The 144,179-nt window shown below is 41.5% G+C and overlaps 3 protein-coding genes and 1 long non-coding RNA gene across 5 annotated transcripts in view; 1 reads left to right on the top strand and 3 right to left on the bottom strand.

The window, feature by feature from the left end:
* Positions 1–10,548: 10,548 nt before the first annotated feature.
* Positions 10,549–13,487, bottom strand: LOC122445299. Its single transcript, XM_043474342.1, has 2 exons — positions 13,459–13,487; positions 10,549–13,099 (listed from the first exon to the last, which is right to left on the bottom strand). The coding sequence occupies exon 2, from the start codon at positions 13,046–13,048 to the stop codon at positions 11,720–11,722; it is 1,329 nt and encodes a 442-aa protein (XP_043330277.1). The 5' UTR covers positions 13,049–13,099; positions 13,459–13,487; the 3' UTR covers positions 10,549–11,719.
* A 45,995-nt stretch (positions 13,488–59,482) lies between these two features.
* On the bottom strand, positions 59,483–127,724 carry LOC122445301. 2 transcript variants are annotated; one of them, XR_006270504.1, is made up of 3 exons: positions 127,576–127,724; positions 127,099–127,222; positions 59,483–59,571 (listed from the first exon to the last, which is right to left on the bottom strand). It is a non-coding gene; the product is annotated as an uncharacterized LOC122445301 (long non-coding RNA). The 2 variants fall into 2 exon arrangements; XR_006270505.1 differs by lacking the exon at positions 59,483–59,571 and adding an exon at positions 112,491–112,757.
* Positions 127,725–141,730: 14,006 nt separating this feature from the next.
* Positions 141,731–142,733, bottom strand: LOC122445155 (basic proline-rich protein-like). The gene is made up of 2 exons (XM_043474126.1): positions 142,510–142,733; positions 141,731–142,364 (listed from the first exon to the last, which is right to left on the bottom strand). The coding sequence occupies exons 1-2, from the start codon at positions 142,731–142,733 to the stop codon at positions 141,731–141,733; spliced, it is 858 nt and encodes a 285-aa protein (XP_043330061.1).
* The window catches only part of PPP2R3A (protein phosphatase 2 regulatory subunit B''alpha), a 212,856-nt gene continuing 210,529 nt past the window's right edge, over positions 141,853–144,179 (top strand). The window contains exon 1 of the mRNA XM_043474125.1: positions 141,853–142,012. The gene's annotated coding sequence lies outside the window, so the exon portion shown is untranslated. The remainder of the gene's footprint in view (positions 142,013–144,179) is intronic.

The raw sequence follows: 144,179 nt of genomic DNA, 5'->3' as shown, positions 1-144,179 counted from the left end.
GATTTGAACCAACTGCAGCATATTCAGAGCCACTGACCAGAATGGTTGTTGCGCTTGTGCTCACTTGTTCACTCACGTCCAACTCTTCACAACCCCATGGACTGTAGCCCACCAGGCTCCTCTGTGCATGGGATTCTCCAGGCAAGAATACTAGAGTGAGTTGCCATGCCCTCCTCCAGGGGATCTTCCTGATCCAGGGATCGAATCCAGGTCTCTTGTGTCCCCTGCACTGGCAGGAAGATTCTTTACTAGCGCCACCTGGGAAGCCCCCACCAGGATAGTGAGAGGCCTAAATCACAACATCAAACACAACAGAAATCACAGACACCGCTACCAGGCACAATGTTAGGCGCTTCAGGCACTGGATCTCAGTAAATACTTATACCAACAACTGTGAGAAGTATCTCCATCTCCACAGTACAGATGAAGAGGTTGGGATTCAGAGAGAGAAGGTGTTTATCATCACAAGGCCAGTATGTGGAGACGGTTGGATTTGAGCTGATGCCCATGTAACTTCAAAACCTGTACTTCAGGGACCAGGCCATCAAAGGAACCAAGTCAGAACTGGGGGTGGCAGGGTACGGAGATGGGAGAAGAGAACCCCTAGAAACAAGACAACTGAGAAGGGACTTAACTATTGCTACAGAGAGAAGAACTGGGAGTAAGAAGGGAAGTAACTAGAAGGCAGATCTCAGATTGTGGAGTTCTATTGGGATTTTTCCCACAATAGCATTAGACAGTGAGTGAAGGTAACTGCCATGCTCTTGGTCCCCTTCCAAGAAAAATTTCCCCACTGTAGCCCCTGCTGAGAGAGGCTATTTCTTGAACATAGATAACCATGGTTTGCTCTTTGCAGCCCCTTTATCACACTGATCGGACCAGAAGCAGACTCCTGATTCAGAGCAGTCAGACCTGACTATGGGAAACTCATGACTAAGAGTGCTTCAGTTAAAGTACTACTTGCTGCTGCAACATGCAAACCCTAACTTGTATGATGGCTCAGACCTGATATAGACTTATCTTACTTCTGTAAAGTCCCAAGTGGAGTTTCCTTATTGGCAAACAGGTCTTCTTTGAGTGGTGATTTAGGGACTCAAGACTGTTTCCATCTTGTGCTTCCACTACTTTCAACATGCAGCTTCCCAGGTGACCATGCTGATCCATATCAAGCCAGAAGAAATGGAAAGATTGTGGAAGATTGTACTTGAGATGCTTTATGCCAGGCCTGGAAACAGCTCACACCACTTCAGTTCACATGCCATTGGCAAGGACTTGGTCACATGTTGCCCCTAGCTACAAAGGAAGCTGGGAGATGTAGTTTAGGCGTGTGCCCTGGAAGAAGAAGAAATCAGCTGAACCTTTGTCAGCTCTGCTAGGAGGAAAGAGAAGAGACACTCAACACAGGTGCAGTTGCAACATTATTTCTAGTCCTCTCACTTGTAATTCTCTCCCTGAGGAACTCAAAAAGGAAACAAGCATTCCTTTTCTAAAACAATAGTCCTCCTGAGATATATGTACCAAACAGGAAGCCCACATGACCCAGGGCCCCACTAAATAGTGAATCATACTATGGCCATTTCACAAGTTTGTCCCCAAAGCTGTAGACCAATAGTCCCCACCTATGAAATGGTAGCACTTCAGATGTCTCTATTTTTATGCTTTTCTGGAAGCCTCCCAAAGCAACTGGTCTTGGCTCCACGAATTCTTGTTCACTCTCCTGTTGGCTTCACCCACCATCACCCTGCTTGTCACATTGACGTCTGGCGACGCCATTCTGCCAAGTCAATGGCACACCACCCACCCCACCTGCACTGACTTGCTCTGAAGCTCCTATACTCCTTGGAGCACCTCTTTCTCTCCTGCCTGCCTCCCAGAGTTTAGTTCCCACTTGTCTCCAAAAACAACACTCAGAGCCCCCTGTACCAGGGTTGTCTAGTTACACAGTTCAGAAGCACCACCCACAACATAATCTACATAAATGATGCCCCCTGAGTTGCACCCTGGGAGGCCTTAGTCAGATACCAGGAGAAAAATCATTGACCCCACTCCAAAACCTTAGCTCTTCCCACATCAGGGACTCGGAAACATAGTATATTCTAATTTTTCTGACTAAAGTTTAATATGGAGAAAACTAAGATACAACCATTCAAGCACAGAATGGATTAGGTTAGACTGCATTTCTTTTTTTTTGTTTTCATTTTATTGGAGTATAGTTGATTTCCAATGTTGTGCTACTTTCTGGTGTACAACAAAGTGATTCAGTCATATATTTACAAATATTCATTCTTTTCAGGTTCTCTTCCCATATAGGTTATTACACAATACTGAGTATGATTCCCTGTGCTATACAATAGGTACTTGTTGGTTATCTATCTTATATATAATACTGTGTACATTAATCTCAAGCTCCTAATTTATCCCTCCCCTAGATTGCATTTCAATTGACTTGTCTGTTCTCACTTGGGGAAGTGAAACACTGATCTTAGTTTCAAAACCAACTTCTGCGGGTGTCTGTCCGTCTCTCATCCGCCTTTGACATAGTAATCAAAACCCCTGATAAAAACAGAAAAGTTGTAACTGTCACAATAGAGTCGTTTGCTGAAAGCACTTACTTTATTTTGTGTCTTTATCTGTGACCATATATTCAGTCTGCCATCCTGGTCCATAACTATTTGTGAGAAGGTTATTTCCTTAGGCCCTACCATAGTACCTGACACACACCTGTTGATGAATGAATGAACAAGCAAAGCCAAGCTTTAAAACCTTTAAAAATATGTGTCCGTATTGGACACAATATGTACAAACCCACCCCTGATGGAAGGAGAGAAAGTATTACCAGTGCTCTTTTTGCCCAATGGAGAAAAAGAAGACAAGAAAGATTGTTATCCACTGAGGATGAACTAGAGTTCAAGTAGTCCACACTGATGGCCTCCTCCCAGCCATGGATGTGCTCAGATCCCCTGCTAGCCAAAGTCTCCTGTAAGCTACCCTAGTGACCAGCTCCACTCCAGCACCTCCCACACTCTCTCCATTCCCTGATTTCCCTGATTCTCCTCCCCACCCCAGTCCAGGCAGCCAGAGCCATGTGGTCTCTCACTGTCCCAATTAGCTCTTGGAAGCTGGCATACAGCCCTCAAAAATCTGAGGGCAGAGCGACCTGTGAGTAGTTATGAGCACAGGGATCTTGGAGCCTGCCCAGGTGAGCAAATACATCCTTAAGAAGCTTAGCCACTAGGAGCCTATCAAATCCTCATTTAGAAAATGTATCCTGGACACAAAAATCAGGCAAAGGACCAGAAGTGGCCAAGAAGCACAAGGGTCTACACTTCTGGGCTCCAACTTCATCTATTTGAAATATCAGCTCTGAGATGTCATCCCATTTCTTTTCAGACAGAATGTGTTATCCACTCTACAAGATGTAGCAGGTTAGCAAAGCCAGAAAGAATTGGCCTGTCCATTCCAAGTGGACTCTCTGGGGCCGCCAAGCTAGAGGCTGAAAACATTTATCTTTCATTTACTGTTCAGCTTTTATTTAAAGAGGAAGTCCCCAAATGGAATCGAGAGTGTGCAGGTTGTTTTGAGGGCATCTTTCCTTTCTGTGACACGGTGAGCCTGATCTCCATTTTTTCAAGCTCCAAAGAGAAACTCCGCTTGCCAACACTTGAGTGATTTCACCTCTAGCGTTTCCATGGTGATGCACATCCCCACACAGCCTGGAGGAAAGGTGCAGCTCCCAGCAATGATGAATATGAACGAAGCTCCGCAGTCCCCTGGGCCTGACAGGCTCTCCTGGAGGAGCTGGGTTGCAGAGAGCGCTGGATGCATGTGGCCTCTGCTGCAAGTAGCCTGAGCTGAATCTCTCCTGCGTAGGAGAGTGTGTGTATTCCTGGAAACCCCAACTGCCAGGGGCTCCTCACGGCAGGTGAGCAGGCGACCCAGGACAGGAACCCAGGCAGCAGCTGGGTGCCTGACTCCAGAGCCGAGTCCCCTGTTGTGCTGCTCTGCAGTCAGCTCCGTACCTGTGAGCACTGAGGAGGGAGCCGTTCTGCCTGGGGCTTCAGGAGTGAGGCTGATCCAGGAGGGGACCTTGGTGCAGGAAAGACTGGGAGCAACTAGCAGTGGGGACTCCTTCCCAGCTGTCCACAGGCTCTTATGGGTTAGACCTCAGGGATATCACAAACCACCTGAAATGAGACCAAACCATAAGTATCTATGCAAACTGCTTCTTTTTCTGGGGAGAAATACTATTATTTTCTAGGATTCTCCAAAGGGTCCCTGATCACCCAAAATAGATGAAGGACCATTGCCTTAAAGTGACAGTTTTGGTCTGAAAAGTAGCTGGTGAGAGAAAGCTGACTGTTTGACAGGTGCAGTACAGGGTTGTGGCTTCACAAGGGATCAACAGCAACAGAATTGCTCCATGAAGCTCAAACGTTGTCCTGTCTGTCTCTTGGACCTCCGCTTCCTAAACCATCGTGGAAGGGGTGTAGAAGCTGCCACTAAAGGAGGAAGCAGGGTAGGGGAGCATAGCTCCTTTCAGATAAGCAACCAGCCTTTCTCTGCTGTCTTCTCTCAGCATCTACAACCCGGACAGTTCCTCCTCTGGGCTCCCAGGCTGCCTAAAGACCAGGGCACCCCTCAACCTCCCCCTCTGCTTTGATGGGCTTCCAGGTGCATACCTAATGCCCTGTGCTGTCATGTCAGGACCACTGGCTCACCTAGGAATCACTCACTTGGAAAGTCTTATACCTGAAGCATTTGGCAGAACACGTGACTAGTCTGGATGATGCCCACTGTAAAGATGGACAAATTAAGACCTTGCAGGGTTCATGGAGTCTGGGAAGTCTGGGAAGACAGAGCAGTGACAGCAACATTTTCCCGCAGAGCTGATTCCCAAGTCCAGCCCTCACCGATAGCAGCACAACAGAGTTCTGCCAAGATCCCAGGAGAGCAGGGTCAGACTGCTTAGCTGGGAGAATCAAAGCATCTTCAAGATGATTCTGTTTGAATTGTGCTCCACTCACTGCCTGTGTACACATTTACAAGGCCAGTCAGACCCAATGCCGTCATCCAATTAGCACATGCCGGCCTCCAGCTCCCCAGGGCTGAAATGAAACAAGCAGGATGAGATCAAACCCCAGCCCCAATACTTTTAAAATAGCCATCCAGAGGCACACAAGGAGGCAGAGTGCACTTGCTCCGACAGCTGACAGACAGCGTTGCTGTAGCCCAGCAACCCCAGCAAAGGCAGACCTGATACTCCCCCATCAGGACGTCATGACTACGCCCCTTCTCCAGGCCTGGCAGAGAGCCAGGCCCCAGAGACTCCGAGATGAAAGACAATCTGTCTTTTGAACTAGCTCACAGTCTAGTGGGAGATGCAGCCTGGTAAAAAGGCAATTACACCACAGCGAGATAAGAGCTGTGATAGACGGAAGCACAGGGGACTTGAGAGCACAGAGGAGGGAATGCCTATCTCAGCTAGAGAACTGTCACGGAAGGCTTCCTGGAGGAGGTAAGGCACTGATTCAGGAATTAGCAGGAGCCCTGTGTTGACCAGGCAAATTGCTCAGTGTGGTCAGAGCAGGGAGGAGGCAGATGTGTTATCATAACAATGGAACTAGAGATGTGGATGGCTTCCTGAGTCACTGATAATTACCCTTTATCCTGCATCACCTGGAGAACTTGTTAAACAGATTGCTAGGCCCCACCCCCAGAGCTTCTGACTCAGGTCTGGGCTGGCGCCTGAGAATTTGCATTTCTAGTAAGTTTCCAGGTGATGCCCGATGCTGCTGTCCCAGGGACTCCTCTTCCCCAAACCATTTGGAGATGCTTGGATTGAAGGGTGGAGGGAAAGCTATTAAAAGGGACTGATCAGAGGAATGATACTGATTTGTATTTCAGGATCACTCTGACAGTGGGTTCAATGATGGATTAAATGTGGCAGGATTAGGGGAAGAAAGAATCGTGAGGTGGCTATAGTGACCCAAGACAGAATGAAGGCAGCTCCAGCAAGAATGGAGTTGTTATAGCCACGCTTTCCGGGAAACAGACTCACTCAGAAGGACAATGCAGATAGTGGAGTGCAGTTTATTACGCCGGCGGGCCCAAGGCAGAGTCTCCTCTTAGCCAAGGACCCCGTCCCGCATTTGTGAAAATCTTTTATACCCCATGCGTACGTGTCTAAACCCACCTCCTATCCCATGTGTACGTGTCTTAACACACCACTTGCCCCATGTGTACGTGTCTTAACACACCACTTGCCCCATGTGTACGTGTCTTAACACACCACTTGCCCCATGTGTACGTGTCTTAACAGTCAATAGTCAATAAGCCCGCAGTTACATTCCAACCAGTTAATAATCGATAAGCCTGTGATTACATCTTGACAGATGCGAAAAAGTTTATGACCTGTCCGGAGACAGGTGTGATTACGGTATGCTTCCTCTTAGGCAATGAGTAGCCTGGATGTGATGTTCAGGATTCCTCTGTCTGGAGGGGGTCTTATCCTTCCATTGTCGTCCTCACAGGCACTAAGCAGAGAGTTCAGAGTCCACTGGAGAGGCAGTCGAGCACAGCCAGCACGGACAGGCCTGAGATCGAGTTCAGGCCCTATGAATTCCTTCTTCATTCCCCCCTCTTGATGCTCTTAGTTTCCATAACGAGCATCACTCATTGAGATATATTGTACCTTAGCCCTCCTGTCACCCACATGAGAGAATGCTATCAACCTCTGGGTTACAAAATTCACAAGACATTGTAGGAAGCAGGGCCCACAGAGCAGTATGATTAAGATTACTATAACAACAGTTACAATGGTTTTCCACCAGTCTCCCTTTACCCAGGAGAGAACTGAAGTCCAAAAGGGAATGGCTTTCACTTGATTTTGCATATCCTTCAAGGCAGTAGATACATTTCCAGACAGGTCAGGGATGTACACACAACATTCGACTTTAATTACGGCGCAAGTCCCTCCTTGGGCTGCTGTGAGTATGTCTAATGCCATCCTATTTTGAATTACTGCCTTCCTCATCTGAATTTGTTCTTCATTCAAAGCTTGAATGGCTTTTGTGCTGTCTAAGAGGGCCTGTTTAGTGAAATTAGTTAAGGCCTCTACCTTAACCATGATATCCGTTGTCCCTACAGAGGGTACAAACAAGGCAGCTAGATAGTCATACCATTGGAACACAGATCGTGTCCATCTTGCATGCAGATAAGGCAGGTTTACTGGAGGCTGGTGTAGGCCAGGCTTAATACTGCCATGGGCGAAAGCAAATCCTAATGTGCAACGCCCCACCCAGCCAACTGGTAACCATGGCCATAAGTTAAGCCCACAGAGCCACTGGGTCCCATTGGGGGCTACCCAGCGGATTCCAGGATTATATTTCCAGTCGGAACCGGGCCACTGAACAGACTGATTGGGGTGATAGGTAACTTCCAAGATTTGTTTACATTGTTCAGGGGGCAAATAACCCATATATTTTAATTCTTTTGGGTCTAGGGGGTGGTCTCCAAATCCAACTTTCTGTTCTTTTTGTTCCCAGCAAATAGTAGCAGGGGTAACCAACTGTCCTTTCTCAGGAGTCATCCAGAAGTATTCATCCCAGACCTGGTAGTATTGCTCAAGGTACCGGGAGGCCTGTCCCCCTTTTGTAAGAGAACCCTTCTCCTTCTTATTTTTCATATATGAGGTATAAGCCTTTGTTACTTCCGTAAGGCTGGTGTTTATGTTAAATGTAACCCTATGTCCCTGGCCCACTGGTGGCTTCTTCTTACACCAGGAGAGCAAAGAAAGGTTATGATTGGTGAGAGAAAGAAAAGTCCCTTTCTGTTGCTCTAAAAAGGAACACAGTGGCATAAAGTCCCCATAACGGAGTGGCGATACCCACCAGGGGAGTCCGTCCATTACTGACAGGGGCATGGCCCCGCATACCCAACAGTTGGAGGAGTTGTGGAAGTTCGCGTAGGAATGTGCCCACGAGATGAAGACGTTGTCCTGTGCAGGAACACTGGTCAGGTTCAGGATTGCGTTGAAGAGGCCGAGCAGCAGGAGTCGTTTACCCAGCTCCATCCTGTAGAGGGCTCGTCCGGGATCTCGTTCTCTTCTTCCTCTTCAGAATGATCTTGGTTCCCCGTGGGTCGGTGGGGTCCTTCTGGGTGGTCCACTCAGCGTCTTCCGGGTCAGTGTTATGTGCCTTCTTCGCTCTGGTGTGATGGATCCAAGGGGCAATGCCTGCAACTTTAACTGCGGTAGGAGTGGTTAAAACAACAGTATAAGGACCTTTCCACCGGGGGGCTAGGGAGTCATGTTTCCAGTCTTTCACCCATACCTGGTCCCCTGGTATAAACTCATGCATTTGCTCCCCCAAGGGGAACGGTATTCTTTCTTGCACAAACTTAGTTACTTGATTAATTACCTTACCTAGTTGTTCCATCTGCTGTGATATCCCGTCTCCTCCTACCTGAAGTATATCAGTTGTTACCTGTCTTATTATGGGAGGAGGCCTCCCATACACAATTTCATAGGGAGAGTAGCCATGGGACCGTGGGGTCATCCTGAGTTTGAGCAAGGCCATGGGAAGTAAATCCACCCAGGAACAGTCAGTCTCTATAATCCACTTAGAAAGTGTCTCCTTTAGTGTCCGGTTAGTTCGTTCTACCATTCCGGAGCTCTGAGGCCGGTAGGCAGTGTGTAACTTCCATTTTACATTCATGGCTTTACTTACTTGTTGTATCAGATCCGATATGAAGGCTGGCCCGTTATCTGATCCTATGCTGGTGGGGAATCCAAATCGAGGAACTATCTCCCTAAGCAAGCTCCGAGCCACTTCAGATGCTCTTTCAGTTCGGGTGGGGAAGGCCTCCACCCATCCCGAGAATGTACATACCAAGACCAACAGGTAACGAAAATGACGATATGGCTTCATCTCAGCGAAGTCCACTTCCAGATGTTCAAAAGGAAGGGTACCTTTTAATTGGATGCCTGGGGGTTTTGGTCTGCACCCTGGAGCGGCGTTAATCTGAGAGCAGGCGTTACAATTTTGGGATTCCATTCTACATAGAGAGGAGAGGCGAGGAACCAGAAAATACCTTCGGATCAAGTCCTCCAGTTTGTCATGTCTTAGGTGAGTCATACGATGAGCTTGGCTCACCAGAGAGGGGGCCATCCTTTCAGGCACTAGTAGCTTACCACCTGGCAGTTCCCACCATCCTTTCTCTGTTTTGGTGGCTCCCTCCGCTTCAGCTAGCTGGTTCTGGGCCTCGGTGTATGTCGGGGAGTCTAGGGCCAGCTCGGGTAGCTCAGCTAGGACAAATGTCCTCATGGGGATTTTCCCGGATTCTTTCCTGTCCTCGGCTGCTCGCCTGGCGGTCTCATCAGCCAGTCTATTTCCTCGAGCCTGTGGGGTGTCTTTCTTCTGGTGCCCACGGCAGTGTATGACTGCTACCTCCGTGGGACTCCAGACAGCGTCTAACAGAATCAGGATCTCTTCCTTATTCTTAATGTCCTTTCCATTGGCTGTTAGAAGGCCTCTCTCCCGGTATAGGGCCCCATGTACGTGGAGTGTAGCGAAAGCATACCGGGAGTCAGTGTAGATGTTCACTCTCTTGCCCTTTGACAGCTGCAGTGCCCGGACTAAGGCCCATAGCTCTGCTCGTTGGGCTGACCAGTGCTGTGGCAAGGGGCCGGCCTCTATAACAGTCCTCTCTGTCACTACAGCATAGCCTGACAGTCGCTGTCCTAGCTTTACCAGGCTGGTGCCATCAGTATACAGAGTCCAGTCAGGATTTGAAATTGGCCTGTCTCGGAGGTCTGGACGGCTAGCATAGACCTCCTCTAAGACTTCCTTGCAATCGTGAGTGGGTCCTCCTTCTCCCACTGGGAGAAGCGTTGCCGGATTTAAGCCCTGGCAAGGTTCAATACGGAGGTTGGGGTTTTCACATAGCAGTCCCTGGTATTGAATAATCCGGGAATTTGACAGCCATTTGTGGGGGTCTCCTCGAAGGAGGGTGTTGACTTTATGTGGGACTTTTACGATCAGGTCCTGGCCAAAAGTCAGCTTCGTGGCCTCCCGTACCAGTAAGGCGACTGCAGCCATGGCCCGCAGACAGCCAGGCCAACCGGTGGCAACGTGATCAAGTCGCTTTGAAAGATAAGCTATTGGCCTGTCCCACGTTCCCAAGGTTTGAGTCAAAACCCCCATGGCTGTTTTATCTTTCTCAGTCACATACAAGGTGAATGGTTTGGTGAGGTCTGGCAATCCCAAGGCGGGGGCGGAGGTGGTTGCTAGCCTCAGCTCCTCAAAGGCTTCCTGCTGTTTTTCAGTCCAGTTTACGGGATTTTCTTCAGGCCCTGTCAGGAGCTCAAATAAGGGCTGGGCTATTTGAGAGTACCTTGGAATCCAAATCCTGCAGAATCCAGTGGCCCCTAGGAACTCCCTGACTTGCCGCCGAGTCTTAGGCGTGGGGAGCCTCAGAATTACTTCCTTTCTAGATTGGTCCAGCAACCTTGTGCCTTCCCTTAAGACAACCCCAAATACTTTACCTCCTCCTTGCAGATTTGTGCCTTTTTCCTGGACACCCGGTATCCCGCTTCTGCCAGCAATTGGAGGAGCGCTTGGGTCCCTTCCCAGCATTCTTCCCAGGTCTCAGCGGCCAGCAACAGGTCGTCCACATATTGCAGGAGCCAACATCCATACCTTTCAGGCTGGAAAGGTTCCAGGTCCGAGGCCAAGGCTTCTCCAAAGATGGTTGGCGCGTTTTTGAATCCTTGCGGGAGGCGAGTCCAGGTGAGCTGCTGCTTATTGCCTCCGATGGGGTCCTCCCATTCAAAGGCAAAGATGGGTTGTGATGCAGGTGCTAGGCGTATACAGAAAAAGGCATCTTTGAGGTCCAAACAAGTATAGATCCTTGTCTTAGGTGGGAGGAGGCTAAGTAAGGTATAGGGGTTTGGGACGGTCGGGTGCAGAGTTACAGCGGCCTGATTGACCAATCTGAGATCCTGCACAGGCCTATAGTCTTGTCCTCCTTCCTTTTTTACCGGCAAGATTGGTGTGTTCCAGGCTGATTGACATTCTACCAGGATGCCTGCCTGTTTTAGCCTGTTGATGTGAGGCAGAATCCCAATTCGGGCTTCTATGGGTATTGGGTATTGACGCTTTCTCACCGGGGTTGCGCCAGGTTTGAGTTCTATTATTACAGGGGCTTGTTGTCTAGCTAGCCCAGGGGGGTTATCTTCGGCCCAGACCTCAGGGAACAGCTGAGTCAGCCTTCTCTCCAACTCTGTTGCCTGGTCTTGTTTATCTCCAGGAGGCTCATGTAGCCTCCATTCGTCTTGAGGGGGCACAGAGAGGGAGAGTAAGTAGGTAGTTGTGCCCACCCGAAAAGTGGGCCTCTCTTCAGGAGAGAAAGTCACTTGTGCTCCCAGTTTGGAGAGCAAGTCTCTCCCCAGCAGGGGTACTGGGCACTCAGGGATATAGAGGAACTCATGAGTCACTTGGTGACCCCCCATCTGACATTTTCTGGGCTGGCAAAACGACTTAACCATTTCTTCTCCCGAAACCCCAGTTACAGCAGCAGTCCTTTTAGACAGTGGCGCCACTGGTTTAGTTACCACAGACAATTCTGCCCCGGTGTCCACCATAAAGTCAATGTCTTGGTCCCCAATTTTTAAAGTCACCATGGGCTCTCGGGGACCTGCTGTCTTCGAGCCCCGGCATCCCTATTCAGTCTCTATGTTAGTGAGTTCTGCAACTGGGAGGGATTTATTTTCCTTTCTTCCTTCTGGGCACTCATTCTTCCAATGACCAAACCCGCGGCATCGGGCACATTGATTTGGCTGTAATGGAGCCCGTGGTCTCCGTTGGGACCGGTTGGAGGGCTGTCCTGACCTCGAAGCTAGGGGGGTCTTCTTTGCTCTGGCGGTGGAAAAGTCTCCGGAAGACTTCCCAAGCGCAGCAGCCAACATTGCAAACCTCTCATCTGTTCTCCTCTGCTCGTCTTTATACCTCTTCTCGTATTTCTTTTCTATTTCCGTGTCCCTATTCCGGAACACCTTGTCTGCTATCTCAATCAACTGAGAGCTAGACATGGATAGAACTCCCTCGGTCTTTTGAAGCTTTCGTTTTATGTCAGGAAATGCTTGCGAGATGAATGACGAATTTATAACAATCTGGGAGCCCGTAGCTTCTGGATCTATGGGTGTATAGAGTCTGTAGGCCTCACAAAGTCTCTCGTAAAATTCGGAGGGTGACTCGTTTCCCTTCTGAACTATTCCGGCCGGTTTAGACATGTCCATCGGCCTCCGGGCTCCCCTTCTAAGCCCTTGTATAATCGCTGTCCGGTATCTTTCTAATTGGATTTTTCCCTCCTCTGTATTATAGTCCCAGTTAGGTCTGTCAATGGGGAAGGCTTGTTCTATCCACCTCTCTGGGTTAGCAGTGCCCTCAGGGACCATCTCCTGTAACCATTTCCTTGCCTCAGCGTTGATCCTGTATCTCTCTTCTGTACTGAAGAGGGATGATAGTAATTGCATTATATCGTCCCAGGTTGGTCGATGAGTGCGGAAAATAGTCTCCATTAGTCTAGTCATGCCCTGGGGTTCCAACGAGTAAGAGGGGGTGTGTTTTTGCCAGTTCAGTATATCAGTTGATGAAAAGGGCTGATAGTAATAGGTTACAGGAGCTTGGTGATAATTACCATCCTCCCCTATCATTGGGGGTTGCTGAACTTCTCTGAGGGGCATCTGTAAGGGTATTTTTTCCTCTGGCTCTTTTGCAGAGCGGAGCCTTTGTTTAATTCCAGTGGTTCCTCCCCCTCGTCCGGGAGTACTTACCGGGAGTGGAGGGTAGAGTTTAGGGAACGTAGGAGCAGCATCCGGGGTGGTAGAGTCCAGTGGGCTCATTGCCCCTCCAGTTGAGGTTGGAGCCTGCCGGGAGGGCGGCTCTACAACCTGTGGAGCTGTCGGGACTGTTGAGGAGTCCGGGAGGCTTACCGGTCCCTGGCTGCTTCCTCCGGTGGCCACGGCGTTACTAGCTGGCGGAACCATCATCCAATACGGCGGTGGGGGGAGCTCATCTCCTTCAGGGTCCTGTAAAATTTCCTTCTCATCCTTGGTTATCCTTTGAGCCATCAAGATTTTTCCTTCCCCGCCATGAGCATAAAAACGGGCCCATTTGGGGGGATCTTGGGCTATTCCCAGCCAAGAGTCTATGTACGGGAACTGATCAGGGTGTCCGGGGTTTCCCGTAACTATAGCATAGACTGCCTTTATGAGATTTAAGTCCATAGTTCCCTCTGGTGGCCAGCCAACTCCCATTGAAGGCCACTCGGCTTCACACAGGGTACGGAGCCGGCCGGGTGTCATTTTCTTCCCATAGTCTCCATCGAATCCTTTCTTAAAATTCTTAATCATATTCTCCAATACAGTGGCCTTAGATCCGCTTCCTCCCATTTTCTTACCTCTGGATTCCCACGTCCCAGGGCCTTCCCGAGAAGCCAATTTACCTGTCTCCACTGGCAGGGGAGATGATGGGTCACACAGCAGATGGGCACCTCCTGGGGGAGGGCAGAATACGAGCACGCAGAAATCAATATCCTCTTTGTAAAAAAAGAAAAACCTGTGGCGACAGCTCGGCACGTTCCCTAGGACGGCGTGGACACACCTCCTGACTGGCCTTCTTAAACCCTAAGTTCCCTCTCTTTATCCCTGGCACGGCCGTCGACCTGAGTGCCGAGCAGCTATTGTCGCCAACCCAAACCAGTTTCCTATGCGGCTCCCTTCTGGTCCCTCCCAGGGGGGTGATCAGGCCCCCTCTTCCACCCTACTGGGTGGGCTCCTCCTCACCTGAGCGCTCAGTTCCCTGCTGCCGTCCACTACCTGTCAAAGTGAAGAAACCGGGCTTTGAAAGGCTGAATTCTTCCAGAGGGGCGAGGCGCCTTCCCCCCTCTAGGAGATTCAAGTCCCAAAGCCTCGGGGTGGCCTCAAATGAGACCTGTCTCCTCAAAGTGAGGAGTTTCCCGGCCAATGCACCAAATGTTATAGCCACGCTTTCCGGGAAACAGACTCACTCAGAAGGACAATGCAGATAGTGGAGTGCAGTTTATTACGCCGGCGGGCCCAAGGCAGAGTCTCCTCTTAGCCAAGGACCCCGTCCCGCATTTGTGAAAATCTTTTATACCCCATGCGTACGTGTCTAAACCCACCTCTTATCCCATGTGTACGTGTCTTAACACACCACTTGCCCCATGTGTACGTGTCTTAACACACCACTTGCCCCATGTGTACGTGTCTTAACAGTCAATAGTCAATAAGCCCGCAGTTACATTCCAACCAGTTAATAATCGATAAGCCTGTGATTACATCTTGACAGATGCGAAAAAGTTTATGACCTGTCCGGAGACAGGTGTGATTACGGTATGCTTCCTCTTAGGCAATGAGTAGCCTGGATGTGATGTTCAGGATTCCTCTGTCTGGAGGGGGTCTTATCCTTCCATTGTTGTCCTCACAGGCACTAAGCAGAGAGTTCAGAGTCCACTGGAGAGGCAGTCGAGCACAGCCAGCACGGACAGGCCTGAGATCGAGTTCAGGCCCTATGAATTCCTTCTTCAGAGTCAGCGATCATACAAGACTGGAGACTGGCAGGGCAACAGAAGAATCAAGAACAAAACCAAGGTTTCTGGCACAGAGATTTAATCCACAGTTAGGTACCACTTCCTAAGACAGAAAATACAAGAGGACCGTTTTAGGGGATACAGATTTGGGGCTGATGAGGGATTTTTTCACATGCTAAGTTTGAGATGCCTGCAAGATGTCCAAGTGGAGACAGCAGCAAAGCAGAGATACAGAGACTTGAAGACTGGGGAGAGATATGATCTGAGAGAGAGATGCAATTCTTCACTCGTGGGAGGGGGTGGGTGGGGGACAGAGTGAAAGACACGGAGGAAAATAAGACAGTGACAGTGAAAGATGCTCAACATTGCTCATTATCAGAGAAATGCAAATCAAAACCACAATGAGGTACCATCTCACACAAGTCAGAATGGCTGCCATCAAAAAATCTACAAACAATAAATGCTGGAGAGGGTGTGGAGAAAAGGGAACCCTCTTACACTGGTGGTGGGAATGTGAACTAGTACAGCTGTGGAGAAGAGCGTGGAGATTCGTTAAAAAACTGGAAGTAGAACTGCCATATGACCCAGCAACCCCACTGCTGGGCATACACATCGAAGAAACCAGAATTGAAAGAGACGCCAAAGTTCATCACAGCAATTTTTACAATAGCTAGGATATGGAAGCAACCTAGATGTCCATCAGCAGATGAATGGATAAGGAAGTAGTGGTACATATACATAATGGAATATTACTCAGCTATAAAAAAGAATGCATTTGAGTCAGTTCTAATGAGATGGATGAAACTGGAGCCCATTATACAGAGTGAAGTAAGTCAGAAAGAGAAACACCAATACAGTATATTAGCACATCTATATGGAATTTAGAAAGATGGTAACGATGACCCTACATACAAGACAACAAAAGAGACACAGATGTAAAGAATAGGCTTTTGGTCTGTGTAGGAGAAGGCGAGGGAGGGATGATTTGAGAGAACAGCATTGAAACATGTATATTACCATATGTAAAATAAATGACCATTGCAATTTCAATGCATGAATCGGGGCACTCAAAGCTGGTACTCTGGGACAACCCAGAGGAATAGAGTGGGGAGGGAGGTGGGAGGGGGGTTCAGGTTGGGGGAACATATGTACACCTGTGGCTGATTCATGTTGATGTATGGCAAAAAAAAGCACACCACAATATTATAAAGTAATTAGCCTCCAATTAAAGTAAATTAATTAAATTTTTTAAAAGATGTGGTACATATATACAATGGAATATTACTCAAGCATATAAAAGAAAAATATTAGGTCATTTTTAGAGCTGTGGATGGAGCTAGAATCTGTCCAGACAGAGCGAAGTAAGTCAGAAACAGAAAAACAAACATTGTATATTAATGCATATGTGTAGAATCTAGAAAAGTGGTGCAGAAGAACCTACTTGTGGGGCAGGGAGAAAGATGCGGATGTAGAGAACGGTTAGGTGGACAGGGCGGCGGGGAGTGAATTGGAAGGCTGGGACTGGCATATGTGCACTGTTGTGTGTGAAACAGACAGCTCGTGGGGACCTGCAGGGCAGCACGGGGAGCTCATCTCCGTACTCTGTCATGACCGAGATGGGATTGGGCGGGGAGGCCAAGGAGTGGATGTATGTATACATGTGGCTGTTCACTTCAATGTACAGCAGAAAGTAACACAACATTGTAAGGCAACTGTACCCCAATAAAAATAATAATAATAAAGATCCATGTGCTGGTACAAAGGAAAAAAATATGATGGTAAGTTGAGGAAGGAAGAAGGCCTAGATCAACACCTTTGAAACACCATCCTTTAAGAGGCTGTCAAAAAGGAAAGCAGCAGAGGAGTGTAAGGAAGCCGTGCCTTGGGTCCTCCAGGAGACAGACACTGAGACAGAGTTAGGAGAACAAAAGGTTTACTCAGAGCCACACACGGAAAGGGAAGAGGCAGGATTGGGAAGGGCAGTGGTCAGACCAGTGCAGACCGAAGCCAGCCAGCTGGGAGTTCCGGGGCAGAGATTCCTGTTAGAGAGTCCCAGTGGTTGGGCCCTTCCAAGCCTTGCTCAGTCATTGACTTGGGCCATCCAAGAAGGCCTTGACGACCCATGGATGAGGAGAATCCTGAGGGGGCTTCAGTTAGGCAGGAAGTCCTTTCTCAAAGGTGGGGTCTGAGCATTGCATCTCCATGATGGTCACAAGAGAAAGAGAGAAAGTGGGAAAGCAACTATCAAGAGCTGTCACAAAAGCTGAAAGGAGGAGTTGGGAAGTTAATGAACTTATTTACAAAACAGAAACAGACTCACAGACTTTGAAAACAAACTTACGGTTATTAAAGGGGACGGGTGGAGGGAGGGACAAATTTGGAGTTTGGGAGTAATAGGTACACACGATTATACATAAAATAGATAAGCAATAGGAATGTACTGTGTAGCACAGGGAGCTATACTCAGCATTCTGTAATAGCCAAAAGGGGAAAGAATCTGGAAAAGAATGGATACATGCATATGTATAACTGAATCATTTTGCTATACACCTGAAACTAACACAACATTGTAAATCAACTGTACCAATATAAAATAATTTAAAAAAAAAAAGAAAAAGATTTGCCACAAAAGCCAAAGGAGGGGATTTGAAGGACGGAGTTATGGGCAACTTCCAAAGCTTCCCGCAGGAAGGTGTATCACGTGATTGCACATTAGATTTAACCCCAGTGCAGTGAGATGAGCTTTGTCACCAAGGAGCAGCGACAAGTGAAGCATGAAAGCCTGGATGGGGAGATGCTGCGGCGTGGGGGGAGGTAGAGATGGAGGGTGTAGATGAGCCCTCCAAAGAGCTCTGAGCAGAAGAGATGGAGAAAAGGGGGGTGGTATCTGAGGGTACACATGGCAGGGGGGACTGCAGCAGGACAAGAGACCGGAAAGGTTTGGGACTTGGAGGCAGCTACTCATCCCCCTTCGATGACTCTCCCCCCACCATTTAGGTCCACCTGGGGACCTTGGGGGAGGGGGCAGTTGGCTGGTTGGTAAGTGGGGACAAGAGCAGGGGCAACATGGAAACCCGGGAGGGCAGCAGCAAGAAGTTCACTGGCAGAATGGCTCAGACCACTTTCTCTGCCATTGATCCAAGTTCAGCGCTTCTGCTCCTGCCCCCACCTTCGCTCCCTGGAGGTCTCACTGAGCCACACAATCATAAGTCATTGTTCTAATAGCTTTATTAGGAGGGGGGAAAAAAAGCATTAAAACCCAGCTTAATGAAGAGAGGACTCAGAAGGCAGCAGGCAGTCCACTCTCATCTCTCACTTCCTTTGGTCTCTTGGGAGTCCATAAGAATATGCTTCCATCTTCAAGACCCAGGTGATTAACCTCAGACAGAAGTACCGCGAGCCATAGACACATTGTGGGCTTGTTTTGTTCCTTAAAGGTTTTATAACAGGAACAAGCGTCTCTCAGTAACATGTCATCGTGGGGCAAACATGGTCTAGCTGGAGTGAGTGCCTGAAGCCTTCCTCCTCTCAAATCTCTGCTTTGATCAATAAAAGATCACAACGAGGCAGCTTCGAGCTTAATTATTTACTATTTCTGTGCTTTCGTGTAAGAGAAATTTCCTAAAGAAATAAAACTGCCTGCTCAATGCCATACGGAGTCAATATCCTGTGCTCTATGAGGTGTTAATGAATTAATTAATCAACTAATGGCAGCGAAGGTCTTCGGAGACCATGGAGGTTCAGCTCCCAAAGGGAGTACTTTTCACTCATACTGGAGATAATTTTAAATCATTCTTTATTTCCTAATAATCTTGGATAATTTCTTAGCCAAAAACACATTAGACTGCCTATTTTCAGTGTCGATTATGTTGATAACATCTTTTTTGTTTTTCTTGTCATTTCCACTTTATAAAACCAACTCCCAATCATCTGTGGAAACAGAAGAATGTGATTCCACAGAGAATGGAAATACCCCGTTTTAGCCAGTCAGAGGCAACAAGTTTCCCTTGGCCAAGGCATTGTACTGTGTCTCTTCCCTGGCTTCTCTTTCACCTTGGGTAGCAGCAACATGGGTCAGAGAAATCCAGGGAACAGAAGGAAAAGACTTAGGGAGCCAGGTCCAAAATACTCCATATACTAAATTATGAATTATCAATATAATATTAATGATAACCAGAGGCAAGGAAGGTAGCTTTAAGGTCTTCCTAAGAACAGTAAGGGAGACTCAAGAAATTAGTTACAGAATAATAGGAGAAATGAGAAATTTCTTTTATGGAAAAAGAGTGGGGAATCCTCCTACATTTTTGGTGGGGATGTAAATTGGTACAACAAATATGAAGAACAATATAGAGGTTTCTTAAAAAAAACATATCTCATTGTATATGTGTACAACAACTTCTTTATCCATTCATCTCTCGATGGGCATCCAGGTTGCTTCCATGTCCTGGCTATTGTAAATAGTGCTGCAATGAACACTGGGGTGCAAGTGTCTTTTTGAATTGTAGTTTTCTCAGGATATATGCCTAGTAGTGGGATTGCTGGGTCATATGGTAGTTTTATCCCTAGTTTCTTAAGGAATCTCCATACTGTTCTCCATAGTGACCATACTGATTTCCATTCTCACCAACAGTGCAGTAGGATTCCGTTTTCTCCACATCCTCTCTAGCATTTGTTAAATACACTGCCATGTTTTAAATAGACAGCTGGTGGGAAGCCACTTTACAACACAGGAAGCCTAGCTTGGTGCTGTATGATGATCTAGAGGAGTGGGATGGTGAGGGAGAGGGAGGCTCAAAGGGAAAGGATATATATGTAATTGTGACTGCTTTGCATTGATCTATAGCAGAGACCACCACAACATGGAAAAGCAATTATCCTGCAATAAAAGAAAACTTCAACTAGAACTACTGTATGATCCAACAGTCTCACTCCTGAGCACTTATCTAAAGGATTCTAAAGGAGCCACGCATCCCAGTATTCAATGCAGCATTGTTTACAATAGCCAAGACAAGGATGCAACCTAAATGTCCATCAACAGAAGAATGGCTAAAGATGTGGTACATATATACAATGGAGTATTTCTCAATAACAAAGAATCAAATAATGCCATTTGCGGCAACATGGATGGACCTAGAGATTATCATACCAAGTAAAGTAGATCAGACAAAGAGCACAAATATCATATGGTATCACTTATATGTAGAATCTAATTTTTAAAGAATGTAGAAATGAACTTATTTACAAAACAGAAGCAGACTTGTAGATATTGAAAATAAACTTATGGTTACCAAAAGGGAAAAGCTGGGTGGGGGGGGCGGGAATAAATCAGGAGTTGGGATGAACACATGCACACTACTACACATAAAATAGATAACTAATAGGGACCTACTATTTAGCACAGGAAACTCTACCCATTATTCTGTGACAATCTATATGAGAAAAGAATCTAAAAAAGAATGAATATATGTATATGTGTAACTGAATCACTTTGCTGTTCACCTGAAACTGACATGACATTGTAAACCAACGACAACAAAATTTTAAATTTTTTTTTAAAAAGGAAAGGGGGTAGGATGGAACTTGTTATCAAGAAAGACTACAAAACCTAACTGGGAGATAAGTTTTAATATAAGAAATAAAGTGATAATACATTGGATGAGATGCAGTCCAACTGAAACAGCTTGGTTGATTTTACAAGATGCACAACACTTTCAGAAGCATTAGAGAAAGAAGAGATTAATCTGGTGAGAAGAGGGATGACAGGTCTATGAGATGAGGCATGAAGAAGATTATGATGGTCCTCACTGGGTGAGATACCAATGGGGGATATGGGGGCAGAAATCTCATTCTGTTTGTTTTAAAGCCACGTTTTATTGAATGCTTTCAAAGTTAAGTTCTGGCTCAAGCTGGGATCTGAATGATCCCAGGCCCTTTTATCAAACCCAGATCAGTAGTTGGGCTGTAAAGAGTCAGTAAAAGTAACAGAAATGTAAGGACTGGTGTGTGGATTATCTCCAGCTCAGCTACCCGATGTGGGTGGGGAGCCAGTAGATGCTCAAGGCCAGGATGGAGACAGGCTACCTGGCAAATGATCGAAGGGGCTTTCATACCAGGCTGACCTACCAATCTCTCTCTCTTTTTCTCTTTCCTTTTGAAGAATAAAGCAGAAACATTGGAAGGGCAAAGAGGGATTTTAGCTGCCAGAGCTGAGAGATGTGATCTTGGCATGGCCATTAGAAGTTGGAATGCATTTTTTCATAGAAATGTTAATGCAGATGGTGATTGGTGATTGAGACCCATCAGGAGGGCAGGGTGAGTGTGAAAACAATCAACTCTGGGGCCAGAGATACCACAGGGGTCCTTTTTTTTTTATTTTAACCACATCCATGCTGTGTACTTGGGCAAGCTACTTAAGCTATCAGAGCTTTGGTTCCCTTTGACACAGAGTTGTTGTAAGAATTAGATCATCAAGCTAACATATATAAAGATGGAGTAAAGAGTCAGCCACACAGGAGAGGCATTTAAATGTACTGGTATGTTTAGTAAACGATAAGACTGCAGCGTATTATGAAGCATGTGGGCTTTTGTAGTCTAGACTTGGAACTCAACCACCACTGTTTCCATAAGAAAAAACATTCTGAGTTCAAGCAACCCACTTTAAAAAGTTATATTCCCAAATTAATGTACAAATTGGGCACTGTGTGTTCTTGTTTTTTAGCATCCTGTGCAGATCTAAAATCACTTGATACATTTAAGAACATAAAATGTATTATGTATAAACTTGGTTGCTCATAAAATTATCATGTTTGATATATTTAGAGATGTGAGGACTGGGAAAGAAATTCAGAAATACGTGGGGGATTTGTTTTCCTGTTTATTCTCAGTTTGGACAAAAAAAAAAGTTCCAAGAAATAAAAATTATTGAGATCATCTCATCCTTACAGTAACCTGACTACCCTTTCCCAGACAAGCAGAATCCTGCCATGTGAGACAATGTGCCCCCATTCAGAGGACCAGATTGGTAGACAAGCAAAAATGGGCCACCATGAAGTGTTCTGCCAAAGAGCCCAAGACCTTGTCATTCTTCTGATGTTTCATGATGTCTTGCTCCACTCTAGATTAAGAATGGATCTGGCATTTATCAGATTGCTGCTTTAAAAGTGTTCCTTTTGCACATGTAAATCCATGGCTGATTCATGTCAATGTATGGCAAAAACCACTACAATATTGTAAAGTAATTAGCCTCCAACTAATAAAAATAAATGAAAAAAAAAGGGTTCCTTTTGGAGTCATTGAGGAGGTTTCAGTGAAGGTTTGACTTTCCAGGTGGCTCAGTGGTAAAGAATCTGCCTACCTATGTGGGAGACACAGGTTTGATCTCTGGGTCAGGAAGATCCCCTGGAGAAGGAAATGGCAACCCACTCTAGTATTCTTGCCTGGGAAATCCCATGGACAAAGAAGCCTACCAGCTACAGTCTATGGGGTCTCAAAGAGTCAGACACAACTTAATGACTGAGCATGCACACAAAGAAGGTTTAGAGAATCCCTGTCCCACACATGTTCTCAGAGGGGACCATTGTTGTGGGATCTACGTGGACACCTGAGCTTATAAGTGACATCTATTAAGAAACAAATCTTTGTGTGTATTAAGATGGACCTAGAGATTGTAAGTCAGAAAAAGAAAGACAAATACCATATAATATCACATACATGTGAAATCCAAAATACAACACAAATAAATTTATTTATGAAACAGAAACAAACTCACAGACATAGAGAACAGACTTGTAGTTGCTAAGGAGTAGGGAGGGATGGACTGGGAGTTTGGGATTAGCAGATGCAAACTATTATGTATAGAATGGGTAAGCAACAAGTGTATAGTACAGGGAACTATATTCAATACCCTATGATAAACCACAATGGGCAAGAATATAAAAACAAATGTATACACATATATGTATAACTGAATCACTTTGCTGTACAGAACAAATTAATACAACGTTATAAATCAACTATACGTCAATAAAATAAATTTAAAATGAAAGAAAGAAGTCTTCATAAAAGAAGGTAAGTTGACGAAAGGGGAAAGGAGTGGCAAGGATGTTGGAGGCAAAGGTTGGAATCCTTTCAGCTGCATGTAATAGAAGACACAACTCAAAAAAACTTTTGAATACATAAGAGCAAATTAAATAAAGGCACTTACCTCAGATAATAAGTTTAGAATTCAGGCATATTCGGTTTAATTCAGTGCCTCAATTATGTCACTGGGTACCCAGGTTCTTTCTATCTTTTGGCTCAGCCATCCTCAGCTCATTGTTCCTTGCCGTCGGGTTTGAACTCACAGTGGCAAGATGGCTGCAGCAGCTCCAAGCATCATGCTCTCCCACAAAAATATTCAAAGACCTTGAGAAAACTTTCTTTTCTTGTGTCTCCTTTTAAAAGTAAGGAAAACTTTCCCAGAAGCACCACCCCTTCACTTTACTTCTCATTCATTTGCCAGAATTCTGTCATTGGTAAGCAGAATGTAATTAACAAGGTCAATTTATACAAATAGAGATTTACCTCCTGGGACTGCGATGAGGTCCAGTAGGTGACATCTGGGCACCTAAACAAAATCAGTTCTGTCATAGGCAAGGAATGCACTCTCAAGCAATCCAAGCCAGGAAAGAAAGCCAGGGAAAGATGGTATTCCCCATTGGAGCATGACTCCTTCTATAAAGTCACTGCAGAGGAACAAAACCCTTTCTGAAATGTTCCTTCAGGGCAGAGACAAGGGTGGAAACTGATTCTTCACAAGCGCATCCCTTGGACACTGTCCCAGGTACCATATGATTTGAGGGTCTCAGTCAGCTAGAAAGACTCAGTCCCTGGGTTCTTCCAGGATCCATCATTTCAAGTCAAAATGCCTGAGAGCTTTTAAGGGCAAGCACACAGTATATTTTGCTCCACAATTGAAAATAAAGATTCAGTAGTTTCAGAGACAGTTCTTTTTAAGGTCTGAACTCATTCTTCTGCACGTCTTTCAGAGCCATTAAATCCGCAGAGATGAGGCACTGGATGATAACTGCTTTCCCTGGATGGTATCTGACGTTACTAGTAGGAGCAATCCTGCACTTCCAAGCACTCTGTTCATTACTCTGATAGACATCATATTTAAGACTAACTCATTAGGATGATATTTCATATTACATTAGAGAATGCACTATATAATCCAAATGTGAAGGTGAAGAAAATTTCTCCTCCTCTCTCTTACCTGCTACTGCAAAATGAAAGGGCGCCATCGACCTGTAAAAGGCAATGACCTCATTCACTTTAATAACCTCTACCCTTTGCCCATGGTATATGCATTCTAAACCAAAGCAGAAGAATTTATGGGACCACTTAGGTTCTAGTCCACATCACCTTTAGCAATCTTAATTAATCTCTGAGATAGTCATTCCCATTTCTTAAAAATGGGCCAAGCTAATTGGCATGAAGTTCACTTTAAAATTCTGTCTCCCTTCAGATGCTCTACAAGTTTCTGAAAAGAGCCCCTTAGCATGAAAATAAAGAGCTGAGGTTTCCCAGCTGGTGGAGATTTGCAAAGGACTCTAAAAGGTGATATATACTTAGATTTATTTTCTTTAGTTTTAGGTTAGTACAACTTTATTTTAAGAGACTAAGGATTGTTTAGAGTGGGGAAGGGTGCCATGGAGCCAGCCATCAGCACCTCTGCTGGTCAGATAGATGGAAAAGAGTTGTGGTCAACTTGACACGATGCCAAGAGCACTAGAAAATCCTTCCAAATATCTGTCTGCTCTAACATGCAGCAGTTGTCTTCCACGTGGAAGAGTCATTTTCCCCAAAAAAGGATCTAAGTTTCAAAGAATGTTCACCAAGAGATCTAAAATACTCCAACAATGTAAATTAACACTAGGATGTAACTGATCATTGATGGGCTCTTTCAGGCAAACAGGTTTTCATTGTAGAAAGGGGGCATCTAGGAAGGAGAAAGGGCTTCCCAGTTGGTGCTAGTGGTAAAGAACCCACCTGCCAAGGCAGGAGACATAAGAGACACAGGGTTGGGAAGATCCCCTGGAGGAGGGCATGGCAACCCACTCCAGTATTCTTGCCTGGAGAATCCTATGGACAGAGGAGCCTGGCGGGCTACAGTCCACGAGGTTGCAAAGAGTAGGACACAACTGAGGCAACGTAGCACTCCTGCACACCCAAAGGAGAAAAGGACACAAAAATAAGAGTTGAAAGGAGATGACAAGTTTTCCTGAATCCACACCCCGACATACTCCCATGTCAGCCTGACCTGTCCCTAGCAAGACTGAGACAGGTCAAGCAAAACCACTCTATTAAATAAAGTAAGAAGTCAGGGCTAAATCCTGCTTCATATTAAGTGGAAAAACTTTCTTGTAACACACCTAAAGACACAGTGGTCTGGCATGGCCATGCTGCAGTGCTCTTTTGCCTTCCCCCGCTGTTTTGACCTGCTGGTCCAGGCTGTTTCTGATCTATCAGAGGCCCACTGCCTTCTTCACACCCTCTGGGCCATGCATGGAAAAGTGGTTTCATCTTATGTCTCAACTCCAACAGCTTGGTACTGACTCCTTAGAGTGTGTCAGAATTGAACAAGGTCTGCAATTTTCTTTTTCTTGCAAGATAATAAGGTCGCCTACCACAGTTTTATAGAAGTTGGTAGACAACATGACACTCCTGGGTCAGAGAAGAAGGATCATTTATTACTCATTCAACGATTGTAACCAAAGTATTGGCATTTTGCACCAGTTCCCCAAACCTCAATTTCCACAGCATGTTCATGTCAGGTGACCACTGCAGACATAATAGGTTGCATTACAGAAGAGGAACCCTGAACTTGGGGAAACCCAAATCTTTTATAATGAATTTAAACATGCCTGCTCATTGCTCTAGAGAGAGACAGCCTCTTCTCTACCTTCCAAGACAGTAAGCAAAACTGTCCTTTGCTTGGAAGGAGACACTATATCTTCGAAGGTTGGTCACCATACAAGCATCCTTGAAAAGACAGTCCAAAACAAAGGACAGTGAGTGTCTTACTCAGGAGACATGCAGAAATACAAGAGACCCACGGAGGATTGTCTCAAAACAATATCCTCATTATACAATGTCTTATCTTCTGGAGAATCTTCCCACTCTGTTGGCCATTTCAATCAATCAGATGAAATGAAGCTGATTCCAAATCCATTCCATTTGTCTCACACAGCATTTAATTAAGGCCAGTATCCAAAGGACTCCTAGAAACAGGCCCAGCCAGCTGAACAAATCCCATAAACCGCCAAGGTCTACCTTAGAGAACTGAGTGGCTTTCTCTTTAAACTTTTTTGTTAACCTTTCAACTCTGGTTAAAATAAAGACCCATGGGGTCTCTTTCTCCTCTTATAAATACAACAATCCTATTAGATCAGGGCCACACCTTTATGCCTCATTTAACTTTTTATTACCTCTTTAAAGGCCATGTCTCAAACCCTCCTGCCCCATTGGTGGGAATCTAAACTGATACAGCCGTTATGGAGAACAGTTTGGAGATCCCTTAAGAAACTAGGAATAAATCTACCATATGACCCAGCCATCCCACTACTGGGCATATACCCCGAGAAAACCACAACTAGAGACACATGTACCCCAGTGTTCATTGCAGCACTATTTCATTAGCCAGGACATGGAAGCAGCCTAGATGTCCATCAACAGATGAATGGATAAAGAAGTGGTGGTACATTTATATAATGGAATATTACCAGGCCATAAAAAGGAAGAAATTTGAGTCAGTTGCAGTGAGGTGGATGAACCTAGAGCCTCTTATACAGAGTGAAATAAGTCAGAAAGAGAAAAACAAATATCCTATATTAACACATATATATGGAGTCTAAAAAAAATGCTACTGATGAACTAGTAGAGAACGGACTTGTGAACACAGCAGAGAAAGGTGAGGGTGGGATGAATTGAGAAAATAGCAGATTCACATTTCTGTACCACAGAAACCAACACAAATTTCTAAAGCAATTTTCCACCAATTAAAAATAAATGAAATTAAAAAAATAAAGACCCTGTCTCCAAATATAGTCACACTGTAGATTAGAGCTACAACATGAATTTGGGTGGAACACAATTCAGTCTGTAACACCTACCAATGGGACATCATCCAAATAGTGAAAGCTATAGACATGAAAGGGAGGAGGCACATTCAGTATATTCTGGTAGCAAATGGCACAAGAGTACACATGGGGTAAAGGAGACCTGGACATGGTAACAGGAGCTGGTCTTCACTCTCACGTGTCAGTGATGTGATGTTCAATAGCTGAACCTAAGTGAACTTTTCTCCCACAAGTCTACATAAGCTAAGGAACTGGGGATACATATTAGACAGAGTCTTAAAAACTTGAGTCCCTCCCTTCCTGAAATTCCCTAGCTTGCTCAGGTAGGTGTGTGTAACCTTTGATCCCCCTTGAAGACAGAGAGGTTTTGGCCCCACTTTTGACCATTTCTTGCCTTAAAGGAACTGAGGTCAAGAGAGATAAGGACAGGGGGTCAGGAAGAATGGAGGGATGGAATGGCTTCATGCCACTAAACAGCATTTCTGGCTAATTTTTTTTAATAATTTTATTTATTTGCCTATGTTTGGCTGTCCTGGGTTTTTATTGCTGCATGGACTTTCTCTAGTTGTGGCGAGCAGGGACTAACTCTCTAGCTGTGATGCACAGGCTTCTCAGTGTGACGGCTTCTCTTGTTGCAGAGCACAGGTTTTGGGTGCACAGGCTTGAGTAGTTGTGGCTCCTGGGTTCTGGAGCACAGCCTCAATAGTTGGGACCCGTGGGCTTAGTTGCTCCGCCACATGTGGGACCTTCCCAGATCAGGGGTTGGCAGGCAGATTCTTTACCACTAAGTCACCAGGGAAGCACTCTTGCTTTCAGAGCATCATGGTGGCAGCTCATGGCTCAACCAAACGAACTTCCAATGTTTTCTGCTCACCTAACACTCTGCGTCAGGCAGCAAGGTCCTCATGGCTGACACAGACCTATCTCAGCTTTGGGAACCCCTTCATTGAGAAGCTTCTTTTTCATGTTGCTTTTTTGCTGGAACCATGGTGTGTGTATGCTCTGGCTGACTCAGGCATGGCTAGCACAGAAGCAACCTTCTCTGAGAACGCCATCTTCATCTGAGGCATCCAATAAACTAGGGGTCAGCAAATGACTGTGGATCAAATCTAGCCTGCTGTCTGCTGTTGTAAATAAGGTTTCATTGGAACAAAGTCACATCTGTTTGTTTATATAGTGCCTGTAGCTGCTTTTGTGCTATAGCAGTGGAGTAGAATAGTTGCAGGAGAGACAGTATGGTCCACAAGGACTAAAATATTTACAATATGATTGGAATGGGGAACACATGTAAATCCATGGCTGATTCATGTCAATGTATGGCAAAAACCACTACAATATTGTAAAGTAATTAGCCTCCAAATAATAAAAATAAATTGAAAAAAAGCAGCTAGGATGCAGGTGTGCACACATTCACACACACACACACACCCTTCACAATCAAATTTTTCAGAACTCTGGAAATTAAAAAAAGACTTGCAGCAAATATATATATATATATTTACAGTTTGGCCCTTTACAGAAAAGGTTTGCTGTTTCCTTTGCCACACCATTACCAGGATAATATCCCTAAAGATCTTGCCCAATTTCAACAAAAAGGGCTAGGGAGATTTTTCCAGGGTGTTGGGGCTGGTCACAAGACTCTATTTAGATTTCTCTGGTTCAGTTTTTCATTCACCAATGGATCATCCTCATTAGCATTGTAAGCCCAAATCATAGGACAGAAAAAGCCCAAATACTAGTCAATGTCTCAACTACGGTTTCCCACAGCAATTTGTCTTTCTCGGGGAAATCTCCCTAGAGGGCAAAAGCTCCCTTAAAGCAGCCAGAATCCACTGAAAAAATAAATAAATAAACAAACAAAAACCCTGAGACCTTTAGCTCTTGTCTCCAGTGGATCTGTTTGACTTACAGCCAATAGAATTGGAGCCCTAAGGGTCTCCACTATTGCCATTTTTCCTAATACACACCAACCCTCCTCTCCCAAGTGGCCAGCCAAAGATTTTGTGATTTCTATCCATGCCAATCATAATCTTCCCTCCTTTCTTAACTCAGGGTAGATGTGTGTCTCTGTAACTATTATCTGAAATGAATGAAACCTCTTCCCACTCAAAACAAACCTTAGTACTAGTGGCTAAATAGGGTGGACTTGAGACTGACCACTGGCTTTGGTGACAAAGCCTTGGGGGAGAATTAGCACCATTCAGACTGCTATCTTTGAACTTATTTCCTGGTACTCAGTCTACACCACTTTCCCAGTTTCTTCTCTCTAAGGAAAAATAAAACTGCCCAGTTGATCATACAATTTAAACGAGCATGTTTGCTACCAATATCATGGACTTACTCAGATCCCACTCTTAAACCCATAGGTCTCTCATCTTTCCTCTTCCAGAAAACCATGTTTCTGGAGCATCCCATCCTCATCACCAAAACTGTCAAAAAATAAGAGTGTCTAAGATTTTCCCCTACTTATAAGCTTACAAGTTAGCCTGACACGATCTTACAGATGCTGATAAAAGATAAGAGACTCCTGGGTCAGAGATAAAAGCCCATTTATTACTCACATCATTAGCAGCATCCAGAGCAAATCAGCATTTTTACACCAGTTCCTGGATCCCAATTTCTACCAGGTAGTTTGAAGAGAGCCAGAGGATACCAGCACATGCAATGAGATATGTTACAGAAGAACTCTGACGTTTAAAAATCTGAGTCTTTTATCCTTCTTAGCACATCTTCCTTTTGCTCATGAGGGAGACACTGTCTCCATCTTCCAAGGCTGTTTGCTACACAAACAATCTTGAAAAGATAGGTCAGAACAATAGGCAGCAAGTGCCTTGCTCAGAATATGTGCAGGCACAAGACAAAGCCACAGAGAATTGTCTCTATTCAGTAGAGACAAATGGATGCAACTGAGAATAGATGCAAATTGAGAAGGATTTACAGCACCCAGCTTCGATCAGATGACCAATTAATGATTTCCGACACTGACCCTGGAGAAAGTACCTGCAGCATTTATGCCACATATTGCATATTTGCATTTTAGTTACCAAAAAAGGTATAAATCTAAAAGAACTATAAGAGAGTTTAGTGGTAATATGCAAAAATAAGTATATATGAAATCATGGAAAACTTGTGAAAATTGTAAAGCACCGTAGAAATTAGAAATTCTTTCATTCAATAAAAAATATTAGCTTCCTAGTATACCAGTAAGAATGAGTTAATTCATTAGAAATTATAGTAAAAAAGATGACATTCAAAATAGCATTGAAAAACGTGAAATATCCAGGGGCAGAGTTAATAAGAAATATGCAGGACTAGATAAAAAGGGCCATAAATTTTCACTAAAGGGCATAAAAATTCGAATTGAATCAGCTGAGAAGCATCCTGTGTGCCGGGTAGAATTTGCTAGAGTAAAAATGTCAATTCTCCCCCAAAATTCATTTGTACAGTTAATGGAATTCTTGTCCCAAAGATCTGGGTGTTAGAGTTTGCAGAGGGAAAAGGTGATTATCCAGAGAAAACACTTGCTTTTGTCACACGAGTCCTAAATTAATGAGTTGTTCTAATCATCTTTAGTTGGTCATCCTAGCTACTATAATTTGCCGAGTTTGCAAGCAATTTCTTGATCTACAAACCTCCATGACTTAGAGAGGGCATTAATATGATAGATTCCCTCAAGTTTTGCTTCCTCTTCTCACTAAAAGCAAGCTCTATAACTGCAGTCTCTGAATTCTTTGCTAAAAGGCCAAAGTGCAAAGTTGTGGCTGTTGTTGTGCAGTCACCCAGTCATGTCCGATTCTTTGCGACCCCACAGACTGCAGCACACCAGACCTCTCTGTCCCTCACCATCTCTCAAAGTTTGCCCAAGTTCATGTCCATTGCATCAATGACACCATCCAGCCATCTCACCCTCAGATACACTCTTCTCTTTCTGCCCTCAATCTTTCCCAGGATCGGGGACATTTCCAGTGAGTCAGCTGTTCGCATCAGCTTACCAAAATAATGAAGTTTCAACTTCATCATCAGTCCTTCCAACGAGTACTCAGGGTTGATTTCCCTTAAGACTGACTAGTTTGATCTCCTTGCTGTCCAAAGGACTCTGTTCCTCTGCTCTCCAAGGAACCAGAGATCAAATTGCCAACATTCACTGTACCAACATTCATTCAACTTTTCTTCTGAATTCCAGAAAAAAACCTACCTCTGTTTCATCGACTATGCCAAAGTGCAAAGAGAAAGCCCTAATTTTTAAAGCTTGCTCTATTGGACCCTCCCATTGTACCCAGAGTCCCACAGTTGAGACCTCTGCAGCAGACCACATTTATAATGAATAAGGGAGCAATAGAAATGGAGTTAATTATAGGTCCAGCACCAATGAATCTCTCACAGAGGTTCAATGAGGGCCTTTTGGTAGCTTTGCAGCATCCTCTGTTTTGATCTATAGTGCCAAATGAAATGCAACGGTAAAACTGTTCTGATGCCCAGCGCACACCCAGCTCCTCAATAACTCCAGAATTGAGCTGGAAATGATCAAAGGAACATTGGAATCTCATGGCTCTCCTATCCATGGGGTGTTGTCTTTTCTTCAATATCCTCTAATGCTAACATGGAAACTATCCCCACAATTAATTCCGTGTCTGCTTGCATCTCCTATGCCTAACAGTTAATGCTGATCCAGGACCTGAGACAAGAGGAAAAAGCCCTGGAAAATGGTCATATCATGGGAAATTGACTCTTTTCCCCACTCTTCTCATGACAAACAAAAGAGAACATCCTCATCTTTTATAATGATCAAGAATGCATTTTCCTGCTCCCTAGTTTCTGTGGGTATTTTCTCAACTCACATAAAGTACAAACTTATCTATCTGTAGGAAGTTCCAACCCCCCTAACAAAAAAGAATTCCACTTATGTGATCTGGTTCCAGCTCTCATCATATTTATGCAGGATGGCTACATAATTTGTGGGGCCCTGTGCAAAATGAAAACACAGGACTGTTGTTCAAAAAATGTTAAGAATTTCAAAACAACCAGAGCAGAGCATTAAATCAAGTGTGGGCCCTTCTTAGCACCCAGCCTTGTGCAAATGCATAGGTTACACAACCAGGCAGCTGGTCCTGCAATTATGTTTTAGCATCACCCAGGTTTCATTTCTTCAAGTTGACTCCTGTTTTCTACAGCTTTTAAAAGGTTAAGCCCCAGCTTGTATCACCAGCAAGCTTGTAAACGAGAGGAACACTGACTCTCCAGATTGCTCCAATATGAGTTTGAACCTGGGGTGAGTGATGTTGGGTGAGGGATAAGAATCTGTGTCCAATCCAATTACTGTTGAAACAGCAGGTAAGCAATAGTAGGTGGCTGCATTTACGGACCTATTGACCTGGCCCTAGTCCAGATTTGCACTTCAGAGGCTTGTCACACTGCCATGCAAGTAGGACTTAGAAAGGACAATCAGGCCATCCTGCAGGGGTTTCACTGGTTGACCATGGGGCAGGAGGGCCCTAGAGGGCATTCTTGCTTCAGAGAAGAGTATCCCAGATTAACAATGAACAGATCCCATGCAGCCAACAGACACGTTTTGTTTGGCTCACTATATTTTTAAAACTGTAAAATTCTACCTTCAAATCTGGATTTCTGTCTTTCATGAATGATCAGAAGAGCTAGAAACCCTGGACCTATATATCTGCCTGGCAACAACCAACTAGAGTTGATGAGTCACTGCCTTTTGAAGAGGCCTATGTTCTCCAGGTCCCCACAGTTTCCACCCTTCCCTATTATTCTACACCAACCTAATTAACAGAAGCATCCTACCTGCCTGGCTCTGATCTTGAGTATATGACCTTCATTCCTCATGAGCTTTTCCAAAACTCTGGGACGCCCCTAAGGACCCAGCCTCTACCATGAACCAACAGTGGACTAAGTATAATTGTAGAATAATTTCCTATAATTTCTACAGCCAACTATCAGTCTTACTGAATGCCACATGAAGAGGTGTAAAGTACTATGAAGGTGATGATGATGACAATGATAATGATGTTAATGGCAGTGGTTGCCACTGTTAAGCTCTTATCAGGCATAGAATAAGGACTGTACTGTATATTACCCTGTTTGCTCCTGATAAATGGCGTGGAGCCCTGACATAGATGCCATCTGATGAGTGTCACCTACTTTCACACAACTTCAGCCATCAGATGAGACACTCCCTCCCCACACTGTATTAGAGCTCACCAAACCCTGCCACACCAATAGGGCACTATGTAATGCACTGCCTTAACAGCAAGGCCTTCCAATTTCTGCCCCTTCCCCACCTGTCTGAGTTACCGAGTCCCAGCAAACTAGAATCCTGAGTCTACTCAGTGGCTCACTGAGTGACCTCTTCATGATGGAATCTCAGAGTATTCCATCCACTGATTCGGGATCTACCCCTCCAAGCCAACCTGTCTCAGGGTGTTGACCACAATGAGGGTGGGGTGGAGTGGGGGCACTAACGAGGAGAGGTGAGGAGACCATGGGAAGGATTTCTGAGAGAAGCATCCAGGAGCCACATCTGACTGACATCCTTACCAGCCAACTTCCCAGCCTCCAGACCAGTGATAGATTCCGCTTCTTCTCCCCTGGGCTGCCTCCTCTCCATCTGCCCCAGGACTGACCAGCTGTTGCCCAAAAGATATACTACCAGTTGCATCCTGAGATGCTGCTCTGTCCCTTCAGGCTTCCTATGTGAGTTCCTTTCTTCAAAACCATAGGGCAACAAAGGCTCAAAGGGGCCCTCCCAGGCACTTAGCCTAGTAGTAAAGAATACATCTCTATTTGGGGTACTAACCTGAGTTTGAGACCCTCACAGGAGGCTGTGTTTAGGAATGCTTCTGCAAGATTCTTGCCCAAACACGTACCCATGTTCTTCAAAACATCTGCTCTTTGAAGCTTTAGAAGTAGTTCCTGGACAAAACATGCTGAGTTCCTGGACAAAACAAGATTTGTTAGCTTCTGGGGCTACCAAGGAGATCCAACCAGTTCATCCTAAAGGAGATCAGTCCTGGGTGTTCACTGGAAGGACTGATGCTGAAGCTGAAACTCCAATACTTTGGGCAGCTCATGCAAAGAATTGACTCATTGGAAAAGATCCTGATGCTGGGAGGGATTGGGGGCAGGAGGAGAAGGGGATGACAGAGGATGAGATGGCTGGATGGCATCATAGACTTGATGGACATGAGTTTGAGTAATCTCCAGTAGTTGGTGATGGACAGGGAGGCCTGGCATGCTGTGACTCATGGGGTCATAAACAGTTGGACACGACTGAGCAACTGAACTGAACTGAACTGAACTGGGGCTACCATGGCCACATCATGAGAAATATTCTGTCTTCTTCAGGTGAGAACCTCTCCAGCATGGCTACAACTGAAGTAGGGACCCAAAGCCCAAAATCTGCTCAACATCTGAGTAGACTCAAGGTCTTACCAGTTCCCAGAGAGGGGATCGGACAACAAGAGACTGAATCGTGGGAACTGAAATCACCAGAGAGTGATTGATAGACTAATATCCCTTATTAGTTCCTGGAAGGAGGGTTCTCACTGAGAAAACTCACGCCAGTCATCAGCACTCAGGACGCCAAGTTGCGAGTTCTCTGCTGGTGAGCAGAGAACATGAGCCATGGCCACTGTTCTTTCAGAGAATTACTTTCCAGCACTGGTTGCTTGATGGATTGCCCTTCTTCACTTGAGGGATATTTCAGTCTGAAGAATCAGTACAGGGCATCTAAAGTCAGATCACGCTCTCCCCAGGCAGCATTAGAGGAAATCTTTCAAAGTCTTAGTCTCCGGTGTTCTTTTCTCAATATTCCTTATCAGTTTCCTTATCTTTCAAAAGCCACTGCCATTATGTGATCTCACGTTACAGTTTCCCAGATTACTACTTGTTATACATTAGCTACATTTGTGATGGCTGCTTCCCAGAACTTGAGCAAGAAAAGCCATCTCCCAATCACCATGACTTATGACTTACTGCTCCAAGCCATCATGTTTTCATTCTTATAGCTTCAGTTTCCCAGAATGGCAGTGCTTAACCTTATTATCCAAAAGAGGCAGCTAGAAGGTAATGGGAAGAGACTGGGAACCAGAATTGGAAGACCTGGTAAGACAATTTTCCTTGAAAAAGTTCTGTGTCCACAGTTATAAATGGACATAAAAATGTCTGGCATGCCTAGCTTATTATCAAATGAAAAAGCTCTTTGTAAAACAAATATGTTAGATAAATGTTGGGGAAGTTCACTGGATTCCAGGTCTAGCACACAGACTCTGGGGCCTTGGTTCATATCACTATCTTTTACTGCTTCTCTCAAAGCCTTGCCAGCAACAGAGCATGCACTCCACAGCCAGCCCACACTATACTGTACTTGTTAAGAGGGCCAGAGAGAGGCAGGGATGGAAGAGGGGGCATAGAGGACATAGAAAGTAAAACAGCAAGCCCAGGGCTAACAAGTTCTCCAGTCATGATCTGTTGAGAGAAGCAGGTCTGAGCTAGCAATCCAAGACACAAACAGAAACTAATAGAAGACCACAGGATGTTGGCATCTGGGCCCCACTACTTATTAACTGTGAGACCTTGGAAAAGCCATATAACTTCTCTTCATCTCATAATAAAGTAGAGCTAAAATACCTATCCAGTCTCTCGAGCCAGACATGCTGGAGTGTGAAGCCAAGTGGGCCTCAGGAAGCACTACTATGAACAAAGCTAGAGGAGGTGATGAAATTCCAGCTGAACTATTTCAAGTCCTAAAAGATGATGCTGTTAAAGTGCTGCACTGTATATGCCAGCAAATTTGGAAAACTCAGTGGTGGCCACAGGACTGGAAAAGGTCAGTTTTCATTCCAATTCCAAAGAAATGCAATGCCAAAGAATGTTCAAACTACTATACGATTGTATTCATTTCATATGCTAGCAAGGTCATGCTCAAAATCCTTCAAGATAAGCTTCAACAGAACATGAACCAAGAACTTCCAGATGTACAAGCTGGATTTAGAAAAGGCAAAGGAACCAGAAATCAAATTGCCAACATTCACCGGATCACAGAAAAAGCAAAGGAATTCCAAAAAGACATCTATTCCTGCATCACTGACTTCACTAAAGCCTTTGACTATGTGGATCACAATGAACTGTGGAAAATTCTTAAAGAGGTGAGAATACCAGACCACCTTATTTGTCTCCTGAGAAACCTGGGTGCAGGGCAAGAAGCAACAGTTAGAACTGGACATGGAACAATGGGTTGGTTGAAAATTGGGAAAGGAGTACATCAAGATTATATACTGTTACCCTGCTTATTTAATTTACATGCAGAGTACATCATGTGAAATACCAGGCTGGATGAACCACAAGCTGGAATTAAGATAACTGGGAGAAATATCAAAAACCTCAGATATGCAGATGATACCACCCTAAATGGCAGAAAGCTAAAAGGAACTAAAAAATCTTTTGATGAAGGTGAAAGGGGAGAGTGAAAAGCTGGTTTAAAACTCAACATTCAAAAAAAAAACAAAACTGAGATCATGATGTCTGGTCCCATGACTTTATGGGCAAATAGACAGGGAAAAATTGGAAGCAGTGATAGATTTTATTTTCTTGAGCTCCAAAATCACTGCAGACAGTGACTGCAACAATGAAATTAAAAGCTATGCTTTTTCCAGTAGTCATGCACAGATGTGAGAGTTGGACCATAAGGAAGGCTGAGCAATGAAGAATTGATGCTTTCGAATTGTAGTGCTGGAGAAGACTCTTGAGAGTCCCCTGGTCAGAAGGAGATCAAACCAGTCAATTATAAATTCTGTGTTGGTTTAATCACTCAGTCATGTCCAACTCTGTGACCCCATGGACTGCAGTCTACCAGGTTCCTCTGTCCATGAGGATTCTCCAGGAAAGAATATTGGAGTGGGTTGCCATGCCCTCCTCAGGAGATCTTTCCAACCCAGGGATCGAACCCAAGGCTCCTGCATTGCAGAGGGAGTCTTCACTGTCTAAGCCACCAGGAAAGCCCAAGAATACTGGATTGAGTAGCCTATCCCTTCTCCAGGGGAACTTTCAGACCCAAAAATCAAACCAGGGTCTCCTGCATTGCAGGATGATGCTTTACCAGCTGAGCTACCAGGGAATCCTAAAGGCAATCAAGCCTGAATATTCGTTGGAAGGGCTGATGCTGAAGCTGAAGCTCTTATACTTGGCCACCTGATGTGAAAAGCCGACTCACTGGAAAAGGCCCGGATGCTAGGAAAGATTGAAGGCAGGAGGAGAAGGGGCAAAAGAAGATGAGATAGTTGGATGTCATCTCCGATTCAATGGACATGAGTTTGAGGAAACTCGGGAGATAGTGAAGGACAGGGAAACCTGGCATGCTGCAGCCCATGGGGTCACAAAATAGTCAGACACAACTTAGCGACTGAACAACAATAGTGTGAAACTCCTGATCGACAGTTGAGGCTCAACAGACAGTGGCTTCCTGCCTTACAAGGCAACATTCACAGGGCAGCCCTCCCTGTTTTAGTCAGAACTAAAGTCACCATCCCAGGATCACAAAGCCAAGCCCTTGAATTCCTACAGACTTCTTTAAAATACTTCAACATCTATTGTTTATAGCAACAATGAACACTCGAAAATGACAGGCAAAACACTGTGGGAGGATGAGTGGGTTCATTTTTCCAGAGAGGAGGTCCATAACTTTTTAAATTACCCATCAAAATGTCCAGAATCTGTGCTACAAAGAATGTTCCTTCCAAAAAGCAAATACAACTCCAGCCAAGGAAGGTGTGGACCTTTCTCTCCAAACTTGAGGCTCTGCCGTAGAGAGGCCACCCAGGGGGTTCTGTTTAATTATCTGGTCTCTATGCTTTGCAAATTTCCTTAGACAAATATAATCATGATGAGAGTTCAGAGTTGGGTTTGTTTTATACTTTTTGTTAATTTTGAGATAATTATTTATTCAAACACAGTAGCAAGAAATAATATAGGGACTTCTCTAATGGTCCAGTGACTGAGAATCGTGCTCCCATTGTGGGGGGTTGGGGGTGGCGAATTCAATTCCTAGTTTGGGAACCAGATTCCACATGCTGCAACTAAGACTTGTTACAGACAAATAAATATTTTTAAAAAGAAATAATTCAGAGCCATCTCTTTTACCCTTCACCCAGTTTTCCCAAAGGTCACATCTTACACAACAAGAATACAATAACACAATTAAAATACTGACGTCACACAGTTGAGGTACTTAACATTTCATCCCCGAAAGTGTCCCTCATGATACCCTTTTAAATCCACTCCCATTTCCCTCCTAATTTCAACTCCTAATTTGGAGCTGGTTTTGGTTGGTTTGCTTTGATTTGGTTGTTTCTGTTGTTTTCCAACCTCATGCAGTGACAGGTGGGCTGTAAGGACACAGTCATTCATCCAGCAGAGAACAGACAATAGGCATGCACCCACATACACACCAAACTCCCTCTTAGAATACAATGCTACTCTCAGTTAGAGCAATGTGCTTTGGACAAATGGGAAATTGAGGTTTGGGGTTAAATAACCTGAATCCAAAGACGTCTACCACTAATCACCAGTAGCGCCAGGTTCTCTCCCGGCAGTGTTTCTAACCCTCACAACAGCTGTAAGGCAGGTATGACTCTATCATCATCAAGGCAGCTGAGACTCAGAGGATTAATAACTTGCCAAAGAGGATTTGAATCCCAGTCACTTTCAACTGAGATTAAGGGAAATTTTATTAAAAACCAGTAAGCACAAAGAGTGTAGAGTAAGACATTTAAGGATAAAACAGAAACCGGAAAAGTATGTGAAAGGGGAAAAAAAATTAGAGGTTTTATAGAGCCTTAAGACAAGAAGGAGAAAGCCTTTTCCCAATTACTATTGCTACATCATAAAGCAAACCAAATTTAGTGGAATAGAGCAGCAACCATTTTATTATGCTCACAGCACTTGGGGATCATAAATCTAGAAAGGGCACAGCAGGGGTGGCCTGTCTGTGCCCCAGCATGCCTGGGCCCTCCACTGGGAAGGCTTGAAGGCTGGAGGTGACTCAGTGGCTAGGGTCTAGAACCATCCACAGGCACTTTCACTCATGTCTGGTGTGGATGCTGGCTGCAACCTGGGATCCCAGCTGGAGCTGTCAACCGGAGCCCCTATAGACATCTACACACATGACCTGGGCTTCCTCATGGCATGGCAGTCTCAATGGCGCTGACAGTTTCACACGGCAGCCCAGGGCCTCAAAAGCAGATTCCCAATGGCCAAGACGGGAACTGTAGTGTCTGTTTTGGTTTTAACCTTAGAGATCACACAATGTCATTTCTGGTACATTCCATCTGTTAGAAGCGAGTCATAGCCATTCAAAATAAAACCCACAGCCTTCTATCCAATTTCTAGGCTGTAAGATAGATGACTTGGAGAAAAAAGTGATCTGGATAGGATTTTGACAGTTTCAAATCTACCAAGGTCCTGGGTGGAGGCTGAAGTTGGGGGTGGGAGATAACAGCAGGAGGATGACAAACATACGTAATTTAAACATTTTTTAGGGTGTTGACTTAGAAGATCAGAGTATAATAAATTCTGCATAAATGGGGTTCACTATTCCAAATCAGGCTTCCTCAGCAATTTAATCATGTAAACAAAATGCAGGGTCAAGGAGGGTTTGTCTACAACCTACTTAGGAAAAACTGTTCTTAAGAACTTTAGCACTTTAATCACTTTAATTGTTTGCCTGCCAATTAATTGGCGCTGCTAATTATAAATGAGTTATCTGTTCATTAAAGCAGGCTTAGACGAATGTCAGCTTAAAGGCACTTAGCAGTTAGTATATATTGCTGTGTTATCTGCAAGTAAAAACTGCATCCCTTTAAAAATGTCTATATTATAAGCAAGAAAGTCTGTAATTTATTTTTCACAAATTCTGATTCATTCCACTATGGTGATATAATAAGATCTTAGTAAATAAGACTTGATAAGAAAGGCAAATCTTCCAAAGAGAAGAATAAAAGACATTCCAGAGACTGAGGCAAAGGCAAAACCATGGGGGAAATGTTTTGAGCTGTGTTTGTAATTTAAGGGTAAAAGTGTAAAGAATAAAGAGAGAGAGGATTTTTAAAATACTTGAAAAGACAAAGGAAGCCAAGTGGTGGTGGGAGGTCTTAACAGTGGCTCTAGGGTCCCTGTAGTGATTAGTATTTGAAAGAAGCAGTAGTTTTCTGATTCTCTATTGCTAGGTAACAAATTACCCCAAAACCGAGTGGCCTAAAACAATCTCCTCATTCTCCTCTTTTTCAGTGTTGTGACTGAGGAATATAGGGAGAGTGAGCTTGGCTGTCCTCCTCAGGTCCATATATTTTCAGCTGGGACAACTGGAACAGAATCATATACTTAGAAGATAGTTTCTTCACTCACATGGGTGGCACCTCTATGCTCCTTGGCCTCCCTCTCTATGGAGCTTCACCCCTACAGGACTTCTCCATGGACCTGGTTTGAACTTCTCACAGCATGATGACCTCCACCTTGCATGGTCCTTAAACTCTAGATCTAGAACTGGTGTAGTATCTTTTATGCCCTCTCTTTTGGCCAAGGTGGTCACAAACCAGCCCAGATTCAAGGGGAAGGAGAAGGACCTCACCCCTTCATGTGAGGATTTATCAAAAACTTGGCAGCCAATTTTTCATCCTCTACAAGTCCACCCATGACTCTGAATGAAGCAATATGATACTTAAAATAGAGGAGAAAAAGAATACAGGAGTTCTCACCTGATAACCTTTTGTTTTCTTTTGTATTAACAGTTCAAACCTCTTTTTTTACTTAGCAAATAAAGTTAAAATAGTATAAGTGTTGACACAAGCTTTTATATCCATCAATAAGAAGACAAACAGTGATCTTTGGAAGGAAGTTCTGTCTTCTCCATCTTAAAGGTTTGCTTTGAATATGGTCTCAATGCAAACAATCCCCTTTATATGACCCAGAGTTAGACTCTCTCCTCCCTGTGTTCCCTAAACGTGGATACCCACATTCAGTCTTCTGCCCTTTCTTCCGCTCTTTCTGCCCTCTTCCTAGCTAGATCGTCTGATTCCTTTCCACTTTCAGCTGTCAGCCACCAAACATTACTACTAAACACTATCCCCAAATATGTGAAACCAGTTTACCAACTACTCACCAAGTCTGTCCAGCCCTTTGACTTTGAATCTTCTCACCCTCATTTTCCTTGTTGGCCTGACTACACATCCTGGAGTGCTATGTTGAGAGTGCAGTTGTTCTCCCTCTGTTCCTCCTAATACATTCCTTTAGCAAATTAGTGATGAGGTCACATTAGTTCCTAACTTCTATGCAACTGCCTCATCCCCTCCTACTTCCACTGCCCTTGTCACCAAGTACCTCCCTGCATTCTACATCCCCTTCTCATAATCCTGCCAAATTAATGCTTCTTCCAATTTCAAAATTACATATTACATTTCTATTCATTTATATTACCCTTAACTTTTTAACATGCTTACTTAAAAGTTAATTAATAAACCAACCCTCCTTCTGACTAATAGAAGGCCTTAAATGCCTTGAATTTCCAATCACTTCCCTCTCTTCTTACATGTTATTTCCGTCCAGTAATCTACCTTGATGATGCTTTCATATTCTCTTTACCAATATTATTGTTTCTTTACTCAGTCAATGAACATTTAGGTTTATCCACACACTTAACAATTATTTGTTTATCGTTACTTCTTAGGTCCAATTTCATTATTCACAAAGTGCATCTTTTTATACCAGTGGTTCTCAAACTTGATAACACACCAGAATCATGTAGGGATAGTTTTAAAATTGCAGTTCCCAGTGTATACCACAAAACAATTATCTGTAAATCCTTGAGGGTATAAGACAGGCATTAGTACTTCATAAGTCTCTCCTAATGATGCTAATATGCAGCCAGATTGAGCACCTTATCTTAGAAAATCCTTTAGCAAAGTTTTCTTAACAGTAAATAATCTCTGATTTTGTCTGGAAATCTATATAAAGACATACACCTTCATTATGGAATTATAATTAAGCTGAACATAAAATTCTAAATATACAGTTACTTTCATTTAACACACAGAAGACCTTATTCCACTGTCTTCTGGTTTCTATAGTTCCTATGGCGAGGCCTGCAGTCAGTCTAATTTCCTTCTTTAGTAGATGATCTTTATAGTTTTATAACTGCTTTTACCATTTTCTCTTTGTCTTTGAGGTATTCAAATTTCATTAATATATATTTGAATAGGAAATTAATTTACTAAAAAATATAAATGTTTTGGAATTTTCTGTATTTCCTGAGCCTGAAAGTTCATGTCTTTCATCATTTTAGAAAATTCTCAGGGCATTATTTCTTCTAATATTACTTTTCCCTCAGTATTTCTATTAATATTCTTAAAAATTCTATGTTATGCTTCTCAGTCTTTCTTACTCTACTTTCCATCTCTTTATCTTTCTTTCATATTTTCCTTCTTTTTGTCTCTCTTCAAATATCTTCTAGTTCACTTGTTCACTCTTCATCACTGCCTAATCTGTACTTACCTTGTCTTTTGAATTTGTATATTCAATTATTTTATGTTTTAACCTCCAGAAGTCCTATTCTATTTTTACACAACTGTCTGATAATTATATAAGTACTATTTATTTATTATATTTATTTCTTTTTGTGTGTGTTTAGTCAATTTAAACAACTTCATTTAGAGAATGCATCCAATAATTCTGTTATCTGAAATTTTAGGGACTTAATTCTTTTGTCCCTGGTAGTGAGTTGTCCACTTGTGGTGGACTGGTTCCTCGTGTATATTGTAATATTGAATCATAATCTTGAGTTTGGCAGGGCTTTAGCTGTTGGAATCTTGTGCAATCTGGACTGAAATGCTGGCCTTCCAGAGTGGTGCCCCTTAGGTTTTACTAGTGTAGCATCAATTTCATGTTAACGTTCTTGCTTGGATTCCCTGGATCATGCAGGTAAGGATAATAGGATGGCCTTACGAGTTCTCATGAGATATTTTTTCCCTAGGCAAAACAAACCATGTATTCCTGTAAGTTTTTTATTATTTACTTTGCTTCTTTTTGACTGTGCTGGGTCTTCCTTGCTGCACACCGGCTTTCTCTGGTTGTAGTGAGCAGAGGCTACTCTCCCGTCGCAGGGCACAGGCTTCTCACTGGGGCGGCTTCTGTGTGCTTCAGTCGTTGCGGTGCGTCTGCTTCACTGCCCTGCAGCATGTGGAATCTCCCCAGACCAGTGATCAAACCTGGGTCCCCCCACTGGAGTGCATGTGTCCCTCAGTCGTGTCCAACTCTTTGCAACCTGCCACGCTCCTCTGTCCGAGAATACTGGAGTGGGTTGCCTTGGCAGGCAGATTCGTAACCACTGAACCACCAAGGAAATCCTCTCTGTAAGTTTTTTCATTTTGCTTTCTTTCGTTTTTTGTTTTGCATTGCCAGTAGGTGGATATTTTCAACCACCATTTCACTGAGAGTGTAGCCCTTTGCAGGCTTTGCACAGGGGAGAGGGGTCTCAGTTCAAACATCCTGCTACAGGAACGTCCAAGGCCTTAATTCCTGTGGTCTTTAAACTGAAGTCATCTGCTTACTGAGACTAACAACACATCCCAGGGCAGCTGACGAGAGTGCCTACATGCCACTCTGATTTTCAGTTTTATTTTCATGTTTTGGTCTATGAGTCTTTTGTTTCCTAACCTGCTATGCATTTAAAAGAATGTTTGTTTCATTTTATTCACTGTCCTAGTTTTGTTGTTGTTGTCAGAAGAGGCTTTTCAAGGCAATTAGCTCACCATCTTGCTATAGATGGAAATCCCCATGCATATTCCCTCTAACTTCTGGGAGGAATGGATTGTAATTTGCACTGTTGCTCATATTATTAGACATGAATCTTATTAATTGATATTAGTTAAATAAATGAGTAAGGATATTGTTTATTTACAAAGTATTTCTCTCTCTTTTTTAAGGATCTACCAAAGAAAAAATTTTTATCTTGACACAAAACGTTCTTTTCAAACTCACTTAAATACTGACAGATTTATCTGAAATAGGAATTGTGAACTTTCTTCTTGCCCTTTATTCTTTAATAAACAAGGCATCTATAGGACCAATGTGGTAAAGTCACTCTCAAAGTTTACCTTTGAGCATACATTCTATTCTAGTCTTAAAACTCATAAAACCAGGGTAGGGTTTTTGTATATTTTGTTAATAAGCCGTGATTAATAGCTCTGAGCAAATTTAACTTAATATTCCTGGTGGTGAGACATAAACCTGGATGGACTTAATTTGCCTTCTATTTCATAATTCATTTAATGAAACATCAGAGGTACAAATAAAAATTTAAGGGGAAAGTAGTGATGTGAGCAAAAATGAAGTTCTTCTAATAAAAACATGTAATACATTTCAACCTAGCATATTGGAAGGAAAGGAAAATATTCTAGTTAGTCAAAGCCTTCTTTGAATTATTGATAGCTCCCTCTTCCCCTATTCCTCTCCCATATCTTCCCTTTATGCACCGTCTTATCTTTAACTCCAAATTCTATAGGGTTTCCCCATTTTTTTCCCTCTGTTACCAAAAAAAATGCTAGCCTCAGCAGAGAGTTAATAGCAAAGATAAATTGTCACAAGGGCTGTAACAGAACCCATACAAAATCATGGCACAGTGAATTCCCTATTGCTCTCTTTGTCCCTCCAACCAAACTCTCAGCTCTATGAGAGAGGAAGCCAAGTTCTCACGCCTCTTGTAGGTCCCTGTGCCTGACCCAGGACTTGGTTAAGCTCCAATCTAGATGAACACTTGATGATAATGATCATTGTGGTCATAATCATTATTATCATCAAAACTCCAGCCACCTATTGAGCACAAGCTTTTCAGATTCAGTTTTGAGTCCACAGAATAATCCTCAGAAGGAAGAGGAGGAGGACGAATATCTTTTTTTAACTTGGGAAAGCTGAGTTTCAGAGAGAATAAGTAATTTGATCAAAGTCATACAGAGCATAAATAGTGGCTTATATAGCATCTTTGTAAAATATCCTGGACAGATAAATTTTATACAGCATTCCCTATGGAATAGGCAAATTGCAAAAAAAGTACCCTTCCCCTGAGTGGATGAAGCCCGGTGAGCACACAGCTTGGTCAGGGGAGCTGGTGAGATGTCAACCTCCACCTGTCGGCTCAGTGGGGACACTCTGTGCAGTGTACAAGCTGCACAATCCTATGTTCAAACCTAAAGTCTTTGATTTCAAACCCCATGACACGTGTGGTCTTTCCAGCCTCTGTCATTGGTCAGGGATGATGATTCATGACCCCTGGATGTTTGGTCCTAAAATAGGGGGGATGATTCTTGCTTCCTCTCAGTTATCTCCAAACATTTTTAATTTTTTCCTGGTGGATAATTTGAAATGCCTGAGCTTTGGATTAAGGCACTCCTCCCTACTCATCCATCCACGTCAGCGGGTTAAGAGGACTCCCGGTGCTCCTTCTCCCTGATTCTGGGGTCTTTTGGTGACTGGTGATCAGCAAGGAAACATGGATGGTACCACACCAGCCATCACCACCATATAAGTTTTCACATCATTATTACAATGAAGCAAACCACGCCTCCCACCTCTCCAGCACAAACAGTGGCAACATGGCTGCACAACTCCAGCCCTAAACAAGCACTTGCTAACGGAAACCCCGACAAATCACAAAGCATAAGCAGCAATAGCAGGCACCAGGGTAATAATTTATTTTTAATGCCATGCTGTCTTTAACAGTGCAATTTCCTCCAGGGTGTTTGCTTTGAGATTGCAAGATAATTACATCTCAGAAACCAGGCTAATTACAGTTAACAGCCTGAAAACCAAAAGAACCCTTCCCTCCACCCCCAGCTTCTTTTTTCCACTAGAATACTACACAAATTCCAGTTAAAACGTGCGGCATCATTTAGGAAACCAATTTGACTACAGCTTAGAGGTTCATTTTCCCCTTCTTACAGCACATGTATAACTCGCACTGATGTGTATCAGAGGGACTTGCGTAACGCAGCCTCAGTGATTAGAATAAATAATAGCACTATAGAGAGCAAACAATGATAGCAATTTTCCAATGGAGAAAAGTCTAAATGTTTCTGGTGAAAAACCAGGGAGTGAGTGTGGATACATGCTGTAAAGATGAGATTACCTGTGGCCTCTATGTACTCTTTAGAGTCTGGGATAAATAATCCACCACTCTGAGCCATTTGTAGAATTAATTAAAGAGCTGGAAGGGAGATGAGAAATCATCTGGTCAATTTTCATGATTCCTAAACATCAAAAATGCAAAGCAATGTGTACTGTAAAAAGCTTTTAAGAATGATTCTATGACCTGATCATTTATTCAAAAAATAATTTTTATCACCTCTGATTTTTTTATAATCCTTATCAGAAAGTTCTCCCAACCTTAAATTTACCTTGATATAATGTCAGACCTTTCTTTGGCTGTGTTTTAGCTGAAATACTTTCCCAAATATATATTTCCCAAATAAATATATATATCTCCTCTGTATAGCATAACTTCTACTCCAAGTATTTCTAAACTTTTTAATCATTTGCATATTTTTTCCTAATTTGTCTTCAGTTTCCATTAGCTTTTAAATGTATAAGCCTAGCATCACAACTAGCTCTGGCTCAATTTGGCATCTTATAGGAACTGGGACCTAAATATTCTTTTTTCCATGCGTGGGGAAAAAGAGACTGAATTGGAGAAGAGAATTGGAAATCCAATATTCTGAGCTTCCACATGAAATCCATTCCTGTTTCTATAGTGCCTCCAGAACTTACCTACTTGACCTCACAGTCTTAATGTAACATAACTAAAGCCAAGTTTCTCCTTTGGGCTCTGCAGAATACCAGCGGTATTCCTCTCCATCCATGTCTTATTCAGAAAAGCAACATATTGGCCCTTCCATCAGGCTACTTGCTAGAGGCTCCTCATTGCTAATAATGTAAAATTTGCATGCAAATGGTATTTCTCATAGTAACAACTCCCTAGCAACACTGCCTGACTTCATTCGTTCTCTCAACAAACACGTATTGAGTGCTCACCCTGGGGGTGGGCTCTCCACCACCTTTGTTCCCTTTTGACGGCTTCTCTTATTAGCTAGTTCTTCCCTTAAAGAGGAGGAATTGCTCATCTTGATTGATTGGAACATTTGGTGAGACCACTTTTTTCCTGACAGGCAGGATTACTTTGCTGTAAAAGTCAGCACCTAGGTATATGGCTTACCTTTCTGCCTCAGACCCTGGTAAGTCTGCATGGGTCAACCAGCCTTATTATTCTTCCTCTTCTACTCTGAGGGCTGGCTGGAAAATGTTTCCAGAGACTCTCTTGGGATAAGACACTTCTCTCTGCTCTTTGTCTATCTCTTCATAGGCATGCCTGAGCATTATAGTCCCGAGATTCAGGGTAGGGAGCATTGGAGAGGTGAGAGGCCCCACTTTCTCCTCCCCAGTTTTGTCATAGAGTCATAAATTGGGACTTACGTTGCTTACCCAAGTAGTACTTTCAATTAACATCTCCAAGAAGACTTTTGGAAAATAGAGAAGATTGGCAGGATGTGGTTCGAATATCCAGGCTATGAGGTCACCACATTACTCAACAATTTCACCTCCAGTCTCTAAAATTTACTAGATATCATACCTGGAGTGAGACACCAAAGAGATAGTCATATAAAGCACAACCCTCTCCTCCAGGGGCTTGCAATCTGGTGGAACATTTTATCTGCTTGGAAATGATGTTTTCACGGTCAATATCTGAACAAACATTTATCTTTTACAAGAGACATTTAAAATGAAATCTAAGTAAGATCTAAAAAGGACTTCATAAGGAATTTCCTAGTGGTCCATGGTTAAGACTTTACCGTAAAAGCAGAGGGTACGGGTTCAATCCCTAGTCAGGGAGCCAAGATCCCACATGCCTTGTAGCCAGAAGGCCAGAACTTACAACAGAAACAATATTGTAACAAATCCAATAAAGACTTTTAAAATGACTCACATAAAAAAAAAAAAAAAGCTTTAATAAATAAATGAAAGGGATTTCACAGCAGAAATTTGGGAATTTACAACAGTGAAGTTGGGCATCTGTGTCATACATGGTTAGCCTTCTTTTATTTTTTGATGCTGCTTCAGATCCTTTAAAAGGGCAGGTAAAAAATTCACCTGCTAATGCAGGAGACATGGGTTCGATCCCTGGGTGGGGAAGATCCCCTGGAGGAGGAAATGGCAACACACTCCAGTATTCTTGCTGGGAAAATCCCATGGACAGAGAAACCTAGCGGGCTACAGTCCATGGGGTCACAAAATCAGACAACAACTGACTGAGCACACACACATAGCTACACAGATACTTTACTAACTAGAAAAAAGCATGAAGTTAAATAGGCAACTAAAAGACATAATTCTACCTCAAACCCAAAATGTCCAGGCACAATTCTGGAGAAAAGGAAACTACAAGCTGGTGGTTGGCAGGCTTTTTTTTTAATGGAAGAAAAGAGTTCAGAACCAAAGAGTGTTTCGCCATGAGAAAGTCTGGACCCAGGAAGGTGTTCTGATCCCACCACACATGTCCCTATTCCCCAGCACACTTCTGCCTCAAAATAGGAGAGTGGAGGCAAACACATGTGAATAAACCCATTAGAGTTCATCTTAGCCATAAGGAGAAAAGTTCCTTCTTGAAAGGAAGCCATGGGGACAAATGACTTGATGGATGTTTAAGACTGTTTCTTTCTGAAGAGTTTTCCTTTCTAGTTCCTTATTCCTTTGAACAACTCACTAGGGCAGGTAAAGGGCAGGTGTTGCTGTGTAACAATAAAACTGTTTCTGAATTGTTCTCATAAAGTTGGGTCAACAGTCAACCATAGGTAGCCTCCACTTCCACGAGCTGAGAAAATCCCCATTACTAGGGTCTGTGCTAGTCACATGAAGTGGGCAGGCCACAGTGGGCGGGGTTGGGGGGGGATTCAAATGAAGCAGTCCAACTACAACATGACAAGATTCAGGATGAGAGAAAAACAATCTAATAACTGGGGGTAGAATCTAAGTTGGCTTAAATTTTAGTTGTTAACTATGGTGAGAAGGAAAATTATTTGTATGAAATTTTAAATATTTACTCTGAAAGTACCATATTAGAAATTTGGGAGTTGTTAATTCTCTGGATGCTCTCACTATTTAAAACAATCTGAAATAGAAAGACTGCTTTAAATATGTCTCCTTTGGTCCACATGACTTAGATCATGTAATTCAATTGCAAATCATCCAATAGCAGCTCACTTTTTAAAATATTTATTTACTTGCTTGGCTGTGTTGGGTCTCAGTTGCAGCATATGGGATCTTTCGTTGTGACGAGCTCTCTGTTGCAGCAAGTAGACTTTTGTAGTTGTGGCAAGTGGACTTCTCTCTAATTGTGGTGCAGGGGCTCCGTAGTTACAGTCAAGGACTCAGTTATCAGCAAGGCATGTAGGATTTTAGTTCCCCAACCAGGGATTGAACCCACATCCTCTGCACTAGCAGGTGGATTCTTAACCACTGGACCGCAAGGGATGTCCCACAGCTCACTTTAATTGCAGGGGAAAAACACACAAGAGGAAGGGTAAAAGGACTGTATCACTGAAGCTATAAAGGAATGGCAAGTGGTATCATTTTTAGAAATGACCCAAGGACATTTTTAGACAAAGCATGGCTTACCCTAATAACTTTTTCTTCCTAAATTTCCTTCTGTTTATTTATAATCCCCTAAAGAGATGCCCTAGCAAGTACATTCTATTATACAATTCAGTAGTGTGATAAAGTTCTGCCTATATCAGGTTTGTCTCTGATCACTGTCACTGATGATTTTCAATTCATTCATTCATTCAAGAAAATTATTTTTCTCTAATTGGACCTCAGATGCACGGTACTGGATTCATCATAATCCTTGATTGATGATCCTCTCATCATTGGTCCAAGCCTGAGGTATCTTTATTTGGTTATTTTTAATAATGTATTAAGCATTCACAAATGCACAAATAGCATTAGAACCTTGACAAGGATCTACATCTACCCATGTGAATCCCCCCCATTCCATCTTCCTCCTTCCTTTCCCCACCTGAGATAAGCATCCTTTCAAATCCCAGGTTCATCCCCTTTGCTTTCTTTGTATATAGTTTTACTACCTTTATATGCATTATATATGTACATATATAATGTTTATTATATGTAAAATGTATGCTATATACACAAGTGCATATATATATATACATGTTTAATATATATAGATGTATATATGTATCAGTATTTTTACTTTACTTTTTTAAGGAGATATCATACTGTAAGTAACCTTTGGAGAATTACTTTTTTTCTTTAATGCGATGTTATTTAGATTCATCCATATTGTTGCAAGTTACTGTTCATTTCTTTTTGGATAATTACATACAATAATCTGCTGTGTGAATATACTACCATTTATTCTCCCACTCTCGTAATGCTGGGCATTTCAGGTTTTTCCTGTTGTGAACAATGCGGCCATGCTCATTCTTCTACATGTATCCTGCAGTACGTGTACAAGAGTTTTTCTGGAGTATATGCCTATAAGTTGAGTTGCTGGAGCTACAGGATATGTGAAAATTCAAATTTAGAAGACAATGCTACTCTCTTTTCTAAACTGATCACATGTTTCACTTTAATAATGTCAAACTCTTTTCCAAAGTTATTGTACTCCTACTTGGCATTATCAGACATTTTCATTTTTACCTAATTCAGTAAATGTAAAATGATATCTCATAGTAGTTGTGATTTGCATTTCCTTGGTCATTAATCTTCACAAGTTTATTGGTAACATAGTAATTTTACTGTTTGTGTATTCTTCCCATTTTTCCTATTGGGGGGTATGTGTTTGTGTGCTTTTCTTATTGATTTGTAGGAGCTGTTCACACATTTTTTTGAGGGCTTCCCTGATAGCTCAGTTGGTAAAGAATCTACCTACAATGCAGGAGACCCCTGTTGGATTCCCGGGTCTGGAAGATCCGCTGGAGAAGGGATAGGCTACCCACTTCAGTATTCTTGGGCTTCCCTTGTGGCTCAGCTGGTAAAGAATCTGCCTGCAACATGGGGGACCTGGGTTCAATCCCTGGGTTGGGAAGATGCCCTAGAGAAGGGAAAGGCTACCTACTCCTCTGGCCTGGAGAATTCCATGGACTATATAGACTATGGGGTTGCAAAGAGTTGGACACAACTGAGAGACTATCACTCACTTCACTTGCTATTTTGATGTCAGTCCTTTGCAGTTCTATTATGAATATTTATCCAATTTTAAAGCTCATCTTTCAGTTTATTTAAAGTATCTTTAAATCTTTAACCCATTTGGAGTTGATACAGTGTGAGACAAGGATTCAATTTTATCTTTTCCATATCAATAATGGATAACTAATGTTTCCCAGCTCCATTTATTGATCACTCTTTCTTTCTTACTAATCTGACATGTCACCTCGGTCACGTGAAACCATAGTTTCATCTATGGTTCTCTAATCTAATCCTCTGATCTATTGTCTACTCCTGCGCCAGTTCACAGTCCTTTCTCTCTGCTCTTTCTTTTCAGAAATATCCTGACTACTCTTGGCCCTCTAACCCTTTCTGTGAGTTTTGAAATACTTTTATCAAATAACATGAAAAAAAGCCTGAGATTTTGATAAGAAATACACTGAATCTATAGAAAATAATTGAAATCTTTATGACATTGTCTTAGCCACCATAAAATATCTTCATCTATTTTAGGCCTTCTTTAACAGTGCTGAAGAAAGTTTTATATAATAATTTTCCCAGTAGAAGTCTTTTACATCATTATGTTAGATTATTCCTACATTCTCCATATTCTCTGATAATTTTGTAGATGTTATTTTATCTTTAATTATGTCTTATAGGTTTCACTGGTATAAAGAAATGCAACTGATTTTTATTTTAATCTTATACCTTATTAAAACTCTCCTATTATTTCTAAAAATTTATCTTTAGAGTAATTGGGGTTTTCTACATAAATTATTATATAACCTGCAAATAAAGACTGTTTTATTTCCTCTTTTCCAATCCCTATGTTTCTAATACCTTTTTCTTACTTTATTGAACCTCCTAGAACCATCATTCTATACAGTGTTACAGAGAAGTGGTAATAGAAAGCATGCTTTTCTGATTTCTTCTTATCCTACACTCATTCTGGGTGATCTCTTCTGGCTGCAAGGCTTCAGTCACCATCTAGATCTCTGTCCTAATTCATGTGTCCAACTGTGGTTATTGAATCTCTCAATCTGAATGTTCCAAAAACTCAACACCATCTAGTCTTCTCCCTCAACCTACACCCTACTTTATTTTCTGACTTTATAAATGGTACCACCATCAACGTGGCCCAACCCAAAAAATGTGGAGTCATTTTTAACTCCCCCTCTCCTACCACACATCCTCTCAGTCAATCAATCCTATTGATTCTAGTTCACTGATATAACTTTAATCCAACACTTCTTTCCATCCACTTTACCAACTCCCATCTATATCTCCTCTCTGACTGTCATAGGTTCTTAAACCACCATCTGATTCTACCTTGCCTTCTACCAAACCCTCTTCCAGGCAGTAACCAGAAGAGTCTGTCTAAACTTTAAATATTCTCACAGAGTACCCATGTTAAAATCCCTTAGTGGTTCCCCAGAATTTGTAGAAAAAGTCTAAACCCTCTTCATGGACAGATGTCTAAAAGATAGGCCCTTTTTGACCTGGCCACCGTGACACCTCAGCATCACCTCCTGTCCTTCCTGTCCTAACACTCCATCCTCCAGCCATCATGGGCCCTTGCAATTCCACAATCACCTGGTTCTCTCTCTCTCTTCAAGGTTTTTGTACCTGCCATTACCTCTCTCAATAGCATGCTTTCCTTTCCTCACTTCTTTCCATCTTCTTCTGAATAAGTCTCATTCACTTTTAGGAATCAACTTAGGACTTCTTCTGAGAAGCCTTTGCTACACTGTAATTGGCCTGCCTGTTTTCCCACTCCTTGAGAGCAGCAAAGAGTCTTACTTACATTCACATCACCGGAATCCAATGTAGTGCCTTACATAAGGTAAGGGCCCAATGAATGCTTTGGAAACAGGTAGGGAATCGGTTCTGCTCCCTTTACCCAAATTTCTGATCTCTTATTTGCAAGAATCCTCTCTTCCAAAACTCTTTCCAATGCCTTCCCAATCTCCCCCCACCACTTTGTCTTTGTTTTGGTTTCACTTTTAGCAAAGAACTTAAAAAACTTTATTAAATATACTCAAAATATTGAGAAGATATGATATCCTTATTTTTTTTAATTTTTGTTGGAGTATAGTTGATTTACAATGTTGTATTAATTTCAGGTATACAGCAAAGTGAATCAGTTATACATACATCCACTCTTTTTTGATTCTTTTTCAATATCCTTAATTACAGCATGTTAAGTAGAGTTCACTTGCTACACTGTAGGTTCTTATAAGTTATTTATTTTATGTATAGTAGTGTGCATATATCAATTTCCATCTCCAAATTTATCCCTCTCCTCCTTTAACCCCTGGGGTAAAGAGTTACGGATGTTCTCTACATCTGCAACTCTATTTGTGTTTTGTGGATAAGTTCATTTGTACCCTTTTTCTAGATTCCACACATAAGCAATATCACATGATATTTGTCTTTCTCTTTCTGACTTACTTCACTCAGTATGACAGTCTCTAGATCCATTGCTGTTGCTGAAAATAGCATTATTTCATTTTTTTTATGTCTGAGTAATTCTACTGCATATTTATACCACATCTCCTTGATCCATTTTCTGTTGATAGACATTTAGGTTGCTTCCATATGCTGGCTGTGGTGAGTAGCGCTGCTATGAACATTAGGGTACAAGTATTTTTTCGAATTGTGGTTTTCTCCAGATATATGCCCAGGAATGGGATTGCTGGATCATATGGTAGCTCTATTTTTAGCTTTTTAAGGAACTTTCATAGAGTTCTCCATAGTGGCAGCACCAATTTACATTCCCACTAAGACTGTAAGGGCTTCCCCAGTGACTCAGCAGCAATGAATTTGCCTGCAATGCAGGAGACACAGGAGTCGCAGGTTCAATCCCTGGGTCAGGAAGAGCCTCTGGAGGAGGAAATGGCAACCCTCTCCAGTATTCTCATCTGGAAAATCCCATGGACAGAGGAGCCTGGTGGGCTACAGTCCAGTCCGTGTGGCCCCAAGGAGTCAGACACAAGTGAGCATGAGCATGGCCTGGCATGGCAAGAATGTGGGAGGGTTCCCTTTCCTCCACACCCACCTTATATTTACATCTCTCCCTGGTGCGTGTCCCGCCCAACTTGGGCTTTTGTCTGATCCTCTCAATCAGCTATTTGAAGACTGCTGCTGTGCCTCCCGGAGAAGGCAAATGGCACCCCACTCCAGGACTCTCGCCTGGAAAATCCCGTGGACGGAGGAGCCTGGTGGGCTGCAGTCCATGGGGTCACGAAGAATCAGACACGACTGAGTGACTTCACTTTCACTTTTCACTTTCATGCATTGGAGAAGGAAATGGCAACCCACTCCAGTGTTCTTGCCTGGAGAATCCCAGGGATGGGGGAGCCTGGTGGGCTGCTCTCTATGGGGTCGCACAGAGTCAGACACGACTGAAGCGACTTAGCAGCAGCAGCTGTGCCTCAACTGTCTTGGTATCCATGCCACCTGTAATCCAGAGCCTGACACATGAGTGATGCCAAATAGATACCTAAAGTAATAAAACTGAATTCCCTCCTGGAGCCACAAAGCAATCAGCAAACGTGCTTTGGATTCTTCAGTGAGCTGTGTTAGCATTCAGAGCAGAAGGACTTCTGCCAGCATCTCCACCTGCACCGCCTTCCGCCTCCACCTCCCCAAATGTTTCTTCAGTCTTATAAGGGAAGTCTCTGAAACAATGTTATTCATTTTACTTAATGTTGTTCTTTTCACAGGCAATGCCTCTTCATCCTTCTATTCTGCACTGCAAGGTATACTGGGCATGTTTACTTGGCTTCACTTGGGGCAGTTTTTAAGGAAATCGCCTTGAGGTGGCATTTGATCCAGGTTTTTCTTCCTAGAAATATTCCTTTCCTCCTGAACTGTTTATGAGTGTCATACTTTGCCATTTAAATATTACTGTTATGGAAACAGAGGAGAAAAATTGGTCTCTTATCTGATATGTGATGTTGAGGGAAATTAAGATTAATAAATGGTGACAAGCTCTATAGAGGAAATAAAAGTTAAATTGCCTTGGACTATTTTCAGGAGTTGTTTGAGCAATGAGTATTATACTGAATGCCCCATAACTGTGATTGTTTTAAAAGCCTGATTTCTGACAACAGATCTGAAATGATAATTCAAATCTTAGCATTTCCCTCAGAGTACTTGCATTCTACAAGTTCATAGGTAGGAGAAATCCTCTAAGGGGGGAAACTGAGAAATAACTGAAAATTAGACTTTCTTTATTAAATCTCAAGCAGCCACTGTCCTGAGGAAAGGCAAACTTTAGGTCTAAAAATTTAACTAATAAATATATCTGGAAGGTAAAAATATCTAGGTAGCTAACTAGAATTTTTCACATCTTCAACAAGCTAAATTATGTCATAGGCACATTAATATATCAGCTCAACCCAGTTAACTGCAGAGGGAGGGGCTCTCCAAGTTTGGTTCTACAGCCTCCACTCTGCTTAACCTGCCAGAGCTAATGGGGTGAACATGCAAGGCAGTGATTCCCTAAGTGTGGTCCCTGGACCAGCATCATCTGGGAACGTAGAGATACAGATTTTCAGGCTCCAGCCCAGACCTCTGTTTAACAAACCCCCTAGGAGATTTCGATGCATCTTCAAGTTTGAGAACCACTAATTTTTAACTCTATAGGCATATTAGTATCACTGAGGGGAATTTTTCTTATAAACCTGATGCCAGGGTTCTATCCCCCAGACATTCGGATCTAATAGGTCTGGGCTGAAGCCAATGCAGTGGTATATTTCAAACGCTCTCTAGATGATTCTAAAGAGCAGCCCAGGTTGGAGAATCTGATTTCAGTCTCTGAGTTCTCATTCTGACAATGGCAACAACCTCATAAGTGGGCTGTTGGCTTCCAGTCTTTCCCTCCAATCTGCTCTCCACCCCTACACACACACACACACACACACACACACACACACAAGTACACACACATGCGCACCAGGATTCATCTCTAATTCAGTAATTCTAAAACTTTACTATTTACTATGCACCAGAATCACCCAGGCAGAATTATGAAAAACAGTTTCCTGGGCCACAACTTGGGAGTGTCTGATTCAGCAGGTCTGAGGCAGGGCCCCAGAATTTGCCTTCCAAACAAATTCCCAGGTGATGCTGAAGCTGCTCATTGGACTTCTATCCATGTGTTCTCCAGTCACTCTGATCTTGATGAAAAAAGAAAAATCATGATGGTAATGAACTTACCCTCAGGACCTGCATCCTCTGCAGATTGCCCAGCCCGCTGTGTGGAGTCCCCTGTTCTGCTCTGGAAGGCATGCAGGGTGGCAGTCAAGAGTACAGTCAAGGAAGTCTCAGGACTTCCCTGGCCCAGTGGTTAAAAAATCCACCTGCCAATGCAGGGAACACAGGTGCAGTCCCTGGTACAGGAAGATTCCACGTGTTGTGGGGCATCTAAACCTGTGTGCCAAACAACTGAGCCCACACTCTAGAGTCCGAGACCCCCAGCTACCGGGCCCACATGCTGCAACTACTGAAGCCCAGGCTCCACAAGAGAAGCCACCGCCATGAGAAGCCCGCACACCACAACTAGAGAGTAGCCCCCACTAGTGGCAACTAGAGGAAGTCGCACAGGGCAACAAAGACCCAGTGCACCCTAATTACTGAATTAATTTAATTAAACTGTATAAAAAAGAGTGCAGCCTCAGGCTGCAGTGTTTGTTTAATTCAATAAATTGTCCATGTTTCAGTTCCCTATTCATAAAAAGGGAGATAATATAGGACCTACTTGAAAGGATTGTTATGAGGATTCTATGCACAAATACATGTAGCATAAAAGGTGCCCAGCACACGTTGAAGTGCTCAAAAGTGTTTATAATTAGTCACAAACTTATAAAGGCATAATTAGTTATAACTGTTAAGTAGTCCTAATTGCAGACCAAAATAGCTCTTTCTAATTACTATATAGCCCCTCCCTCCCTAGAATCTAGACACCAATGCCTGGGGGTCTCTGCAGGCAGATGAATCAAAAGGACACAGACTTTCCCAGCCTTACTCATAATCATTTGTCCTTCTCCCCTCAGAAATGGAGGGGCCGGTAATCAGCTGCTTTGAGTCGAACGACAGTTTCTCTCCAGAGAGGCCCCACCCACCAGTCATGCTGAAATATATCAGCATCTTTTGGAAGCCAAAGAACACAGTCCCTAAACAGGGTGAAGAAAACCTCCGATTCAGTTCTAGAATCAAATATGATCACATCACTCTCTGCTTAAAATTATTCTGTGATTTTTAACTGCCTTTCCTAGTAGCTCAGACAGTAACGAATCTGCCTGCAATGCCCTGGGTTCCATCCCTGGGCAGAGAAAATCTCCTGGAGAAGGGAACATCAGCCCACTCCAGTATTCTTGCCTGGAGAATTCTATGGACAGAGGAGCCTGGTGGGCCACAATACATGGGGTCACAAAGAGTCAGACACAACTGAGTGACTAACACACACCCTAAGAATAAAAGTCAAATTGTTTATCATTACTTAATGGGTCCTGGCTCCTTTCCAGCTTCTCAGCCCATAATGAACCACTTAGACTTTTCCAAAAACACCGGGCACTGTGAAGTCACTCTGCCCTTCCCCCTGCATTGTCCTTTGCCTGGGTGCCCTTCCCCTTCCTAGCACTCCTTGCACAGAAGTTCATTAATTTATATTTATTTTTCAGTTTCCCTCAAAGTCACCTCTACCTTAAGGCCTTCCTGCCCCACTGCTCCCACTTCCCCCCAGTGCAGAGCTGATGATCCCGTCTCTGCATCACCTCCACACTCTCCACAGTCACTAACGTGCTGAGTGCCTGAGCTGCCACTGTTCATTCACAGCCTCTCTCCACAGTTAGACTGTGAGCCAAACCAAAGTAGCCACCATGTTTTGGTCATCTTCAGCCTTCACCAAACACAGTCCTAGCCCACATTAGGAGGCTTCATTATTGACTGAATGGATGAAGTAATGAAGGATGGAGGAGGGAGAAATATTCAGTGGATTCTGCCAACTGAAGTCAATTCCTAGAGAATCAAAGGACACCAAGAGAGAAGAAATCAGAAACAGGGTGCAGAAGGGAGTGGCAGCTGCCCCAGCTGATCCCCAAAACAGTGGGACCTGGAGCTGGTAACTGCTTATCAACAGGCAAGGTCTAGCTGCCTGGATTAGTTAAGACAGTGGCTCTCAAACATTTGGATTTTGTTATCAACTATTCCAAAGTGCTTTTATGTACATTCCATAAAATATGGACAGAGTTACATCTGTCCATATTTACCACTAGAAATTAAAATGGAAGAAAATTTAATGTTTCTTCGTACATTTGTTTTAAAATAGCAAAAATAAAGATGTAAACAAATATTTTCATATTTTCTGAAAAATTTTACTGAGAAGAGTGACATTGTTTTTCACTTCTGCAAAGCTCTTTAATATCTGGCTTAATAGAAGACAGTTGTATTCATGTATCGGCTTCTGCATTCAATCTGTTGTGATGTCACTCATCATGTAGCCTCCGGAAAATTCAGCTATATAATCATGGGGAAATGAGAATAAAAAAGGCGAGTCAAGTGTCAGTACTGCGGTGAGCCTCATGAAAGAGTCTCAGAGACACAGTCTCTCACTCCAGGGGTTAAGGGACTACACTTTAAAAACTGCTGAATTAAGATACAGTGTAGGTCATCTGTTGTTGCAGAGACTAAAATAACAGTGACTTGAATGAGATAAAAATATGTTTCTCTCTTGCTTAACTTTATGGATGTAAGCAGTCCCTGTCAGTCATGACGCTCCCTATGGCTATTCTGCCATCCTTAGTACCAACCTCTACACTCCAGACAGCATGAAGGGGAGGGCGTTGTGTGTATCACTTCCCCTCAAATCCCATTGGCCAGATCTTGGACAAAAGCCTATTACTGAACTGCAAAGGAGACTGGGAAATATCTCTCATCTAGTTGACAGCGTGTTCTATCACTGTAGAAGGTGAGAACAGATATGGGAATAAGTCCCAATTTCTGCTACACTGACCTTTTCCCCTAGGCTTGGCTGGGCTCAGGCCCAGAGAGGAGCTCAGGTAAGCCAGGGCGCACCTCATCATTGCCCAGAAGGACAAGGAAGCTGGTCCTGGCATACAGCAGGACTCACACAGCAAGCCACCTTTGCCTGTGCATCTGCCTCACTAAAACAACAGGAGGCCCTCAGACAGGATGTAAGTGGCTCACATGAAGAGCAGCAGACAGCAGCTGGAGACCAGTCAGAGCGGAAACGTTAGTTAAGGAGAAAACTCCCAAGCCATCGACCGTAAATGAAGCTCTGGTTAGGAAAAAGGCCAAAATCGTCAACACAGCTCAAAAAGCCCTGCAGGACCCCAACCCTTCTCCCCAAAACCCTATGTCCTGCCATATCTCATGCCAGTCTTTCCCTCACCTTCCATGTTTCAGTCATGTTCAACTCCAGTTTGAAGGAGTTTGTGCCTTAGTCTTTCTTACCTTCTTAAAGTCTTTGCATGTGCTGTTCCGTCTTCTGAAACACTCTTTTCCCACCACTGTCTGGCCCACATATGCTCATTCTTCAGGTCTGTGGGAAAAAAAGGAAAAAACAAAACCCAGCCAAGTGAGAACAAGCAAAAGCTATGTATCCAGAACTTGGTACAGCAAGAGAGTCAGCCCCTTCTGCTTGAGTTTGGACAGAACCTCACGGGCAGGCAGAGGAAGAAAGCTTTATAACAGAGAAAGGGAAGATTTCATGTGTGCCCCCATGGGGGGTTGTAGGCAGAGGAAATCTGTAGGTAGGAGAACTAGAAGCTGGGCGTTCTATGTGATTGGTTAGGGCTACAGATCTGGCTTTCTCTGGTGAACTAAGTTGGAAGTAAGAACAAAAATTAGGGAAGCTGTCAGTTATTAATCAAGTCCTGACTGTTTAGAACCAATTGTTACAGGAGTTATTGTTTGGCCTCCTGGCCTGGGTACTACAGAGACTGTTTTGACTTCCTACACATCTGACTTATATAGACAACAGGCCAACAGCCCAGGCTGGTTACTATAGATAATAATTTGGTTTGGGGGGCCGATTGCTGCAGATTATGGGTGAGAGTTCTATTTTACATATGATCTGACCATTGTCTATTCAGTCCCTCCGGTCTCAGCTCACAGCATTTCCTCCTGAAAGTCTTCCCCAACCCCCAGATCAGGGTAGGTCCGGTTGTAATATGTACATGCAGCTTCCTGAATTTCTCTTTCCTAATTTTCAGCAAATTTGTAATTAGTGCTTGCCCAGTAGATTACAATCTCTGCAAGGGTAGGGACTATATTTTTTAAATATACATTTTCTATGCTTAGCATCAAGCAAAGGGTTTAGTATATAGTAGGAGCTCAATAAAAAACATTATTATATGGATGAATGGATGCATGGCTAGAAGAATGGTTAAATGGATGTCAGACTTTTGCAGAACCAAGGGCAATATTCTGTTGCTTATCAGCTGACAAATCTCCAGAAACTTCTACAAAGAGTAGCTAAAAGCGTGAGTTCCATATTGGTTCTGCCTCTTGAGCCATTATGTCATTTCAACAAAGTCATCCAACAGGATAAACAAGGTCCTCTTCTTCATGGAGCCGTCAAAGGTGTGAGCTGTGTCCAGTTTAATTATTAGAAATTCTGCAACCATAGATCCAACCTATCCAGGATCTGACATCTACTTTGGTGTCTCCATCTGAAGCTACATTTCCTCCTAAGCATGGATCACTGACAATATCTTACAAAATATTCCACTGGATCCTGGAGCTGCCCATTCAAGAAGATTACTTGTATTGAAGTTCTGGCATAAGCCTGCCAGCTGTAACATATTTCCCTGATCTGACCCAATGGTGACCCACCATATTCTATGTATGGGCTGTTTTCTTTCATTTTCCAGCCTCTGAAGATTGTCAGAATTCTGCCTGTCTAAGCAATAAATCCATCTTTTCAGGGATCAATTGCAGTGACTGGCTGCAAAGCCTGGAAATCCAATTAACTGCAAAATAAATAAAAAATGAAAAATACACTGAAGCTGTGGCATAAATCAGCTGGAAAATGCTCTGCACATTAAAATAAACAAGGAGAAATTTCAAATTCATTTGTCTTCTTTTCCTTTTTTTAAACCCTGTTATTGATAAATTTAGCCTTGGTTCCAATTTTATCACAGCCACGACTTGCTCAAGTATAGATCTGTTGGGATGGCTATCTCCATTCTAATTATACCCTGCAGGCGGGCTCCGGAGAGGAGCCAACTCGGCTAGGATTACCTTGGTGCCATATGTAAAACTTTAGGCCCTCTCTCCCTTCATCTTTTTACACCACATGTGTTCTTAAAGGGGCATAAATCTGCTCTAACATTGCGTGGGAAATATGAGTTATTTTGGCTTTCTGGGACATTTTGAAAAGGACAGAGTTTGCATCAGTTGGCTGAGTGAAAGGCCTTCTGCCTCAAGGCTACTAGGTCTGCGGGGCTGCAGCCGTGACACACACAGCCCGTGGGCACGAGACAGCTTCTGGGTGTGGAGAAGTGGGTTGAGGATCTCAAGACAATGAACCTCACTCCTTGTTCCATCCCCAGGATTCCTGTCAACGCCCTGGAAAGGGACCCTTGGTCCCCAAGGTACCCAGCAACTTGAGGAGGACACTTGGAGAAAACAGACAGGCAAAGGCCACTTGAGCTCCCATCTGTAACCGGAGCACAGATTTGCTTCTGTGGGTGTTACAGTAGAGGGCAATCAAGGGCGGCAGTCACTCTTCATAACCCGTGGCTGGGGGCCAGAGTGGGAGGAAAGTGAGAGTAAAAGTGTTAGCCTCTCAGTCATGTTTGACTCTTCTGCGACCCTATGGACTGTAGCCTGCCAGGCTACTCTGTCCATGGAATTTTCCAGGCAAGAACACTGGAGTGGGTAGCCATCCTCTTCTCCAGGGAATCTTCCCTACCAAGAGATGGAACCCGGGTCTCCTGCATTGCAGGCAGCTTCTTTACCAACTGACCCACCAGGGAAGCCCCAGAGTGGGAGGCTCTGCCACTAACTCATTATGTGACTTCAAACAGCCTTGAGCTGCTCTGAATCTGCTCCCTTTCCTGTAAATGAGCAGACTGAAATAGAGGCTCCCAAGGCCCTTCCCTAGTAGCTTCCCTAGTAGCCCAGACAGTAAAGCATCTGCCTTCAATGCAGGAGACCCAGGTTTGATCCCTGGGTCAGGAAGATCCACTGGAGAAGGAAATGGCAACTCACTTCAGTATTCTTGCCTGGAGAATTTCATGGACAGAGGAGCCTGCAGGCTACAGTCCATGGGGTTGCAAAGAGTCAGACACAACCAAGCGACTGACACACACAAGGCCCTTCCAGGTCCAGTATCTGGATTCCTTGTTGGGAGAATCAAAACACGTATTTTATTCAAGGAATATTTGTGGAAAGAGTATTCGTACTCTTTGATGAACTTTATAAAAGCTCTTTTATCCTTCCCTGTTTCTTGATACCCTGCTGTGTCATCACAGAATTTGCCATTTCTGAATTCTAAGCATTACACAGACAACAGGTATTTGTCAATGATGTCCCCATGGAAAACAAGAAAACCAAAAGTCAACGGTTTCTCAACATTTCTTATCCGAAAAGCAAATGACTCAACATTGCTCCAGAAAACAACACACTTTCACTTCATCCTACCTTCAAATTCTCCTTGGATAAAACAAACGACATCAACAAATGTGGGAAGAAAACTCTGTCATCCTTCAAAATGCACCCACGTGAACAGTTTTGAATTCAAATCACGAATTTTCTGTTATCCTTAGCTGGTTATTGATTTGGTTTTACTTTAAAAAAAATGATACCTTATTTACTATACTTATTTTCAAAATTCTATTTATCCAAAAACAAAGCCAAAAGAAAACAAATAGGTTGATGGGAAGCCATAACCACTGGAAACACAGTCATTACTACCTAGAGGTATTTCTATGGTCATACTAAATTTGCTGCCATAGGAGACAAAAAACAAACAGGGCCTGGGGTCTCTCCTTAAATCTAGCTGGAGAGGTCAAATTTATGCAAGGAAATTACTGGAAACCAGTCTCAGTATAACAGAGACATAGATTCACCCTCTTATTCTCAATTCCAATAGCTCCGTTACTTTTTCCTTAATGCGAACTCTGAGTTAGACACTGTTTTTGGAACAAGTGAAAAAGCCAAAGCCTGCCTCCTTGAAGTTTACAGGAAGTGATACACATAACCATGGGACAAGGAAACAATCGGTTAATTCCATGCAAAACAATGGGTTATTTAGCATAGTGTAGTCAATTGTTGTTTTGTTAACCCATGGCTGCATTTTTCTAGTTTTATCTATTGGTGTTGGCATCAAGAAGGCCGCAGGAGCCTAAGGCTCTTATCTTTCCAATCCTTCTTTCTTCTCCAAGGCAGGTAGTTACAAGTACCAAATAAGTTTCTATTCTCACTGTGGGGTTTTTGGTTTAAAACTGTTTATTGATCAATAAAAGAGTAGAAAATCACAAAGTCATTGCCTGGGGAAACTGTACTAGTAATTTTACAGCCGGCTAGATAGTAAGGAAAGATTACAAATGTTAGTAGGCGGGAGACCCAGCTCCTGCTGAAAACAAGTCAATTCTGACAAAAATCCAACCACCATTACTGACCTTGGAGAGCCTGCACAAGGTCAATGGCAGAATGAATATGATCATATTGGTCCTGTTCTCAGTCTGTTTACTAGTTCTGGAAAAAAGTGGACAGACTTCATATGCACACCCATATGCTTAAAAGTAATAAACACTGTAAACAACAGACTCGAGTCCTCCAAAGAATGCAAAAGAGAATGCACGTAGGATTTAGAACAACATTTTAAAATAGCTTTTAAAGTTAATTTTTAAAATAAGACTGTCACTAGGACATATTGTTGCCACCGTAACTATTTATATTAATAACTCTGACTCACCCAACAAGCCTTCGTAGACTCAGGGAGTATACTGGCAGTGTTCATTCATTCTTTCAGTCATCCTTCCTCCCACCTGCCCAACGTGGACTGCTGGGAGAACATCCAGAGCAGTCCCATTGCCCTTGTCCTTAAATCTAACAGTGACCTTCACCTTGACTCCTCCAAGGAGAATGTTCATTCCATCCTACTCCATACATTTCCCTATACCTACTTAGCCTATTCCTCCTTTAACCTCTGTGTTAATAACCCAGATCTCCCTGAAATAACAGGGATCAAATATTTCCAATGCCCTCTTCTCTCTGTGTCCTCACTCACTTGTCTTCCTCCATGGCTTCCATTGGTCACCATTTTAATTCTCTTATATCCACCTCCAACTCCTCTGTTGCCAACTGAATGAAGCCCCAGACTTGCTGTCTTCTGTCAGCCTTCCTTACTCTAACAGACAGGCAACACGCATTATCTTAAACAGTAACAGGTACAAGAACCTTTCAGAGAGACAGCATGCTCTGGGTCTAGACAGCCATAAGTTTTACTTATAACAATCTTGAAGGATGGTAAAGAGGTTGGTGAAGGGCCACACGTGTGGAATGTCTCACAGGCAGTGTCCCCATCCACTCCCAGGTGAACTCTCATTCGTGGCAAGGCTTTTGATACCCTGGTGGATATCAGCTCTCAGATCTAATCACATTCCATCAGGAATAGCCAGCTGAAGAGGCAGGGCAAAGTCATGATCCTTGTGCAACATCTCAGCTTATCATTTTTTAAAAAGATCAGTTCTTGGTGGAGTGGCACCCTGGATAGATGGAGAGGAAAGAAATAGGAGGGGTTCACAGCACAAGGCCCCATCTATGGCGGTCAGGCCAAGACAGACAGCCCCATGGAGATTCCTAGCAGGCAGGTGAAGCTTAAGGACACATCACACTTCCAGTAACAGGCACTGAAGAATTGAAGAAGTAGAGAAAGAAGAGATTGTCATTATAGAAGCAAGTTCTCCGCTTTTTACTTTGGTCAAAGGGAGCCTGTGATGCATGCTGAGAGGGCTTCAAGGATACTGAACTGGGGGCACCAGATACTATTCTCTCCTCCTATCCCCTAGTGTGACTTCCCACCAGAGGAAGAAGCAAGCTAACTGAGGGCTCTTGCTTCTGTCTTTTAACATCATGGACCAAGATATCAAGGGCCCAAGGGCAGCTTTGACTCTACCTTTAGAATCCAAGGAGGTGAGCACTTCAGCTTGAGCCTAAAGAATCAAACATGATGAGTCTTCATGTGAAGAAACTAAGGACCCTCCAAAGTGAGTCTTGTTCTAAAGATTGTCAAACTGAGTTAATAAGTCAGATAGACAAGTACCATATGATATCACTTAAGTGCGGAATCAAAAAGAAAAGGATACAGGGCTTCCCTGGTGGCTCAGTAGTGGAGAGTTCGCCTGCCAGTACAGTGGACACTGGTTCAATCCTTGATCTGGAAGGACCCCACATGCCAAGAAGCAGGCTAAGCCTGTGCACCACAACTATTGAGCCTGTGCTCTAGAGTCCAGGAGCTGTAACTACTGGGCCTACATGCTGCAACTACTGAAGCCCAAATGCCCTAGAAGCCCACGCTCCACAACAAGAGAAGCCACCACAATGAAACAGCAGCCCCCACTCTCTGTAACTAGAGAAAAGCCAACGCAGCTATGAAGACCTACCACAGCCAAAAATAAATAAATAAATGATTTTTTTTAAAGAGTACAAATGAATTTATTTACAAAACAGAAGTATAGTCACAGACGTAGAAGAAAACAAATTTATGGTTACCAGAGGGACCTTCCTGGTGGCTCAGACGGTAAAGCATCTATCTACAACACAGGAGACCTGGGTTCGATCCCTGGGTTGGGAAGATCTCCTGGAGAAACAAATGGCAACCCACTCCAGTATTCTTGCCTGGAAAATCCCATGGACGGAGGAGCCTGGTAGGCTACAGTCCACGGGGTCGCAAAGAGTCGGACACGACTGAGTGACTTCACGTCACGTCAAGGGGGTGGGAATAAATTGGAAGCTTGGGATTGACATAGGCACACTATTATATATATAAGATAAGGACCTAATATATAACACAGGGAACTCTGGACTCAATACTCTGTAATGGCCTATATGGGAAAAGACTCTAAAAGAGAGTGGATATATATACACTGTATATATATACATATATATAACTGATAAAATTTTTGTTGCACAACTGAAACTAAAACACAATATTATAAATCAACTATACTCCAATAAAAACAAGATTAAAAACAATCAATATAAACGCTAATGTGAACTATAATTAAGGATGACAAAAATAAAGTAAGTCCTATCTTGAGAAAAGAGAACAAGGAAGTACAAAAGTTGGTTCAAGCATAACAGGCCACAGCCAGAGACGACACACTCAGACAGCCTCAGTTCTAGGCCCAGAGACTTATACCAGGCCCTCGAGCAGCAGTGACGATTGTCAGCATCGTGTGAGTCTCTCTCACTGGAGAGAGGGTGAAAGTATATGCCCATGTGCCAGTCATAGCTGAGAGCCCCCCAGGAGCTCCCAGAGACAGGAGCAGGGGCTGTGGCAGGGAGCTGGAGCATGCTGACTGTTGAGGCCAAGAAACATGGGTGAAGGCTGCCAGCCAAAGATACATCCTTGCAAAGGGCCCCAAATTTTCACCCCAGTACATCTCTTCCAGTAGACACTGAAGACAGCCCTGGCTGCGAAAGTGGAGAATGAATGTCAGAACATCCTGGAAGGAAGTTGGTGATATATTAGCTGTCCCTACACATGCAGGTACTCACATCACATCCCTTACCCCACAGGTGTAGCAAATGACTATGTAAAAAGACAACATCACTGCCATCCTGGTATCTTTAGCTATAGCTGCTGCTGATGAGCTCTGGTCAAAAAACGAAAAGGACAGGGGCCTGATGAAAAACTGGAAAGACTCATATGACTGAGTTGATTTGATGTGGTTAATTAAGGAAAACACCATACATCAAATTCCATCAGAATCTTTTATCATTTTCCACACAACTCTGGCCTGAATGGCTTAAGTTCTGGACTGAAGTCAGGAGTACAGTTCTTTATCCTCCTCTGAAAAATGACAAGGTCACCTTGTGCCTGCTACTTAACTTCACTGACTCTCCATAACTCCAACTGCAATAAGAGGAAACTAATACCTGTGAATTACAGAGGGGTGTTAAGGGCTGACAGCATTTTCCAAATTATTTAGGAGTTAGAGGAGCAGACATTTTCTGAATCCAGAGTATTATTATAGCAAGATTGAGGCTTTTTAGAACTAGAAGTGTTACTTTCACTTTACAGATCCTAGGATCCTGAGACTCAGAGCAGGAAAGTGACTTCTCTGAGGTCACACAGCCGGTCAGTGATGGTCTCAGAATGAGGAGATGAATTTCCTAATGCTTCTGTCCTGAAATTTAGCTGGAGCATGCAGATTAACCTGCTGGATGGTGTTGTTTCATTTTGTTTTGTTTGGCAATGACCAACAAATTTAAATATAAACCATTTTTATGCCCGAAGAATGCTTTTTTTCTCCAGAAAAAAAGCATCTTCTTAGAACCCTCTCAACATTGATTTTTTCCAAACCCTGCTGCTACTGCAACTTCTTCAGGCAGGCTCACATCATTCCCTTGGTCTTTGTTCCAAAGGAATAACCCGTTCTTTCTTCCAATTTTTACTTAATAATGTGGCAGTAGTGAACTTTTTTTTCCCTCATTAAAGTAGCACTGGGTTGGGTCAGAGAAAAGCTGATTTGAGGTCTCCGCCTTTGTAACCAAGTTCTGGCCTTTAATTGGGTTCTCCTCAGCAGCATCTCTGTTGCCTGTGGCAGGAAGACATCTTCAGTTGGGTTCTGAATCCTGATTTTTTTTTTTTTTACCTTAAGTCTTGAGCACTCCCTTCAAATAAAATTTTATTATAATTGGTTTCAGTGTGTGTAGGAGCCTTTTAATTACCCTCTGAAAGATGCTTAGAAAACAGCTTGCTATTGGGTTAAACAGTGTCAGCAGCTGCACTGTAAACACTAACAAGTTTGTTACACTTTGCACACCAGTATTTGCCTTTCACATTTTTCTCTAAGGAGCCTTCTTCGGGAGTAGAGCTTCAATCCAATGGACAGAGTAGACATCATGTGCATTGGAACCCCATCTTTTCTTCTCCTTACTCCCCTCAGTGCTGGATCCTGTTTATTTCGGACACCTTCATAAAAACCCGGGGCATCTTGCGGTAATTCAGGAGCCGATTACATAGCACCAGCCTCCCCAGGCAGAGCGTCCTCTCCTCTGCGGCTCAAACTCATTCACTGTTAATTAGCCCCTTTTCCAGAGGGTGAGCAGGGAAAACAAAAGGAGATGAAATTCAAACCCATCCGTTTGCTTCCTATTAGGTGCTCTAGTTAAAAGTTTAGCGGGGAAGCAGCCTGAAATGATTAATTAATATAAGGTTTGAGGATCGTCACTGCAGCTTTTTCAAGTTCTTCCTCCCGAAAACATCTATAGTACAAAATGTACTGGTCACAGGATCAGGCTAAAGAAAGTTATTCTGATCATGTTGGCCCCAGTAAAGATAATCATGGCAAGTAACTGAGGGAAAACTGACATCAGACTTTCTTTCTAAAGCATCTAAAACTTAATGTTATCTCATATAATCTTTCACAGTTTTTTTAATTAGAAGTAAAATAGACTAGCCCATGGCTAGTAAAAGCCAAAATAACTGTTTCCTCCTTTGTCTATTCCACTTACAGAATCTCCACTACAGAGAAAGGCATACTTATAGAAATAATAAATTTCAATAATGCCATCAGGAAAACTGACTTTTAATGATAAAGAATTTACACAAGATGCTGAGCAAACATTGCGGCAAGCTAATCCAGGCTGTTAAATAAACAATTAAAAGTAATCATGCAAGATAAACCCCTCAGAAAGAAGAAAGCTTTTCAAAAGGAATATCTACCTGTGGGTAGAGAAAAACGCACATTAAGTTTAAAGAAATAGACTGGCTATATCTTCCTCTAGACAAAAAGACTGTTATCTCACACTTTAGTATTTGTTGGTTTATTCTGAACATTAGTTGAATATTTCATCGGAAAAATATTTTCCCTCTAAGCACGTGGTTTTTTCAATTATATCCGTGTATATACCCAAGGCTGAAAGCTTTCACAGAAGGAATACATCTGTAGTCTTTGAAAGACATGACAGGATATATAACTTACTGAAATTCACTCTGTTATCAAGTTTGCAAGAATCTATCCAAGGCAGGCAATGAGGTGTCTCTACACATATGGTACAGACTCTACTTCCTAAGTCATTTTAGCCAAAGCTCCAGGACAAATTGCTCATAAAGCATAGAGAAATTGAGAGACTGAGCTGGTACAAAAGGCAGTTGGGGTCTAGCCCTGCCTTGTGGAACCAGCTGTGGACTTGGACCAGCCCCTTCCCTCCATGGGCTCTGCAAGAAATGATCTCAGCATGTCCACTAACTATAAGTTTTTGTGGTTTGTGAAATAGAGGCTCAGGTGAAAACAGAAGGAAGCCCAACCAAGTTAGAGAAGTGCACATTCAAAGTTCAGCTGAGGATATGAATGATACCACATGACAGATCCAGGGCTGCAAACCTCTAATTAACTAGAGGTCATGAGGGTGGGGGTGGGGAGCACACTGTCAGCCCAAGACTATAGCTCAGTACTGTTGTTTTATGAATCGTATTATTTCACCCAGATATCAGGCTCTAAAAACTTTTTTGCAAGCTGGGGAATGGATTTAGAAGCCATGATGCCAATCTATTAACCTACCAATGAGGATAGATATTTATAGCAAATGAAATGTTCCTCATAGCTATTTAGAGTTACTGTTGCTGTCATGTAGGTAACTAGAGCCCTCAACCAGTCATCAAAACATTGCCCAATGAGTACAGAATTAGTTAGAGCTGAGCTGGTGCTGAGAGAGGAAGGAATAGCATATGAAACCCCTAAAGTCAAATTAGAGAGCGTGTTCCTAGCCAAGGGTCTCAGATTTGAGCCTGGGCTTCAAGGGATCTGTGAACTTCCCAAAACAATTTACAAAATTGCATAAGAATATGGCCATGTGCATTTTCCTAAGTGTGTCCATAGCATTAGTTGGCTTCTCAGAGAGGTCTGTGATCTCTAAAAGTTCATGAACTATTGGGAAATATAAACAAATAGACTCCAGACAGACAGGGAGGAGACTGGGGCAGCTCTGAAGAGTCTGAAATCAGGAGCCAGAGCTGAGGGACAGGAAGAGGATTCTCTCAGAAAGGTCAAGTTTAGAAGGAAGAGTGAAGCAGACGCTTGGTCTCGGCCAAATGGGGTGCTACAGCACGGTCTCCAGGGATCCCTAAAAGGGTCGGACACAGTGACTCAGGGGCCACCGTGAGAGGCTTCACTCACTTGAGAGGGTGTGAGCCCTGTGGGTCACAGGGCTCCTCTAAATCCTGCTGGACACTGAGGCCAACTCTACAGGAAGACTGACAAACAGATGGGAGGCATCTGACTGGGTCCCATTCACCCCAACTTCAGTCTAGCTCACAACTACCTCCTCTGATTGAGCACTGCCCCTCTATCCCATGTCTTCCTTTTTTCCCTAAATCCATAGGGACAGCATACTAATACACATGAAGCATATTAAAAAGCAGAGACATTACTTTGCCAACAAAGGTCCGTCTAGTTAAGGCTATGGTTTTTGCAGTGATCATGTACGGATGTGAGAGTTGGACTATAAAGAAAGCTGAGCGCAGAATTGATGCTTTCGAACTGTGGTGTTGGAGAAGACTCTTCAGAATCCCTTGGACTGCAAGGAGATCCAACCAGTCCATCCTAAAGATCAGTCCTGGGTGTTCATTGGAAGGACTGATGTTGAAGCTGAAACTCCAATACTTTGGCCACCTGATGAGAAGAGCTGACTCATTGGAAAAGACCCTGATGTTGGCAAAGATTGAGGGCAGGAGGAGAAGGGGACGACAAAGGATGAGATGGTTGGATGGCATCACTGACTCAATGGACATGGGTTTGGGTGGACTCCGGGATTTGGTGACGGACAGGGATGCCTGGTGTGCTGCGGTTCATGGGGTCGCAAAGAGTCAGACATGACTGAACTGAACAGAACTGAACCCTAGATTTCTCTATGGGCAAAGGGGTTACCATGGAAAGAGATGATAGGTTTGGCTCTATGAGGCCAGTGGGAACACAGGAGTACTACCTCTTACAAGAGCTTTTGTCAGAGTAGATGGTCCACACATTGAGCCAAGGGGCCATTCAAATGTAAAGTTGACTTACTTCACTCAGTATGACAACCTTTAGCTCCATCCATGTTGCTGCAAATGGTGTTAAATTACATGATACTGTTTATATGTGGAATCTAAAAAAATGGCACAAATGAATTTATGAAACAGAAATAGAGACATATATATAGAAAACAAACTCACCTTACTGGGGGAAAATGTGGGACGGATAAATTGGGAGTTGGGGATTGACATATACACACTGCTATATATAAAATAGATAATTAGTAAAGACCTACTTCTCACGGAGACCTCTTCTCAATACTCTGTAGCGACCTATACGGGCAAAGAATCTAAAAAAGAGAGGATATATGTTTAACTGATTCACTTTGCCACACAGCAGAAATTAACACTACAGTGTACATTAACTATACTCCAATAAAAAAAAGTGTAATGTAAAGTGGAATTGATTAAAATGAAAAATAATTTAAAATTAACTACTTTAATCACACTAGCTACATTTAAAATTCTCAACAGTCACACAAAGGTAGTGGCTGCTTTTGAGAGAGTCAATTCCCAGGCAGATTCATAAGAAGTCCAGGGGTCCTCAAGGAGAGAGGGGTCTGGAATTCTCAAGGAGGAAGAAAGGACAACCTTTTTTTCACTCTACATTCCTTAGGATTATATAACAATAATGTATCCTGCTTGAAGACAGTCTCTGGAAAAAAACCATCTGGCTAATCCTGTTATCTTAAAATGGAAATTATGGGAGTAGGTCTAGTGCGGTCTTTACAACCTCCAGACATTCTTTTGATTCGCTGTAGTAACTAATTAGAGAGTATATAACTCCATTGCTAATACTAACAAGGGGGTACTCTTTCTGCCCCCTTCTGATGCCTATGTCAGAAGCTTTCTCTATCTCCTTTATACTTTAATAAAACTTTATTACACAAAAGCTCTGAGCGATCAAGCCTCGTTTCTGGCCCTGGATTGAATTCTTCTCCTCCAGAGGCCAAGAATCCCAGCGTCTCTTCGTGGTCAGCAACAGCCTTTCACTTTTTTGGACAATCCAGCTCAAGAATATTTCTGCCATCACAGAAAGTTCATCTCTATACAATGCAGCACCAAACTCTGTAACACAAACCGTAATTACAAGAGTGACTCAGAGAACAGGAGAGCCTAAAGTGAGTGGAAATAGCTATAAAGGGCCTCAGGGAGGAAATGGGACTAACAGGGAGCCTCAGGGGATGAAATGAAAGCACAGGCAGGGGCATTTCCCCCGGAAGTGGTGCTGAGAAGGAGGTGAGGACAGGGAGACGAAATGGGCCCAGGCCAGGCCAGAGCCTGGTTCAGGTTGGCGATGAACATTCCTGCTACAGCAGGAATGAACAGATGAATGGTGGGAAACGAGATAAGTAGGCAAGCTGGAGGCAGATTGCACAGGCATTTCAATACCAGCACTGTAATTTAGGCCTGACAATAATCGCTCCCAACACTGGCCACCACTTATTTAATGCTCATTGTGTTTCAAGCTTTGTAGTAAGAGATTTATAAAAATTATTAAATTTATTCCTCACAATACCAAGAGGTAAGTGCTATTAACTCTATAATGAGAATGGCAAAAGCGATGATTAGAGAGTTTAGGTAACTAATACTCGAGATCACAAAGCTTGGAAATGGTAGGCTGCAATTCAAATAATATTCTTCTTGGGATTTCCCTGGTGGCCCAGTGGTAATGAATCTGCCTTGCAATGCAGAGAACACGGGTTCGATACCTGGTCAGAGAACTTAGATCCCATGTGCTGCAGAGCAACTAAGTCTGAGAGCCGCAGCTACTGAGTCTGTCTGCAGCATCTACTGAAGCCCATGCGCTCTGGGGCCCACAGGCCACAATTAGAGAGTCCACGTGCTGCATCAGAAGGTCTCACGTGCTGCAACTAAGACCCGACACAGCTAAATAAATAAATAAATGCTTTGAAGTGTAAAGTACTATGTCATATTATAAAAAGATATTACCAAAAAAATAAAATAAAATACACAAAACTGCTCTATGGCCAGTGCTTTCAGCCTACTCTCCAGCTTCCAAACATCTTTCTTTTCAATTAAGAACGGCTTTTGCCTCCATCCTTGGCAGTGTGTATCAACAGTTTTCAAGGCATCTCTTCTGAAAGGCCCTTTGCTTTTTCTAAAAGAGGGAAATACTTTAACAGGCCCCCCATCCTTAGTAGTTTAGACTGTGTGGCATCAGCAAGAACAGAAACATGGAAAAAGGGGTTTGGAAAATGGCAGAGATGGGCCTCACGGTGAGGATAAGAGGCATCTAGAAAAAGAATTTGTTGTATTCAGTTCAGTTCAGTCGCTCAGTTGTGTCCGACTCTGCAACCCCATGAACCGCAGCACACCAGGCCTCCCTGTCCATCACCAACTCCCAGAGTCCACCCAAACCCATGTCCGCTGAGTCGGTGATGCCATCCAGCCATCTCATCCTCTGTCCTCCCCTTCTCCTCCTGCCCTCAATCTTTGCCAGCATCAGGGTCTTTTCCGATGAGTCAGCTCTTCACATCAGGTGGCCAAAGTATTGTAGTTTCAGCTTCAACATCAGTCCTTCCAATGAACACCCAGGACTGATCTTTAGGATGGACTGGTTGGATCTCCTTGCAGTCCAAGGGACTCTGAAGAGTCTTCTCCAATACCACAGTTCAAAAGCATCAATTCTGCACTCAGCTTTCTTTATAGTCCAACTCTCACATCCATACACTCCTGGCAATCTTGATTCCAGCTTGTGCTTCCTCCAGCCCAGCATTTCTCATGATGTACTCTGCATGTAAGTTAAATAAGCAGGGTGACAATATACAGCCTTGACGTACTCCTTTCCCTATTTGGAACCAGTCTGTTGTTCCATGTCCATGTTGTATTCAAGGCCTCACCACTTTTTCAATTGACTCCTATGCCAAAAGTCATCTCCCAGACTGTAGAGCCGCAAACACCCATCAGGTGAGCAGGGTAGGATTCCTGGTTCCTGGCACCTTCATGGACCCTCTCATCATCTCATTCTTCCAAAAAATTGGTTGTCACCTTCTTTTGAAGGTTTGGGTTTTGGAGTTTGCACATATGGACTCTTCTCTCTTACAACCAATATGAACAGGCTGCTCCTGGTAGACCTGGCATTGGACCATGACCATAAATTGGAGCAAAGGCTTCCCATGGGAGAAAGACGTTAATATGCTCTTCCGTGCCTCTGTGCTTTTTCTATAGAATAGAATACTTTATTAAGTTAACAAAGCATGATAATTCATTTCAAATTATTATAGATTAAAAATTGATTATAGCACTTAGAGCAAGATTTAAAGAAATACATATACCTCGTTGTTACTGTTAACAGCCATCATTCACTGCTTAATCTAATCTTGCTACTTGCCCAAAACTTCAGCTAGAATTCACTCTCTTCCCTAAGAGTTTAAGTCCTGTTTGGGGTTGGGACTTGGCATTTTTTTTTCCTCAGGTTATTAGAGATTTGGGCACCAATAAATACTTCACGTGGTTTGTCTCCCACTTTTCACAATCTTAGCTGCCTTCATACAGCTTCTCGGTGAGATGGGGCCCTGCTGAGTCCTAACATTCTAATCAACAGTCTTGCTGTCTAATCACTCTGTCTTCTGTTGTGAAAGGCTGATCTTCTAATCCACACCATTTGTCAACAGCCAGGAAGAGAAAGTGATTAGAATCATGCCACATACTACCCATGGTGTGTAGCGTAAACACACACACATACAGAGTATATTTTCTTTTTACCTAGTAAAAGGGGATGATTTAACACAGAGGAAATCCTCTTTTAAAAAGGACTTCTCTGGTGGTCCAGTGGAAAACACCTTCCAAAGCAGTGGCTGCAGTTTCGATCCCTGCTCAGGAAGCTAAGATCCCACAGGGTTCCCAGCCAAAACAGAAGCAATATTGTAACAAATCCAATAAAGACTTAAAAAAAGAGGAAGTCCTTCTTCAACCAGCCCTCTGTCCATGAGAGTCAAATGTTTGTTTTCTTACTTCCTTGTTTAACAATGGCTAAAGACCTCCAACTCACACACAATCCTCATTCTACCTAAACTGTATTTAAGCAGAACATAATATTTTTTAAACCAAGATGGAAATGAGTTTTTCTTTAATATCTTATTTTAGTAAGCTGTCAGATATAAGGGTAAAACATACTATTCCTATATGCGAAAATAGAATTCAAATTTGTACATCATGAGAATTGGTTCTGAGTTCTGTAAAGAAAAGTGCTCTTCTGACAGAATCAAATGGTGTGCCAAAAGCTGACAGGTAAATGAGGGGAGAGCTGGAGATGGGAAATCATCATTTTGCAAATGCCAGAGCAAAGATCTGTCCAAGCAAAAATCATCAATGGTGGCTAAATCTGGAGGGAATAGTTGATGAGGCATAGAATGTCTTCATGATCTTAAAGGGTCTCCTGAATGGTGGATGGGGAACAAAATTAGCATCGCCGATGAGAGGTGGATGGACTTTGTGTGCCTCAAGACAGGATGCTATCTAAAGATTATGGCAGGACTATAACCTAAAGCTGACCATCAAGAAATATCAGACAAACCAAAAATGAAGAAAATTCTATATAATAAAAATAATAATAATTGAATTCTTCATAAAGGCCAATGTTTTCAAAGACAAAGAAAGGCTATAGAAATGCTTCAAATAAAGAGACTAAAAACATAACAAGTATTTGGAATGCTATACCAAATCATGGGTAGAAAATGCTACAAGGGACATTCTCGGGTCAACTGAAAAAATTGTAATATAGTAGATAGATTAGAGTATTGTATTAATGTTAAATGTAGTGAAATTAATAATTGTGCTGTGGTTAAGAGGCACACTTCCTTAGTCTTAGGAAATACACACTGAAGTATCTTGTCATAAAGGGCAATGAGGTATACCATCTTCATTCAAATTGCTCAGAAAAAAATTATGTGTGTATATTTATGTGTTAAACAGAGAGCAGACAAGCACTCACAAATGATAAAACAAATCCAGCAAAATGTTAAGATACATGAATATGGGGAAAGAGTATATGGGTGTCCTGTGTTCTACCCTTATTCTTGCAACTTTACTATATGTTTTAAATTATTTCTGCATAAAAGTTAACAACCACACACACACACACACACACACACACATACACACACAGGAAAATCTCATGAGGGAAAAACTCAAGGAGGCAAAGAAGACCAATCATCTCATCCTTAACCTTCTCCCAAGGAGAAAGCCTGTCCTCACTTAACCCATCCCCCTCCCTCTAAGAGTGATGACTACTGTCACCATAACTGTTCTGGGGGGCAGTTTGCTCTCCTTACCAATCTTAACTTAGATTTTGATAAGTGTCAATGTCTTTTTTCTCTTGATCCAGCTGAGACAAAAGTCAAAAAGCTTTTTGAATTTTTGTCTTTAAAAAAATTCTAGGGAAAAAGAAACAAAAAGAATAGAAAACACAAGTACAAACAAGTGAAGTTACAGGCAGATTTCTCATCTTTAAACTACCAAATGCTTGTCAAAATTTGTATGTCACCATTTACTACACTAACCTAAATTCACTTTCTTGTTGTTGTTCAGTTGATAAGTCATGTCCAACTCTCTGCGACCCCATGGACTGTAGCCCACCAGGCTCCTCTGTCCATGGGATTTCCCAAGCAAGACTATTGGATTGGGTTGCCATTTCCTTCTCCGGGGGATCCCAACCCAGAGATCAAGCCCAAGTCTCCTGCGCTGGCAGGCAGATTCTTTACTTTCTTTACTGCTGAGTCACCAGGGAAGCCCATAAATTCACCTTACCTCTAACTTATTTCATTTGCCCAAAGTTAATGTGCCTTCATCTATTTTTCTCAGCTAAGTTTGGGCCCAGATTCACTAGTGACCATTTGACCTTTGTGACTGGTGCCGTCAGTCCAGATTTCTCTCTTACAAATGACCTCTCTTCCCATAACAGTTGGTTTATGTGATCAGAAATGAGGTATCGCACCTCACTCCCTGCCCTCAAGAGATAAGTAATTATCTTAATGTCCTAATGTGAGGTGATGGGAGTTTTGCTCTAACTCATGAATTGTGTGAGAATGAACTACTGGTCTGTTTGATTGATTGTGGCTTGATTTTGATGAGGTAAATTTGAAGATTATTGAATGCTGCTTACTGTGTCTAAAAAAAAAATCTTTATTCTTTAGTTTTAAAAGTCAGTGTGCTATTGAACCAATAAGTGCCCATTTATGGTTTAGTGAGGAGTCTGCAGCCCTGAGCACATTGGCAAAACAGAGATGACAGACATACTCAGGGCCCAGTGACCCTCCCAGGATCAGGTACCATCTCAGCCGACTTGTCCAGGTACTCCTGAAGACACATTCAAGGGCTTATCTCCTATCCTATTACCTCTGCTACCCTCCACTACCACCCATACCCACCCTTTCACCTCTTCTGCCAAGGGCACAAAAAAAAAATGGAAAGATCTTTAGACATGAATTAGCAATGCATATGACCAGAGAGGGGAGCCCATTCAATCCCAGACTTCCTTGGCCCAGATAACTCTTTCTCAGATCCCAATCTAACATTGTTTTCAACCCTAGCCCCTTTCAGTCTGGCTTTTCAAGTAGTCTATTTTTCTGCCTTTCTAAGTTGAATTTATATTAGTTATGATAGGCTAAATTGCTTTAGCAAATGTATTCACAAAAGTAATAGCTCAAATCACATAACAGACCATGGCAAGCGTTTCTAAACCAGCAGGAAGCTTTTCATCACATACTGACTCAGGGACACGGGCTCCTGCCAATTTGTGGCCATACCATCCTCTGGAGCCCCATCATTCTCTACAACTTCTGCATTCAGCTGATGAAAAGGGAAAGAACATAGAGTAGCTCCACCTGCCCCTTAAGGGCAGGAAGTGTTACACATCACTTCCACTCGTATGCCATTGCTAAGAACTGATCACATGGCCCCAACTACTGCAAGAGGGTATGGGAATTGTAGTCCCCTTCTGGGCAGCTACTTCCTACTACTAAGTTGTAGAGGAGAGATTTTCATGAAGAGCTGCAGACCTGACCATGGAACTTAAACAAAAAAAAGGAGGAAGGTTTGATTAATGGAAATCACATTGAAAAACAAAGAAGGACTGTGAAAGTTTCAGTTGTTTTTTCCTTTGACTTATCTTGATGTTTATTTATTTTCAAGGAAATATATGCCTTAGAATTGTGTTCATATGATTATTTGTATTCTTTATTTTTAATTTGCTTACTAAAAGTTTTGAGGCAAGCACTAGATTCACAGGAGGAGAAAGAATGACACTGATTTTTGCTCAAGTCCTGCAGCTGCCCATGAAAATCTCTCTCTAAACTTAGTAATAGGAAGCATCTGCCCAGACAGAGACTACAATTCCCATACCATCTTGCAGTAGTTGGTCAAAATGCATTGCCATGCAAAAGATCAGTAAATTTAGGGGAGTCTGGTTTTCCCCAAGACCACCTCTCCAACATCATTTTCTACCCATCTGCCTCTCGTGTGTCATACTCTAACTTCATTGTCTTCTTTACTCTTCCTAGAAGAATCCAAGCATATTCTTACTCCATGATAATTGTATTTCTCTTCCCTTGCCTGGAACACTTCTTCCAGGTATTTACATGTCTTACCTCCTTATGTAATTCAGGTCACTGAACAAATGTGACCACTCTGGAGAGGCATTCTCTGACTATCCTACGCAATATAAAATAGTATTCTTCCACAGTCCCCACATCTCCTCCAGTCTTTCACTCTGCTTTGTCTTCATAATTCTTAGTACTACTGCAGTAAACTATATATTTATTCATTTATTTTGTTTATACCCATCTTCATCACTATCATATAAGCAACATGTAGGCAAGATCTTCGCCCTGTTTGTTGCTGTATCACCAGCAACTTAAACATCTTTGGCAGAAAGTAGGTGCTCTGAAAATATTTATTAGAAGAATGGGTGTATTTGATCAGGTATGAGAAAATCCACAAAAATAATACTGTTCAAATCACATCAATATTCAAAACTTCCCACAAAAAAAAGAGGTTCTTTTTTTGCTCTAGTTTTTTTTACCAACCATATTTTAAATGGGTGACAACTGGACATTCACAGGCAAAAGAATGAATTTGGACTCCTTCCTTATACAATACATGAAATTAACTCCAAACTGATCATAGACATAAATGTAAGAGCTGAAATAGAAGACTCTTAGAAGAAAACATAAAAATAAATCTTTATGATGTTGAATTAGGCAATGGTTTCTTAGGTATGACACCAAAAGCATAAGTAATAAAAGAAAAAATAGATTCACTGGACATCATCAAAATTTTTAAAAATCTTTGTTCTTCAAAAGGCATCATTAGAACAGTGAAAAGACAATACACACAGAGTGAAAAATGGTTTTGAATTGTATCTCTGGTAAAGGACTTTAAATAGACTATGAAGAACTCTTACAACTCAACAATAAAAAGACTCATAATCCAATTGAAAATGGTTGAAGAATCAGAATAGACATTTCTCCAAGGAAGATACACAAATCACTGATAAGCACATGAAAAGATGCTCAACATCGTTAGCTATCATGGAAATACAAATCAAAACAACACGAGATACCACTTAAGACCCGCTGCTGCTGCTGCTGCTGCTAAGTCACTTCAGTCGTGTCCGACTCTGTGTGACCCCATAGACGGCAGCCCACCAGGCTCCGCCGTCCCTGGGATTCTCCAGGCAAGAACAATGGAGTGGGTTACCATTTCCTTCTCCAGTGCATGAAAGTGAAAAGTGAAAGTGAAGTCACTCAGTCGTATCTGACTCTTATGGTTTTAATAAAAAAACAAGAGTTTGTGAGGATATGGAGAAATCGGACCCTTACTGCTGATGGGAATGTAAAATGTAAAATTTCAGTCACTTTGGAAAACAATTTGGCAGTTCTTCAAAATGCTAAATATAGAGTTATCCTATAACCCAGCAATCCCATTCCTAAGTATATATCCAAGAAAGATAAGATTATTTATCCACACAAAAATGTGCACATGAATGTTCATAGTAGCATTACTTACAATAAGCAAAAAATAAAAACAACCCAAATGTCCATCCACTAGTGAATGGATAAATCAAACGTGGTATACGCACACACAATCAAATATTACTTGGCAATATAAAGAAATGAAGTACTGGTACATGCTACAACATGAATGAACTTTGAAAATATTATGCTAAGTGAAAGAAGCCAGTCATAAGAAAACAATATGCCGCATGATTCCATTTACACAAAACGTCCAGAAGAAAGTATTTAGTAGTGGCCTATGGCTTGAAGAGTTGGAATGAATGGGGAAAAGGAGATGGCACCTACCAGCATGACATTTACCATATTTCCAGGGCAGGTACCACATTTCCTAACTTACTAAACATCTACCCCTTTCACAACTTTGTTTTTTGGGTGTTGTTTTTTTTTTCTTTTTTAATTCTATGTATTTATTTATTTTTGACTATGCTTGGTCTTCCCTGCTACACATGGGTTTTCTCTGGCTGTAGTGAGCGGGGCTACTCTCCAGTTGTGGTCTGCGGGTTTCTCATTGCTGGGGCTTCTTTTGTTGTGGAGCACAGGCCCTAGGCACATGGGCTTCAGTAGTTGTGGCGCACAGGCTTAGTTACCCTGCAGCATGTGGGATCCTCCCAGACCAGAGATCGAATCCATGTCCCTTGCATTGGCAGGTGCATTCTTAACCACTGGACCACCAAGGAAGTGCCAACCTACTTTGTTTATCCACACCTCCAACTACATGATCAGAATGGTCCGGGGCTTCCCTGGTGGCTCAGTGGTGAAGAATCTGCCTGCCAGTGAAGGAACTGTGAGTTGGATCCTTGGATCCCTGGGCCCAGAAGATCCCCTGGAGAAGGAAATGGTAACCCACTCCAGTATTCTTACTTGGGGAATCCCATGGAATGAGGAGCCTGGCCAGCTATAGTCCATGGGGTCACAAAATAGTCAGATAAGACTTAAATTAAAAGAAGAAGAAGAAGAAGAAAAAAACTCAAAGGATTAAGCATGGTCAGAGAACAGACACATATAATGGTCTTCATGTGTTCATTAAGGTTTGCTAGGAATCTCAAGGGAATGGGTAATTGGTGTAGTGTCTCAGAGAGCCAATGGCAGGACCCTGTCACCTTAGGCTGCGTAACTCCAGGCCCATCCCCTGTTGGAAAGTAAACCCTTTGTCTAAGGTCTAAATATAGGTCACTTGCCCTTATGGGTCACACCAGAGGTGAACAGATGACTTCTATCAGCCATGCTAACTGTGCACATATTTGTATGTATAAAATATATCCAGAGACATGGAAATAATAAATCTCTCAAAGGCACCCTTTCTTTCTGCAACAGAAAACAGAAACAGAGAAAAACTTAACAACTGCAAACCCAGAGCCAAGTTATCAGAAACCAAATTAAAGCTGTTGGGTATTTTTGTTGAAACATCTCTACCTCTGAAATCTAATTTCTTGCAACTTTCCATATAGGATCCTATGTTGTATTATTTATAAGAAAATAATATTCTGTCGTCCCTTGACAGCATTTCCTGGCAGCAGAAACCACGGCAGCCATGAAGTTAGAGAATGATTTTGGTAATGTTTCCATAGCTACCTTGCTTCGAAGTGAGGTTTATTCTGTTTTAAAGTCTACTGACCTATTCATATCCCCATTTGGAATATTTTCAATCTAATCCCTTGTCTGGCTATTATTGTATAATGTGACTGTTATTCCTATATATAAGGAGGTTCTGGGTGCATAAATAAAAGCCTGGCAAGCAGGTCTTCCAGTTAGACATAATATGATGAAATTTTTTTTTTCTTTTTTCTTTTTCTATTCCTTTCAGATTCTATGTGATTCATTCTACCCTGCCCTTGCAACAGAAATCTTCCCGGGGGTTTTGGAGGTAAATGTTGTTGAAGGTGTGCTGGTGCCCTCTTGTGGTCACTCTGGTTTTGTGGTTTCTTCCCAGAAGCCTTCTACAGACAACTGATTTTACAAGATGGTAATCAGGAAGTCAAATGTCATTGCTAATTGTTGTAGGTGTCCTCGTGTCCATGTCTTTCTCACTCTGCAGGCACAAGGGACTGTCGAGAAGGACAGGCAGCTTAGTGTAACTATGAGAGTTACAGAAGCTGTTCTTTTCCTCCAAGGCAGAGGCCTCATTACTGAAGAATACTGGTAATGGGGTAAGCCTTGGGAAGTGACCTGGGACACCTTGGAGAAAGATGAAGCAGCAAACAACTCCCGGAATGGCCTTTTTTTTTTTTTTTTTTTTTTTGGAATGGCCTTGTAATGAAGGCAATCCACAGAAAAAGGAGACAGAGCTTCATCAGAATGTAGAGCAAGGAAAAGGTATAAAAAAGAGAGCAATATATGTGTGATTTGGCTGATGTATGGCTGATTTGAGTTGTTGGCCAGCAGAAACCAACACAACATTATAAAAATAAATAAGTAAATAAATAAAAGTAAGCTTGAATAAGTTGTAGAGGTCAAATAAAGCCTATGAGAAAGTTGTAAAAAGAAAAAGAGCAAGAAATTGGTGTAAAATATGAAATATAGGGGCCTCCATTCCACCTGCCAATGCAAGAGACACAGACTCGATCCCTGGTCCAGGAAGGTCCCACATGCCACAGAGCAACTCAGCCCATGCACCACAACTGTTAAGCCTGTGCTCTAGAGCCTGGGAACCACAACTACCGAGCTCATGTGGAGCCCACGTGCCACAACTCCTGAAGCCTGAGTGCCCTGGATCCTGTGCTTTACAAAAGGAGAGGCCACCACAATGAGAAGCCCTCACACCACTAGATAGTAGACCCTGCTCCCAGCAAATAGAGAAAAGTCTGTGCAGCAACAAAGATCCAGCACAGCCTACATAAATAGTAATGAATAAATAAAAATAAAATTATTTTTTAAAAATACAAATTATAAAAAAGAGCAAGGAACAGGTATAAAAAGAGAGAGGAAGGAACAGGTATAAAATATAGAAATATAAAGCTCCCATTCTGGTTAAGAAATCAATATAAAACAACCAGTAAGGTTCTAGTTGATTCACACTGACTTTTAGTCAATGAAAATAAGAGGAGTAAATGATATATGGTCTCATCATTGTCCACTACAACTTTCAAAATGTCTTCTATCCATACTGCCCAGTACGATGGTTACTAGCTACATGGGCTATTGGGCACTTTAAATGTGAGGAGCTAAATTTAGAATTTTATTTCCTTTTAATTAATTTAAATAGCCATACATGGCTTCTGGCTACCACACTGGACAGCACAGGTCTTGAAAGACTAGAACACAGACAACTACAGTATCAGCAGAGTCTGTAGCACAGGGAAGTACAAATAAAGTTTCATAGTGAGAAGGATGAGTAGAGATGACCATAGGAGGCTCCTAAAGAGGAGGCATTTGAGCGAGGCCTTGGGCATGGGTTCATCTCTTTAGGCAGAAGTGATAAGGAGAGCATTCCAGGTGGCAAGAACAGCATGTCCAAAGGCATGGAGGTGGGAAACTAAGTAAATATTCAAAGGATAGAGGTATTGGAAAATGAGATACATGCATCTAGAGAGAGCACTAGAAGCATAGTGCTATGAAGCCTTGAATGCCTTGAAAAGTGTTTTGGTTAAAACCAATAGTCAGCAGAATCTGTAACAATCCTTCTACTAGAAGAATCTTAGAGGGAACATAAGAGCCTGTTACAACAGTAGGGAATCTAACGTTCCAGGGGGCCAAGGGTTCTGTGGCAGAAGCCACTGAATGCTAGTGATTGTTATCAGAATTCTCGTCTATGCGGACTAGCCTAATGGCTGTGTGTGGAGGGAAGGAGGAAGAAAGCCTCAAGACAGGATAACAGGATGAAACCATTGCATAGCTGGCCCAGTGAGAAACATGGAGGGTCTTAATAAGGATGAGGGACTGGGTGGTCCCACCTGGGCCCCCCAGTGTCCCAAACACGATGCATCAGAACTGTCATGCTATTGTAACTCTAATGAAGCCAAGACCAGAGTTTCAGAGCAGTGTCATATCCTAAGACACACCATCAAACAATCAAAAAATAACTTCAAAATAACTTAAGCTATTTCCTGCATTTCTCAAATACCTGTAGCCTGCCCCAGACCACACTCTGGCACCCTGAGGTCATAACACTCGAAGAAATTCCCTTTCTTCTCTCATCTACTTCCCTCATGCCCCACAGTTGCTTCCACCTCCCTCCCCTAAACTGCTGGAAAAGTCCTCCATCACTGGGCCATGAGCTTCCTGTCTTTCCACTCTTTCCCTTTCCTTTCATCTCTCTGGCTCTCTATCTCCTGGTCTCCAATTTCTGCCCCTCGAAACTCAGGAATTAGTCCCCTCATTGTGCAGAGGAGGGCAGGAAACAGAATGCAAAGCCAGAACAATCTTTAGGTGGCAGGGGAGAGTAGAAGAGTAAAGGCTGGGAATTTTCATAGGTTCACCCATCCCATCCCCCCAAAAAGCTATGTCATATACAAATACATGCTGCAGGGACTCTGGCATTTCAGTGTTTTCCTCCCTCCACATCCCCTCCCCAATTTTTTCCCCATCTTTTTCTATGGTAATTTCAATGCCTTGGACCAGCAGCATTGTATCAGCTGATCAAAAATGCAAATTCATGAGCCACTCCAATGTATTGAATTACAGTCTCTGGGGAAAGGGCCCAGGAAACTGTTTTAATGTGCCTGCCAGGGAGAGTCTTATCACATTCAATTTTAGGAATCACTGATCTAACAGAGTTGAAAGCTATTGCTCTCTTGGATCTGTGAACTGCTGCAGAGTGAACTTGTCTGGACTTATCAGACCTTTCTAATAGTTGGACTAGGTAATGGGAAATTTCCCAGGCAGAGATATATCCCTATTCACACCTAATCCTCCCTCCCTACAAGAGTATTACCTCGAGTAGTATTTCATAACCTCTTGCACATCATGGCTTATGAGGAAAATGAAAAGATTTGGAGTCACACTAAATGAACATAAAGTGATCTCCACCAGAGGGGCCCAACTCTGGACTATGGAGAGGACAGGCTGCCTAGAGATAAGCAATCATAAGATTTCCCTGTTTGCCTTAAAAGAAGCGAATGTGAGGCTATCTACTTACAGCCAACATTGGGTTCCAAATCACCCATACTAGGGCCCTGAAACACCAAGAGTGAGAGGCAAAATTACAGTCCTGCTGGTGGCTCACTCCTTCATATAAGCAGCACATTAGATGGATGCAATTTCTATTTTGGATCTTAAGCTGCCTCTGAGGTGAGAGGGAGTCCTTGGATGTTGATATCATAATATGCTCCTTTCCTCCAAATGTGAGCTCGTTTGAGGATTTCCTCTAAGTTATGGGTGAAGCCATACCCATATCCCTTTCTGTTTCTAAATATAGCCCCAGGCTCTCAGGTCTGTACATCTTTACCTAACCTTGTTCCACGTTACCTGTTAGTCTAGTCATTGTGCTTTACTTTCCATTGTAATGGTTGAGAAGTCTGCTGTCATTCTAATTATTATGTTTTTATAGGTGAAGTCTATTTTCTGCCTTTATGACATTTTCTTCTCTAACGTTTTGGCATTTTCATATGTCTAGGTGTGCATTTTCCTTTTTTTTTTTTTTTCTGTCAGATAAACAAAAGATTCATGATTCCTGAAAGAGAATGTCTACCTTTTATCAACACTATAAAACTGTCAACCATTCTCTCTTCAAATATTCCTTTTCTACAATTCATTTTACTTTAGTCTTTCTCATTGTATGTGGCATGCAAGTGTGTATGTGTGTGCTTGTGTGTCTTTAGCTCTCTTTCATGTTTTCTACATCTTAGCTTCTCTCTCTTGCATTCAATTCATCAATCTCCTTTCAATTCTGTCTGATTTGCTATTTATTTCATAGATTAGGTTTTTATTTTAATAACTATACTGCTGTTTCTGGAAAGTATATTTAATTCTGCCTTTTGGTTTCATCTATTTTTTAATAGTGTCTCATAAATTTCTTATGTTCTTTATTGCTTGTTTTTATATCTTTAGTCATAATCATCCAAGAATTCATTCAATAAACACTTATTGAGAGCCTCATGTATACTAGTCATGATGGGCATTGAAAAGTGGGTAAGACATGATTTCTATTGCCAAGGAGGTATAAGGACAAAAACACAGTACATGAATTATGACACAGTGTGTAAGGACTAAAATAGACATTTGGTTAGAGTATTATGAGAAAACTGAAGGGAGAATCTGATCCTGCACAAGGGGATTCAAGAAAGATTCCAAAATAATGTAAGGACTGAACTAAGTCCAAATATATTAGGAGATATTAGTCAGGTTATGTGATAAGAGACAAATTTGTAAAGGCAAGAAGGTGGATATATACATAAAGAGTGCCAAGAACCATCTTAGCTCCTATGACTGGAACTTAAAGTTTTGATGCTAGAATAGATGGAAGAGTGGGCAGGAGCAAGAGAAGAAAATGGAAGTGGGATCAGGGGCCAGGTCATGAAGGACCTAGTAAGCACTGGAGAGAAACTCGGACAGTATTAGGTATTCAATGGGTAGCTAGATTAAGGAAAGAGGAGCATATGGCCCACCATATAGAAAATAATTATCAATAACAAATAAATAATAAATATTAGATTTTGTTGGCAAGTTGAATCTAGAATGGGGCATCTGTCTGCTCAAGCTAGTAACAAAAGTTTGTCAACAGATTGGAGAGTACAAAGTGAAGTTGCTCAATCGTGTATGACTCTTTGCGATCCCACTGATTATAGCCTACCAAGTTCCTCCATCCGTGGCACTTTCCAGGCAAGCATACTGGAGTGGGTTGCCATTTCCTTCTCCAGGGGATCTTCCCAACCCAGGGATCGAATCAAGGTCTTCCACATTGCAGGCAGATGCTTTACCCTCTGAGCCACCAGGGAAGCCCTTGGAGAGTACATGCCCTGACTAAAAGCATTGAAAGTCAGCTAGGTAGGTGGATAAGTAGGTAGGTAGGTAGGTAGGTAGGTAGGTAGATAGATAGATACGACTAAATGGATAACATGCTAGCCAAACAAATCATTTACTGGCTCTGACCTAGATCATTTGTAATTAGTGTGTCTAAGGAAATACTGAATTCCAATTGCTGAGTTTTCTAGGACTAACTTTTGGGAGTATCTGCAGTAGTTTTCTTGGTGTCCAACTCTAGTCTTGTGTCTGGAGTCACCTTAAAGTAAATATCAAAGACAACTTAAGGGAAGAGAATGTCATGTAACCTCTGGAACCTAGCTGAGGTGTGGGTAGAGGGTGAAGTACTCAAAGGGGGTGACTGCCAGTGGCTCTTGAGGAGTCTACCCACTTTCCCAGAAACTTTGGTCAAGGGTGGGATACCATAAGATATGTTCTCATATGTGACTTTCAAGAACATAGGAATTCTTAGAGGATCCCAGGCAACTGAAAATGGCACCATGCTCATTGCTTACTGAACAGATCTGCAGACATTTTCCTCCATGTCTGCAACTAGAAGGCAATCCTAGAAAAGAGAGTCAATATTTATTTAGTGTTGGCTGTGGGCCAGACTCTGTTAAATGCCTTTTATGTGCATTATCCCATTATATCTTCACAATATCCCACTGGGTTAAGTACTTTTATTATTCCCAATTTGCAAATGAGGAAACTAGATTGTAGACAGGTTGAGAAACTTTCCCAAGATCACACAAAATGGAAGTGATTGAATCAAGATTCCAGCCCAAGCAGTCTGGCTCCACAGCCCATACTCTTTTTTTTTTTTTTTTCTCTCTTTAGAGTGTTTTTTTTTTTTTTCATTTATTTTTATTAGTTAGAGGTTAATTACTTTACAATATTGTAGTGGTTTTTGCCATACATTGACATGTGTTCCCCATCCCGATCCCCCCTCCCGCCTCCCTCCCCATCCGATCCCTCTGGGTCTTCCCAGTGCACCAGCCCTGAGCACTTGTCTCATGCATCCAACCTGCACAGCCCATACTCTTAACTTCTATGCTCTGTTGTTTCCAAGAGTTCAAAAATGCTATAAATGGAAAGTTCAGTTCAGTTCAGTCACTAAGTAATGTCTGACTCTTTGTGACCCCATGGACTGCAGCATGCCAGTCTTCCCTGTCCATCACCAACACCTGGAGCTTGCTCAAACTCATGTCCAATGAGTTGGTGATGCCATCCAACCATCTCATCCTCTGTCATCCCCTTCTCCTCCTGCCTTCAGTCTTGCTCAGCATCAGGGTCTTTTCTAAGAAGTTAGCTCTTCACATCAGGTAGCCAAAGTATAGGAGATTCAGCTTCAGCATCAGTCCTTCCAATGAACATTCAAGACTGATTTCCTTTAGGACTGACTGATTTGATCTACTTGCTGTCCAAGGAGCTCTCAAGAATCTTCTCCAACACCACAGTTCAAAAGCATCAATTTTTAGGCATTCAGCTTTCTTTATGGTCCAACTCTCACATCCATACATGACTACTGGAAAAGTTATAGCGTTGACTAGATGGATCTTTGTAGGCAAAGTGATGTCTCTGCTTTTCAATATGCTGTCTAGGTTTGTCATAGCTTTTCTTCCAAGGAGCAAGCATCTTTTAATTTCATGGCAGCAGACATGAAATCTCAGGGATTTTGGAGCCCAAGAAAAAAGTCTCTCACTGTTTCCATTGTTTCCCCATCTATCTGCCATGAAGTGATGGGACCAGATGCTGTGATCTTCGTTTTAATGTTCAGTTTTAAGCCAGCCTTTTCACTCTCCTCTTTCACTTTCATCAAGAGGCTCTTTAGTTACTCTTTGCTTTCTGCCGTAAGGGTGGTATCATCTGCATATCTGAGGTTATTGATATTTCTCCAGGCAATCTTGATTCCATCTTGTGCTTCATCCAGTCTGGCATTTCTCATGATGTACTCTGCATATAAGTTAAATAAACAGGGTGACAATATACAGCCTTGACATACTCCTTGCCCAATTTGGAGCCAGTCGGTTGTTCCATGTCCAGTTCTAACTATTGCTTCTTGACCTGCATATAGATTTCTCAGGGGGCACATAAGGTGGTCTGGTATTCCCATCTCTTTAAGAATTTTCCACAATTTGTTGTGATCCAACAGTCAAAGGCTTTGGTGTAGTCAAATGGAGAGTAGTGACATCTATGTCATAGTATTATTTGGTCTCAGAAAAGCTTCGTTTAACCCTCTACACTCAGTTGTATGAAGCCAGGAGGAGGCAGCTAGATCCTTCCCATGATTCTCTGGAGAGCATCACCAGAATAATCTTTTCTCCCACTATTACCACTTAGTGCAGTCTCAAAGCTGTGGTAATCCATCCATTGATTGGCCTGAGGGTATAAAAAGCTACTATGGGGGATAGTAATATTGAATTTTCATGTTTGACTTGTTTTAAAATACTCCAGTTCTGAGTGGAATCTTGGTTTACTAAGCTTGGTGGAGCCACAAATGTCACATCCTATGTGCATCAAAGCTCTGCATTTATCCTCCCTTCATCATCAGGCATCAATTTCAAATCACTTCTCCTCATCCCTATGAGTTCCTCCTCCTCTCTTCCCTCTCTTCTTTCCTTCACTTATTCTCCTTTTCCATTTTCTCTCAAGGATGAAAAATGTACTCTACATTAGTTGATGTGGAAAGAACACCAAACTTGGTATCCAGCTCCCTAGAATGAAATGTCAGTTCTCTAATGATATATCTATGAAATGGAAATAATAATGCTTTTTCTTTGTTAATAAATATTTACCAAATAGCCACAGTACATTAAGCACTGTGCTAGGTATTGGGGATACATCAGTGAACACTAACAATGATATGCCAACAATTGCAAGAGGTGTGATAGAAGATACAGGGTACTATCACAGCATTCAGCATAAAGATCCATCCTTTCTGGCAAAGGGCTTAGAATTTCCACAAGCATATGAAAGAACACTGTAAACTATAAAGTCATACAGAAATATAAAGTATAATTTATATTATAATATATATCTCCTCCTTCTCTTTCTCTTCCTCATTCTTTTTCCTTTCTTTCTTCCTTTTTCAGTCTCTTAGGTCAATTTGAGGTTATCAAAAGATGATTAAAAATTGCTAGGTATCCAAGCCCATCTATAGAGTCAATGCAGTCTCTATCAAAATTCCAGTGACATCTTTTACAGAAGTAGAAAAACAATCCTAAAAATCCTGTAGAATCACAAAGATTTTAAATAGCCAAAACAATTTTGAGAAAGAAGAACACAGACGGAGGCATCACATTTCCTGATTTCAAATTATGCTACAAAGGTACAGAAATCAAAGCAGTAAAGTACTAGCTAAAAAAAAAAAAAAAAAAAAGACGCACAGATCGATAGAACAGAATTGAGATCCCAGAAATAAACCCATGCACACATGATTAATTAATTTACAAAAAATGCACAAAGAACATACAGTGGAGAAAGGACAGTCTCTTCAATAAATATAGTTGGAAAAACTAGACAGCCACATGCAAAAGAACGAAACGAGACCACTATCTTGCAACATATTAAGAAATTAACTCAAAATAGATTAAGGACTTGAATGTCAAACCTGAAATCATAAAACTCCTAGGAGAAAACATTGAGGGAAATTTCCTTGATACTGATTTTGGCAAGGAGTTTTTGGATATGACACTTAAAGCGCAAGCAATAAAAGCAAAAATGAACCAGTGGGACCACATCAAACTAAAAGCTTCTTTAGTTTAAACAGCAAAAAAGAAAAAAAAAAGGTTGATTGACAAAATGAAAAGTAATCTACAGAATAGGGGAAAACATTTTAAATCACATATATGACAAGAGGTTAATTCACATAATATTGTTAATACATAACTTGATAGCAAAAAAAAAGAAAAAAAAAACCAACCCTCACATAATCTAATTTTAAAATGTGCAAAGGGCCTGAATAGACATTTTTCCAAAGAAGGTATATAGTCAACAAGCACATTAGAAGATGCTCACCATTAATGCTCAGGGAAATGCAAACCAAAAGCACAATGAGATGACACCTTACACCTGCCAGAATGGCTATTATCCAGAAGATAGCAAATAACAAGTATTGGTAAAGATGTCGCAAAAGCAAAACTCTTGTGCACTGTTCATGGGGTTGTAAACTGGCACAGCCACTGTGGAAAATGGTATGAGGTTCCCTCAAAAAATTACCAACTGCCATAAGTGAAAGAAAGTGAAGTCTCTCAGTCGTGTCCGACTCTTCGCGACCCCATGGACTGTAGCCTACCAGGCTCCTCTGTTCATGGGATTTTCCAGGCAAGGGTACTGGAGTGGGTTGCCATTTCCTTCTCCAGGGGATCTTCCCGACCCAGGAATCGAAGCCGGGTCTCCCGCATTGCGGGCAGGCCGTTTACCCTCTAAGCCACCAGGGAAGTCCCAAACTGCCATATGATCCAGCAATTCCACTCTGGGTATATAGTGGAAGGAAATGAAATCACTATTTCAAATACTGTTTCACGTTCATAACAGCATTGTTTACAATAGCCAATATGGGAAGCAACCTAAAGGCGCACTAATGAATAAATGGATTAAAATATATATATATACACATATATATTTAATGGAATATTATTCAGTCATAAGAAATAAAGGATTTGCAACAACATGGATGAAAACTAAGAGCATGTGCTAAGTGAAATAAGGACAGAGAAAGACAAATAATGTGTAATCTCACATTTTATATGGAATCTAGAAAAGCTAAACTCTATGAAACAGAGACGAGAATGGTGTTCGCCAGTTGGGGGAGGGGGCGCAGGTGAGGTTGGTGAGGAAATTGGATATTGTTAGTCAAAGGTAGAAATTTCAAGTTTGTACTAGGATAAGGTCTGAGGATCTAATATACAGCCTGGTGATTATAGTTAACAATACTTCATTGCATACATGAAAAGTACTAAGAAAGTAGACCTTGAAAGTTCTCACAGCAAAAAAATAAAGAAACCCTACCATAGTAGCTATGTGAAGTGATAAATGTATTAACTAAGCTTATTGTGATCATCTTTTACTATATATACATATATTTATATATATATCAAATTATCATGCTGTGCACCTTATACTTACACAATGTTATGTGTGAATTATACATAAATAAAGCTAGAAAAAAATAAGATTAAATAAATAGAACTACAAGATGCTTATATAATCAGAAAAGTTCTAAGTAAATATTTATGGGGTTCAGGATAAAATACATGGTATGGAAATAGAGATGAGCATTCAAGAATTTTTAAAATAAAGTAAGCATTTATTCAGCATCCCTGGAACATCCACATCAGCCAAGTGCAGCGTCAGGCACTGAGAACAGTAGGAAAAGACACACATCTGTATCCTCGGAGAGCTCACATCTGGAGGGAAGACAGCTGAGCACACATACAGTGTGACAAGAACTTTGACAGGGGAAGGACTGAGGGGAGTACCAAGGAGAGGGTCTTAAACAAGCCTGGAGTGTCAGTGGAGGCTTTGCAGAGAAGACAAGTTATAAGCTGAGGGCAGGACAGGAATTGTCAAGCTGGTCAAATGAGGGGAATCCACATCACCTCCAAGCAAACTTAGAAATGACCTCAGAGCAGTGAAGGTCTTTAGAGGAATATAGGAGGAGTGTCTCAAAGAGTACAAGGACTTTCTCTCCCAGAAAAGCCACAGAGGGAGAACACAAGATGGCAGTGGTGCGATGGGATTGCACAAAGCAGGAAGGCCTCTCAGACAGAAACCACAAATCTAATAGAAGTTGACAAGAAATGGGCACTGGCTTGCTCATTGGGGGAGTGTGAAAGGGCACAGCCTTCCTGTAGGACAAGGCTACAGTATGTACTAAAACCCTGAAAAATGTCCATGGTCTTTGACCTACAAACTCAACCTTTAGAAACTGATCCTTGGTGAAGATTTCTATACAAGGATGTTTAAAATGGCATTATTTTCAAATGGTAAAAAAGTAGAAACAAGCCAAACTTCACTGAGATACAGGTTAGATGAACTGTGGCTAATTTACCTAATAAAATAGTTGATGACCAATTATAATCATGTTCTTGAATAATACTAATGACAAGAAAAATGCTCAATATAACATTAAGTATAAAAAAATAGGATACAAAACTACATATACTGTATGATTTACATTTTATTTAAAATTTACCTGTGTGTGCGTGTGTGTGTGTGTAAAAAGACGAGGGAAAAAGATCAAAATATCAGCAGTCGTAAAATTACAGGAAGTTTTCTTTTATTCTGTAAGTTTGTCTCTATTTTCCAAAATTTAATCCTATGTATATCCCACTATTATCAGAGAAAAATAATAAACACTATAACAGAAAATATTAACAGAGGCTATTTCTAGAAAATTTCTTAATTTTGATTTCTTAATTCTGTGTGTTTTCCAAAATATTTTCCAAATTTCATACTATGAAAATGTATGGCTCTTTAAAACAAATCATTAAAGAGCATTTTTTTTAAACTAGAAACCCAGAATGCTTAGGGAATGCTGCTGCTGCTAAGTCATGAGCATCTATTTTAAGGGATTAGTGATTAAGTCACCTGCTGAAAACAGGTGTCAGGTTAGCAGAGAATGATATGGTGGCTCTCTCTCCTGCCACCAAGACCAGACGACCCCCTATCGCCCTCCCACTTTTTCTGCTCCTGCTTTTGAGAATGGGAAGTTGGTAGGGCTTTTGACCTTGATCTGTAGTAATGTACAGATTTCTCTGTTATGCCCTTTCTCTGTACCATGCATTAAAAGGGTATGCAGTTGGGAGGGTCAGAATAGTCATTAAGCTTGGCAGATACTCCCCAGAGTGCTTGGAGAGGATAGTCTACATAAAGGGAATCTTCTAAAACAAGTACTCAAATTCCTTTGTATAAAGGTCTCTTTTATCTCCACCATTCTTCATTTTTTGCACCAAGTTAATTAACAACAGTTTTTAACAAGCACTTCCCTGACAGGTAAGTATTTGAAGCCTGGATCTCTTCTCCTATCTTTCATTTTCCTCTATGTATTTTCAAGCTCTATGGAGCTTGAAAAGCATACTCTTCTTGGAGGAGACAGAAGGAACATCCAAACAGTGTATTCTCTCTTGGTCTTTTTTAAACTAAGAATTAGTTCATTTCAGTATTTTTAAAGTGAGCCATTAAATTCATTGTGCTTTGCCTGATTGATTTTTTAAATGTGTTTTCAAATGTTTCTTTCTGTTAAGTAATATATAAAACTTCTGAAAAAAATAATACAGAAATATGTAAAGTGAAAACCTTCCCATATCCTTCATCTTCCAATTCAACTTCTCTCCCTGGGATTAAACACTTTTTTACTATGTTAATTCCAGGTGTGCAGCATTAAAATTCAACATCTGCATACCCTACAAAGTGATCACCACAAGTCACCCTACAGCTGGGGCTTCCCTGGTGGCTAAGACGGTAAAGAATCCACCTGCAATGTAGGAGATCCGGGTTTGATCCCTGGGTCGGGAAGAAGGGAAGGGTTCGATCTCCAGGGATGGCTACCCTCTCCAGTATTCTTGCCTGGAGAATTCCATGGACAGAGGAGCATGGTGGGCTACAGTCCATGGGATCACAAAGAGTTGGACACACCTGAGCAACTAACACACACACACACACAAACATACACACACACACACTACAGTTGACCCCCTTCACCTGTTTCACCCACCCAACCCCCTTTCCCTCTGGTAACTGCTAATCTGATCTCTGTATCTATGTATTTGTTTTAATTTTATTTTGTTCACTCATGTGTTTTGGGTTTTTGGGGATCCGTGTATGAGATTTCCCTGGTGGCTCAGACACGTATATAAGCAAAATCATATGGTATTTGTCTTTCACCCTCTGTCTTATTTCACTTAGCATAATACCTTCAAAGTCCATCCATGATGTCACAAATGGCAAGATTTAATTCTTTCCTAGGGGTAAGTAGTATTCCATTGTACATATACCACATCTTCTTTACCATTCATTTATTAACAGACACTTAGGTTGCTTATCTTGACTATTATAAATAACATTGCAATAAACATAGGACTGCATATATCTTTTCAAATTAGCATTTTCATATCCTGTGAATAAATGACCAAAAAAGGAATAGCTGGGTCATATGACAGATTTTGCTTAAGTTTTGGAGGAATCTTTATTGTTTTCCATAGTGGCTACAACAATTTACAGTCTCACCAACATTGTACAAGTGTTCTCTTCTCTCCACAACCTCTCCAACATTTTTCATTTCTTATCCTCTAATAGCCATTCTAAATACAGGTGAGGTGATATCTCATTGGGGTTTTGATTAGCATTTCCCTAACAGTGATGTTGAACATCTTTGTCTGTGTCTGTTGGCCATCTGTGTGTCTTTGAAAAATGTCTATTCAAATCATCTTCCCATTTTTTAATTGGGTTTTCTGTTGTTGTTGGATCATATGAGTTTATTATATATTTTAGATGTTAATCCTTTATGGGATATATAATCTGCAAATGTTTTCTCCCATTCTGTGGGTTGTCTTTTTGCTTTGTTGATGGTTTCCTTTGTTATGCAGGAGCTTTTTAGTTTTATATAGTCCTACTTGTTTATTTTTGCTTCTGTTACCCTTGTCTTTGGAGTTATAGCCACAAAAACATCACAATGACTGTTGTCAATGCACATGTTTTCTTCTAGGAGATTTATGGTTTCAGGTCTTTACCTTCAAGTATTTAATCCATTTTGAGTTAACTTTTGTGTGTGGTGAAAGACAGGTCTATTTTTTCTCTTTTGCATGTGGCTGTCTAGTTTTCCCAACTTCATTTATTAAAGAGAATATCCTCTCTTCATTGTATGTTCTTTGCTCTTTTTGGTAAATTAAATGACCATGTGTGCATGGGTTTATTTCTGGGCTCTCACTCTGTCCCATTGGGATGTGTGTCTGAATTTGTGCCAGTACTATACTGTTTTGGTTACTATAGCTTTACAGTATAGTCTGAAATCAGGAGCATGATGTCTCCAACTTTATCCTTCTTTCTCAAGATTGTTTTGGCTATTCAGGACCTTTTGAGGTTCCATGTAAATTTTAGAATTATTTGTTTAAGTTGTGTTAAATATGCTATTGGAATTTTGATAGGGATTGCATTGAGTCTGTAGATTACATTTTAACAATATTAATCCTTCCAATCCATGAATACAGAATGTCTTTCCATTTATTTGTGTCTTCTTCAATTTCTTTCATCAATTTCAGAGTTCAGTGTACAAGTCTTTCAGTTCCTTGGTTAAGTATACCCTTAGGAATTTTTTTCTTTTTGATGCAACTGTAAATACGGCTGTTTTCCTAATTTCTCCTTCTGATAGTTTATCAGTGTATAGAAATGCTAGAGATTTCTGTATATTGATTTTGTATCCCATGACTTTACTGAATGCATTTACTCGTTCTAACAAATTTTAAGCAAAATCTTTAAGGTTCTCTCTAAATAGTATCATTTCATATACAAATAACAACAGTTTTACTTCTTACTTTCCAGTTTGAATGACTTTTATTTCCTTTTCTTGCCTAATTGCCCTGGCTAGGACTTCCAATACTTTGTCAAATAAAAGTGGTGTGAATAGGCATCCTTGTCTTCTTCTTGATCTTAGATAGTTGGATACCAGTTGGATATAGTTGGATATCTGTTGGATATCATGTTAGCTGTGGCTCACCACACATGGCCTTTATTATATTGAGGTACCCTTTATACCCACTTTGTTAAGGGTTTTATCATGAATGTTCAGTTTTGTCAAATATTTTTTTCTACATCTATTGAGGTGATAATATGGTATTTTTAATTTATTTATTTATTAATTGAAGGATAGTTGCTTTACAGAATTTTGTTGTTTTCTGTCAAACCACAACATGAATCAGCCATAGGTATACATATATCCCCTCCTGCTTGAACCTCCCTCTCATCTCCCTCCCCATCCCACCCCTCTAGGTTGATACAGAGCCTCTGTTTGAGTTTCCTGAGACATACAGCAAATTCCCATTGGCTATCTATTTTACATATGATAATGTAAGTTTCCATGTTACTCTCTCCATACATCTCACCCCCTCCTCCCCTCTCCCCATGTCCATAAGTCTATTTTCTATGTCTGTTTCTCCACTGTTGCCTTGCAAATAAGTTCTTCGGTAGCATCTTTCTAGATTCTGTATATATGCGTTAGTATACGATATTTATCTTTCTCTTTCTGACTTACTTCAGTCTATGTAATAGGCTCTACGTTCATCCACCTCATTAGAATTGACTCAAATGTGTTCCTTTTAATGGTTGAGTAATACTAGACAGCATATTGAAAAGCAGAGACATTACTTTGTCAACAAAGGTCCGTCTAGTCAAGGCTATGGTTTTTCCAGTGGTCATGTATGGATGTGAGAGTTGGACTATATGTATGGACTATAAAGAAAGCTGAGCGCAGAAGAATTGATGCTTTTGAACTGTGGTATTGGAGAAGACTCTTGAGAGTCCCTTGGACTGCAAGGAGATCCAACCAGTCCATCCTAAAGGAAGTCAGTCCTGAATATTCATTGGAAGGACTAATGCTAAAGCTGAAACTCCAATACTTTGGCCACCTGATGCAAAGGGCTGACTCATTTGAAAAGACCCTGATGCTGGGAAAGATTGAGGGCAGGAGGAGAAGGGGACGACAGAGGATGAGATGGTTGGATGGCATCACCGACTCAATGGACATGGGTTTGGTTGGACTCCAGGAGTTGGTGATGGACAGGGAGGCCTGGCGTGCTGTGGTTCATGGGGTTGCAAAGAGTCGGACACAACTGAGCGGCTGAACTGAACTGAATATTCCATTGTGTATATGTACCACAACTTTATTATCCTCTCATCTATCGATGGGCATCTAGGCTGCTTCCATGTTCTAGCTATTGTAAATAGTGCTGCAGTGAACAATGGGATACATGTGTTTTTTACAATTTTGGTTTCCAAAGGATACATGTGTAGGAGTGGGATTGCTGGGTCATATTTTTATTCCTAGTTTTTTAAGTAATAAAAAATACCATCTTCCATAATGGTTGTATCAATTTACATTCCCACCAACAGTGCAAGTGGAGAAGGAAATGGCAACCCACTCCAGTATTCTTGCCTGGAGAATTCCATGGAGAGAGGAGCCTGGCAGTCTGCAGTCCACGGGGTCAAAAAGAGTTGGACAAGACTGAGTGACTTTCACTTCACAACAGTTAAGAGGGTTCCCTTTTCTCCACACCCTCTCCAGCATTTATTGTTTGTAGACATTTTGATGATGGCTACTCTGGCCAGTGTGAGGTGATATATCACTGCAGTTTTGATTTGCATTTCTGTAATAATGAACGACATTGAGCATCCTTTCATGTGTTTGTTAGCCATCTGTATGTCTTCTTTGGAGAAATGTCTGTTTAGGTCTTTTTCCCATTTTTTTATTGGATTATTTGTTTTTCTGATATTGAGTTGTATGAGCTGCTTGTATGTTTTGGAAATTCATCCTTTGTCAGTTGTTTCATTTGCTATTATTTTTCTCCCACTCTGAGGGTTGTCTTTTCACCTTGCTTATAGTTTTCTTTGCTGTGCAAAAGCTTTTAAGTTTAATCAGGTTCCATCTGCTTACTTTTGTTTTTATTTCCATTACCCTAAGAGGGGGATCATAGAGTATCTTGCTTTGATTTATGTCATCATGTATTCTGCCTATGCTTTCCTCTAAGAGTTTTATAGTTTCTGGTCTTACATTTAGGTCTTTAATCCATTTTGAGTTTATGTTTGTGTATGGTGTTAGGAAGTGTTCTAATTTCATTCTTTTACACATAGCTGTCCAGTTTTCCCAGCACCAGTTTTTGAAGAGGCTGTCTTTGCCCCATTGTATATTCTTGCCTCCTTTCTCGATAATAAGGTACCCCTAGGTGCATGGGTTTATTTCAGGGCTTTATATCTTTTTCCATTGGTCTATGTTTTTGTTTTTGTGCCAGTATCATGCTGTCTTGATGACTGTAGCTTTGTAGTATAATCTGAAGTCAGGAAGGTTGATTCCTCCAGCTCCATTCTTCTTCCTCAAGACTGCTTTGGCTATTGGGGTCTTTTGTGTTTCCATGTGAATTTTGAAATTTTTTGTTCTAGTTCTGTGAAAAATGTCATCGGTAATTTGATAGGGATCACATTGAATCTGTAGATTGTGTTTGGTAGTATAGTCATTTCACATTTTCTCCATCTGTTTATGTCATCTTTGATTTCTTTCATGAGGTGATAATATGATTTTTATCCTTCATTTCATTAATATGGTGTATTACATTGATCAATTTGTGGATGTTGAATATCCTTGAATCCCTGGAATAAATACCATTTGATCATGGGATATGATCTTTTTAATGTATTTTCTCATCAGTTTGCTAATGTTTTGTTAAGGATTTTGCATCTATCTTCATCAGGGATATTGGCCTGTAATTTTTTCATGTGGTTTCCATGTCTGGTTTTGGTATCAGGGCTTTGTAAAGTGTTTTGGAAGTTTTCTCTCCTCTTAAATTTTTTGGAAGTGTTTGACAAAGATTAAGTTTTCTTTGAATAAATCTAGAATTCTCCAGTGAAGCCATCTGTCCTGAGCTTTAGTTTGTTGGGAGATTTTTGATTACTATTTCAATCTCCTTTCTAGTAAGCAGTCTATTCAGATTTTTTTTTCTTCATAATTCAATCTTGGGAGATTATATGTTTTAAGGAATTTATCCACTTCTTCTACAATGTGTTGACATATAATTCACAGTAGTCTCTTATGATCCTTTGCATTTCTGATGTTGTTACTTTTTTTTTCAATTCTGATTATATTCATTTGAGTCTCTTCTCTCCATATCTTTCCTCTCTCTCTCCCCCTCTGTTGATATAGCTAAAGATTTGTAAATTTTCAAAGAAAATTTGAAGAATCAGTTCTTACTTTTATTAATTATCATCTCTTGGTTTCTTAATGTATTTCATTTATTTCCACTCTGATCTTCATTGTTTCCTTCCTTCTACTAACTTTGGGCTTCATTTGTTCTTCATTTTCTAGTTCCTTTAGGTGTAAAGTTTGATTGCTTATTTGGGATTTTTGTTTCTTGAGGTGGGTGCTGTTAACTTCCCTCCTAAAACCAATTTTGCTGCATCACTTAGAATCTTGGTATGCCATATTTCTGTTTTCATTTATCTCTAGGGTTTTTTCTTTAATTTCTCCTTTTATTTCTTTGATGACCCATTAGTTGTTTAGTAATATATTGCTTAATCTCCACACTTTTGTGGTTTTTCTTGTGATTGATTTCTAGTTTAATATCATTGTAATCTGTATAGTCTGTAGTTTCTATGGAAAATGCTTTATATGATTTCAGTCTTGAATTTGAGACTAATTTTGTGCTCTAATATGATTTATTCTGGAGAATGTTCCATGTGAACTATCCACTGCTTTTGGATAGAATGTCATGTGTGTGTGTGTGTGTGTAAAGTCAATCTGGTCTTATGTGTCATTTAAATTCCATGTTTCATTATTGATTTTCTATCTGGATGATCTACTCTTTGGGTGTAAGTGAAGGTGTTACAGTCCTCTACTATTATTTATTGCTTTAAATTTCTCCCTTTAAATCCAGTAATATTCACTTTATATATCTTGGTGCTCCTCTGTTAGGTGCATATATATTTATAAATGTTATATGTTTTTATGGATTGACCCCTTTATCATTAAGCATTTTTAAGTCTATTTTGTCTGATATGAGTATAGCTACTTCACCTTTCTTTTTATTTCCATTTGCATAGAATATCTTTCTCCACACCTTCACTTTCATGCTGTGTGTCCTTTCTTCTGAAGTGAGTCTCTTGGAGGCAGCATATAGATGGGTCTTATTTTTTATCCATTTAGCCACTCTATGTCTTTTGATTGGTGAACTTAGTCTAAATTACCTTTAAAGTAATTATTGATAGATATGTGCTTATTGCCATTTTGGTTTCTGGCTGTTTTTCTAGCTCTTCTCTGTTCTTTTCTTATTCTCTTTATCTCTTCCCTTGTGCTTTTGTGATTTTCTTTAACATTCTGTTTAGATTCCTTTCTCATTTTTTGTGTGTATCTACTATAATTTTTTTCCTTGTGGTTATTGTGCGGTGCACATATAACATTCTATGTAAATAGTCATCTATTTTAAGCTGGTACAACTTAAATTTGAACACATCCCAAAGCTTTATCATTTTACCCACCTTCATATTTTATACTTTTGATAACATTTTACATCTTTTTATTTCATGCATCCTTTAACTATTGTAATTTTAGTTAATTTTGCTACTTTTATCTTTTAGCCTTCATGCTTGCTTTATAAGTGATTGAATCCACTACCCTTGTTATGTACTTTCCCTTGATCTTTATTGTCTGCAAATATTGTGCTAAATTTCCCGAACAGCAGAACTACACCCTCCTTGTACTTCTTGTTCCAGAGTTTTTTTTAAAAAAAATCTTTTGCTTGTCTTCAGTTTTTTTTTTTCCCCCCGCAAGTTTTGGCTTGTTCTTGGCTTTAGCTTTTCTGACACCCTTCTCGTGGATATGACAGGCCTGGGCCAGCAATTTGTTCTTCCCATTGCACATCATATCTGTGAGATTATATTTACCTCATTGTGTAAAAATGTTGAATACGTTTTGTTTTTTTTTTCCCTGATTCTGCACCTTACAGACTAGATCTCAGTGTCTATGGACATTGCTTCTAATTCATTTACTGGATGCCTCCACATGAATTTCATATTCGTTTTGTGCTGTAGTGGTTATCTGCCATGATAACTGGTTTCATGGTGCTATTAGACCAATTTCTTCCCACTCCTTCCAATTTTGGGTAAAATCTCTCAATTAGGTAGGTGTTTCCTGTCAAACAGGTCTTCCCAGATTTAGTACAAAATCTCTGCCAGAAGTTCTGGTATCAAAAACCACCATCTAGAAAACTAAAGCCTGATACTTAATACCAGGATTAGCCAATACTTCAATTTTCACTCCTCATTATTCTTCACTAGGGGCAACCTTTAAAATACAAGGCAAGATGATGATGACCACTGCCCACCTCTGCTTTTAGCCCTCCATGTATTTTATATGGGACTTCAAAGCCAGAAAAGATATACATGGCAGACTTCTTCTGTCTCACTCACTCTTTTATATATAAATTTGTAGGGGTGAGTATTGATTGATAGGACTAATGTATACTGGTGGGTGGCAGCCATGCCTCCATGCTCCAGAATGACAATTCACCACTGCTGTCTGGGTCAGGCTACATGGTTCTGCCAAAGGGAGTTACTCATCAACCTCTGTGACTCACTTCTTCCTCACTGGGTAGGAACAGGCTTGCTTGTTCCTGCTCCTACCAGTGCATGGTCTGCTTTCTGACTGCAGGTAAGTGTGGGGCACGGCTGGGCAGGAGCTCAAAGCCACTTTCTTGGCCCCAGGAAGAAATATTTCTCCTCCACTAGCCCTTCCACTGGATCACTTTTACTCTCAAGCCTCCTGAAATTAGCTAAACTCCCATCTCTCTTAGGAAGGTTTCCATTCTGGCTTCCTGGCTGGCATGTCTTTCCCACTGGTTAGTCACCCTTTTTCCTCTGCAGGGGTTGGGGAGCTCCAGATGAAGCCTTTCACCCTCTTTGGAAACAGGGAGGACACCCTATGCTTGCAGCATGTACTGCCTGTTTAAGCAGGAAGTTGAACATGGTGCACTCTGCAACAATTCCTTCAGCTTTCAGACTTCCTGTGTCGAGAGTCCTTTGTGGCTCTCCCTGTAAAAACATGTTTGTTCACCAGTTGGTTCCCTAGAAAGCCTGACCATAGTTCTCTTAAGAAAACAGCTCTTAAATCAGCTTAATCAACATTAATCAGCTGCCTCTCACTGCTAATAATAATTAACTCCAGCATGTTCTCAACTGTAAATGTTTAAAAAGTAGCAAACTCAAAACAGGGACAGCTTAAATGCACAGTAGTTATGATTTTCCTTACCCCTCTTCCCATCCAGGCTCATTTGCTAGGTCTCCTGTAACCAGGCACTTAATAGGTTTTTTTCTAATACTGCAACCCCCATCTAGCTTCTGTCTTACTTTTCTTTTCAGGTCCTCAAGCCTCATCTCTATAGCTATGGAATTGTCAGTACAGAAGGGACCTTGGAGACATACTCGTCAGTCCGAATTTTTAATCTGTAGCAGGTTCAGATTTTCACTCCCAGGCTCAAATATGAAAATGTGACTTTATCACACTGTAACTGAACTTAGTGCTTAAGTTCTCGTTTCAACTCAGTCTTACCAGTACAGAACTCGGTCACTTTCACATTTCCCCATGCACACACATCCTCAGGTCTATCTTTTTTGGGTTAATACTAAACCAGTTAAGGATTCTGTCTCTGTTCTCCCTACCAACCTCCACAGTCTAAGCTCAGGGTGGGGTATGAGGTGTAATTTATGTTTCATCCAAACAACCGGAATGAAGATATAGAGTCTCAGCTGGGCCCACAATCCTCTCTTCTTGCTGGTCTCTGCCGAGAGAGCCAGCTTCTTGCTTTATCCCTGTTGCCATGCACTGGGGTCCACAGCCAGCGGTCCTTCAGGGTCTCCAGTCACCTCACTCAATAGGATTCATTCTCCTTACATAGGGATGCCAGATTTAGCAAATAAAAATACAGAATGTCCAGTGAAAGTAGAACTTCAGGTAAACAACAAATTTTTTTTTTTTTTTTTTTTTTTTTTTTTTTGTCCAACCAACCACCAGCCTTCTTGTGGTACATTCTCATTGAAACAGAAGTGGAGGGACCAAGATGTCCAGGCCTTCCCCGGGGAGACGGCATTGACTCAGCTCATCCTCCTGCTTTGTGGGTGGAAAAAAAAGCCAGAGAGAGAGAGCCACCCCTATGTGTATGACATTCAAACACATTGTGACCACCTTCTCCAGGAAGTGAGGGAGCAGTGTGCACCCTGGAATCCACCCAGATTAAAATTTCCTTTTTAGGAACCCTCCTACATTGATGCTGGTGGGAATGTGAATTGGTGCAGCCACTATGGGAAGTAGTATGAAAGTTCTTTTAACAACTAAAAATAGAGCTATCATATGATCCAGCAATCCCATCCCTGGGCATATACCTGGAGAAAACCATAATTTAAAATGATACATATCCCCCAATGTTCATAATAGCACAATTTTGAATGGGTAAAACATGGAAGCAATCTAAATGTCTGTTGACAGAAGAATAGATAAAGAAGTATGCTACAATGGAATATTACTCAGCCATAAAAAGAATGAAATAAAGCCATTAGCAGCAACACGGATAGACCTAGAGATTATCATATTAAGTAAAGTCAGACAAATATCATATGATGTCACTTATATAAGTGGGATCTAAGTGGAATCTAAAATATGACACAAATTTTTTCACAAAAGTGAAACAGATATAGACACAGAAAATAATTTTACAGTTACCAAAGGGGAAAGGAGGAGGTGGGTAAATTAGGAATTCATAATTAGCAGATACCCAATACTGTACATAAAAGAGATTAAAACAACAGTCATACTGTATAGCACAAGGAATTATATTCACTATCTTGTTATAAACCACAATGGAAAAGAATCTAAAAAAGAATATGTGTATGCATGCTCAGTCGCTTCAGTCATGTCCAACTCTTTGCGACCCCATAGACTGCAGCCTGCCAGGTTCCTCAGTCCATGGGATTCTGCAGGCAAGCATACTGGAATGGGTTGCCATGCCCTCTTCCAAGGGCTCTTCCTGACACAGGGATCAAACCCACATCGCCTCTGTCTCCTGCATTGCAGGCAGATTCTTTATCCCTGAGCCACCAGGAAAGCCTCCTGAAAAAGGATCTATATACGAATCATTTTGCTGTACACCAGAAACAATCACAACATCATAAATCAACTATACTTTAATAAAAATACATACATACATACATACACACATACTAAATAGAAGTCCATTTTCATATTTAACAGGTACAGAGTTTCAGTTTGTGGGAATGGTAAATTTCTGGAGATGGGTAGTGATGATGGTTGCACCACAAGGCAAATATACTTAATTCCTCTGAATTGTACACTTAAAATAGTTACTGTGGTAAAATTTTATCTTGTGTGTATTTTAGCACAATTTTTTCTAGGTCCCCCTTCATGGAAGGAAAGGAGGTAGGGAAAGGACAAAGACTGTCTTCCCAAATTGTGGGTGAAAAAGCCTCCTCTGCCCTCCAACAATGCCCTCCTCTGTGTTTTGGTTTCTTCCTCAGGCAGGAGGCCTCAGGACTGTGTATTCACAGCAGCCATAGAAAGAGAAAGTCAGCTGCTACTAGGAACTCTCCTAGAAACCGATGAAGTCCTTTCCCAAAAACACAGTAAAATCCTACCGACTCAAACTGGGCCCCGTGCACATTCACTACCCACTTCCTAACAAAGGGGTGAGTCATTGGGCCCATTAGTCCCAGCCTGGGAACCAAAAGAGGGTCAGCTTCCTTGAGGCAGCCAGCTATGGGGGGGAGATGGGGAGGAGAGACTGGTGCCGAAAGGAAAGTGGACCTGTGGGAAAGGGGGAGGGGGAAATGGTTGGACAATTCAGCATCCAGTACATAGGATGTGAGTAGGGCATTTGTGTGGGTGTTCCCAAAGTCCTCAGGAGAGAAGCTGAGAGGCAGAAGCCAGGTCCTCCATAATGTGCCAGGTCCCATGACCACCCTCCCGTGTCCTGACAAAGAGTCTTGAGTAAATTCTATTTCAGCAACTGATGGGACTTCCTGGCTGACCCCTCACATGCTGTAGGTCTCACTCATTGTACCTCAACCCTATCCCAGCCGCCAGAAGCTCTTTTGGCTCAGTGTACCTAATGGTCCCTGGTAACACCACCTGCAGGAGAGATGCCTTCTGTGTCCTCAAGCAAGAACATCTGTTAGGCCAATGTGCTAGTAAAATAAAGTTCTTTTTAACTCTAAAAATGCCAGCATGCAGCTGGATTGATGGATGGTCACTAAACATTTGGAGGAAGCACGAGACAAAATTGCATGGATTTGAGAGACTTAAAATGAATGTAGGAAACAAAAAGGTTATGACCCACTAAGAAGCAGTAGGATAAATTGAAAAACCAAAGTAGAATTGAGTTTAGAAGGTTTTTCCCAGGTCTGGGGGCACACAATGAAAAAAGTTTTATATTTTGAAAAGCCAAAGAAAATTGTACAAGTCCACCTAATCCAACAGAGATTCTTTCTAAAATAAGAAATGGAAAATGTGGCTTCCCTAGGGGAAGGATGGAACCTTTCTAATAATAATGGAGTTTAAGTTCACAGGTGCAGAAATGGGAGGGGATCTGGAAGAGGTGGTTAGAATTGACATGCTATGTGGCAAACAAAACAGACACGAGATTCATACTTGTCTGAGGACTTTGTGCCCTACCACCTCATGTAAATACTCCACACATCATTAGAATACCTTTTTAATATTTAAAATTCCATGATTTTTGGAGAATACGTATATGGCACAATGATGTAAACTTTTTTGTTTGATAAAGTGTACTAATCATTTATTCAACAAACATTTCCTAACCACCTACTATGTACCAGGAAATGCCTTGATATGCGTGCTCATATTTAACTACAGTACTATAAATATTTAAGAACCATCTGAAGCAAGAAAATGTTTTTTCCTCCCATACACACTCATTAAATATGTTCATACTGATGCACGGTGATTAGTTTTACCAGCTTGTTTCTTTGTTTACTGAAAAAATTGAACATCAAATTGTTTCTAAATTAATTTCAAGGTCTGTAGCAAAATTAAAGCTTTTAAAGACATCAAAGCAGTAGCTCAGAGCAATTGTACAATAAAAAGCAAACATTCTAAACTAGGGAAAGAATATGGCCATTTTTAATTGAGTATTCTTATTTATTATTAAATATAAGAAGAGAATATAAAATTCTCATATCAGTCACTTTTATTTATTTTTAAAGTTATTGTGATAATCTTCAGTTCTGTCTATTGATAAGTTTGATAATCTTATTTTTAATAATAATTATTATTATAAATAATTAATCTTATAATTAATTAATCATATTTCTTTGTATTAAGAATTTCTTTGCAAAAAAAGAATTTCCTTGCAAACAACGTAAGCCAATTTTCATGTGCTATCTGATCTGCCACATTTGACTATGCTTTGTAACTTTCCATAAATTGAATTTTTCATTTTCAAATTTAATCAATTTGAATTATTTATGGTTATAATTGTGTTGAGTAAGAAAGTGATTGAAGTTAAGATTTTGAAAAGCTGGCCATAAATTGAGCAACATTAGTTTTAAATGGAACTATTTCCTCATGGATTTTACTATTCACATTTATTATATGAATAGGACCAATAGAAATTATCCATCATGATCACAATTGCTTTTATTTAATTGCATTTACCTTTGTCAATACACAATGGCCACTCCCATTTAAATATGGTATACCTATAAAAAAAATAGTATTCTCTGGAGGGCTATGGGTGCACTGTGTAATCTTTATGCAAAGAATCAGGCCAGGGAAAATAGTGGAGAGTACTAAATGCATGGAGTTTGGATGGATACTTGCAACCAGAATTAAATTATGCTTATTGGGTTCTTGCTGGCAACAAAAGCTGTCATGCCTACAGCTTTATGGCGCTGGGATATAGCACTGGTGTCTGGGAGTGCAATCTAGCAGGAATCAAACACCAGGAGCAGCAGCCCCAACCTCAGTATCCTCGGAAAAGAGAAAATTGCAATCTGATGGAGGCTATGGTTGGATTACTTAAGGATTCAGTTTTATCCTCGTTTTGACATGTGGTTAGTATGTGATGAAGAGGGATCAACAAAGATCTGTTGGATATAAAAGGTCTGGACTTTCCATTATACACTGCTTGGCTATGTGTGACCAAGAATTCAACCCAGGTCTCAAGCAACACAGATTTGGGGTCCATCCTTCCTACCTACCAGTTCCTAAGGATCCTAGACCCAATTTGTACTATGTGTATAGATAACTTTCATTTTCATCTTTCCCCATTAATTTACATTCTTCCTGCTTTCCATATCTCTCAAAAGCCCTCTTCCGCCACTCCTCTGATTATTTCTATTTGTTGAAAAGTTAACTTTTCTCAGTTAAGAGTTCATTGCCAATGGCTTTGTAGTATAGTCTGAAGTCAGGCAGGTTGATTCCTCCAGTTCCATTCTTCTTTCTCAAGATTACTTTGGCTATTTGAGGTTTTTTGTATTTCCACACAAATTGTGAAATTATTTGTTCTAGTTCTGTGAAAAATACCGTTGGTAGCTTGATAGGGATTGCACTGAATCTATAGATTGCTTTGGGTAGTATAATCCCACTTATAATCCCACTTCTGGGCATACACACTGAGGAAACCAGATCTGAAAGAGACACATGCACCCCAATGTTCATCACAGCACTGTTTATAATAGCCAGGACATGGAAGCAACCTAGATGCCCATCAGCAGACGAATGGATAAGGGAGCTGTGGTACATATACACAGTGGAATATTACTCAGCTGTTAAAAAGAATTCATTTGAATCAATTCTAATGAGATGGATGAAACTGGAGCCCATTATACAGAGTGAAGTAAGCCAGAAAGATAAAGACCAATACAGTATACTAACACATATATATGGAATTTAGAAAGATGGTAACGATAACCCTATATGCAAAACAGAAAAAGAGACACAGATGTACAGAACAGACTTTTGAACTCTGTGGGAGAAAGTGAGGGTGGGATGTTTTGAGAGAACAGCATCGAAACATGTATATTATCTATGGTGAAACAGATCACCAGCCAAGGCAGGATGCATGAGACAAGTGCTCGGGCCTGGTGCACTGGGAAGACCCAGAGGAATCGGGTGGAGAGGGATGTGGGAGGGGGGATTGGGATGGGGAATACATGTAAATCCATGGCTGATTCATGTCAATGTATGACAAAACCCACTACAATATTGTAAAGTAATTAGCCTCCAACTAATAAAAATAAATGAAAAAAAAAAGAAGAATTAAAAAAAAAAAAAAAAAGAGTTCATTGGCAGTGGGGTGTAGTAGAGAGAGCACAAACCTTGGCTTTTTATCATTAGTAACACCTGGATTGGATTTCAGTCCATCCCACTTGACAATGGACAAGTTACCTAACTTTTTTTTAATGTTTTTAGCAGTATCATAAACTTAATCTTAAATTAGAAAAATATTTATTTATTTAGACACATCTGGTCTTAGTTGCAGCACACAGGATCTTTCACTGCAGGGCACAGACTCTCTAGTTGCGGCCCACAGGTTCCAGAGCTCTTGAGCTCAGTAGTTGCAATGCTCAGGCTTAGTTACCCCGCTGTTTGTGGGATCTTAATTCTTTGACCAGGGATTGAACCCATGTCCCCTGCACTGCAAGGCAGATTCTTAACCACTGGACCACCAGGAAAGCCCCGGAGATATACAACAACAGTTGTATTGGGGGATGATAATACCACAAGCCTGTGGTATGAAGGAGACCCCAGACTCCAGTAACCCTAGCTCTCACCCCACCCCCGATATCACACTCCCATGTCACCATGCAAGACTTTTCCCCATTTGTTGCTTGCCTCATACCTTTGCTTATAGTGATTTTTGATATATAAGTATTTTGAATATAGAAAATAAAACCAGAAAAATAAGGTAAATATTTCATGAATATCAGAATTAGGAAGTCTCTTATCATAAAAGCACTGGAAGAAATAATGAGGAAATTACTTTGATATAATCCCTGTTCCAATAAAGCTAGTATTCTAGGTATCCTCACTTGTGTCTTTTTCCAGGCAAACTGTAGAATAATTTTGCTGTTTTCCCCTCCATCTAAAAATCCCATTAGTACTTTAACTGAGGTCATGTTAAACTTCTGTAGCCCTATAATCCAAGGCAAAGCCAAGGCCTGTATCAGGAAGGCAAATGTTTTTCCAGAAACCCCTGGCAAATGTCTGCTTCCATATCATTACCCCAAACTGTCACACACATGACTACATCTCCCTGTAAAGGAGGCTACAAAATGTTTGGTTTCCAGCCTCTAGAATGGAGATAGGAGAAGAGAGATGAGAAAGGATATTGAGTGAGCCCACCTGCAGGGACTCCCATGAAGTCACCATGGAGGAGGAACCAGAGGCAGGAGCTGTGGGAACTGTTTTCAGGAGCACCTGTGCAAGACTGGCTTCAGGACTGTTGTCGTGGGACCCAGGTAACACAGTGCACGCTACTGAGAAGGCCATTCTGCCCCTCCTTACTGCAGGAGGCCACGGAGCCTGGAGACTCTGGCTGGGAGCAACCACTAAGGAGAGCTTGCCTTGCAGATCAAAGAAGAGTCTGGAGAAGCCAGCAGCACAGTGCTCTTGTGAGGGGGCTCTCAAATGCCTATGGGTACTGCCTCTTTGGGCAAATGCTGTGGCTGCTTACCCAACAGTCAGGCCCCTTTCTTCATAGTTCACAGAACCACAGTTTGGTTCCTGTAGCCATGTTCCCAGCGCCTGTGAATGAATCATGTTTGGTCAAAGCCGGTCATGGCAGTTGCAGTCCCCCTTGGCAAATGATTGGTCTAGACTGGCAGGCAACATGACCCAGCTTTGGACCATGAGATTAAGGGGAAGTCTCCTGGGAATGGTTCTAGAAAATTTGTCCTGTCTGATAAAAAGACACAGCCTTGCAAAAAGAAATTCCTTTGCCCACCCCTTCTTCCTGACTTGAACATGGTTATGTGTGGACATCACACTTGGAGCTGTGGTTCTTTCAACAAAAGCAATTTTCTCAGGTTGGCAAGAATGGAAACACAGTAAAAGCCTAGGTCCTTGAGGATTTTGTTGAGTAAGCCAATGCATTATACCTGAAACTGGATGAAAATCTTTATTATTTGAACCATTGTTGCTGTTTTATTACTTGCAGCTGAAAGCATTTTTAAATGATAGAACCCTTTAAAAAGGATATCAAGCAGAGCATTGTAAATTGGTTTATTCTCCAGTAAAGATCTGGGAGATAGAAGATGTCAATAACACCTAACAAGCTAGCAAAATCTGAGTAATAATAACAATGTGACCTCCTTACAGCACCCACAGTCAGTGAGGCTTAGAGGCAGTCAAGTCATACTTAAAAGATAATTTGAGAAGTGACATCTTTATATGATACAGTTTTCCTCTGTTGGAAGATTATGTATTTTTCCAATATTTAAATCTCTTCTAAGTTTTATATTTTTGTCATATTGCCCCAGCTATTTCTTGTTAGGTTTATTTCTAGGTATTTTATGTTTGGGGCTGTTGTCTCTTTCAAGATGTTGAGGTTCCCTAGGGATCTGTCTTCCTCCTCTTTTCACCCCATAATTGCCTAAATGACACCTTCTTTCCTGCCTTTCCCCCAAATCCTACTTCAGGCTACTCTTTCTCTATTCTGAGCAAACACTTATCCTCCTAGGTACACAGACTTTTGCCTGGACTGTTTTTTGGAGGTCATCCAACCCTGATTGACAGAAAAAGGTAACATTTGGAATCCAGTGAGCTTGAGGTTAAAATGTGTCATGTCAGCAATTGCTAAACAACAGTACATCAGAATAGGTCAAGAATTTGTGAGATGTTTGTGCCAAGTGAAATGTCAAAGCACAAAGTGTGTGAAGGAAAAAAAATCTCTGTGCCAGTCAAAATGTCATTCTGTCTTGCAGGGAGTAATTTATTCCTTTCTGTCTTTATCGCTGTTCTTGTTTCACACATTAATGTTGCCTCTAAATAATTGAAATTAATAGTGGCATTATCACTGGGTGGGAGGAAAACTAAGGAGCTAATTTAGAATCACTCACTCAGTTTGGGTTTGTTTTGAAAATGGAATTTGTTAAGCCAACCTTAAAAATAAGCCCTTACCTGACTGTCCAAAGCATTTACACTGCAGCCATTTATTTGTTCTGTTAACTTCTGGAACATATAAAAAGAAGGCACAGGAGGCAGTGGAGAATAAACTGTTTTTAAGTACTGTATCTGAGAAATTGCAAACTGGATAGAAATGCTATAGACAGGATGACTAGATCCAGATAGCTCACAACAAACGGAATACCAGTGGCTTGTTGACTTGATTACAAAGCAAAATTCCATGATATTCGTCACCGTTTTCACATTGGTTTTAATTTCTAAATTGGTAAAGCTTCCCAGAACATGGCTCCTCTCCATGCCATTTGCTTTCTCTGATAGCAGCTTTCTCTTGCAATAGTCATGGTCAAACAGTGGGGAACTGGTCTTACTCTTGATGCCACAGCTGCCCGGCTAATAAACCAAAATGCTTTTCTGTAGGCAGTAGAAAGGCCAGGACTGGAGGGAGGCACCCAAGGTGCCCAGAGCACAGCTTCTCAGGAGACCCCCATTCCCAGGTGCCCACCTGCACATCCTCAGCTCTGGAAGTGAACACCTCCTTCAGTGCTGCACCCAAGGCACTTCACTTGCTTCACCCTTGTCCTGGCCACGGTAGGCATTATTGCTGCCCTTGGAATTGAAGTAAAGGGCTCAGAAGTAAAGAAGAACTCTATAAATCTCTGACAATGATAACTGAGTTTCTGCCCAATTTTATTATTCCACAAATTAGAAATTTAACGATATGAATTTGAAGAATAATAAGAAGCATGTATTGCTAAAATGAGAGAAAACCCTCAACAAAGATTCCAATTAATGGGAATGAGTCAACAGTGTGAAAGGACCATGTGGGACCTCCAAGTTCCAGAGTTTGGGCTCCAGGTTTTTAGACTAGGAGCTCAATTTTATCAGCATAAAGAAAAATGGTCTGAAACTGGCAAGAGAATTACAAATAATCCAGAATCCCAATTACTAAGAGTTTTAGATATTTTCCAGTGACAATATCGCAGTGTTCAATGTTCAGGACATCCCTCCCTAGATAGGGAACAAAGTGTCAGTCATCAGATGGCTGCATATAAGCATGAGCGAAAACAGAGGGTGGACTGTCAATGGCTGGGATATTTCATCCAGGTCAGGAAAATGTCCTGCCTCACCCCCAGAGAATGGCAGCCCACTTCAGTATTCTTGCCTGGAAAACTCCAAGAAACAGAGGAGCCTGGCAGGCTACCATCCATGGGGTTGCAAAGAGTCATATACAACTGAGCATGCATGCACACACATACCCCCAGAATATTTTGTGTATTCATCACTCAACAAATATAAATTGTGTACCTATTACCATATACTCACCAAACCCTGTCAGCTCTACCTTCAAAATGAATTCTAAATTCAGTACTTCCTGCTACATCCACCGTAACCATTTTAAATGGGTACCATCTTCCTGCACCTGGGTAATAGACTAGGCCCTCTAAGCAGTCTCCTGGTTTCCACTGTCTCCCTGCTAAAGTCCAGTATTGGTAAATATGATAAGGATATTAGGCTGATCCTTTTAAATGTAAAGGATCATTATGTATCTCCATTGGCTTCCTACTTCTTAGAATAAAAGCCCAGATGTCTTTCTTGGACTGCATGCTCTACCCCTATTCTCTAATCTCACTGTAGCCCAATACCCTCCTCACTCACCCTACAGGTTCTTTCATCCTACTCCTGGGATACCCCAAGAATGCTTTCACCTTAAGACCTCTGCATATCCCCTTCCTGCTTGAATCATTTATTTCCAGATATCTGCATGGCTCACTCTGCTTAATGCTTAAATATCTATGCTTAACTGGCATCTTACTGCAGAAGTCACAGATGACCACCCTACCTGAAACAGCCTCCTGCTTTCACTTTTACATCTCCTTACCCTAAAAGTGTTTCTCCTTAACCATCTGACAAGTTTTCTGTCTCCCTTTGGCAGAAGGTAAGCTCCATGAAATGTTTTGTTCATTGTTATATCCCTAGCACCTAGAACATTGCCTGGAGTGTGATAAATGTTCCAAATATATTTGCTGAATTAAGACTGAACACACCTACGTTATGTAATAATTCTCGTCACTGGAGGGGAGTATTGTTTGGTGACTAGGAATTTTCTCTGACCTGGTTGAAACAGCCTTTCAGGATTCTTGATCTCACTTTGCTTTCTGATGGACTAGATGCGGTATGTGAGAGAAAAAGAAGAGACAAAGGGGAAACTGAAATTTTTACATGTGTGCAAATGAAAGAACAGAGTTCCATGTATTGAATTCAGAGACAACTGTGGAAGGAGCAGGTTTGGGAGTTGGGAGCTGAAAATCAATAGTTCATTTTTGAACATATTAAGGTTAAGATGCCTAACAGGCATTCAGTTGAGATGTTAAGCAGGTGCCTAGTTTTGTGTTCTGCAGTTCAGGGGAGCGGTCCAGGGAGGGCCTACAAATCTGGCAGCAAGATGAAGGTGTTTAAAGTCATGGAACTGTGTCCATCCCCTGGGAATGAGTATAGGCAGAGAAGAATGGAGTTCTGAGAAGCAAACCCTGAGACACTCTGACATTTAGAATTCAGGGTGATGAGCAAACACCAGTGAAGGACACTATAAAGTGAGCAGAGAAAAGAGGTAGCAGATAACAAAAGATAAGGATCGAGGAGGAGTTTTTATGTATGACAAATGTTAAGGTATATTTGATGCAATGAAAATGATCCAGTGAAAAAGAAAAAACTTAAAGGTTCAGGAGAAGGGCAATTGCAGGAGTGAAATTTAGAGTAGGGAAGAGGGGCTGGATCCAGTGCAGAAGTGGCAAGGCTGACTTACCCAGAAGCACAGACAGTGCACCCATCACGGCAGGAAGAAAGGCAGCATCTGTGCACAGATGCCAGAGATGGGTAGATGTGGTGGTGAGAGCTTGTGGAAGTTCTATTCTGGCTGCTTCTCTCTTCTTAGTGAAATGATGGACTGCTGGTATTAGTGATATGGAGGACTGCAAGGAATCAGATGTTCAGAGGAATGTACCGAATAGAGGTGAGTAAGTGGGATGTTTCAAATTGTAGGATTCTTGGTGGGGAGTGCAAGTGTTGAATTGCCTCATGTGAGGCTCTGGCCATAGGAGCGAGGATTAGGGCAGGAATACAGACAAGACTACATATGTGACTGGCCAGGGTATCGGGTGAATGGTCTTTCCTGATATAACCTGGGGCTGACACGTGTGTGAGTAACCACACTGGCTACTATTACCTGAGCAGCCCCTGTGCTCCAGACATTGTATGCAATTCTCTCCTTTAGTCCTCATAATAACCATACAACAACCCCAAGAATCAGAGATTATTATCCTCCAATTGTTTCATCTGTGTCCAAGATGAAAAAAGTAAGGCTCACAAAGGTTCCTTAACTAGCTCAGGGTAACACAGCAATATGGCTACAGGATTCAGACTCAGGTCTTCTAACCCCAAAGCCAGGTTCTTTTCTCTTGGCCTGTGCCACACCTCTCCAACTGCATCACCTACAAGCTTTAGTCCCTGATCACCAGTTACGATTGAGTCCCAAGTGGCTCAGACAGTAAAGAATCTACTTGCAGTCCAGAGACCCAGGTTCAATCCCTGGGTTGGGAAGATCTCACGGAGAAGGAAATGGCTATCCACTCCAGTATTCTTGCCTGGACAAGAGGAGCCTGGTGGGCTAGACGTGACTGGAGCAACTAAACATGCAGGCACATATGTGCTCTGGCCCCGAAGTCTTTTGTTAAAGACAACTTTTTTCAAAGTCTTTATTGAACTTGTTATAATATCAGCTTTTGTTATTTATATTCTGATTATTGGACTGCAAAACGTGTGTGATCTTACCTCCCCAACCAGGGCTCAAACCCAAACCCCCTGCACTGGAAGGTGTAGTCTTAACCATTGGACCATCAGGTAAGTCCTGGCCACCAAGTCTTATGTCTCAACTTTTGTTGTTTAAGCCTGAGGCAAAAGATGCTTCAGTCTCCTGGAGAATAAGCCTCTTTTCCTCTTTAGTTAGTGTCACTTTGGGGCATTGGAAACCAACATAAAGAGGCCAGTCTAACTATAGCAATAGCTTTGGGGGGTTTGTTTGCTTCAGGGGATGATCTTATTGATCTGCCCCAGTAGCAACCTTGTTTTACTGTACAAGAGACCCTTAGAAAATCCTGCAGTCAAAGTCAGGGGCCTTATGGCCATACGTCATATGGTAACTCGTCCTTCATCTGGGAAAAAAATGTGCCCTGATTCACTGTCACTGGTATTTCTAGAGTATTCTACTGCAAATTCAGGGCTTTCTATCTCCAAGAGAAAATTTATGCAAGTGATAAGGAAGAAAAGTAGAGACATGAAAGTTTTCACAAACTTCAAACATTTTCTTGCTGCAGTTGAGAGAAATTTGCCTGCATTCTGCTCTGTAAAAATTCTACAAGAGAGTACAGGAATCCTATCTCTCTGTGCCCCAAATGAGAAAAACCACAGTTGTCATTGAATGTTATCACTGTTACTCATCTAGACCAGAACCGCCCAACAGAACTTTCTGTAATGAAGGAAATGTTCTGTATTTGTGCCTTCCAGTTCAATGGCCCTTAGCCACATAGTGATGTTGAACACTTAAAACATAGCTAATACAGCAGAGGAAAAAAACTTTAAAATTTTATTTAATTTCAACTCATTTACACTTCAGTTTAAACCATCCATGGCTCACGACTACCATATTGGACTGCACAGATCCAGATTAGAAAACAAGAGGCCCAGCCGCCTCACCCCCTTGAGCACAGTGACCAATCTGGAACTTTTCTATGAAGATCCTTACTTATTTAGCTGCTCCTAAGCAAGAAGGGTCTCTGCTACTCACAACTTTTGAGCAAAAATAAATAAATAAATAAACCCCTTGTAATCATTTTCTATTTCTGCAACAGATTTTCACAAACTTTGAAGGTTAAACCAACACAGATTTGTCTCACAGTTTCTCTAGGTCAGAAGTCTGCACATGGCAGAAGTGAACTGAATTCTCTGCTTAGGGTCTCACAAGGCTCAAGTCAAGGTGTCAGCCAGGCTGCATTCCTTTCTGCGGGCTCTGGGGAAGATCCATTTCCAAGCTCATTCAGGTTGTTGGCAGAATTCAGTCCCTTGCTTTTGCAGGACTAAGGTCTCTGTTTCTCTGCTGACTGTCAGCTGCCTTTAGCTCCAAAAGGCCTCTTCCTGGTCCGTGCACATGGCCCTCTATCTCAGAGCCAGCAACAACACATTAAATCCTTCTCATGCTTGAAATCTCTCTGCCTTGCCCTTCTGCCTTCAGCTTAAGGGCTCACATAATTACACTGAACCCTCTCGGATAATACCCCTATTTTAGGGTGAATTGATTAGTAACCTTAATTATATCTGCAAAGTCTCCTTTGCCAATTAATATAGCATAATCATAGGATTAATATCAGGGAGCAAAATCACATAATCACAACCAGATAGCAGAGGATGGAGAAACCAGTGAGGCAATAGCTGGCAATTACTTAGTGCTTTCTTGAGTAGAAAATAAAAAGAGACTTGTTTGGAAAAAATACTTTTAAAAAACCTCTTTTGACTGTTTTCTGTGTTCTCAGAAACTTGAGGCATTTGTTTTACTTTGTCTTGACAAGCAACTGGCAAAGTGGTGGCCATCCCCAACCCCTGTCAAGGATCCCCAAATATTTCAGGTACAGTTCTTGGAGGGTCTTCGTCTTCAAAATAGCTTCCAACCCAGAAAAAGAGTTGCTACCACTGTGGAGGTCCTTTCCCAGCAGAGCAGTAGCTACCAGCAATTTCTAGCACTCTTTCCGGTTTAGCTGGTGCTGCGTTAGATATTAAGTCCTGATAAGGACAACCTGGCCTGGAGGCTGTTAATTAATGAACAACCTTGTGTGCAAACTAAGCTCCTCGGATCCAGTTAGCAAAATTTCCAATAAGAAAATGAAGTGAATGGAAAAATACTTCCTTCCAGTTAGGTGAAAAAACACTGAGTTTTCAAGCCCTAGACAAAGAGCTGCTTTGTGTCTGTTCTACTGGAGAGAAAGGAGGAAGGTATCTCTGAGCTAAGAGTGCAGAGAAAAAGAGAGAGAGAGAACACTGAGGGAGGACCAGTCTGTTACCTGAAAGAGAGTGAATAAGAGACAGGCTGATGCATTTTTCAAGAAAAACACACAGGTGGTCTGGAAGTCCCCACAGTCGCTCAGGGGGCCACAAAGTTGAGAATGTGTGAGAACCAAGCCCTGGTTGAGAAGGTCATGGCAACAGCCCAGTGCTGTTTACTGACCCCTCCTCCAACCCATCAAATAAGGAACCACTTAAAATGTACCTGTAGGTTAAGCCCCATCACAGATTCTGGGAGTCAGTTGTCTTCCAATTGGGGCAATAAAAACAGAGAAGGAAGGAAAACCTTCTAGCCAGCTTGCTCCAGAATTCCTCCTAGAGAAGCAACTACCATGCATAGGAAAATATCTTGAAAAGTCAGGTGGAGATAAAGGGTGAGCCCTGGGACAGAGATTGACAGGAGTTATCAAGGAAGCAGATAGACGCCTCTGCTCAAAAAAATGGAAAGGGACTTGGAGTGGAGAGATTGAAAGAGGAAGAAGATGGCAGAAAGAGGAGAGGAGAAAGAGACTTAGGCAATGTGGTGGGAATCTGGAATCTGGGAGTTGGGAGAAATGGTGTAGGGGGATTTTCAAACAGGCTTATTTGATGTTAACTCTTGTCACCCACTGTCTAGTGTGTATCTGGAACGCCAACAGCAGAAACTCACCAAAGCGCTGCTAACTTCTATGAGTGGTGCTTTAGGAGGAAACTAAGGAGAAAGAACTAGATTCTGTGACCAGGATCACTTGTGGGTGGAGAAGAACTCAGACACACAGCAGGAGGGGCAGTGTAGAAACTCCAGGAGGGCACGGAACTTCCCCAGAATGTGCTTAGTCACTTGGTCATGTCCAACTCTTTGCAATCCCATGGACTGTAGCCCACCAGGCTCCTCTGTCCATGAGGATTCTCCAGGCAAGAATATTGGAGTGGGTCACTATGCCCTCCTTCAGGGGATCTTCCCAACCCAAGGATCAAACCTAGGTCTCCCACATTACAGGCAGATTCTTTACCATCTGAGCCACCAGGATGGGCTGGAGCCAATCCTAACAGATACTAAGGGCAGGGTGACTGCAGCTGACATCTGAGTTACATAAAGATTAGATCAGCCACTAGTTGATTCAGCATGGCATTTATCTTCCTGCTATTTCTGTCTTAATTTAATATCAATTTTTCCCCAAACTTGAATTTATAGTTTTTCCCTCTTTGACCAAATTCTCAGCTTCATATCTAAATCTCCAGCAACTGACCCCCTGTCTAGTAGAGGGTTGGGTGAGGGGTGGTCACCCTAGCAAAGGGAAGCAGTGCTGGGGAGACTCACTGTCATCATGATGAAGACTCTGGGGAGCAGTTTTATTTCCTGGTCACTTGTTGGGAAGGCCAAGGAGTTTAGGTGCTAATTTCTTCTGTCTCCTAAACTTGAGGACTTTGTGGCTGAGGCCCAAATGTTTCTGAGGGGACACCAGGGACAAGGGTGTGTCAGCAACATGAGGGTGGCTTAGCTAGCTTGTCAGGACCCACCATTAGATACACGTCCCCAGGAGGCCTAGGAGCATGTATAGTTCTGTTCCTTTGATTCAGGTCTGACAATTCTACTTTCTTTTTATTTTTTTAAATATTTATTTTTTAATATTTGTTTGAATATTATTTATTTAAATATTTATTTATTTATTTGTTTGTTTATTTATTGGGCTGTGCCAGGTCTTAACTGCGGCACGCAGGATCTTTAATCTTCATTGCAGCTTGTGGGATCTTTAGCTGTGGCATGTGGGATCTTGGAGAAGGAAATGGCAACCCACTCCAGTATTCTTGCCTGGAGAATCCCATGGACAGAGGAGCCTGGAGGGCTACAGTCCATGGGTTCCCAAAGAGTCTGACACAACTGAAGCAACTTAACACACATGTGTGGGATCTAGTTCCCTGACCAGAGATCAAACCTGGGCCCCCCTGCAGTTGGAGCATGGAGTTTTAGCCACTGGGCTACCAGGGAAGTCCCTACCCTCCTTTTTTGAGGTTGGTTCATGCTGAAACACAACCATATAGCCATGTTGCAAACCGTTGGTGCCCTGAACAGAGGGCTCTTGCTGCTGACAAGACCATGAGGGTGGGCAGCACCTAGCCTCAGATAGCACCCGGCACCCTCTCTGCATGAGCTTAGAAACCCCTAATGCCAGAGGCCCAAACAGATCATCCAGACTAGTTCATTCAGCTTTACCTATCTCTCCACTACTGGCAAGCTTTGTTTCCACCCTGAAGACTAGCTCCTCTGATGACCTGTTTCTGTTACTATGACCTCCACGCTTCTCTGGCTCATCTTCTTACTTTTCCCTCCCACACAACTTACCCTTCCTACTGTCCCTCTGGACCCCTAATTCATTCACAAACTCCCTTCTCTATAATGTAAGACCTTCCTTGGGCTCCTTTGCCCTCCTGCCTTAACTGAAACATAACACTTGTTGAAGGATACTGCCATTCCTGCAGGCCCCAGGGAGTGAAGATGTTTATTCTTCCATTCTTTACACACCCCATTACTATTTGGGGAAAGGAACATATTTATCCTTCTGGTGCCCTATAAACATATCCAAACACTTACTCTTCATTCATCTAGAAACACTCTCTGCCTTTGTTGTAGTGATAGTTGTCATCTAGCCTTCTCTCTGTCACTCCCTCCACATTCACTGGCCCTCACTCTCTGTTCCCCAAGTCTTGCCAAGGTTACAGGTGACTTTTACCTCCTCTCCTCTTCACCAGTCACTCCTGCGGCTTCACTCTGAACATAATCATTACTCAGAGCTATTTCAGTTCTGCCAACTTGAAGTCTAATATCCCACCAAAACCCATTACCTGTCCATTTTCCAGTTCTCTCTTTTAAGAAGAACAAACAAACAATTTAGAAAGATGGTAATGATAACCCTATACGCAAAACAGAAAAAGAGACACAGATGTACAGAACAGACTTTGGACTCTGTGGGAGAAGGAGAGGGTGGGATGTTTTGAGAGAACAGCATCAAAACATGTATATTATCTATAGTGAAACAGATCACCAGCCCAGGTTGGATGCATGAGACAAGTGCTCGGGCCTGGTGCACTGGGAAGACCCAGAGGAATTGGGTAGAGAGGGAGGTGGGAAGGGGGATCGGGATGGGGAATACACGTAACTCCATGGCTGATTCATGTCAATGTATGACAAAACCCACTACAATATTGTAAAGTAATTAGCCTCCAACTAATAAAAATCAATGAAAAAAAAAAAGAAGAACAAACAAAAACAACTACTCTTTGACCTCCTTCAGCGTGCTAACCCCTGAGTCCCTCTATTTTATTCTAATCTCTCTCTCATCTGCTTTCACTGTCTCACCTACTTGGGCCCTATGTGCTATCCATTAAACCGGTATTTTACCACTGTCTTTTATAGATCCATTCAGGAGGAGAACAGAAAACCTTATTTACAAATGAAGCACTGGAAACAATGAACAGTGTTTTGTGTAAAATAAATATTAATAAAATAAAAATTCTACTAGTACTGATATTATCCAGGTAATCTTAAGCTTTTTCACAGGGCTCTGGCTAATATTTAATGACTGAGCAAAAGCACATCCCTATAAGTAAACTCTACTTGGATTTAAATAGAGCCAATTCACCTCCCAGTTGGATTTGGAGCAAAGTTGGAGCAGTAGAACTTAGAGGACTCTATCCTGGAATAATTTAGAACTTTATTATCCAACAAACATTTCTCCTCTCAGTACTATGCTGGTTCCTTGTCTTTTTAAAGAGTCATCATAATGTCTCAAGGGAATTATCTCCTCTTCGACCTAACTCTCCATCCATCTTATATCACTTTTCTTCCTTTATCATAATGTAGAAATACTTCTTAATGTCAACCTATAAAAAGTCACTTATAACTAATATTCTCGCCAAAATGTATGAATGCTAACCTTCAAATCAAGTCCATAACATGTAGGTCTTGCTGTTCAGATGGCAGGCACTGTTTTCCTCATCCTTCTCCACTTCAAGCCATGGCTCTCTAGAGTAGAGACCCACCATCTTATAAGAAGAAGACTGTCAACATTTGCATCCAGCAGAGTTAAAAAAAATGGTTGCTAGGGGATTGTAAAACAGGGGGAAAAAAAATTCAGGGCAAAAAAGCCAGAGATGGGCGTAGAGGTGGGTCCAGTAGAGATCAACAATAAAAGACAAAAATCTGAGGCTTCCTTGGTGGTCCAGTTGTTACAACTTCCTATACAGGGGTTGTGGGTTAAATCCCAGGTCGGGGAGCTAAGATTGCACATGACTTGTGGGCAAAAATAAAAAAACATAAAAATAATACTATAACAAATTCAATAAAGTCTTTTAAAAATAAACAATATATTTTTTTAAAAAGACAAAAATCTGAGCCAATGCAACAGACTCAGCCCACTTACCGGCCAGGAGTTGAGGGGTCACAGGAAGAACTCATTTAAAGAATTGGGGTCCAAAGAGTGAGGGGCACCAGGTAGATGAGGTTTGTTGAAGCATTCTGCTCACTGAGGCACAGGGGATCTGGGAGCATGGGCCTGGTCCCAGGAAACGGGGCTGGCAGGATCAAGACCCTGTACACCCATATATCAAGGCTTCTCAGCCCCACACACCACCTGGGAAGCCAGTGACCTGGGCATCTAGGCATGAGAAGGCTTGGGAAGAATTAGTCCCCTCCTGATGGAGGATGGCTCCAGGGAGTCTGACACCTCTGCCTACAGGATCGTGACTCTTTGTGACTCCCATGGACTGTAGCCCACCAGACGCCTCAGTCCATGGGGACTCTCCAGGCAAGAATACTGGAGTGGGTTGCCATGCCCTCCTCCAAGGAATCTTCCCAACCCAGGGATCAAACCCAGGTCTCCTGCATTGCAGACAGATTATTTACCATCTGAGCTACCAGTGAAGCCTGCAAGATTAAAAGCAGCCAGAAAGTTATGGCCAAACCCTACTGATTTATGAGACAAAAACTACTGATCTGCCAGTCTCTCCTTAAAAGGGGTGGAACTCATGAGCAGCTTTGGTGATACACTGGGGTAAAGGCTAACAATCCTTCATTCATTCATGAATCATTTACTGAAAGCCTAATATGTGCTAAATGCAAAGCTAAGTGCTGAGGAAACAAAAGTAAATATGACAGGGACAAAAATACTAACAAACATGTTTTCGCAGCCTCCTCCTCCCCCTCTATCAACACTTCCAGCCCTTTTATGGAGGTTTCTGTTCACATACTTCTGGAGCTGTGCTGTGCTGATCAGGAAAATGGGTGACAAAGAAGATGGAAAGAATTCAGGGGAAACAATAAAGAATTAAGCCAAAAAGAACTGGGGCAGAGGAGATCAGAGATCTGCAGGAGCAAGGAAGGGGATTGGGGGGAAGGAGAGAGAGAGGAGGGAGAAACTGAATGAATCTGGAGTTGAGGTGGTGAGAAAAATGGTAGCATGTGGGTCAATGAACAGACCTGAGAAGGACAGAGAAGCACAGGGTATGTGTGTGTATGTGACAGTAATTTCAGCCCATGGTCTCTTGGAGACTTTATGAACTTCTTTGCAGTTGGGATCATGTTTTACCCTTGGATGCCACACTATGATAAAACTGGCTGCTACAAAGTAGCCCTGCTCTAAGGGGATTACAGTATAAGACATGGTCTCTGCCCTCTAGATGCTCAGAGTCCAATAGAGAAAACAGTCATTTAACGTAAAATAGCACAATAAAACTTTACCAAGTGCTATGTCACACCTCTCTGTAAGGCATGGGGTGGCAACTGAGGGAGAGGTCACTAGTTTACCTCTCACTTAAGGACAGATAAGTGCTCTTTCAGCAGTAAGGTCAGTGGGGCTTAGGAGGGGACATTTTCTAGCTCCCAGATTGATGACCAAGAGCAACCTAAACCTCAGTCCCAGACAAGAAGCAGAAGATCCAAATTCCCTCCTCAAACTGCTCAAAATCCCACCACCTCCAGGACCCACCCAGGGGGCAGGTAGCAAGCATCCCACTTGAGTGCCTTTTTTGACTGAGAGCTCTGTGGGGAGGGTGTGTCTTCCTTTCTACTCCAGTATCACCTATGCAAAGGAAAATGTGTGTAGACGGGTGTGAGCAAAAGAGAACACTGTACCAAACCACATACGCATGGAAGGGGGAAATGAGTGAATGTTCAACGAAGCTTGAAATTACAAAAGTGAAGCACAGAGTTGGCCCTAGAGCAGCTGCGGTTTTACAGCTGAGGCTTGCACAGAGTCTGCTTCCCCCAGGCAAGGGAGGACGTGGAGTTTCCAAGCGGGCTGAAGCAATCGCTCGGTTGGTTTGTGCCAGCCAGATGACTCACTCTCAAACCTGTTTAATATGAAACAGCATTAGGAGACTGGATATAGCCTCAAGGAGATCAGCTGCTAACCAGCTCGGATTATAGCTGCAATTCCTCAAACACAGCCACTTAAGAATACCTATCTGCCTGTCTTCAGTGGCATACAACTCTGTAAAGGAAAGGGACCCGTCTGGAAGCAGAAAGATCAAGGCTCTGCTTCCTATTCAGTAGCAGTTCATCAGGTGACTCGGGTCAGCCTCACCTGAAAAATCAGACTGATACCTTGTCCATAAAATAGGGCAATACCCTCCCTGCCTACACCCTGCGGTCGTTTTGAGAATTGAATGAGAAATATGACGAGAATGAAGTGAGGTGATGGAAATGGTAGAGGGCTGTAAACCAGGTATTATCATTACACACAAGTGTCATAAATCTCCTTCTACACTTTCATTGGAACTAGAGGGAATTTCCTTAAATGGCAGGAATGAGGAAATAAACAACAAAAATTCTGCTTCCTACTTTAACATCAGCAGCCGTGAGAGCCCCATTTTAGTGGGTTATTGTGGACTTTTGTCATCCAGGCAGTAAATGGGAGTCTTCTCAAATTTATTAGAGCTCCTCTACTCACTGTTATCTGGGGTTATCAGTTAGACCATCTCTAATAATTCCCAGCAGGAATTTTAATGAGATCTCTGAGAAATTAATGAAACTATTCCTCCCATTTGTAATTACATGGGCAAGAAAATAAGCAAAAGAATCTTTCATTCTTTTTCCTTTCTTTCTTCCCTTTTTATTTTTTTTTTTTCTTCCCCCATCTCTGTCTCTCAGAGATAGAGAAGTAGATGAGTGAGGCACTTGTCTACGATGAAAATTTTAACTGAGTGACAAGAAACCTCAAATGTCAAGGTAAATATATTTTAATGAATATTTTTCAAAAATGAAGTAATGCCAAAAAATGAAAGAAACAGTCACATTTTTAGATAAAGATGAGTAACAGTGCCATCCAAGATATACTGAAGCCTAAAGCAAAAAGAAAAGTCAATATTTCTGATCCTGCCTATTTAAAACTTGGTATATTGTTCATTATTGATTTTTTTTTTTCATTATTGATTTTTGCCTTAATATTGGGGGGTGTTTGTTTTTGTTGTTGTTGTTAATTTTTTCAATGTATATTTGGTTGCAATGGGGCTCCATTGAGGCAAGTAGTTCCCTGACCAGGTATTAAACCAGCACCCCCTACAATGGGAGCACAGAGTCTTAACCACTGGACCACCAGGGAAATCCCCTTGCCTTAATTTTGATGTATCATGGATAGAAATTTTTTTTGTTCTAAGTGGCATCTAAAATTATAGCTTTCCTTAAATAGAACTGCCATATGACCCAGCAATCCCACTCCTGGGCATACACACCGAGGAAACCAGATCTGAAAGAGACACGTGCACCCCAATGTTCATTGCAGCACTGTTTATAATAGCCAGGACATGGAAGCAACCTAGATGCCCATCAGCAGACGAATGGATAAGGAAGCTGTGGTACATATACACCATGGAATATTACTCAGCCATTAAAAAGAATTCATTTGAATCAGTTCTAATGAGATGGATGAAACTGGAGCCCATTATACAGAGTGAAGTAAGCCAGAAAGATAAAGAACATTACAGCATACTAACACATATATATGGAATTTAGAAAGATGGTAATGATAACCCTATATGCAGGACAGAAAAAGAGACACAGATGTACAGAACAGACTTTTGGACTCTGTGGGAGAAGGCGAGGGTGGGATGATCTGAGAGAATAGCATTGAAACATGTACATTATCAAGGGTGAAACAGATCAGCAGCCCAGGTTGGATGCATGAGACAAGTGCTCGGGCTGGTGCACTGGGAAGACCCAGAGGGATGGGATAGGGAGGAAGGTGGGAGGGGGCATCAGGATCGGGAACACATGTAAATCCACGGCTGATTCATGTCAATGTATGGCAAAAACCACTACAATATTGTAAAGTAATTAGCCTCCAACTAATAAAAATAAATGAAAAATAAATAAATAAATAAATAAAATTATAGCTTTCCTTAGTATCAGAGGCATCTTAGATTTAGCGAAATGCTTTCCATATGGTATGTGGAACAAGTACGACACCTGGCAATGAAATTCAACTTGGCTTTGTCTCTTTCTGTTTCCTTTACACATTTATTCAGTGGAAGTCACCTTCCCCATTCCTGAACAAAAACTCAATGAGCCCCATGGCTTTTCTGTTCCCTCTTAAATAAGGAACAATCCTACAGTTATTTTCAGTCACAAACACAGTCTCAGTTTAGCATCAGAATGTAAAGTCCCCTGAAATAATCAAAACTCACAACTTCACTTAGTGGTAAACCTTCTCCCCTCCACCAACTGTGGGGTTAGCAGCCTGCAGTAGAAAAGGGGAATGGGTTCTCCTGCTGTCAGCTCTTCCTACCTGTCTTCCTCATTCATCACTTAACAGCTGCCGTCTTACTCTCCACCCTAATGGTAGGGGCTTGACAGCAAGAGGAGGAAGGGGATAGAGCAGTTCCTACCTGATTGGGTGGCTTCACATTCTCTGAGCCAGGGAGATGGTTAGCAGGCATCTTCTCTTGGGTCATCTTCATAGACTCATCAGGGCTTCTGTCTCCTTTCAGGTATCTATCACACTTGTCCCATCTGGGTGGTGACAACATGGATGTTATATAATATGTATATTATAACTTTACTTTTCTGTATGCTTCACGTATTCTAAAGTTTCTTCATTTAAAAAGAAAAAGAACTATGAGAGAGAATAAGGGGAAAGAATCCTAACTCTACATGAAAACAACCTTTATTGGATAGAAACTTGCCTTATCAGTCTCTCTCTCTCTCTCTTTCTTCCTCCTTCCCTCGCCCCATCCCCACCTCTCAGTTTACTACCAGCCATATCTTCTCTCCTGGTCTTCATTTGATCACCTTTATACCTCTATAGACCTATAAAAATGAAAGTTTTTCTAGATGGAGATAAACTTCCTTGCCCTGTCACATACTAGTTTATTTCTTACTCCTTCTGAATAAGCAGAGCCATATCCCGCTGGTTTCTAATTTCTTCAAGAATAAATGGCTCTGGCCAGAATCCAGTCCACTCCCAGTCCTCTGGGAGCTCGTCAAGAGAGCTGGAACATGTCTGCCCTTGACCTCTACAGCAGAAATCAACAGGAGTCCCACAGCACAGAAAACACGGTGAAAACAGCAGTGTCACCAAAGGCAGAAAACACATTTCGTTCTCACCACTAAGAGTCTGACTGTACTGCCGGTCTCCAGGCACTGGAATCAAAGACAGAAGAATGTTGCAGAGGCTAAACAGTTGTCCCTGCTTTAATAAAATAATTGCCTTCATTGTTTAGCTTCACAGTACTGGCAATGTGTTGCTTATATACTTGAGTGCTCATTTTTCTTAGTCTTCATAGTCTTCAATATTGTGCTTTATTAAGGTGGTATTTAAATATGTGGTTCTAGTTTGCCTTCTAGGATCTATAGAGGTTGAAACTGAAAAGCAATTTGAATTCTTATACATTTCAAAGGGCCTGTCTGGATTCAGAATGTCTGAAGCAAAACATTTTCCCAGCACAAGTTTTGCGAGGATAGAGAGAGAACAACTTGCTGCTGTGGGTAGGTCTTGTGGATAAGTCAACAAAGCACAGGAGGAAACCAACGCAGAGTCCAAGCCTCTGTGAGTAGGGCTGGTACCTATGGTTGAGGAGTTGCTTGCAACAGCCAGCTAGGTGGGGGGAGGGAAGGGGAGATGGCAAGCATCCATTCCAGGAATCAAGTCTGTACTCACTAATATCCCTCTCTCCCTTCAATATCCTTCTAAAGCTCATTCCAGAGGGGTTAATACAAATGAGCAGAAAATGGTGGTAGATGAGTCACATAACGTAAAATATGAAAAGGCTGTAGAATCTCACAGAACAGAAATGGGATTCCATTAAGCCATGAACTCAGAGGAAGAAAAAAAATTGCACCTTTATTTTCACTAACCTGTAACTAAAAATCTAGCATTTCCTTCAATTATGAATGGAAGCAATATACCAGAGGAGTTTCATAGCATCAATGACTTTGTCACCAATACAATTCACAGATATCTTCAATTAACTTTATTGTGGTTAAAAATATCTTGAAATATCATTCCCGGTCATTGTTACTCTGAAATTATGATGGCAATAAAATTTGTCATTGGATTTTAACATTTCACCTATTAATAAAGAAGCATATGTAAATATACTGCACATTTACTTTAATATTTTGAAAACTATATTTTAATACTTGGTTTCCTTTGTGATCCTATGTATCACAAGTCACACGGAGCTCTTGCAGCTGGCACTGGTACTAGAGGGCTTCTCTCTAGTCCACTGGCACTTCCTCAAAACTCAAAAATAAGAAAACAAACAACTCTTTACAATGGGCAAAAACCACACAGTTTTTAAGTCCTGCTAGAAAGCTTTTCCTCTGGCAACACCACAGAGTAATCAAGACAGTGTGTTACTGGCAGAGGGATAGCCAAATAGACAGGTGGAACAGAATAGAGAACCCAGAAATAGAACCATACGAATATGCCCAACTGATTTTTTAAAATAGACTTTATTTTTTAGAACAGTTTTGATTTACAGAAAAATTAGCGGATAGTCCAAAGAGTTCCTGTATACTTTATACTCAGTTCCCATTATAACTAATATCGTACGTTAGGATGGTACATTCGTTACAGTGAGGAAACCAATACTGATAACTTTCTCATTAACTAATAGTAACAGTGTACTCAGATTTCCTTAGTTTCTGGTTGTCACATTTCCTTGGCTGTTCTCAGCCGTGGCAGTTTCTTAGATTTTCCTTGTTTTTCACAACCTTTGCAGGTTTGAAGAGTATGGGTCATATATTTTGTAGGATGCCACAATATTACAATTTGTCTAATGATTTTCTTCTAATGAGACTGTGGTAATGTTTATTAGGATGAAGGTAACAGAAGTGAAGTATTATTTTTATCAGCTCATATCAAAAATACATATTCTCAATGTGATTTATGACTGCTGATGTGTTGATCACCTGACTAAGCTAGTGCTTGTCAGGTTTCTCCACTGTATAGTTACTTTACTCCTATTTCCAGACTGTACTCTTTGAAAGGATCTATGCATAGATCACATCGAAATAATGAGGAGTTATATTCCCCTCCTTGAAGTCAGAATATCTGCATCAATTATTCGGAATCCTGTATAGGGGATTTGTCTATTCTCTCCCATTTATTTATTATTCAATCATTTACCTCAGTAGGGAATCATGAATATTTATTTTGCACTGTGAGCTTTAATCCAATACTACTTTATTTTCTTGCTCAAATTGTTTCAACTTTGGCCACTGGGAACTCTTCCAGCTGCACCTTTGGCATACCTCCATCAACGTATTTTGTTTTTTAATCACTTCCTTACTTTCTGATACTATAAGATGCTCCAGTATCATCTTATTTATTTCCCACCACAGCCCTAAAATCAAAATTTTCTCTAAGGAACCCTATTCCTTTTATTGGAGAGTGATATTAGAAACCACAATCTGGACACTTAGTGTATCCTTGTTACTAGAATGTCCAACTGATTTTTGACAAATATGCAAATCTAGTCAGTGGAGGGAGGATAACCATTTCAACAAATGGTGCTGTAGCAATTGGACATCCATGGGGGGTGGGGGGGTCAGGATAAAAGTCACATTGTGTGTAAAAATTAACTAAAAATGAATCATGGATGTAATGCAAAATGCAAAAGTATAAAACTTTTGAAAAACAATACCAAATTTTCAGAATCTAGGACTAGGCAAATAGTTCTTAGACTTAAAACAAAAAGTATGATCCAAAAGAGAAAAATTGGTAAATAAAATCTCATCAAAATTAGAAAATTTTGCTCTAAAAAAAAAACTCTATTAAAAGAAAGAAAAAAACAAGTTACTACAGACTGAGAGAAAATATTTGCAAACCACATATCTAAAAACAGACTAGGATCTACAATATACAAAGGAATCCCAAACTCAACAGTGACAAAATAAATGATCTAATTAGAAAATGGGCAAAAGACATGAACAGACATTTCACCAAAAAGGATATACAGATAAGTGTTGTAAGTGATATTCAACATCATCAGCCATTGCTGGTGCTGCTGTTTAGTCATCTGATTCTTTGCAACCCCAGGGACTGTAGCCCACCAGTCTCCTCTGTCCATGGGATTTCCCAGGCAAGAATACTGTTGTGGGATGCCATTTCCTTCTCTAGCGGACCTTCCCCACCCAGGGACTGAACCCATGTCTCCTGCTTGGCAGGCAGATTCTTTACCACTGAGCCACCTGGGAAACCCCATTAGCCATTAGGGGTTAATTTAAATCACAAAGAGATATCACTTTACAGAGAAATGAAAATGTATGTTCATACAAAAACCTGTACGTGAATGTTCCTAGTAGCTTTCTGCGTAATAGCCCCAAACTGGAAACAATTTAGATGTGCTTCAAGAGGTAAATAGTCAAATCAATTGTAGTATATCCATACCATGGGATACTACTCAGCAAGAAAATAGAAAAAATTAATGATATACCTAGCAGTTTGGTTGACTCTTCAGAGAATTACACAGACTTCATTGTTATCTGGAGCTGGGGCTGGGGAACAGTGGGGGAGTGACTGACTACAAAGGAGAAGGACAAGGGCATTTTGAGGGTTGGTAGCAATATCCTGTACCTTGACCATGATAATGGTTACACAACTGTAAGCATTTGTCAAAACTCATAGGGCTATACACTCAAAAGGGTAGATTTTATTGCATGTAACAATTGTAACTCAATTTTTAAAACTGTGAAAAATGATAGAAACTTTTTAAACCAGCCTCCACTTAGCTCTATTACTGAATTAACCAACATTCTCCATTCTTTTCCATAAAATATACCTATTGGTACCCAGGAAATTTATAGTTGAGTATTTATAGCTAGTCCTTCTCTAGTATACAGTCATTGTCTGCTCCTGCCAGTTAAGCACAACACAAACCAAGAATCAGTTGCATATTTTTCCAAACTTACTGATGTTATTTCTGCTTGTAGTTCTAATTAACCGATTTAGTTAAATATGACATAAACCCATGAAATGTAAGTGTAGAAAGGAAGTTTTTGTTTCTATGAAAATTAAGATGAATGCTTTGGAAAAACTAGCTAATGGCAACTTGCTAAAAAAAAATTCTTAAACTAAAAAATGGACAAGACAGGGCCTTCCCTGGTAGTCCAGTGATTAAGAATCCGTGCTTCCACTTCAAGGGGCACAGGTTTGATCCCTGGTCAGGGAAGCAGGATCCCTCATTACACACAGTGCAGCCAAAATAAATGGACGACAGTTAATGAAAGATTGAAAGGAAATGTAAAAATCTGAACTCAACCCACAGTTACATTGTTTTTGCAAGTGGCTTAAAGGTTTTGTTCCATTTTAACACAATCCAAACTAGAAATCATACAGGATACAACTTGAGAGTGGATTATGCAATGAAAATGTCTTGGCTCTTCAGTTCAGACTCACTCAAAGAAAAGGTATGGTGGATGAATGTATATTTATAATGTTCTAACCTAAATATTCACCTAAAAATGTTAAACTACGTATGAACTATTATTTATGATTTGTCACTTTAGCTGAATTTTTCTACTAGCCAAATTTCCACAGTCCCCAAATAAGAGTGAGAAAGTGACTCTAGCCTAAGATTTAACACTTTTGGTATTGAGTTCAAGAATAAGTTATTTTTTAATCATCTTGGCAATTTAGGTGTCTCTTATTTTACAACTGGGTACTTGAAATCTTGAATTTAGACTTGTGATTTTAATTTTAAATATTGAAAAGAATTTTATTGATAGTAGATTGGGGATTCAAATGTGAGATGTGTAAAAGTTGAATTGATTATGATTATAAACTGTGTTTGAATTTTTCAGAGAATCTGAGATACTAAATCTATAAATTTTGAGTCACTAAGTTTACACAGTTTAAATGCTTAGGAATATTGGTTTTTAGATTTGTAGGATTGCTTATTGAATGTTTAAAGTGCTTTGGAGGATCAAATATGTTACATTTGTAGTTGTAGTTTGAAATATCTGATAATTTAACCAATGTAATAATAAATGTTTAGGGAATTTTTCATATTTATGAATTAATTTTAAGTTGCAACAGAATACTACATTTATCTTAAAATTACAATATTTAAAATTAAGTTTAAAAGCCTTAAGAAAAACTAAATCTTAAAACTGGTTACCTTTAACTAATTTGACTTTAATTAAACAAATGTAGCTCTAAGTGTTTGTTTTTGTTTTTCTTTCTGTATACAAAAGGTTGCTCTTTAAAAAACTGAAATGATGAAATAATGAAAAATTAACATCCCATATCCTAGGTCTCTCAAAAATCATCTTCTTAACTTTAACCTTCAAGCAAAGAAAATCAAACATTTAAACACAGAGTTACCACTATATGGTAATTGATCCAGCAATTCCACCAATAAATATATAGTTAAGAGAAATGAAGGCATATGTTCATACAAAGACTTAGACATGAATCTTATTTGTAATAGCAAAAAGTTGAAATCAACCCAACACTGATCATTAGCAAGTGACTGGATAAATGAACTGTAGTATAGCCATACTAAGAATATTGCTCAGCTAAAAAAAAAAAAAAGGAATAAAATACTGACACATGGATCAGTATAACACAGATGAACCTTGAAAACATGCTACAGATATGCAATAAACAAGATGTAAAAGCTACATGTTAGATGGTTCTATTTACATAAAATCCTCAGAATAGTTATTAATACAGAAAGTAGACCAGTGGTTGCTAGAAGGTAGGATGGGTAGAAACAGAGAGTGGCTTAATGGATGTGGCATTCCTCTTTGGGTTGATGAAAATGTTCTAATACTGATTTTGATGATGATTGCACATATCTGTGAATATACCAAAAACACTGAATTTCATATTTTAAATAGGTGAATTATATGATATGTGAATTATGTCTCAATAAAGATGTCACAGAAAGGAAGTAAAAGAGGAAAAGTGGATGGGAAGAAGGAAGAAAACAAAAACAAGAAAGAAAACTAAACACAAACTTCAAACTTTTCAGATTTCCCAAAGTAATCACATTCCCCGTGTAAGGAAACAATGTCTCTAGAAACATATCTTCCCATAGCTGCAAAAAAAAGTGGAGAAATTGAATTCTGGTTTCAACCGAGGAATCAGAACTTCTGACAGTAATTGTTCACTCTTTCAGTCGTGTCCAACTCTTCACAACCCCATGGACTGCAGCACGCCAGGTTTCTCTGTCCTTCACCATCTCCCGGAGCTCGCTCAAACTGATGTCCATTGAGTTGGTGATGCCTAACAGTAGAGACTTTCTAAATAAAGGGAAAATATTCACAGATACTAAGAAACTATAAGAATGTGATAGATTGTTCACTATGCTCAGCCACATTGTAAAGTATGTGAATTATGTTAAAGGGCGGCAAGATGGCAGGCAGAGGGACCAGTTAGGTGCCTGGTGCAGGCCCACAAAGAGGGATGGTTATGATCTGAACTTTTGATGACTAAAGCTGCAGTAATTGAAGCAGAAAGGAGCAAACAGATTTGAGAAACAATTTGAAAGAAAAGTCAGCAGAATTTGGAGATTTGTTTCACAAGAGAGAGGAGGAAGAAGGAGGAGTTAAGAATTTTTTGGTTTAGGCTTCTCTGGTGGCTCCGAAGTAAAGAATCTGCCTGCCAATGCAGGAGACATGAGTTCAATCCCTGATCCAGGAAGATCCCGCATGCTGCAGAGCAACTAAGCCCATGTGCCATAACTACTGAGTCTGTGTTCTACAGCCCAGGAGCCACAAGCAGTGCGCCTATGTGCCACAGCTACTGAAGCCCACAAGCCCAAGAGCCTGTGCTCAGCAACAAGAGAAGTCACCACAATGAGAAGCCTGTGCACCACAGCTAGAGAGTAGCCCCTGCTCTCCACAACTAGAGAAAAGCCCACGCAGTCATGATGACCCAGAAGAGTCAAAAATAGTTCATTTCTTATTAACAAAAAGAAAATTTTTCAAAAAGAAGAAAAGAATTCCTGGTTTATGTAACTGAACGGATAATGGGATCTTGGCGGAGAAAGGATGAACATGGGAGGAAGAGGAGTTTTGAGACTAAGGGGAAGGAGGAGGGAATACCCTAAATTCTAGATATATTACTGATTTCTAATTTAATTCCATTGTGGTCAGAGAGGATAATGTGTATGACTTAAATTCTTTTAAATGCTTTCAACTTTATTTTATAGCACAAAATCTGGTCTATCTTGGGTAAGTATTCCATATGTATCTAGAAAGTATGTGAATTATTTTATTGGATGGAGTGTCCTATAAATGTCAGTTAGGTGAAGCTGCTTGATGGTGTTATCCAAGTCTTCTACATTCTTACTAATTTTCTGTCTACTTATTCTATTACTAGGAGAAGGGTTTGAAATAAACAAGTATGATTGTGAATTTGTCTACTTCAGTGTTTGCTTCATGTATTTCAAAGCTCTATTTTATTAAATAAACATTAGAATTGTTAGGTCCTCTTGATGAATTGATCCCTTTATCCTTGTGAACTGATCTTCTTTACTTCTTGTAATATTCTTTGCTCTGAAATCTTTTCTTTTGATTAATTTCCTTTTGTTTGCATAGTAAATCTTTTTCCACCCTTTTAGTGTTAACCTATTTGTGCCTGTGGATTTAAAATGCATTCTTTGTAAGCAGCATACTGTTGTGCCTTCTCTTTAACCCAGTCTCTACCTTTTAATTGGAGGTGTTCAATCTGTTTATATTTAGTATGATTATTGATATGGTTTGGTTAAAGTCTATCATCTTGTTGTTTTCTACCTTTTCAGTTGATTCTTTGTTGCTTTCTCCTGTTTTTGTATGTGCTTTTGGGTTAATTAAAATTTTTTATGTTTACATTTTAACTCATTTGTGGCTTTTTTAGCTTTTACTATCTTGTTATTTTAGTAGTTACTTTAGGGTTTATATGAATTTTTAAGTTATCAAAATTTAAATTCAAGTGAAATTTTATTTCTTTAAGTATCAATACAGTATAAGAAACTTATAGCAGCATACTTTTATTCCCTCTCTTAGCATTTTTGCTGTTTTTGTCATACATTATAAACTTCAAAATTGGGCTGCCAGGTCTAATGAATAAAAATGAAGGGCAGGCACCAAGTAAAATCTAAAGTTCAGATAAATACCAAATAACTTCATTAAATATGTTTCATGCAATATTTAGGAACACATACTTAATAAGGTAACAATTATTTGAAATTCAAAGTTAATTGGGCATCTCATATTTTATCTGGCAATCATAGCCATAATACAATGTATTTTTGTTTAAGTAATAAAGCATCTTTTAAAGTGATTTTAATAATAATTTTAAGATTTTATATATTTATACTTACAGTTACTATTTTTCACTCTTCCTTCATTTCCATAGATCTGTAATTTCTTTCAGTGCCATTTTTCCTTATGTATGGAAGACTTCCTTTAGCATTTATTGCAGTACAGGTCTGCTATGATGAATTTTTTTACCTTTTGTACATTTGAAAAAGTCTTTCTTTTGTCTTCATTTTTGAGAAATTTTTAGATGAGAATAGAATTCTATTTTTTCTAATTTGTTGAAGCTTCTTTTTTTGAGAATAGAATTCTAGATTGATAGGTTTTTTCAGTATTTTAAAGATGTTATTTCACTATGTTCTTGCTTGCATTGTTCCTAACAAGAGATCTGCTGTCATCCTTTCTTTGTTCCTCTATATGTAACATGTCTCTCCTCTCCGTACTTTTAAGACTTTTCTCTTTATTACAGATTTTGAGCAATCTTATAGTTTTCATCTATCACTTTTATTTTTTAATTTGAAGTGTAATTGCTTTATAATGTTGTGTTAATGAGAAATCTGATTTTGATGTGCCTTCATATAGCTTTCTTTATTTTTTTGTGTGTTTTGGGTGTTGAAATTCTTAGATCTGTGAGTATATAGTTTTCATCAATGTTGAATATTTTAGGCCATTATTTATCCAAATACGTTTTGGCTCCAACTCTCTCTTTTAGAGATTTCATTTACATATGTTAGGCCACTTGAAATTGTCCCAAAACTCACTGATTCTCTACATTTTCAAAATCTTTTTTTCCCCTATGTATGTTTCATTTTGGAAATTTCTATTGGTGTGACTTCAAGTTCACTAATCTTTTCTTTGGCAATGTCCACTTTGCCACTAACCTATCCAATATATTTTTATTCAAACATTGTCATCTTCTTTAGAAGTACAATTTGGGTCTTTTTATTTATCTCATTTCTCTGCTTAGCTTTTTGAACATTTAGGATACAATTACAGTAACTGTTTTAATGTCTTTATCTATTACCTGTTTATGGGAAACATAGAGATAGAGGAACACATTAAACAATACCTCAGGGTATAATCAGTAAAGTGCAGAATGTAGGAAAGTCCAGGACCAACTATTAATTTCTTTAACATATAAAGTGCACAGAAAGAAAAATGTTTTCAGCGTTTTCACCAAATACAATGTGATGGGAATTCCCTGGCAGTGCAGTGGTTAGGACTACACACTTTCACTGCCAAAAGTACAGGTTCAATCCCTCATCAGGGAACTAAGATATCCTGCAAGCTGCATGGCACAGTCAAAATAAAAATTTGTTGTTGTTATTCAGTCACTCAGTTGTGTCAGACTCTTTGCGACCCCATGGACTATAGCATGCCAGGCTTACCTGTCCTTCACTAACTCCCAGAATTTGCTCAAACTCATGTCCATTGAATCCATGATGCCATCCAACCATCTCATCCTCTCATCCCTTCTCCTCCTCCCCTCAATCCTTCCCAGCACCAGGGTCTTTTTCAATGAGTCTACTCTTTACATCAGGTGGCCAAAGTATTGGAGCTTCAGCATCAGTCCTTCCAATGAATATTCAGGGTTGATTTCCTTTAGGATTGACCGGTTTGATCTCCTTGCAGTCCAAGGGACTCTCAAGAGTCTTCTCCAGCACCACAGTTCAAAAGCATCAGTTCTTTGGTGCTTAACATCAGTTCTTTGGTGACAATATACAGTTTTGACATATTCCTTTCCCGGTTTTGAACCAGTGAGTTGTTCCATGTCCAGTTCTAACTACTGCTTCTTGATTTGCATAGAGGTTTCTCAGGAAGCAGGTAAGGTGGTCCGGTTAGGTAGTCCAACTCTTACATCCATACATGACGACTGGAAAAACCATAGTTTTGAATTTACAGACCTTTGTCAGAAAATGTCTCTGCTTTTCAATACACTGTCTAGGTTTGTCATAGCTATGACAAGGAGCAGGCATCTTTTAATTTCATGGCTGTAGTCACCATCCACAATGATTTTGGAGCCCAAGAAAATATAAAGTCTGTCACTGTTCCCATTTCCCCCTGTCTATTTGCCATAAAGTGATGGGACCGGATGCTGTGATCTTTATTTTTGAATGCTGAGTTTTAAGCCAGCTTTTTCACTCTTCTCTTTCGCCTTCATCAAGAGGCTCTTTAACTCTTATTTGCTTTCTGCCATTAGGGTGGTATCATCTGCATATCCAAGGTTATTGATATTTCTCCCAGCAATCTTGATTCCATCTTGTGCTTCATCCACCCTGGCATTTCACAATGATGTACTCTGCATAGAAGTTAAATAAGCAAGGTGACAACATACAGCCTTGACATACTCCTTTCCCAATTTTGAACTAGTGAGTTATTCTGTGTCTGGTTTTAACTGTTGCTTCTTGATTTGCACACAGGTTTCTCAGAAGGCAGGTGAGGTGGTCTGGTATTCCCATCTCTTTAAGAATTTTCTACAGTTTGCTGTGATCCACACAGTCACAGGCTTTAGCATAGTCAATGAAACAGAAGTAGATATTTTTTTGGAATTCTCTTGCTCTTTCTATGATCCAACAGATGTTGGAAATTTGATCTCTGGTTCTTCAGTCTTTTCTAAATCCAGCTTGTACATCTGGAAGTTCTCAGTTCATGTACTGTTGAAGTCTAACTTGCAGGACTTTGAGCTAGCATGTGAAATGAGCACAACTACGTGGTAGTTTGAGCATTCAATGGCATTGCCTTTCTTTGGGATTGGAATGAAACTGACCTTTTCCTGTCCTGTGGCCACTGCCGAATTTTCCAAATTTGCTGGCATATTAGTGCAGCACTCTAACAGCATCATCTTTTAGGATTTGGAATAGCTCTGCTGGAATTCCATCACCTCCACTAGCTTTATTCATAGTAATGCTTCCTATATAAACTTAAAAAATAAAAAAGAATCATTAAAAAATACAATGTGAGGGCTTTATCTGAATCCTGACTTGAAGATATAAACTATATAAACACTTGTGAGAAAATTGGGGAAATTTGAATACTGACTAGATGTTAGTAAAAGTGTTATTCACTCAGTTGTATCCTGACTTTTTGCGACCCCATGGACTGTAGCCCACCAGGCTCCTCTGTCCATGGAATTCTCCAGGCAAAAATACTGGAATGGATAGCCATTCCCTTCTCTAGGAGATCTTCCTGACCCAAGGATGAAACCGGGTCTCCTGAATTGCAGGGAAATTCTTTATTACCTGAGCCAAAAAAATAATTTTTAAAGATAAATGATTTTGTTGTTTTTAAAAACAGAACCTATATTTTAGAGAAATAATATTCTACTGAAATAATATTTCAAATATTCTAGAATATTTGAAATAATATTCTACTGTGATTTGCTTCAGAATAATCCAGGGAGGGAAAGAGATGGTGAGGATACAGAAGGAACACAGGGGTCATGGGATGGTAGCTGTTAAAGCTGAGTAATGAGAGCACAGTAGTTCATCACATTATTCTCTCTGCTTTTGCAGTGTCGTTGTGTTGTGTTCAGTTGCTCAGTCAGGTCCGACTCTGCGCCCTATGGACTGTAGCCCTCAGGCTCCTTGTCCATGAAATTTCCCAAACAGGAATATTGGAGTGGGTTTCCATTTCCTCCTCCAGGGGAACTTCCCAACCCAGGGATTGAACCCAAGTCTCCTGAATCTCCTGCATTACCGGTGAATTCTTTACTGGTGAGCCACTGAGGAAGCCCTACTTTTGCAAAAGTTGATTTTCTTTTCCATAATTAAAAAAAAAAATAATCAGGTATTCTCTTCTCTGAAAAGACTTATCATACTCTCTCCCTACACCTAATAGAATTAATTGTGCTCAAGACTGTTCCCCTACCATCCAAACAAATTAAACACTTGTTTATTTTCAACTTGTTCTCCCTAATTTGGCTATAAATCCCTTTAGAGCAAAGATTATGTCTACACATTTTCTATTCTTCGTATTCATATCACCAACCACAGAGTTTGGATGCTCAATAAATTGTGGTGAATTGGTAGCTCTCTACCCTAACTCGCCAAGGTACTTAAGACGGATATGCTGACTCCGTCGTGCTGAATCAAATTTCAAGTTAGATCTTGCGTGCTTTATAAATTCAAATCATACTGCATATAGCAAAGGAGCCCAAAAAGTCCTAATGTAAAAACTCAGATAATGAAACTGTCAAAACAAACCTGGAATCCAGCAGGGATTGGCAGAGTCAGCAGTACTGAAATTGTACAGTTCATTGTGTACTTCCCTTCCTCACAAGTATGCATTACACTGTGACCTTTGCAAAGTCCTTCTGTCCTGCCCTGCCTTTCTCACAGGACTGCTCTAAATCTCAAGTAAGATAGGCTAATTCACTTGAAAGAGCTTTTTTTTTTTTTTAAACTGGAAAGCAGCATAAAGTTTAAAGCTCCAAGGCATGAAGGCATCTTAGGGAGCACATCATTTTAACTATTGGAAGATGTGACCCTGGATGAAATTATTCAGTAGGCAAAGCATGTTTGGTGTGATTACACATTTGACCCTTGAACAACGAAGGTTCGGACATTGGAGATCCACTTATATGCAGATACTTCTCAATAAATACGGTACTTGTATTTTCATGTTTCAGATCTTTAAATGCAGGGGAAAATCTGTGCTTGATTAGAGATTACAATATGTGGAGTCAAAAGAACTAAGATTTGAATCCTGATTCTATCCAAACTTTTTCAGCCCTCGAGTGAGTCATTTATCAATTCTTTGTTTTTGAGTCAGAGATAGCATGACAGAGGATTTTCCACTGCAAGGGAGGTGGGTGGGTGATAGACGCCCCGTACTCACCCAGCCTTGTTCAGGGGTCAACTGTATATATGAATATATACCTATCTTTTTTCCTTTCTTGAACTATAAATACACACACAGCATCTATTATACCCTTGGTTTTGTGCTAGGTGTTAGTGACACAGCGAGGACAGCTAGGTGTCCAGGACCTACCCTTGCAGGCCACCTAATCCTTGGCTATTTTTAAGTCTTCACATACCCACATACTTCCCACCCCTAGGTGCTCCTTATTCATGCTGTTCACTCTCCTGATTGACTTATTTATTAAGTTATTTACATGTTTGTGTATTTATTGATTTATCTTTTTAATAAAGAATTTCACTTTTTCAAGTTTCCTGTATGTGCTCTTAGCACAGGACTGTGGGCAAGTGGCCTGTGAATCCCTGTGTCATTTACAAGGAAGGTAATTTTGGGAGGATCTTCCCTAGCTGACTCCTCCCAACTATCAATGAGATTTATGTTTTAAGCCAGACCATTTAAAATGGTGCTAAATCTGAGGAGTTGTTATAAAGGCGTATGTCTCTGGATAATTCATAAGTTGTACATTGGTTTTATACGACTTTGTGTATTTGTGTTATATTTAACAATAACTGTTAATAATAAATATCTCTTTCAAAATTCCCACAACTTATTCACTATTTCATAACGACACACGGCGCAGATGCTGTATCAGAGTGACCAGGAGTGTCTGGTCAGCGGTGAGGGCTACCTGTCTGCCACCTCTAGCCTCAAATGGTACCATCCAGTCGGCTACAAGAGAGCAAAACTACTACTGACAATAACAACAACAACGATAAGGTTATAATACCAGTCACTGTAATAATATATCCTAGAGTGAAATTCGCATCCGCCAAATCGTAGTAAGCACTACGAATCGCGTTCCCGCATGGCCGCCAGACGCGGGACTGCAAGCACTGCGGCCGCCGCGCTCTCCTAGCGCCCCTGACCGCCCCCTGTCACTCTCAGGCCGGCAGGGTGGGCGGGGCCCACTGGGAGGGGCGGAGCCTGGCAGGCGGGGCGGGGCTCCGAGCCCACAGCAGAGGGTGGGGCCGAGGGGTAGGTGGGGGTGGACTGGCGGCTGGGCGGGGCGCGCTCGGGCCTCAGCTCCTCACGCGCCGCACTCGCAGTCTCATATCCCGCACCGCCGGGAGGCCTGGCGGCTATCGCTGTCCGTGATCCAAGGCAGGAGCCGGAGGAGGAACCGCGGGCGCTGAGGTAGGCGTGTGGCCGCCGGCCGCGCGGCCGGGCGCTCTCGCGCCCCGGGTCCGGCCCGCGGGTTGTGGCGAGGCCGGGGGGCGGTGCGCGGAGGCCCGGGCGGGCGGGGCCGGGGCCTGGGGGCGGGGACCGGACTGGCCCGAGGGGCCAGCGGGGCTGGCCCGGCCGCGGAAGTCGGGGTTCGAGGCGGTACGGGCGCCGCCTCATGCCCAGCTTGGTCCCGGGCCTTGTCAGCCCGGGAGGTGTGAAAACGGCCTGCCCCGGGGCGCCAACAGACGAGAGGGCGGGGGACGGCCTGGTCCCTCCCACTTTCGGGGCTCCGGGGCCAGTTCGTCCGTACAGCCCTCGGGAACTTGTTAATAGGAAAGCTTGGCAGAGAAACAAATGCCAACGTTTTGGAAGAACTGAGAGTCACGTCGTTAGGAGCTGAGGCTTTATTTTCCTTCCCCGCCCCCTGCCCAACCTCGGCCCGACTTGGCCAAAGAAGGATGTGTCACCAGCTCGGGGCCTCGGGCGGGATCCCGGGCCCGGCTGTGAGCTGGAGTACCTGAAACAAAGGTAAACAGGGTCCAGGCAGACCCCGGCCCTGCCCCGTGGCTGCCACTGGGCCGCCCCGGTGGGTCTTACTCCGCGCCGACCCCGGCCGCCGCCTCGGAGGGGCTTTCTCCAGGGGGACCTCTCGATGGAAACCAGCTGGCCGACGTTGGAGTTGATGTTGCATTTGCACTCTGCTATGCTCACATCATTCCCAGTCCTCTGACTCTGGTAAAGCTTAAGGAAACTGTATCCAGTTTTAGTGGTCAGCAAATGTAAGGGAGAATAAATTGCTGTCTGTAAATTATAAGGTATTTTCTTATTAGGAAATGATCTGGAAACACGAAATAAAAGTTTTTTTACATGTAAGCAAGAAAAAGAGTGATTTGTATGCCTTCCAAAATCTGAGGAAGTGTTCCTCCTCAAATCATTTATGTACAAAACTTCGCCCAAACCTTCCGTGCCAGGCGTTTTTCTTTGTTCTTGGTTAGTCTCAAGCCTCAGTTTCTGGAGAGAACACCCACTCCGAGACCCTGAGAATGGCCATACTAGAGCAGAGTGTGTGCTTCCAGCTCAGAAGGCAGCAGGCTTGTGTTACAGTAAAACACTGTTTTCTTTCTTTCTTTCTATTTTGAATTATCTGAACTTAATTTCTTCAGGAGTATCTATAACTTTTAGTGAAAGCCTTTTAAAAAATCTACAGATTACTCCTAATTTATATGTACAATTTATTTACATTTATTGCATCGTATCCTCTCTGGCACAAGAACTTAATAGCATGAGATGCTTGTGGAAAAACTTGGATCTTGGGACCTCAGAAACTGAGGACAGAGGGAAGAAAGTTAAAAACAATAAAAAAAATGGAGAAGCCCTTTTTAAAAAAAAAAAATTGGAGACATCTTTACCAGAACCAACCTGGCTATTGAGTTCAAAAGTAGCTTTATTACAAGTAATCTGAACATTAAGGAGTTAAAGATTTTTTTGTATTTGTAAGTATTTGCATATTTTAAAATGCAGCTGACATTTTGAAGAGTGAAAGGCCTATCTGACTTTATCTTAGTCTGAATTAATTTGGCCTTAATATTTTTAGCTGAAATCACTACCCTAAGAGAATGAAAGTTTTGTTTCAACAAGAAGGGAATAAAGATGAGTAATATCAGGGTATGGGGTACGTGGTGGGGGGGAACCTGTTTAAACCATAACTTTGCCTTTAAACACCTCACATTACCTTTGGCAGACAATTTACTGTGATATGGTCCCTGCCACCCTTCAACAGGCAATTTAAAGCTTTACTTCCTCTCTGAAGCTTTTCTTGACATCCTAACCCCCTGCAAAAAAACACCACCACCTGGAATAGAACTGATCACCATTTTGGTTATGACCTTCCTCTAAATTAAAGATGTGGTTGACATTTTGGACCAGATAATTCTTTTTGTGGAGGCTATCCTGTGCATTATAGGTTGTTTAGCAGCATTCCTGACCTCTAGTTAATAGTTACCAGGAGTCCCCCTCCACACACACACACAGTTGTGACAGTCCAACAGTCACACAACCCACACAGTTGTAACACTCAAAAATGTTTCCAGACACTTCCAGATGTCCCCTGGGAGGGTCAAAATCACCCCCACTTGAG

The sequence above is a fragment of the Cervus canadensis genome, chromosome 7 (genome assembly GCF_019320065.1).
Source record: "Cervus canadensis isolate Bull #8, Minnesota chromosome 7, ASM1932006v1, whole genome shotgun sequence".
NCBI classification, from domain to species: Eukaryota; Metazoa; Chordata; class Mammalia; order Artiodactyla; family Cervidae; genus Cervus; species Cervus canadensis.
The sequence above is the reverse complement of the archived record's forward strand: the minus strand, read 5'-3'. Positions and strand labels throughout refer to the sequence as shown.

Bases quoted from the DNA above. Each gene is read 5' to 3' on its own strand.
- LOC122445299 (XM_043474342.1), bottom strand. From the start codon at position 13,048: ATGATGGTTCCGCCAGCTAGTAACGCCGTGGCCACCGGAGGAAGCAGC.
- LOC122445155 (XM_043474126.1), bottom strand. From the start codon at position 142,733: ATGCAACATCAACTCCAACGTCGGCCAGCTGGTTTCCATCGAGAGGTC. The intron at 142,365-142,509 runs GTGACACATCCT...CCTATTAACAAG, and splicing joins CCGCCCGAGGCCCCGAGCTG to TTCCCGAGGGCTGTACGGAC.